Raw genomic sequence first — 144,179 nt, 5'->3', positions numbered from 1 at the left:
CATTTATAAACCACTCAGGGCACCTACTGAGACATTCCCCGCTGTTAAATTACCGTACAGTACATCCTCTCACTACAGGTTTCTTTTTCAGCAAAGTTTTAACACATTAGTACTTATGTAGCTGCGTAGGATTAATTAGAGAGTTCTAACTAAACAAATGTTTATATAAGACTTTGGCATTCTCTTAAGATCCTGGCAGTGAGATGAAGGACTTTGTGGGGTCTATTATTATCACTATATGTTCACTGCACAATGGGAATCACAATGCAACCTTCACAAACGTTGCCTCCATATGCTAGTCAGATTATCAAGATGCTTGTCTTCTATCAGGCTAGTTGCATGCGGTCGTTATATGACTGCATTTTATGGTGGCAACACCTGGACTCATGTTCCTACTGAACTAAACTTTGAACATATAGGGTTTGTTGCCTGTAATATGGTCACTGAACTGCAGCTGTATTACATAGAGAGTTTTCCCCAAAATAATACCTAAAATAAGCCCTACCCATTTTTTTTTTGTGTGTGGGGGGGGGGGGGGGGGCGTGCTTGAAATATAAACCCTATACCAAAAATAAGCCCTAGCTACTCTACATAAAAAATAAACAAGCAATACATTACTTAGCAGGCGCCGTCCGGGTCCCTCCCGGGGGTCTCTGGAGCCCAGTGCTCTTGCTTCAATCCTCAGCTGCCAACAGAAAATTGCTTGCTGGTAATGAGCTTTGTAAACCACGCCTCCAGCAAGTAATGGCTCTGATTGGTTCTCGAGTGCCATGGCTGTGATTGGTTTTTCAAGCGCTGCATTGATTGGCTGAGCAACAGTGCTCAAGAATCAATCAGAGCCATCACTTCCTGGAGGGGGGTTTATGAATCCAGTTTACCAGGAAGTGATCTTATGTTGATCATATATACATAGCAGTTATGATAGAGATTGCAGTTGGCAAGACCCAGTTTGTGGTTGACTTTGTCTTGTTCTAGCACTATATCCCAGAGACAGCTGTTGAGCTCTGGGAGGCCTGCTTTCTGGCTGTGTAAGAGCAGATTCCCCAGGGAGAATGGAGTAGTACTTCAGTGGGGGCACTGCATACTGCAAATAACATAGACTATACAGACAACGAAAAAACAGCCATACAGTTTTTTCAATGATTGAGCAGAGTACTTCATCAGTACTCTGTCTGATCATTATGGAAATGGTTAGGGGGTCTGCCACTGTTGGCCCTGCTTAACTCTGCACTATAAGATGCAGGTGTTCGTTCGTGTGGGCAAATAGGCACTGGGCACACACGAACGTGACCCAAGGACGCAGGTTTGGACCAGGGGACCGAAAACGAACAGAGACTTGACATGCTGAAAGTAACACCAACTGGACAGAGAACTGCATACTGTGAACTGGATTCACAAAAAGCCATAACCTAGGACAAACGGCCAACACACTCGCCAAACATTCCCGCACACTAAAACAGATGGAATAGCTGAAATATATATACAAGGGATTAGTTCGGGAATTGGCTAAGTCACTTAAGCCGTGAGCCCAGCGATCAAGGGTCCTCGTGTCTTGCGGTCTCTACTCTAACAAGACACATGATCCAGCAGCACAGGATACAGTTCACACAGCAAGCTGCACAGAAAGGTAACAGAACACAAGCTACACAGAAGGACCCTGGACACCAAACAGACACTGAAAGATGCCTGTATTTACACTACCGTTCAAAAGTTTGGGGTCACATTGAAATGTCCTTATTTTTGAAGGAAAAGCACTGTACTTTTCAATGAAGATAACTTTAAACTAGTCCTAACTTTAAACAAATGCACTCTATACATTGCTAATGTGGTAAATGACTATTCTAGCTGCAAATGCCTGGTTTTTTGTGCAATATCTACAAAGGTGAATAGAGGCCCATTTCCAGCAACTATCACTCCAGTGTTCTAATGGTACAATGTGTTTGCTTATTGGCTCAGAAGGCTAATTGATGATTAGAAAACCCTTGTGCAATCATGTTCACACATCTGAAAACAGTCTAGCTCCTTACAGAAGCTACAAAACTGACCTTCCTGTGAGCAGATTGAGTTTCTGGAGCATCACATTTGTGGGGTCAATTAAATGCTCAAAATGGCCAGAAAAAGAGAACTTTCATCTGAAACTCGACAGTCTATTCTTGTTCTTAGAAATGAAGGCTATTCCATGCGAGAAATTGCTAAGAAATTGAAGATTTCCTACAACGGTGTGTACTACTCCCTTCAGAGGACAGCACAAACAGGCTCTAACCAGAGTAGAAAAAGAAGTGGGAGGCCGCGTTGCACAACTAAGCAAGAAGATAAGCACATTAGAGTCTCTAGTTTGAGAAACAGACGCCTCACAGGTACCCAACTGGCATCTTCATTAAATAGTACACGCAAAACACCAGTGTCAACATCTACAGTGAAGAGGCGGCTGCGGGATTTTGGGCTTCAGGGCAGAGTGGCAAAGAAAAAGCCATATCTGAGACTGGCCAATAAAAAAAAAAGATTAAGATGGGCAAAAGAACACAGACATTGGACAGAGGAAGACTGGAAAAAAGTGTTGTGGACGGATGAATCCAAGTTTGAGGTGTTTGGATCACAAAGAAGAACGTTTGTGAGACGCAGAACAAATGAAAAGATGCTGGAAGAATGCCTGACGCCATCTGTTAAGCATGGTGGAGGTAATGTGATGGTCTGGGGTTGCTTTGGTGCTGGTAAGGTGGGAGATTTGTACAGGGTAAAAGGGATTCTGAATAAGGAAGGCTATCACTCCATTTTGCAACGCCATGCCATACCCAGTGGACAGCGCTTGATTGGAACCAATTTCATCCTACAACAGGACAATGACCCTAAACACACCTCCAAATTGTGCAAGAACTATTTACAGCAGAAGCAGGCAGCTGGTATTCTATCGGTAATGGAGTGGCCAGCGCAGTCACCAGATCTGAACCCCATTGAGCTGTTGTGGGAGCAGCTTGACCGTATGGTACGCCAGAAGTGCCCATCCAACCAATCCAACTTGTGGGAGATGCTTCTAGAAGCGTGGGGTGCAATTTCTCAAGCTTACCTCAACAAATTAACAGCTAGAATGTCAAAGGTGTGCAATGCTGTAATTGCTGCAAAAGGAGGATTCTTTGACGAAAGCAAAGTTTGATGTAAAAACAATGTTATTTCAAATACAAATCATTATTTCTAACCTTGTCAATGTCTTGACTCTATTTTCTATTCATTTCACAACGCATGGTGGTGAATAAGTGTGACTTTTCATGGAAAACACAAAATTGTTTGGGTGACCCCAAACTTTTGAATATATGAGCTCAGACCCTGGGGATTGGCTGGGAAGAGCATACCACACCCTGCCAGCTAAACTATCCCCCATCTGTGAAGGTGTGCTCCTAGAACCCTGCAGAACAACAGACTCCAGCAGCACAACCTGACAGCAGGTTCTTTCTAGCAAGATTTTCTCTTATAAAATGTGCATAACTTACCTATTGAATCGTCTCCTTCTCCAGCATTCTCCCCACCACTCTTTATTTATATGGCTACAGTGGTGATGCATCTTTATACCCAGATGAACACTGCAGCCATTATTTCACAGATTCATGTTGTACTTGGCTTTTACTTTGAGTTCCCTTACCATTGTTGATCCTAAAAACTAAACTTAGTCTGAATAAAAACTACTTGCGGGACTAACAGGTGTACTTTCTTTTATTTATTATGCTAATCTGACCACTAGGGGCACTCTCTATTGACTCAGTCTCTATGCCTAGGAAAAGTTCTTGCTATTATCATAAGTATCTAGAAGTATCTCCTGCGTATTAATAGATACAAATGTATTGCAGAACAAGGTTCATTGCACGACACAATCTATGCATGAGCGCTTCACTAACTTCTTACAGAAAAAAAACTAAACTCTCTTATAGCGTGGGCAGAACGAGCATCATCCGACATCTGCTGAAATGCCAATCCAAACATAAAAGAACATGGAAAACAACTGCGGGTGACATTACAAAATATTAAAGAAGTTCTCTGCCTAAATCTAATTTTAGAAAAATCTGATTAATATAACCAGGGCAATATGGCCTTAAGAGGATACATGGGATTGACTTGTTGCTAGGGATATATTGAAGTCTTTTGTATTGGTTGATAGGCAACAAATCCTTAGCAACCAGTCTTAAATTATGCAGTTCTTTAAGGACATACAAGGGTGTGTAAGACCCTCTTACCCAATATTATATGCAAGGGTATGCCGGGTAAGGTCTATGAGGGGATACCCAAAAGCAACAGGAATCTGCTTCTCGTGGGCGGTGTGTTACCCCGAATATAAGACAGTGTCTTATATTAATTTTTGTTCAAAAAGGTTTAACTTTTTTACATGTATAGCTGCCTGGAAACTATTTAAATTGACTTTTTTAATTAACTGTTAGCAGGGCCTAATTTTGGAATAGGGCTTATATTTCAAGCACCCTCAAAAAGCCTGAAAAATCATTTTGCATCCTCAAACATTCTGGAAAATCATGCTATGCCTTATTTTCAGGGTATGTCTTATTTTCAGGGAAACGGGGTAGTACAGGCTTCTGTTGTTACGTGAATATCTACGGAACCTTTCCGAGGCGGTATGTCATCCAACGTTGTTGGGAACGGTTGTGTTCAGCTCCAGCAATTTTTTTTGAACAAGTTGTTCAGTTTTTGTGATGGCTGATTCATACGAACAACATGTAACTGTGGCTATATATTATGTACTGAGGTTGGTTGTGGTGCTGTATTTATGCTATGAGCTTGGTTTTGAGGCTGTATTTATATTCTGAGCTTGGTTCTGATGCTGTATTCATGTTATGAACCTGGTTCTGGTGCTGTATTTATGTTATGAACCTGGTTCTGGTGCTGTATTTATGTTATGAACCTGGTTCTGATGCTGTATTCATGTTATGAACCTGGTTCTGGTGCTGTATTTATGTTATGAACCTGGTTCTGGTGCTGTATTTATGTTATGAACCTGGTTCTGGTGCTGTATTCATGCTATGAACCTGGTTATGGTGCTGTATTTATGTTATGAACTTAGTTCTGCGGCAGAGTTGTTCTGGTGTGGATATACTGCTATCTTATTGCAGAATGCAGACAGACTGTCTATCAGTGCAATATATATTGTTTTTTTTGCTTTCGATCGGGAAAGGCGGTGGGGGCACCGAAAAAGATTCCACACAGGGTGCCGTCTAACCTAAGGTCAGTACTGGACATTTTTGTCATATACGAGAAATAAGATTACCTCCGTTACATAGATGACATCAATGGAAGAGTTATTGAGCTGGTATGCTCCATTACGGCAATGATCTGAACACTCTGCAGGGCTTCCTTTCATCTAAAGAATTTGGAGGTCGTAAGTAATTTTCTCTTATCGCTCCTGAAACGTGATAACAGTATTGTACAAAAAAAATGCCATGAAGCACCATCTTTGTTATCAAGCAGGATTTTATACATTATAGGTGAAGAAAAAACGCTTAAAGTGACAGTGACTGTATATTGCTTGAAACCTTCTAAAGGCATAGATCATCACTAAATAAAATATGTTGCTGGGATTTTATTGTGAATACACAGTTTATAAGTAGAGGTTAAATCTGATTTTCTGCAAACTACTGTGAGTTGAGGGATGCTTCTGGAACATGAAATCGGTGATGGTCCGAGATCACAGACTTCACCAATGCAATTACATCTATGGCATATTGGAAGATCATTTTGGCTGGACTTGCGATTTAATAAAAATATTCAGAAAAGTTAATACCCCTTGGATTGGTATTTTATACACTTTCATACAAATAGTGCTGGAGTGAAATTGTAAGGGAGTAGCACTGTAGCGCTCCTTGTTACACAATGGACCGGCATGCGGCTGCTGGGAAACATCCCAAACGCCCCCCCCATCCTCGGTCCAGTACCTGGCTGGGAGGGGCAGAGAAGAGACTAATGCTTGTCAGCACTGGTCTGGTCAGTGCTGTAGCGCTGTGCCAATGGTCTCCCTCAACTAGCCAGAGCTATGGCCGGGAAGGGAAGGCAGACAGGAGTGCTCAGGGCACCATTTTTCTTGAAGCCTTGTATAAAGCTTTGTGGAGAGGGTTCTGTCCCTTAGATGACGCAACGTTGACATGGCTAGCGGATCAGCGCTGTGAAGATCCAGTCCCCAGATAGGAAAAAGTTTATAGATAACTAAACCCTACCCACTAGAGGAGGGGCGATGGCCATAATGGCCCAATCGAAAGAATAAGAGCTATGTCACAGAGACCTGTACACGCAGCATGGTGTGATCAAGGAAAAACATGCAGGAAAAGGGGATCCTGTGGACATAAAGAACTCATGAATGAGAGGAGTTGGAGGACAGTCAAGGAAACCGCAGCTGATTGTAACCCTGATGCTCCAACTAAAATGTCCGAACACACAATTCGCCATTCCTTAGGACAGATGGGCTATAAGAGCAGACGACCAGCTCCAGTGCCAGAAACAGAAAGGCAAGTCAGCAGTGGGCAATAGAGTGCAAAAATGTCACCACTAAGCAATGGAAAAACATCTCCTAGTCAGATGAATCCAGATTTCTGTTGCACCGTGTTGATGGGAGGTCCGAATTTGGCACAAGCAGCATGAATCGATGACCCCCTCCTATCAGAAGATGTCAGTACCTCCATCTAATCTGCTGCAACTAGAATTAGCTTCCTGTCCGCATCGGCCGATATTGCTGCGGGACAACTTTAACACCTAGAGGAATTGTTGCAGTTCTGAAGGCCAAAAAAGGTCAAAAGTCCTACTACAGTAATAAAAATGGCCCTTCAGTGTATGTGCAACCTTCCTGCTGGTACACAAGTAAAGGCCCATTTAGACACAACAATTATCGCTCAAAAGCCGTCTTTTGAGCGATATCGTTGTGTGTAACTGCACTGACATCATGCAGTTTTCGTTAAGCAGGCGCTGATCATTGTCTTTCAGCGTGCCTGGTGAGCCTTATCAGGAGTTCACAGCGGGATACAGCTGATACTATTGTTTCAGCTGTATTCCGCTCCCTGAAAACAGACGAGATATGAAGAACAGAGCGGTCCAGCTGTGTTCTTCATACTCCACACAGAGCGCACAGCTGTATACCAGCTGAGCGCTCCGTGAACAGCCGGGGTATGAAGAACACAGCGGTCCAGCTGTGTTCTGCAAACCCACTCGGAGCACTCAGCTGTATAACAGAGAACAGCTGGATGCAGAAGACAAGCGGCCCTGCTTGTCTTCTGTATACCCCGTTCGGAGCTCAAGGTAATCGCTCAATGTTTGAGTGATCACCTTGCGCTGTAAAGGCACACAACGATTGCTCAAAAAACATATTTTGAGCGATAACCGTTATGTTTGAACCAGGCTTAAGGCCGTACCTATAGGAGGTGTAGCATTAGTAATTGAACCTTGCCCTAGTGCCTGAGGGCATATGGTAGGTGGTGGCTTTGTTACAGATTTTCCACCGAGACCTCTGCATGCAAGTGCTTTTTCATACACCGCTTTCTCTCTAGCATTTGTTGTAGAAAACAACACAATTAAGGCTGCTCTGCATTCGTTTTGGGATAGTGCGCAGAGGAGCTGAAGAGCGTCTTGCAATCTGGGTAGTAGTGGTCCGCTGTGTAATAAGAAGAATCAGACAGCTGTTTGGGACAGCGGTGTTCTCCGCTGATCTCTTTCTTGCTGTAATAAATAACACAGAGGTCCTTATGTATTGCTTCGGGATTTTACTTCATGCTGTGAAACTGAAGTGTGCAATCTCAGCGAGACGTCTCTGTGGAGTAATAGTAACAATGGAGAATCTCTATAGAACAGATTCTCCCGAAACATTATCTGAAATAATATGATGCATATGACACTTGGACTTGTGCCATTAAAGGGAACCTGTCACATCTTATGAGCGTCATAAACTAAAGTTATAAAATCATATATAGCGTGCGGAAGAAATGGAGATCAGCTTGCGTTCACGGTGGCTAAAGTACTCTAATCCCTATGCTACAAGTAAAAGGGTGATGGTGAATGATGTTGATTATAGTTCGTGACTCCAGTCTACAGAAGGCCAGATGGAGGGGCAACTTGGTAGTTGCACTCCCACCTGGTCATGCTGCAAACAAAGTTCATGGTTGATGGGGGTTGTGGTCTCCGCTCCTGAAGAGCCATGTAGTATGCTACGTAGTGCAGATGTTTCCTAGTGGGAAGGAGCTCCAGAAGTCGGGGTAAGGGCGAAACAGTAAAAATCACTTTTTTTGCAGTTCCAAGCAAATAAGGCAACATCCACTGCAGTACATCAGAAGCCAGAGTTTGGTGACTGGAGATACCGCTCTCAAAATAATGCATCATATGTGGCAGCTTTCCTCCTCTTTCCTCAGATTTAAGGATGGAACTGTCTCTAGTTGTCCTTTATCCAGCTTTCGTACTCTTATAGCTTTCTTTAATCTTTCAGTTTCTACTAACTTTCTTATTTATCTTGCTACACCTCTCATTCACCACTGAACTCCTTGGTTACTTGCTTCTTCTAAACTCTAGCTCTAATTCTTACAACCACTTTCCTTCTACTGAACTCTCTAGATTTGGGTGGAGCTATATATGGACCCTACGTCTTCCCATAAGCATAGGACTCAGTGGCTATAAAGTTGCATAAGAATGCAAAGTCACTGCCCATACATTCTAACTCTGGGGTTTAGACACTTTATGATCCTCCAATCACCAACTCCATTTCAATACTTTTCCCAAAGGAACATAACCATATCATAAAACCACAAACAATAATTTTGTAGTGACAACTTCGGGTCACTACACATAGTCCCTCGTTGTACGCCCGCAATGCCAGTGCATTGAATGGACTCCTTCTATTCACTCTGTGTTTAGAAGGGGTAAGCAGAGTGGAGGCCCGGCCACCGGCCAGTGACACAGCCAGGGGGGGGAAAGTGGAGTCAAGGCACTTTAGGTGCTGGGATAAAAGACTCCCTGATGATGTCCTTGGTGACGTGGCTAGCTCATCATCACTGTGAGGATGCAGCCCCCGTGTAGGAGCAGTACAGGTAGCTAAGCCTGACCCATCTGAAGGTGTGAGAAGAATCTAGACACAGCAGGTGCCATATAAATGCAAAGAGCTGTGAGAAAGTATGCTGGGGGAGGCTGTACAGCATCCAAAGAGTGGGCCCCAGCATAGGAGACATCGAGGGTAAAGTAATTTACTTGTCACGATGGCTCTACCATCTCCCACCCGGAGGGTAACCAGGGACACGTCCAAGGGGCGTGGGCAGGCTATATTAAATAGGGAAACCCCCAAGTGGATTACCTTAGTCCTTCTTGTCACTTGTGACGCCACCGTTCCTTCCTCCGCAGTGATCTCTCTGGGGGAATAAATAAGAATCCACACATGGGGTAGAATTCAAAAGGCCAAAGCCGTTTACTGAGAAACTTGAATAAACTATTCACAACAGTCCTCTTTACATCCACTGGCAAAATAGCGAGGGTTCAGAACATGTAAAGTGGCAGGGAGAAAACACGGGAGAAACAGGGTGACTTACACAGCCTTAGTTATCTGTGGTTCTCTGGTGCCAGACACCGACTCTTAGTAAACTCCACCAACACTGGTGGAGTTCTCACGGATCTCTGCAACCTTTTCATCTCACACTGCACACCGGACAAATTCCACTTGTACTCCATCAAAAGAGGGGGAATGAGAAGAAGGGGTGCGCGGCATCAATGGGATATCCGCTCGGCCTCTTCCATCTCTTCTTGTACTTAGACTAAAGGTACCTGAGTACAAGCCAGGCTCTCTTTCTCTCTGCCAATAAATCAAGCTCAAGCTCTGGCTCTATCTTAAAGGGGTTGTCCCGCGGCAGCAAGTGGGTCTATACACTTCTGTATGGCCATATTAATGCACTTTGTAATGTACATTGTGCATTAATTATGAGCCATACAGAAGTTATCAAAAGTTTTATACTTACCTGCTCCGTTGCTGGCGTCCTCGTCTCCATGGTGCCGACTAATTTTCGGCCTCCGATGGCCAAATTAGCCGCGCTTGCGCAGTCCGGGTCTTCTGCTCTCTTCAATGGAGCCGCTCGTGCAGAATGCTGGCTCCGTGTAGCTCCGCCCCGTCACGTGCCGATTCCAGCCAATCAGGAGGCTGGAATCGGCAATGGACCGCACAGAAGAGCTGCGGTCCACGGAGGAAGAGGATCCCGGCGGCCATCTTCACCGGTAAGTATAGAAGTCACCGGAGCGCGGGGATTAAGGTAAGCGCTCCGGTAAGCTTTCTTTAGGTCCCTGCATCGGGGTTGTCTCGCGCCGAACGGGGGGGGGGGTTGAAAAAAAAAAAAACCCGTTTCGGCGCGGGACAACCCCTTTAAGCTCCAGCAGCCCCAGCAGCTCTTCTCACACACCTTGCACACACATATATATAACGAGGTCACATGACATACAAATAGATACTTTCCCAGACATCTCCCAGACAGTAACCCATTTAGTGCTGCAAAGGTGCAATATACATCATATTCATACACATATAAGAGAGATAGAAGACATTGGAAAAATACATAAGCACAAGACAACATAAACCATCCAGAAACCTCCAGAACACATGTGCACATCAACTTCTATACACTACAGCTGCATGTATATTGTCATGATAGGTGGCATCCGGGAGGTCTGGCAGGGCTATTTTTTTGGAATAAGGGACCATCAGAGGTAAGGTACTCCTTGCATATGGCCGATTTCAAGCTCAATCGTGCAGTGTGTTCCCAATGGATAGATCCCAGGCAACAGAGAGTGTGGTATGCAGTACTTTGAGGTCCTTGTCACCTTCCAAGTTGGCACATTGCAGCACATTGGTACAAGCAGTAAGGGCCCTGCTAGACCTCCCTGGAGTTCTATTGATGTTGTGCAGAAGTGTCCTGTTATACAATTTTGCATTTAATAAAGAAGCTGTTGTGGTCGGTTTTTTTTTGTTTCTACTGTCAATCTGTGTCAGAGTCATTAATAATTAATAGGTAAGTGGGTGGGTGGCGATTGGGAAACGTTGGGAGCTGCACAGCTGAAGGGTACTCAGCAATAATCTAGTCAAGTCTCATTAAATCTATTTTGCTCTTAGCAGTGTAGTCTTTCAACTTAACTTAATGCTTTAGATTAAAACCAACCAAGCTCAAAACAATTAAGGGAACGAACACTTAAAGGGGTTGTACCAGAATTTCAAGTTATCCCCTATGCACAGGATAGGGGATGGCATGCTGGTTGGTGGCGCTCTCACCGCTGAGAACTCCGCCGATATCAAGAACAGGGGGTCCTGTATCCCCCATCCTCCTCACTGTGGGCTTACTGCACCCTCACAGCGAGGAGGAGATTGAATGTAGTGCTGGTCGTGTAAGCGTACCAGCACTCCATGCACATTTAATGGGAGTGTCGAGATACCTCAGCGGAACCTGTTTGGGTATTTCTGATAGTCCCATTAAAATGAATCGAGTGCTGACCAAACATGTGAGGCTAGTCCTCCATTCACAGTTACCTTACTGCGTTGGGAGAAGAACTCTTCGAAGTGACTGGAGAGTGGGACACGAGAGTCCCATTCTCGAGATCAATGGGGGTCTCAGAGGTGAGACCCCCTCCAATCAGCAAGGTATTCCCCATCCTGTTGCAGTATAACCCCATATCAATCTGTCACATTAGGAAGAAGACAAGATTGTGATGTATAGTCTATACATGATCTGTATGGCATATAGAGGTTAAATAGAGGAAGACGCTACATAGGCTGGATCCTCAGGGCAAATAGAGTTCACTAGTATAATGAGAGTTAAAGAAATACTCCAGCAAAAAATGTTGCCCATATAGAGCAGAATAGGCTATAGAAGAATAATGCATACCCATTGTAGTTGACGTACTATTTAAGTTGTTGGCCATCTTGGCCTTCTTCCCCTCTAATATAGTTCTCCTAATGCAGTCTATATCTCCCATGATGTATCTGGCTTTGTAGAGAGACAGTGGACAGTGACAGACCAGTTTCATAGAACTGATGTCTCATATCTCACACTGCAGGATCTCAGTGTATACTATGTGATACAGCTTCACACTGCAGTCTCAATGTATCTGTTACGTCCATGCAGACCGTAACCTTAGCGTTCTATCTGCATGTAAATATATATATACTCTAATAAATGCGCACAACACAAAATACAGCTATTTCGTGATAAGGAAACACAAATGTGGAATAAAGGGAAACTCACCCTGACCTCCCAGATACAGAAACACCCTACCTATAAATGAACAACTGCCCTGATGAGGGCATCTTTTTTGACAGGAGTCGAACAGGAGTCAGACCAGAGAATAACCAACACCCTCTACGAGGAGGAGCTGGAATATGTATGCACAGACTAATGCCGATTTGTTGGCTGGGTTGTCCCACTGCCAGACAACCAATCTGCCCACATGCAGAAGTCTCAATGTTGGCATCTAACGCCAAAATGACAGTGAGCATGCGCCAGTCAGAATTCCGTGGGCTGTCCCCAGTCCTGATCCTTGTCACTGCCAGCCTATCATGACAGTTTCCGATGTGAAGCAGCTTCATACTGTTGTCTCAGTGTTTCCTTTGTAATGCAGCTTTACACCACCATGTCACAGTTTATCATACATGATGCAGCTTCACGCTGCAGAGTCTCAGTAAATCCTAGGTGATGCAGCTTCACACTGCAAAGTATCAGTGTCTTCTATATGATGTAGCTTTCTACTGCAGAGTCTCAGCATATCCTAGGTGATGCAGCTTCACACTGCAAAGTATCAGTATCTTCTATGTGATGCAGCTTTCCACTGCAGAGTCTCAGTATATCCTAGGTGATACAGCTTCACACTGCAGAGTATCAGTGTCTTCTATGTGATGCAGCTTTGCAGAGTCTCAGCATATCCTAGGTGATGCAGCTTCACACTGCAGAGTATCAGTGTCTTCTATGTGATGCAGCTTTCCACTGCAGAGTCTCAGTATATCCTAGGTGATGCAGCTTCACACTGCAGAGTATCAGTGTCTTCTATGTGATGCAGCTTTCCACTGCAGAGTCTCAGTATATCCTAGGTGATGTAGCTTCACACTGCAGAGTATCAGTGTCTTCTATGTGATTTAGATTTCCACTGCAGAGTCTCAGTATATCCTAGATGATGCAGCTTCACACTGCAGTCTCAGTATATCCTAGGTGATGTAGCTTCACACTGCAGAGTATCAGTGTTTTCTATGTAATGTAGCTTTCCACTGCAGAGTCTCAGTATATCCTAGGTGATGCAGCTTCACACTGCAGAGTATTAGTGTCTTCTATGTGATGTAGCTTTCTACTGCAGAGTCTCAGTATATCCTAGGTGATTTAGCTTCACACTGCAGAGTCTCAGTATATCCTAGGTGATTCAGCTTCACACTGCAGAGTCTCAGTATATCTTAGGTGATGCAGCTTCACACTGCTCTCTCCTGCCTCCTAAATTAGATAGGTTTCTCCCTGTTGGCTCCAAGCAGGATACAGGAAGAGTAGTGTGAAGCTTCATCACATTGGGTACACTGAAGCTGCTGTGTAAAGCTGTATTACATAAGAATACACTGGAGATTCTACATACAGTACACAGATAATATATACAGTGTGAGGCAGGGGAAGTGTATAACTCTTCAGCTAGCCATGTATGGACTCACCTACTATATAACAACACTCCTGGTCCCTTAGATGAGGCAATAATTATAATTTCAGCTGCACTCTATATATGGGGGACATACAGAGGAACAAGTGTTGGAATTCATGTTTATGAAAACAAGTCTTCTTATGAGCAAACAGCACTTTATCGTGACTCAAAGCAGAGCAAAATATTGTAGCCCTTTAGGGTACACGAGGCAGAATAATCCCAGCGGAACATATCAGTACCAAAATCTACATATGTGATGTGGATCCCCATAAAAATCCACATTGGATATAGGGATTTGGGTGTGGGTATGTTCCGTGCAAAATAATCTTGCCCTTTGTGAAAACACCCTTATGCAGATCAATGTTCGCAAAGTAAAGGGTACAGAAGCAAGGGGCAGCCCTGTTCTTTGTTACAGGGAATTCATACCATTTTATACGGAGAAATTACTAATTTTAACATAATTAATTGCAATTACTTGCAATTTAATCAGATTATTCTCCCCTATTCCAGTCTCTGATAGGTTATAAATAAGCCAATTCTTGAAATATATAAATGACTTAGTAATTAATATACATGCATTCCGAGGTTAACGTCATACCATAAAGCCTTCGTCTGAGGCAACTGTATCGATCTTTCATAAGTCAAAGGTCAAGTAATTATCTCTTAATCCATGGAGGACACTTTAGTCAGTACAGAAAGACAATTGCTGAACTATACAATTGATCGAGCTACTTATGACATCAACATGAGATAGTTTGTACTATAAAGTCAAAGTCAACTATGTACTATAAACAAAGTTGATAGTCAAGATGGGTGGCCAAAGAGATCATGGCTGTATCAAGCAAAGCCTAATTCTCCTTGAACAAGGAGGACAGAGCAGGTGAAGAGTGATCTGAGATCTGCCAGGGGGGATTTGATAGATGATATAATCTAATGGTTCATAGGAACTGTGTATCACATGCACTGTTTTTGACTTTCAATACATAGTAGCATACGCTCATGTGAGAGAGCTCAAACGGTACTTACCTATCCTCAGTTCCGGTAATCTAGTGCTGCAGCCTACCGATTCCTGGTTTCTGTTGATCACAAAAGTCAGGTGACTACTGCCTGCCAATCAGAGTCAGCAGCTCGTTCCCCTGGCATCAATACTCACATCCTGGGCGCCATGGTGCCAGAAGTTCAGAACAGTGATCCCTCGGATTGGCGGGCAGCAGTCACCTGACTTCTGCTCTCAGTAGACACCAGTGGAATCACGGGGCTTCAGCCCTGGATCGCTGGACTGAGCACAGTTAAGTACTCTTTGTTTTACTGTTTTAACTCATTTGGACCTAATTTTGAAATGTCAGTATTTGACCCCTTTAAGTTTATTATCCACCAATGTTCCCAAGTCTATTTCAGTATTGGCCTTACTATTGTAAAAGTTCATGATCCTGCAGAAATGTGGTTATTTAAGTGGAGATGAGTTCTGGAATTGAGTGGTTCAGGGCTGAGATTATATTTCTCCGCATATAGATCTTTATAAACTCCATAAAGTGTTATTTTTTCTTCTTCTCGTAAGAAACACCCTGCAGTATAATCTACACAATGTGCTTTGACTCTAATTGCATGCTCTGTAGGTGTGTAACATTGTTTGCCACCTTAATACATCAATGAAACTTCTATAAACTGTCAATTTTCTAGTTAATTACCTCGGTATATTCTCAGTATGCAAAAAAGTAAAAATGTTCATCCTTTTCCTATTATTACGATCTACCTCTAAAGCCATAATAACAGTGTACAACACAGAGTAATGCTATAATCTAGAAGATATTGGAAAATGCCACTATTACATGTGCATGTCATGAGTGGGCCGGTAAATAAGGTTTGTGCCGGAAAAGCCTCTATAATAGAGATTTATGCTGTGGAATAAATGTTTTACGATTTTGTCTTTCCGTGTCGAGAGGAGAAGAAATCGTTTATCATTATAAGGGATTGACTACCCACTTATAAGAGTCTAAGAAAGTTGAAAAGAGGAATTTAAGAAGTAATGGGATTCTTTTGTAATACAGCAGCCCGCGGTGATAAGGGCAGTTCATGGCAAAAAAGAAAAGAGAAAGATCAATGATATTAGGCTGATTTTTCAGTTTGATATCAAAGTAATTAAGAAAATATGTTTTGCTGAAGGAGTCTCAGGATTTACCTAAGTACAGTGTAGGAGAATATAAAGGGAAATTAATATAAAAGCCAAGTCTCCCAGCTAGTGTTGAGGGAACCAAAATAGTGGAACCTTGTTTCCAGTAGAATTTAGCAAATAGTTCGGTTCGGCGCAAACTCAAACCTCGTATAGTTCGTCTTGGCAGAACCCACAAAAATATCACATAGCAGAAAGAAGAAGGAATAAGGATCACATGACTACAGGGCAGCCAATAATGCCTTGCAAACTGTTCTTCCTCCTATTCCTCTTTTCTTGCTCTTCTTTTACTTCTTCCTCTTCTTCTTTCTCTTATTGTTCTTTTTCCTCTTTGTTTTTTTTTTCCATTCTTTTTCTTCAACTCTGCCTTTAAAACAGCTCAAAAGTACTTTGATATGCTACCAGGTGATGTAAAATTGTTATACAGGGCTTTTATGGCTCTTAGACAGTTTGAAGCACCAGTTTTAGGTTAAGTTTTGGTTCAGTTAAAACTAATTCTAACCAAACTTTTGCTGAAATTCGGCAAACTGGACAAAACTGCAGTTTTCAAAAGTTTGCTCATCATTACTACTAGAGATGAGCGAGCATACTCGCTAAGGGCAATTATTCGATTGAGCATTGTCCTTAGCGAGTGCCTGCCCGCTCAGAAGAAAAGGTTCGGCTGCCGGTGCGGTGAGTTGCGGCAGTGAGCAGGGGGGAGCTGGGGGAGTGAGAGATCTCCTCTCCGTTCCTCCCCGCTCTCCCCCGTCGCTCCCTACCTGCCACCGGCAGCCGAATCTTTTCTTCCGAGCGGGCAGGTACTCGCTAAGGGCAATGCTCAATCGAGCAATTGCCCATAGCGAGTATGCTCGCTCCTCTCTAATTACTACAGCTATCACAGATATCTTGTGATAAATCCAGCTTTTGGGACTTGTTATATCATCTCAGCAGGTGGGAGTAATGTCTTGCCGGGTAGGTTGGAAGTAGAGTAAAATAAAAAGCAACCTGTACTCACCCCTTTTGCTTCCCACAGTGCTCAGTCCGATCCACCTTGAATTCCACCTCACTTTTGAACCAATGTTAGTGATGGCAATCTCTGTACAGTGCTGTGGAATATGTATGTGCTATATAAAAAAAAGAGTAAAAATATGGCATTTTCGAAAGATATTCTCAACAATCTTAGGAAGTTATCGGTGGAAATTTGTGTTGACTTTTAATATTTTTCCTTCAGTTTTGAGCAAGGACACCTGCCGTATGATATTATTTTTACTGTCTTCTTATAAGTGCATATCAGTTTTTCCTGAGTGACAAATGTTCCATTTTTCATCATAAAACTCCATATCTAAACACATTTCACAGCAGGTTCATTGTATTTGCTTGGTATCCTGATGGAACTTCTTTCATTCATTTCCGGGAACTGCTGAACCACGGAGGAATAGAATTTTCTGTGCAATATTATCTTCTATGAACCTAATGTTCAGGTGTAGTCCTAGGGCATAAAGAGCTCTTAATGGAGGGCAGTCAAGGATTCTATATAATGATACCTTCAAAGACTTATATGTTGGTGCCAGTTGTTTTTGCTGCCAGTCTGGGGTTCCAGCATCCAGTTAAAGTGAATTTAGAGTGTTGTAACCAGTGTTGCTCATCACGATCGGCCGGATGATAAAATTGGGCCAATTTAAAAATCACGAAAAAAAAAAATCGAATTTCAAAAAAGAAAGGTCTGTGTTTTTTCAATGACTGTGACTTAGGGGTTAGCACTGTTAGCTTTCAATGCTGGCACACTAGGTTCATATTCCCATCAAGAACTTTGAAAAACTCTATCCAGATGTCCTTGGTTAACACTTAAACCTAGAATTCTAGCACTACAAAACAGTTGTCAGGTTTGGTAGCTCTCTGGGTCGCCGTGCCCGCACGGCCAGTACTGTCTCTCCTGCGGCTGGTGTGCGGCACTGGGGAACCCCGACACTGGTTACTACTCCTGGCCGCGCGGCTCCACGCCGCAGGGGTGTTCTGGATGTGGCGGCTGCTGCCCGGCGCCGCTTTTCTGTTGTTATGACTGCACCGCCTCTGTCCTAGTTTGTTCTGCTAGTGCTGGGGGCTGTTCTCCAAGCACTCTGTGATTAGTTCTGTTGCTGTGTGACTCTCCGCCCCAATCAACTGCTGGAGTGGGAGCTCTGACAGCATTTAACCCTTTGCAATCCAATTTTGGATTCAGGAGTTTCCTAGGGGGCTTTCTCTTTCTGCCATTATACAATGGCGCCATCTGCTGGCTAGAGACAGTACTGCAGTATGGAACATGCTGGAGAGTCCCCCTGACAACAGAGCGGCCAGTAATCTACAGTAAGAATATCCTGCCGGACATCTTCCAACATCGGAGCTGTACAGCCTTCAATCAGGATGTCTTCTGACATCAGACAGTGGATTGGAAAGGGTTAAGCCCCTCAGTTTCTTTCAGACACTGCCAGTGTTTGATTAGGCTTCCTGTGACCTCGTCTTTTCCCCTGACCTGACTCCGTTCTTCCCTTGACTATATGCGCTTCTTGGACCGACTTCAATGCTTTGGATCTCTGGCTTGCTCCTCGACTGGTTTGTTGTTTCCCTTTGTGCTATGCTCTGGTTGTTTGTCTGTCTGTATTCTCGTTTTCAGTGTCCAGGGACTGTGGTGTCCTGCCTCATTTTCCCTAGCTCAGAGTAGTGACGTTGGCCAGTTGACGCCCTGAGGCCTAGCCCAAGTGGACAAGTAGGTAGGGACAGTGGTTGCGGGCTACATTGCAGGGACCCCTGACTTCTGCTTTCCCTGGTATCCTGACAGCAGATGTTCTAGGTTCAAATCTATCCAAAGGCAACATCTGGATGGAGGTTTTATGTTCTCTTTGTATTTATTCTTCTTGTTCTCCTCCTTCTCTGGAGATGAAAGAACAAATGTGGTAGCTCAGTTGTTAGTTCCTCAAAAATTGTATAACAGTTCTCCAGCACTTCAGGAAAAATTGTTTGGATTAAAAAATAACTTTTATTACATCAAGATAAAAACAATGTGAAGGGATAAAATATAAAAAACTAGAGGGACCCTTTTTTTCACCTTTCAAGCCAATTTATCCTGGCACTTACTGAGAGACTATAAGTATAGGATAAGTTAGCTCAAAACTTGTATGTGGGTCCCTCTTATTTTTTCTATTTTATTCCTCTATATTGTTTTATCTTAGTGTAATAAGAGGGTTTTTAAAATCCAAACTATGTTTCTTGGAGTGCTTTAGAACCATTATACAATTCTTGAGGATTTATACGTCCTTTTCTGGAGCGGCTTAGTTCAACCCACACCTGTCTTCATTACTATGTTGATGTCTAACAGTGGTGAGCTAGTCATTACATAATTTGTCTGAAATGTCATTATTCTCAGCAAGAGAAACCAAGTCATCTTGTAGATGTGATACCTTTAATGGCTAACAAAAATACATGATGTTAGTGCAAGCTTCCGAATCAACGCAGGGTTTCCTCTTCAGTCTTAAATGAAATAGATCCGAAGAGGCATGAATATTTATACACACATACTTATGACAAGGCACAGCCACCAATTAAACAGAAAAAGACAGAATTACCTGTGGACGAGCATTTCTCTGGTCATGGACACGACATAGAAGATCTGAAAGTTTTGATATTGAAGAGTGGTTTCAAGTCACAAAGCCATAGAAGAATTTGGGAATATAAATTTATAACAACTTTTGACACTTTCAATACAGGGTTAAATTCTTCAAAAGGATTCATGCTTGACTGGGAGGTATGAGAAATCTATAGCACAGTTAAGACTGCTGGCCTGGTGACCCCCTTCCCTCAACAGTAATTCAGAGACCATAAAACCTTCACTCCTTTATCAGTGTCTGGTTGAAAATGTTTGTTTCTGTTGCAGTATTCCTTTAAGTGCGAACCAATCACATCCATATCTGTGCCTTGTCATAAGTATGTGTGTATAAATATGTATGCCTCTTCGAATCTATTTCATTTATGCTTGAAGAAGAACCCTGCATAGGAAGCTCGCTGTAACATCATGTATTTTTGTTATCCATTAAAAGGTATCATATCTAAAAGATTACTTGGTTTCTCTTGCTGAGAACAATCACAGTTTGCTCTATTGGCTAACACGGTACCAAACCTTTCTTTTCATTAATTTGTCTGAGCCTCAGTTTTTAGTGCTGTTGCTGTGCTGGAGTTCCAGTTTAAATCTGATAATGGACATCATCTGATTGAGGTTTTCAAAGTTCATGCAGATGTTGTCCTTGATGGGATTTAATCTAGCACCTCAGCACTACAAGGCATCAGTGCTAAGGCTGAACCACATTCTTTGAAAAGGAACAACTTCCTCCTCTTCTTCCACCCCGTCTTCTTCTTCTTCCTCCTCTTCCTCTTCTTATTCCTCCTACTCCACCTCTTCCTTTTGCTCTTACTCCTGCTGCTCATCTTCTTCCTCTTCTAGGAATCATCTGGAAGGCAAATTAGTGCACTTGATTTTTAGTCCCACTGACTTTAATAGGAATTGGTTGTCCTCATTAACAATTATTTTTTGAAAATCGGGCCAGGCACTCCCGACCTGATTCTCTTGGTGGCTTAAAGCTATTTATAATGCCCTAGCTAATAGAAAAGCTCTTCTGAATAGTAGCCAAGGCCTTCTTCAAACTTATAACATATGAATCTTGGTAGCTATATGTTGATTTAATCGGTTGAATATAGACATAGTTTTAACTGTAATGTCCTTACTATATGTTACCATGATGCCCACTGTTGAGCAAATGGCAACCAGATTCATTTAAGTTCAATCATTGGGGTTAAGTTATAGCTAAAGGGGTTGTCTGCTAGCGATAATCCTTTCCTGCTGGAAGGGTCATTTAAAAATAAGCTTATCTCAGGGTGCTCATTTCTGGGATTCTCTGTAATCAGATGTAAAGTATTCATTTCTTCTGTGGTGCCACCACAGAAAAAAATGATTGTCCATGTAACTGATGAGTGATTGATCCTCTAATGTCTGAGATGCTCTTCCTAGCAGATCTCAGGTCTTGGTAGTTTGGTAGAGGTCCCAAATAAGGGACTACCCTTTATTAATAATAATAAACTTTATTTGTATAGCGCCAACATATTCTGCAGCGCTTACATAGACAGGGGAATACAGAAAGACAAAAGTACAAACATTACAGAACCACGGTTACATAGTAATTAGAGATGAGCGAGCGTACTCGGAAAAGCACTACTCGCTCGAGTAATTTGCTTTATCCGAGTATCACTGTGCTCGTCCCTGAAGATTCGGGTGCCGCTGCGGCTGACAGGTGAGTCGCAGCGGGGAGCAGGGGAGAGCGGGCGGGAGAGAGGGAGAGAAAGATCTTACCTCCGTTCCTCCCCGCTCTCCCCTGCAGCTCCCCGCTCCGTGCCGGCACCCGAATGTTCAGGGACGAGCACAGCGATACTCAGATAAAGCAAATTACTTGAGCGAGTAGTGCTTTTCCGAGTACGCTCGCTCATCTCTAATAGTAATCAATTGATGGAAACAATAGGGGTGAGGGTCCTGCTCCAACGAGCTTGCATACTACGAATAGTGGGCTGATACAGAAGGTAAAGGGGCTGGAGATGTGCACGGTATGGCAAAGTGGAAGAGTGAGCGATGTTATACACAGACAATGGTCAGACATTTAGCCGTGTGACGGCTGAAACAGTATGACTGCAGGAGTGGTTTATGATGGCTAGCAGGGATTGCAGTCAGTAGGTCAGGGAGAATGTTATCAGGCAGAGTACAGAGGGGTTTGTTTAGGGAATGCGGTATGCCTCCCTGAAGAGGTGCGTTTTTAGAGCACGCCTGAAGTTCTGCGAGCCCTGGATTGCTCGGGTAGCCTTTGGTAGTGCGTTCCAGAGGATCGGTGCTGCTCTGGAGAAGTCTTGGAGGCGGGAATGAGAAGTTCGAATTAAAGGGGCGCTCAGTCTGGCTTTGTTAGCCTCTTATTGTGACCATAGGGCACTAGTGTGTTGAGCATAACAAAGCAAAAAGTTGGAGAGCCTTGTGCTGATGATTTCCACCTCTATGTGATGGTGACTGACAAAATGTTAATGTCCATACTGATGTTAGTGACATCAGATAAATCCCTCTTAATTCTTGTTTTCAAGCTAGATTTAGTACAGCTGGCAGAAAACGGTTTTTGGGTAAAGCAATTTTGTTCTATTTGTGCATCAACAATACTCTTTTTGCATACTTTTCCCCATAATACATTGTCTGAAAATAATTCTCTATACAACTGTTGGATCTCTTCAGTAAGAACCAGCACCCCCTTAACAATCTATGAGAAATAGTATCAAATGAGTTCATTTGTGTATCGTTGGGCAAAACAAGATCCAAGAAAACTATGTCCATATAGTTAATGGAAAAAGTAAACTCAATCAGAAGGATTATCATTGAAATATTCCTCCAGGTTTGTTATGGTTGCCACATCGCCATCCTAAATAATGAGGATGTCATCAATGTATCGACCACACCAAACCATGAAGGAACCAAATGGATTGTCTTGATGGTGAATAAATGTTTTCTCCCGTAACATAAGATAAATCTTAGCATTGGAAAACATATAACAGATAAGGCTCTGTGAATCAGGATCAAAAGAGGAAGTGCTGTCACCTAGGCTGAAAGGTTTATACACCATTCAACCCCTCCCATACAAAGATAAATAGCCAATTGACTTCCATCCTCATTGGCTATTTATGTTTGTATGGAAGGGGTTAAAAGGTCTATGAAACTTTCAGCCTAGCTTGCGGCACTTCCTCTTTGGATCGTTAAAATGCACCCAAAGTCTCCTAAACTGCTTTTTCACTTATGGTCCTTTTAGATTTGATGAGTTTTAAATCCAATCTGATGAGTGCCAATCGAAATACGTGTCAGTCAGCAATTCGTCTTTCTTCACAAGGGCTAAGAATTGGTTTATGAGGATGAACAATCATAACTGCGATCATTCATCCCCATAAGCTGGCTGTACATTTCCCCGTTTACACAGGAAGATGCAGAGCCATACCGCAAGCATTTTACGCTTGTTGATGCCTGAATCTGATCAATTACCGGATGAACAAAAGTTGCTCGTTCATCAGCTGATTATTAGTTCTTTTGCATAGCCCAACTGCCGGGCGAACAAGCTTTTGGAGGATTGCTCAGGACTGATAATCGTCCCAAGTAAAAGGATCTTTGAAGGGGACAACCCTTGGCTGATAACAGCAGTGGCTAGCGGACAAGCTGACAGGAGCAAGATAAAAACAAAGGCAGACTGGCTAGCAGACTGAGGGAATGGCACAAGGTACCAGGACCAGATTACCAGCAGGACAGAGTAGCTGGACTACCCAGCAGACACTCAACACTGAACAATAATCAAGGTCCAGGACCAGACTGAACAATAATCGGCCACTCCCAGGCAGCAAGAGCTGGATATTATAGGAAGGCGGGAGGATCCGATAGGTAGATAGACCTGTCAATCACCAGCACACTATTCAGACACATAGCAGGGTAATTAACCTGACTGTAAGGCACAGGAGATGTTAACCCTGGCTCATCTGGAGAGAACAAGGTGTGCTGGCAAAATTAACTATGAGCTGACAGGCATAACACCGTCCATCATGAAGTGCAATGCATCAACCCGTCTACAATAGTGCAATCATCATTGAACAATTGAGCAATGGAAGAATGTTCTATGAAGTGATGATTCCATCCATTCCATCTTCAAATCAGATGGATGTACCTGGGTATAGAGGATGCTTGAGGAATGCTTTTTGCCTGAGTGTGTTGTGCCAACTTAAGTATGGAAGAGGTTCCACTGTGAGCTGGGAATGTTCTATGTGGCATGGTCTTGGTCCGTTGGTTGTAGTTAAAGAGCCATTAACACGGAGGTATACTGTGACATACTAGAGAATAATGCGCTACCAACAATGTGGCACCATAATGCGCTACCAACAATGTGGCACAATAATGCGCTACCAACAATGTGGCACAATAATGCGCTACCAACAATGTGGCAATTCTCTGGGAATGGGTAGTAATACTTCCCACAAGACAACGTGCCTTATCACAAATGCAGCACTGTTTTATGTTGGTTTGAGGATACGGATGTTCCACAGTTGGACTGACCTGCACAGAATCCCGACCTGAACTCTACTGAACATCTTTTGGGACAAACTGGAGCGTCGGGTCAGGAAATATGATCAGCGTCCCTCTACTTTGAGTGAACCCACCAGACATTAGCAGGATGAATGGAAGGAATTACCAGTTGAAGTGTATCATACATTAGTAGAAAGTATACCATGGAGAGTATCCAATGTCATTTTCGGGCCAAAGAAGCCCCTCTATATTTTAACATATGGAAATAAATACTACTTTTGATTCTTGCTCAGGTGTCCAATGACTTTTGTAGGATAGTGTATAGCGTAAGCTTTATGTCCTTCCTCCTTGTGCATCTTACAATACAGTAATGAAGTGATTAATCCAGTTAAATTCCTTGGCGCAGCACCTCACGTCTTCTGGCACAGACTTAATTTCTTAATATATATGTATTCATTTCCTTGTCGTGCAAGTCTCCTGTGTAACTCAGTCGTGGCATCTTTAGTGAATTGATAGCATTGCTTTGGTCGTTGTGCATGCACAGTGTTAGCCTCAGAATGTGCTGCCTGTTACATTACTTCCCTGGGGAGGATGAAGCGGTGGAGATTATTTAAATGAAAGCTTTCATAGCTAACCAGAAAAAGATATACAGACATTATCAGGTGTGCCAACTGCGGCTTCTTAATAAGTGCTCAATGAGATATTCGCTAAAGGCTTGTTATAAACTCTCAGATACAAATAATAGATGGAGATTTCACTGATTTCAAAAAGTTTTGTGTTTTTAAAGGGAGTTGCAAACAAAGAACTGACCGCACCAAGGCCAAACACTTTGAATTTTTGTGTAGTTGTAAGTTTTCTCCCCCTGTCCATCAAACAAGAACAGGCAAGTCCACCTCGCATACATCAGAACTTACACTATCTCACTATTAACTAAATTAAAATCACAGAGGTGAGAGAAAAAAACGTACAAAGACAAAACTCACAGAAAAGGGAGCCAAAAATGCCCCATATGATAAACTGCAGGGCAGGCTCAATCACCATAGAGTTGGTAGTATGCAGAGAGCCAGATTGCAATGTGAGTGAGCTAAGTGTTCATTGCAGACTAATAAGCAGCCACCCAGCTCAACCCAGCCCTGATTGGGGAAGGGGTGACTGCTAACAAACATAGTCTTCACATATGAGCTGATATTAAGAATGCCTTGCTGTGGACTGTCAGCGTATGTGTTTTGGCCATAATGCAGACTAACACCCGCATTTATCATTTTGTTTTTTTTTTCATGCAGTTTGCTATAGATGCTGGGCGAGCCCAGTATGTCATGCCAGTGTGGTGCACTGTGGTGATACAGGGCAATCCACTGCTTTGCCAGTAGGGTTGCATTCTTGTATGGTGTGGAACACTTATCTATGGCTGACATCCTTGGTACCAGTTCATATGGTCAGACTATGTTTGTTAGCAGTCACCCCTTCCCCAATCTGGACTGGGTTCAGCTGGTTGGCTGTTTATTAATCTGCATTGAACAGTTAGCTCGCTCACATTGCAATCTGGCTCTCTGGATACTACCAAGGTCTATGGTGATTGAACCTGCCCAGCAGTATATCAGATGGTGTATTTTTGGCTCCCTTTTCTGTGAGTTATGTCTTTGTGCTATATTTACATGCAATTAATTGGCTGAAAGTAACTGAGCTGCTGAGTGATGTTTGAGATTGTGCTGGGACTTCCTGCTGTAAGAGGGAAAAAGAGAACTGCATCATATACAGTTTAGACATTGAGATGTACACAGGATTACTATAGATATTAAATGCGACTGTTGTTGCGTTTCTGGGATTTCTGGCTCTGGTAGGAGTGGTATTAGGTGAGATGTACTGGGCCTCACCTGTGGGTAATTTATCAGGACTATTTAGCCTAGCCCGGTGCTTAGTTCAGAGCTCTTTAATTTTCAGTCTTCCTGTGACTGTCAGAGCTTGGAGATGGATGTCCTGTTTGCATGAGTCTTCTCAAAGCTAAATGCAGCAATTATTATCTTTTACATCTTGTTTGTGGTGTTTTTTTCCTATTCCACGTAGGGTCAACTAATGGCTTAGGTACGTGGTCAGGTTTGCCCTTCTCAGGATGGGCTACCTGAGTATAGGGAGGTCCTTTCCCTGGGTTAGCTTATTTAGGGACAGTGCTTTCCTTGTTGCGCTTGCCTGTATTGTTTACCACTGTTCGGTGTGCATTTGAATTTATACTTCAGGTTACGGATTCAGCTCGTCCGATCTGGACACGACAGCTACTACATGAAAATGGGAAAAAAGCTTCAGTTTGAATGAGGACAAATGTAGTTCCCAAACCTATTACATCCAATCTGAAGGTTGAGAGCAGACAAACCATCTTGCCCTTTTTTATGCCATCGGTTCAGTGCCTAGTTGACATACAGACGCAGGCCTGAATGAGATTAACTGGGTGCCCCAGTAGATGGATCCTTTGTAAGGAGTATATTTCATGTTTGGTCAAACTTACACTTAGCAAACATGGATAAACATTTCCAGAAGCAAGTCTTTAAAATTTGGGACTGTTCCTGGAGATTTAGTATGTACAGTTCGTGGGTAAAAAAATACAAAATGCATTGGATTTTAACCAATATCACTGAGCTTCCCTTTTGACCCCTGCTTGGCTGAGAGATTTCCTGCCAAATTTGTGTTTACTTCACCTCTTGCCCTGCTCTGGGTGGTTTTTGGAGCCAGCTGGTAACAGCAGCTGAGTGGCCCAAACTCCTGACCAATGGAACCATGTTGGTTGGGCAGATGTTCACTTCTGCTCAGCAACATCTGTGTCATATTACCTTCACTTAAAATCATTCTCTGCATGTCTTATTGAAATATGATTTAGAATCCGATGTAACTTACGGCATGCATTTTGTATGTTCTTTCCATACAAAATAGAGGCAGACTGTATATACATACATATACAGTATATATATATATATATATATATATATATATATATATATATATATATATATATGTATATAGCTTTTTCTATTCAGAAAACCAGAAAATATTACAGAACCTATACCAGTTACATCTGGACGGTTGTTACATATTCATAGACATATGCTGAATTAGGCTGCTTTCACACCAGCATTAGGGTCAGTTTAGGGATTCCAACTCTCTGCTTTGTTTTTGAAGGAGAGAAACTGACATAAAACATACAAATACCAATTTTTTTTCTATTGATTTCAATAACATTTCAAGAAGAACAGAAAGCAAGCATTAAGGCTTCCATTCTGTTGGGTTTCCTTTTGGTGGGGTGGGGGGTGGGGTGGAGAAATGATGCTTCAGACTGCACTATTTTTCTGTCAGAACCAGCAACTCTCGGGGCCGCCGTGCCCACACCACCGGTCCTGCCACCCGGGTTACTGGAGTGCGGCGTAGGGGAGCCCCGGTTCTAGTGATCTCCCCGGGCCGCTGTAAAACTGGTCGCCGCCGGGTTGCTAGGGAGGCAGCAGGTGCTTCTCTATTTCCTTGACTACCTAGCATTCCTCCCTGGCAACTGTCTGTTCAGCAAGGCTGGGGGCGTGTCCCCAGCACCTCCTTGATGGGCCCTGCTGCTGTCAGGCTCCCCGCCCCAATCAGTTGCTGGGGCGGGAGCTCTGACAGCAGTTAAAAGTGTGTGTTTTCCTTCCAGCCCTTGCCAGTGTTAGTTTGGTTCTCCAGCTGCACCCGCGTTTATTTGACTGCTCTTGTGACCCCGGCTTTTCTGACTTCTGCTTTTGGACTTTGACTACGTTTTTGCCTTCCCCTCTGTACTGCGTACCCTTCTGTTGCCGACCCGGATTGTCTGACCACTCTACCGTTTGTTTGTCTTCAGTGTCTGTTTGTCTTCCCGTGTCCCGCTTCCCTAGTGAGGGTAGGGACCGCCGCCCAGTTGTCGCCCTGGGGGTTAGCCCAGGGGGGCAAGTAGGCAGGGACAGGGGTTGCGGGATTTCTCAGGGACCCCCATATCCCGGACACTGTCCTGACATTTTCAATCCAAAAAAAACCGGAAACCTGACAGAATGGAAGCAAACAGAAGCCTTCCCTTTTGCTTCCCATTTTTTTGAAACCCCAGTTTTTTTCAGTTTTCTTTCTGTTTTTCGCCTCCAAAAGCGGAGCAGATACTGACCTTAGAGCAGGTGTGAAAGCAGCGTTACATCACACAGCACAGGCCTTCTCTGATTGTCCTTTCATATTATTACTTTACAAGGCATTAATGATTTCCTGACATTCATTTATCCTATCAAATGCAAAATAACCTTTTTACAAAATAGTCTGCAATCCATTTTGAGCAATTTAATGTCAAAAACTGCCGTCTGTTCGCTTGTAAGAGCAGCCACTGACCCTCTCTACATAGTAACTCATGTTAACGCAATCAGCAGTTGAAAACTTAAATGGTCACTTAGGATTCTGTTACACGGCAAGATAAATTGGAATGAGCATGCAGCCAGCCGTGACGTAACGTTCGTATATCATTCACTTGGCATGCAGTTACACTGTAATTGAGTAGTTTTGCTCATTCATTCGAATATAACCACAACTCTAGTCAACCCTTCAGCAAATAGTGCAAATGGCAGTCCCCTACTGGGACTTAAAAATGTCAAATAAATAAAAATATTAAAAGATTAATAAAAGCTTTTCCCAATTGCCACATTAAACAATAAAAATTAAAATGTGGTATCACTGCATCTGTAAAAGGACACATTATTGAAATATCACATTATTAATCCCGCATGGTGGACGCTGTCAGAAAAAATATACATAATGCTAGAATTCCGTTTTTTTGGTCCCCCCATATTTAAAAACAAAATGGAAGGAAAGACGATGAAAACCTTAAAATAGTAACAAAAAAACTATGTCACCCCCAAAAAACGACCCTCGCACAACCCCGTTGCTGACAAAAGGTATAGGGGTTAAAAGATGACGAAAAAAAGCGAAATAAAAAAAAAAGAAGCTTTAATTATTTTTAAGCAATACTACATTAAAAAAACGAGTAGACTATAAAGCCATTGTGACAACTAGGGGATCAGTCGCCTTGTAGAATCGCCACCTTTTCTCCACCAAGGTGGGTGGCTGCACTTCAGTAACCCATGTCCAGACCAAAGTAGGTAGTATATTTAGGAAATCCATTTATGATGGCAACAATTATGGATAACAAAAGGTAACAAGCTTCACACTGTTGTTTTAGTCACATGGCACACATGAATGAACTAACAAGAAAATGCTAGCCATCTGGCTACTAACTGACATTGGATGCTCTCCTATCTAACACAGTGGCCTAGCGCCACTACACCTCACACCACTGTCCATCGGTGTACCCAACGGGGCGTCAGTTAAGGGGCGTCCTTCCCTGTCAGACTCGTTGGAAGTACCACAGCCTGGGCTGCCACAGACCTCAGGCTTTCAGCCTCCTCCCAGCTTCTCTACCAGGGAGTAGCTCCAGCAGCGGCTCTGCTCTGGCTTTCAGCCAGGTAGAACTCAGAGTGTCTGGAGGTTTTAACCCCTTGGCAGTGAAAGGGGTTGTGTGAGACTAAAAAAAGCATACTCACCTCCATAAGTGGCCTCCACATCTAGTGCACAACCCCCACCGCTGTAATTCTGGAAGAAGCTGTGGTGTCATAGGACACTCATTACTAGCTTCTGGCTTGCAAACTTTAGGCTGGGGCTGGAAATACTAAAAACAATCACAGAAAAATGGCCGTTACTTACTGAGTGAGGAGTGCATATAGATGCATCCTCCTCTCACCATGCAGGTAGCTGACTACCAAATGGAGGAGCGAATAACACCTGTGCAGGACACCGATGAGACAGCCACTCACACTGCCTCTTGGGGCTGCAAGTACACAGCACTGGCCCATAACCAGCGGCCCACCCTAACACGTTGACACAGCGGAATCCAATGTGGAAATTTCCATGTAGATTCAACTGCTAAGGCCAATGTCACAAAGCTGAGAAACTTGAGCGAGATTTGTGCGTTGTGAGACGTACAAATATCACACAAATATAAACCCAATTCTTTTGAATGGAGTCATATACATGAGCGATGTGGCATGCTCTATCTTTTAATGTGTTCGTCACAATGCATCGCCCCATTGATTTCAATGGGACCTGCCGTGCGATGCGCATGTCAGTGCGATGCAAGGTTTCCCATTGAAATCAATGAGAAATGCTTACAATCCTCTATCGCACATGAAACCTGCGCAGGAGAATCGGAATCTCAGAGATGCAATGCCGGGCATTTTTGCCTGAAAATCGCTTTGTATCCGTGGGAAAAACGCAGGTTGCAGAGCGCAATATCAGGCTGAGCTTCTCAGCCCGATATTACGCTCACCCATGTGTAGGTAGCTTAAAACTGCAGCAGAAATTGGGACATGGTTTTAGCCCTGTTAATGGACAAAATCTACATGTAGAATTTCCAACATGATTCCGCGTGGATCACAGTGACATATCACTCCTTTATGCGTAAACGCACTGGAAATTGCCCCTCGACAGGCGGATCAGCACAATAGTTTAAGGGCACCTTTACACTGTCATGTTTGTATGTGCAAAATGTGCGCACACAATTGGCGGAGAATAGAACTGAAGCATGTGCCAGTGTGAAGGAACCCCAAGAGGCGGAATCTGTGTGGAATGTTTGACGTTGAATTCTTCCATGTGAACATACCCTAAAGCCACTTTCACATGGGCTGGATGTGCTATGGAATTTCCACTGGTGGAATCACTGCAGTAATTCCACAGCACGTACCGTACAAGCCATGTGCACGGGATTTAAAAAAATTTCCTTCCCATAGTCCGGATAATTTCTGCAACTAATCTGCAGTGTTTTTGAAAAGTGCTGCGGATTCTAAATCGTAGCATGTCCATTAATGCTGCCGATTTATGCTGCGGAATTCAACCTTTGAAATTCAAGGATCAAATCCCACGGCAGATCCGTTTCAAAAACCGCAGCCAAATCCGAACCATTTAGATTCATGACATCACCAGCTTGTTTGCTCAAGCAAACGAGAATTGTGAGATTCTCAGCCCGTGTAAAAGGGGCATAACCCCAGTACATAAGTACAGCCCCAAGAATCAGCAGCTATATTGCTTAGCCAGTTTCAAAGAAGCATTAAAGCCCAATAGCAGGTCTACAGTTATCATATAATGTACCCGCATACTAACTCGACACACTGATAGTGATTACAGTGCAGTTACCTCCACTGAGCATACGTGATGTAGTTTCTGTTCGTAGTTGCCTGTATTCAGTTTTCCTCTCTCTGGCTATAGAACTCCACTGAGAGTTCTGTCAGCCATGATTTGCTTCTGCACCCCCTAATAAACTTCAGTAGCTCCACTATGTAATAGTACTCCTGCTATGATCCCATTATATAATAGTGCCTCAGCTATAGGCCTGTTAAGTAATAGTGCACCTTCTGTTGCCCCACCAAGTAATAGTGCCCCCTTTGTGGTCCCACCAATTAATAATGCCTCCACATAGTCCAAGTAAGCAATAGAACCTCTCTGTGACCTTAATTAGTAATAAGATCCTATTTGTGGTTCCAATAAGTAATAGTGACTAGAGATGAGCGAGCACCAAAATGCTAGGGTGCTCGTTACTCGGGACGAAATTTTCGCGATGCTCGAGGGTTCGTTTCGAGTAACGAACCCCATTGAAGTCAATGGGCGACTCGAGCATTTTTGTATATCGCCGATGCTCGCTAAGGTTTCCATTTGTGAAAATCTGGGCAATTCAAGAAAGTGAGGGAACGACACAGCAACGGATAGGGCAGGTGAGGGGCTACATGTTGGGCTGCATCTCAAGTTCCCAGGTCCCACTATTAAGCCACAATAGCGGCAAGAGTGGGCCCCCCCAACAACTTTTACTTCTGAAAAGCCCTCATTAGCAATGCATACCTTAGCTAAGCACCACACTACCTCCAACAAAGCACAATCACTGCCTGCATGACACTCCGCTGCCACTTCTCCTGGGTTACATGCTGCCCAACCCCCCCCCCCCGCACGACCCAGTGTCCACAGCGCACACCAAAGTGTCCCTGCGCAGCCTTCAGCTGCCCTCATGCCACACCACCCACATGTCTATTTATAAGTGCGTCTGCCATGAGGAGGAACCGCAGGCACACACTGGAGAGGGTTGGCACGGCTAGGCAGCGACCCTCTTTAAAAGGGGCGGGGCGATAGCCCACAATGCTGTACAGAAGCAATGAGAAATATAATCCTGTGCCACCGCCATCAGGAGCTGCACAAGTGGGCATACCAATGGGGAACCTATGTGCCACACACTATTCATTCTGTCAAGGTGTCTGCATGCCCCAGTCAGACCGCGTTTTTTTTATAAATAGTCACAAGCAGGTACAACTCCGCAATGGGAATTCCAGGTGCACCCACAGCATGGGTGGCTCCCTGGAACCCACCGGCTGTACATAAATGTATCCCATTGCAGTGCCTATCACAGCTGAGGTAACGTCCGATTAAATGCAGGTGGGCTTCGGCCCACACTGCATGCCCCAGTCAGACTGGGGTTCTTTAGAAGTGGACACATGCAGTTACAACTCCGTGTGGACCGACAGCATGGGTGGGTGCCAGGAAGCCACCGGCGGTACATAAATATATCCCATTGCAGTGCCCAGCACAGCTGATGTAACGTCAGCTTTAATGCAGGTGGGCAAAAAATTAATTGGATTACACTGTAGGCGAGGGCCCCAAAAAATTGGTGTACCAACAGTACTAATGTCTGTCAGAAAAATTGCCCATGCCCAACCAAGAGGGCAGGTGAAACCCATTAATCGCTTTGGTTAATGTGGCTTAATTTGTAACTAGGCCTGGAGGCAGCCCAGTTAAAATAAAAATTGGTTCAGGTGCAAGTTTCAACGCTTTAATGAGCATTGAAACGTATAAAAATTGTTTACAAAAATTATATGACTGAGCCTTGTGGGCCTAAGAAAAATTGCCCGTTCGGCGTGATTACGTCAGGTTTCAGGAGGAGGAGCAGGAGGAGGAGGATGAATATTATACACAGATTGATGAAGCTAAAAGGTCCACGTTTTTGATGGTGATAGAGAACAATGCTTCCATCCGCGGGTGCAGCCTACGTATTGTTTAGGTATTGCTGCTGTCCGCTGGTGGAGAAGAGAAGTCTGGGGAAATCCAGGCTTTGTTCATCTTGATGAGTGTAAGCCTGTCGGCACTGTCGGTTGACAGGCGGGTACGCTTATCTGTGATGATTCCCCCAGCCGCACTAAACACCCTCTCTGACAAGACGCTAGCCGCAGGACAAGCAAGCACCTCCAGGGCATACAGCGCGAGTTCAGGCCACGTGTCCAGCTTCGACACCCAGTAGTTGTAGGGGGCAGAGGCGTCACGGAGGACGGTCGTGCGATCGGCTACATACTCCCTCACCATTCTTTTACAGTGCTCCCGCCGACTCAGCCTTGACTGGGGAGCGGTGACACAGTCTTGCTGGGGAGCCAGAAAGTTGTCAAAGGCCTTAGAGAGTGTTCCCCTGCCTGTGCTGTACATGCTGCCTGATCTCTGTGCCTCCCCTGCTTCCTGGCCCTCGGAACTGCGCCTTCGGCCACTAGCACTGTCGGATGGGAATTTTACCATCAGTTTGTCCACCAGGGTCCTGTGGTAGAGCATCACTCTCGAACCCCTTTCCTCTTCGGGTATGAGAGTGGAAAGGTTCTCCTTATACCGTGGGTCGAGCAGTGTGTACACCCAGTAATCCGTAGTGGCCAGAATGCGTGTAACGCGAGGGTCACGAGAATGGCATCCTAACATGAAGTCAGCCATGTGTGCCAGGGTACCTGTACGCAACACATGGCTGTCCTCACTAGGAAGATCACTTTCAGGATCCTCCTCCTCCTCCTCAGGCCATACACGCTGAAAGGATGACAGGCAAGCAGCATGGGTACCCTCAGCAGTGGGCCAAGCTGTCTCTTCCCCCTCCTCCTAATCCTCCTCATGCTCCTCCTCCTCCTCCTCCTCCTCAACACGCTGAGATATAGACAGGAGGGTGCTCTGACTATCCAGCGACATACTGTCTTCCCCCGCCTCTGTTTCCGAGCGCAAAGCGTCTGCCTTTATGCTTTGCAGGGAACTTCTCAAGAGGCATAGCAGAGGAATGGTGATGCTAATGATTGCAGCATCGCCGCTTACCATCTGGGTAGACTCCTCAAAGTTTCCAAGGACCTGGCAGATGTCTGCCAACCAGGCCCACTCTTCTGTAAAGAATTGAGGAGGCTGACTCCCACTGCGCCGCCCATGTTGGAGTTGGTATTCCACTATAGCTCTATGCTGCTCATAGAGCCTGGCCAACATGTGGAGCGTAGAGTTCCACTGTGTGGGCACGTCGCACAGCAGTCGGTGCACTGGCAGATGAAACTGATGTTGCAGGGTGGCAGCGTCTGTGTGGGACTTGCGGAAATGTGTGCAGAGGCGGCGCACCTTTCTGAGCAGGTCTGACAAGCGTGGGTAGCTTTTCAGAAAGCGCTGAACCACCAAATTAAAGACGTGGGCCAGGCATGGCACGTGCCTGAGGCTGCCGAGCTGCAGAGCCGCCACCAGGTTACGGCCGTTGTCACACACGACCATGCCCGGTTGGAGGCTCAGCGGCGCAAGCCAGCGGTCGGTCTGCTCTGTCAGACCCTGCAGCAGTTCGTGGGCCGTGTGCCTCTTATCTCCTAAGCTGAGTAGTTTCAGCACGGCCTGCTGACGCTTGCCCACCGCTGTGCTGCCACGACGTGCGACACCGACTGCTGGCGACGTGCTGCTGCTGACACATCTTGATTGTGAGACAGAGGTTGCGTAGGAGGAGGAGGAGGAGGGTGGTTGAATGGAGGAAGCATACACCGCCGCAGATACCACCACCGAGCTGGGACCCGCAATTCTGAGGGTGGGTAGGACGTGAGCGGTCCCAGGCTCTGACTCTGTCCCAGCCTCCACTAAATTTACCCAATGTGCCGTCAGGGAGATATAGTGGCCCTGCCCGCCTGTGCTTGTCCACGTGTCCGTTGTTAAGTGGACCTTGCCAGTAACCGCGTTGGTGAGGGCGCGTACAATGTTGCGGGAGACGTGGTCGTGCAGGGCTGGGACAGCACATCGGGAAAAGTAGTGGCGACTGGGAACTGAGTAGCGCGGGGCCGCCGCCGCCATCATACCTTTGAAAGCCTCCGTTTCCACAACCCTATACGGCAGCATCTCCAGGCTGATAAATTTGGCTATGTGCACGTTTAACGCTTTAGCGTGCGGGTGCGTGGCGGCGTACTTGCGCTAGCGACGGCTGGACGGTGCGCTGAGAGACATTGGTGGATGTGGCCGAGCACAGCGGAGGTGAGGGTGTGGGTGCAGGCCAGGAGACGGTAGTGCCTGTGTCCTGAGAGGGGGGTTGGATCTCAGTGGCAGGTTGGGGCACAGGGGGAGAGGCAGCGGTGCAAACCGGAGGCGGTGAACGGCCTTCGTCCCACCTTGTGGGGTGCTTGGCCATCATATGTCTGCGCATGCTGGTGGTGGTGAGGCTGGTGGTGGTGGCTCCCCGGCTGATCTTGGCGCGACAAAGGTTGCACATCACTGTTCGTCGGTCGTCTGCACTCTCAGTGAAAAATTGCCAGACCTTTGAGCACCTCGGCCTCTGCAGGGTGGCATGGCGCAAGGGGGCGCTTTGGGAAACAGTTGGTGGATTATTCGGTCTGGCCCTGCCTCTACCCCTGGCCACCGCACTGCCTCTTCCAACCTGCCCTGCTGCTGCACTCGCCTCCCCCTCTGAAGACCTGTCCTCAGTAGGCGTAGCAAACCAGGTGGGGTCAGTCACCTCATCGTCCTGCTGCTCTTCCTCAGAATCCTCTGTGCGCTCCTCCCTCGGACTTACTCCAATTACTACTACCTGAGTGATAGACAACTGTGTCTCATCATTATCGTCCTCCTCACCCACTGAAAGCTCTTGAGACAGTTGCCGGAAGTCCCCAGCCTCATCCCCCGGACCCCGGGAACTTTCCAAAGGTTGGGCATCGGTCACGACAAACTCCTCCAGTGGGAGAGGAACCATTGCTGCCCAATCTTGGCAGGGGCCCGAGAACAGTTCCTGGGAGTCTGCCTGCTCCTCAGAATGTGTCATTGTAATGGAGTGAGGAGGCTGGGAGGAAGGAGGAGCAGCAGCCAGAGGATTCAGAGTTGCAGCAGTGGACAGCGCAGAATTCTGGGTGGTCGATAGATTGCTGGATGCACTTTTTGCCATCCACGACAGGACCTGCTCACACTGCTCATTTTCTAATAAAGGTCTACCGCGTGGACCCATTAATTGTGAGATGAATGTGGGGACGCCAGAAACGTGCCTCTCTCCTAATCCCGCAGCAGTCGGCTGCGATACACCTGGATGAGGAGCTCGGACTGTGCCCACACCCTGACTTGGGCCTCCGCGTCCTTGCCCGCGTCCACGTCCTCTAGGCCTACCCCTACCCCTCAGCATGCTGTATTACTAGTAGTGCAGAAACAGAACGCTGTAATTAAATGTGCCGCTTATTGGCCTGTGGTTGGAGGCTGACTTCCCTTACGGAACGCACAGCAGAGCCAGGAAACAATTTTGCGCACGCCTTTAGTGAGACGTAGGTGCGTATGACTGAGCTAGTGGAATTCACAGCGCAGAAGCAGTCAAGTGGCCAAAGGCCAGTAGTAGGCCTTAAGTATTTTGCTTCTATTTTGTTAAAATGCTGAGCTGATACAGCAGACAGATACTGTAGGCAGCGTATAATATTATGTATACTCTTTCCCTCTGGCGGGATGACGGCGATCATGTAACAGAGACAGCAGATCGAGGAAACAATTTTGCGCAAGCCTGCTGTAATGCTTAGCTGCGTATTAATTTGGACTACTACCCCCAGCAGATAGATACTGTAGGCAGCGTATAATATTATGTATACTGTTTCCCTCTGGCGGGATGACAGCGCTGAAGTAACAGAGACAGCAGATCCAGGAAACAATTTTGCGCAAGCCTGCTGTAACGCTTAGCTGCGTATTAATTAGGACTACTACCCCCAGCAGATAGATACTGTAGGCAGCGTATAATATTATGTATACTCTTTCCCTCTGGTGGGATGACAGCGCTGATGTAACAGAGACAGCAGATCCAGGAAACAATTTTGCGCAAGCCTGCTGTAACGCTTAGCTGCGTATTAATTAGGACTACTACCCCCAGCAGATAGATACTGTAGGCAGTGTATAATATTATGTATACTGTTTCCCTCTGGCGGGATGATGGCGATCATGTAACAGAGACAACAGATCCAGGAAACAATTTTGCGCAAGCCTGCTGTAACGCTTAGCTGCGTATTAATTAGGACTACTAGCCCCTGCAGACACGCAGTAAACTGAAGACGGTCACAGGCAGCCCAAATATAGTATTTTTCCCCAATTTTTTGGAAAAAGCTCACTGCCTATATAGCCTGAATATCTCTTTCCCTGCCTCACCAGTACTGGCCCTATACTCTGTACAATGACTGCAGACTGCGGACGCAATGCTCTGCACGCCTGATATACAAAAAAAAAATTGTGCAACACTGCTAAAAGCAGCCTCAACAGTACTGCACACGGTCAGATGTGGCCCTAAGAAGGACCGTTGGGGTTCTTGAAGCCTAAAATAACTCCTAACACTCTCCCTATAGCAGCTCCGGCACCAGCAGCACTGTCCCTGATCTCTGTCAGAATGCATCTGTGGCGAGCCGCGGGAGGGGCCGATTTATATACTCGGGTGACACCTGATCTCGCCAGCCACTCACTGCAGGGGGGTGGTATAGGGCTTGAACATCGCAGGGGGAAGTTGTAATGCCTTCCCTGTCTTTCAATTGGCCAGAAAAGCGCGCTAACGTCTCAGAGATGAAAGTGAAAGTAACTCGAACATCACGTGGTACTCGTCTCGAGTAACAAGCATCTCGAACACGCTAATACTGGAACGAGTATCAAGCTCGGACGAGTACGTTCGCTCATCTCTAATAGTGACCTCTCTGCGGCCGCAAATAATAGTGAGACCCTTTTGTGGCCCTAATTGATAATAGGATCCCTCGTTGGGCCCAATTAGTAATAGGATCCCTGCTGTAGCCCCAATTAGTAACAAGACCTTTCTATAGTCCTTGCTAGTAATAGGACCTCTGCTGAAGCCTCAATATGTAATGGTGACCCTTCTATAGACCCAATTAGTAAAGAGACACCCCTCTGCAGCCCCTACAATTAATATGAGACCCCCTCTGGGAACTCGTAAATCCAGCCACTTGCAGGCCTTATTCTTTCTTCTGAACACACACACTCACACAGGAGACAGGACCCAACGTCTAATGGTGCACGCGCTAACTCTAGTATAACCTCACTCCTCCACCCCTGGCTCTGTCACTCATAGTACAATGAATGCTAGAGCCGGGGGGTGGAGGTGCAAGGGTATGCTAGAGATATCATGCACAACAGTGTCAAACATTAGGTCCTATCTCCTCTATAAATGTATGTATTTGTTCAGAAGCTACTGTAAATTCTGGGAGTAGCTAGTCTTTTAGGAGCATGTCCAGGTGGTCCCAAACACTTGCTGAAGGCCTGGCCCACCCTTGTATATTTAAAAGCTCAGCCAATCACAGGATACAGTGGTCATGTGCCATTCATGGCAAAATTACTGCTGAAGCCTGTGATTGGTTGGGCAGTCACTTGCACAATGAACCGCACTTGACCACCACAGTGTCTTCTGAGATTGGAGCAGCAGGGAGCGGGGCTCCCGCATTGGATGAGGGGCTACCTATGGATGTGAGTATGGCTTATTTCTTTATTTTACACCATTTCTGCCTCTACATTTTTTTTGCAGTCCTAGAAAAAACCCTTAAACCCTTGGATGATGCAAGCATTATTGACCATGGCATCTAAGGGGTTTGACTGAGAGACTCTCAGACCCCTTTCAGTGCTTCATCTAATTCTTTTAATGCCAGGGCTTCAGATTTGTAAGAACTTATAACTAAATGTGATATACTGTGAAAGTTCTGGAATACTTGAAGAGGAATGGGGCTCTGCACTTTCTCGATTAGCTAACACCAAGAGCACCTCATTTGCAAATGAATAAGCTTTTTTGTGAATGTGCCTATTGGGATGCCAGAGGGGTTATTGTAAAATATGTCTCAGAATGTGGTCTAATGGTAATGGCTTTTTTTGAAAGAGGGTCACAGCGGTACCAGCATGTATGTTCTCTGCATATCCGCATGATGAAAATTGCTAACTCGTTTCATCTGGGCAAAATGTACAGAGAATAAATAGCTGGTGTCATTTTATAAGTCTCCAAGATAGTGTGACTTCTAATCCTACTGATATTATTATATTCATAGCCTGGGTCTGGGAAATAGAGAATTAAAATGACCGGGTTTACTCTAATCTGACTGGTCATGTAATATGTATGTATTTAACCTCTAATATCCCAGAATTTGGGAAAATGTGGCCTATTTTCATGTATTCTAGACTGATGTAATAAGGAATTAATTGTAATAATTACCATAAAAAATGAGAAAAATCATACTTTTACCCTGTTTCTACCCATTTTCCCCACATAAGAGCTTATAATTAAAAGGAACTAGTAGTGATGAGTGAACTTTTGAAAAGTTCGGTTCGGCCAGTTTCCAAAAATTCTGCAAAAAGTTTGGTTCGGTCTGAATTAGTTTGAACTAAACCAGAACTTCACCAATACCCCTGAAGCCGGTGTATAACACTGTTTAAGGGCTTCTTCAAATGACCATATTTGAGTGGGCAAGTTTCGCCTGCGCAAAACGTAGAGAATAGAACTCATTGATTTCAATTGATTCGTTCTTATGTCCATATTTTGTGTGTGCAATGCGCGTACGTGCAAAAGAATAGGCCCGCTTTATTTTTGTGCACATTTGCACACCAAAGTCTCCATAGAAATCTATGAGAGGTGTGTAATTATGCTCTCAATAGGCGCAGAAATGCGCAATACGCTGTGCAATTCCATGAAATAAAGAATACATTGGACCTCATTAGGCTAATTAGCCTTTTACATCACAAGGGGGGTGGTCTCGCTCTCTTGTCAACTGCCCTAAGTGCGAAAAAGTAAAGTACTGTACGCCAATATGCACGCAAATCTACCTCATCAAACCTCATGTTGTGCAATTGTGCATACAGTCATCTGAAGCCACCCTGAAAACCCTAAAAGTCCTGTATGTAGGCTCCATCAGATGCAAAATTGTGCATACTTCAGCGCAGCATATTTGTGCCGTGAACGAGTTTTGATGAGGTAGGCTTACAGGCCTATTGGCATATAGTACCATACGTCTTGTGGGAGGAGGAGGCTTTATCCTTCTTCTTATTTTAGCAGATCCAGCTGAGACAAACTGCTCAAGTTTGTGCTGAACCAAACATTTTAGCCAAAAAATCACAGAGGTGAGAGAAAAAATAAGAACATTATTCACTGAAAAGGAAGCCAGTAATGCAACACCTGATAGACCACAGGCCAGGCACAATCGCCGTAGACCCCAGTAGAATGCAGTGGGGCATGTGATAATCTGGGCTGGGTTGAGTGAGTGGCTTGCATTATTAGGCCTTAGTCACACGGGCGTTTTTTCACGCGATTTGCGCATCGCATGACGGATGCGCATGCGCAAATCGCGTGACCGGCGCCGAAAAATCGGCCCAAAAATCGCCCGAAAATCTGCTCCTAGCCGCGTTTCATTAGAAACGGGCCGGAGCTGTCCAGCGCATTGCATTCAATGGAGCCGGCAATACAGCCGGCTCCATTGAATGCAAGCGCTGCGGGCGAGTGTGGGATGAATTGTCGGGAAGGGGTTAAATATATAACCCCTTCCCTGCAATGCATCCTTAAATGTGAAAAAATAAAAAAAAAGGATGTACTCACCTGCTCCCGGCAGCTGGAGATCCCGGCGGCCATCCTGCAGTGGGTGTGAAGGAGGTGTGACTCAGACTTGCCCCTGATTGGCTCAGCGCTGAGCCAATCAGAGGCAAGTCTCAGTCACACCCATTCATGAATTCATGAATGGGTGTGACTGAGATCTGCCTCTGATTGGCTCAGGCTGAGCCAATCAGGGGCCAGTCTGAGTCACACCCCTTCACACCCACTGCAGGCCGGCCGCGGGGATCTCCAGCTGCCGGGAGCAGGTGAGTACATCCTTTTTTTTTATTTTTTCACATTTAAGGATGCATTGCAGGGAAGGGGTTATATATTTAACCCCTTCCCGACAATTCATCCCGCGCACGCCGGCAGCCCATTGCTTTCAATGGAGTCGGCTGTATTGCCGCTCCATTGAATTCAATGGGCAAACATCGTTCTGCTCTGCCACAGCTGTTCCAGCTGTGGCAGAGAAGAATGATTTGTCTTCTGTATGTTCTCAATGGGGTCGGCGCTGCTGCCGCCGGCCCCGTTGAGCGCATATAGAGAAGAGAACAGGAATCGCAGATCGCAGATAGGTGCGATCTGCGATTTCTGTTCTCTAATTTATCAGATGAGCGCATAAAAAGCGCTCATGTGTCCGATACCATTGCAAAGCAATGGTTTAAAAAAATCACCGGACGCATGTGCATGCGCAAATCGCGGCAATAAACGCCCGTGTGACTAAGCCCTTAGTCTGCATTGAAAAAGTAGCTCCTCCAAATTTATCTAAAACAGGATTTGACTGTTTCGGTTCACTCATCACTGGTCACTAGGTTTGACCCTTATAAAGTGGTAGCAAGTTATCAGTCAGTAGGATAGTTTTCTAAACATATACTGTATACATTATGGCCTATTAGTCCTTTAATAGCTAACTTTTTAAACATTCCCCACCCTATGCAAATTAGATTTAAATGGTCCGGATATGCTTGTTTATATGGTCTGGTGGGTGTATTCAAACCATTCCAGACCCCTGCTGTCTTTAACCCTTTCCAATCCAATTTGTATCCTGATTTTCCTAGGGGGCTTACTCTTTTTCTGCCATTATACAACGGCGCTATATGCTGGCTAAGGCCAGTACTGCATGAGGTGACACATTGGATAGGCTCCGACAGCAGAGAGACTGGCAATATACAGTAAGAGAACCCCAACGGACGTCTTCCAACATCGGAGCTGTACAGCCTTAAATCATAATGTCTTTAGACGTCAGACAGTGGATTCGAATGTGTTAATGTGATCCAGCCTCTTGGTTCTAAGTGGCACTGAAGACGTTGCCTAGGTCATGCACATACCAGTGTAGATGCTGCTTTATCTGAAGTTCGAGTGGGAGCGGTGCATATGCAAAGGAGCCTGGCCTGTTCTGGGGAGACTCATCAAGCTTCTCCGTACATGCAATGGTTCAGTTGACTTCTGGGGCATTGGTGTCTACACTGGCCTGTTGATGACGTTACTCAGAGGCAAGGAGGATGGATTACGTTGAAGATTCCATTGAACTAAATTGTCTGAATATGCCTATTAGACCATTCAAACCTAATAGGCATATGGCACAAGATGCTTTAAAGGTTCTCTGGGATTATAGCATTGAATGTTATTGAGTGGAAGTTGGGTGCAAAGATTATAATTAGAGATGAGCGAGCATCGCTCTTTTCGAGTAACTGCATTCTCGTCCGAGCAGGCTCGGGGGGGGGGTATCTCTCTCCCCCCCCCAACCCCCCCCCCCCCCGCCCCCTGAGCCTGCTCGGACGAGAATGCAGTTACTCGAGAAGAGCGATGTTCGCTCGAGTAACTGCCTCATCCGAGTGTGCTTGCTCATCTCTAATTAGAATACATTCTGAGTAACGGTTTGGTCATCAGGTTCCAAAGGTGGAAAGCAGGGTGTTAAAATTTTAAGGGATCTGACTGATGTACCAAATGCAAAATTTGACCCCGTAAACAGAAAGCCTTTACACAGGCTTACCAAGTAAACAATATTTTACTGAGAAACAGATAATGATTACTTTAAGGGCACCTTTAGAAAGAACAATTATTTGGTTAATCGTTGGATCGTGCAAAACTGAATGATAATCGTTCAGTGTAAATGTGGCCAAGGAATGATAATTCGTTCATGTATCATTCATCGTTCAGTTTCTGCAGGCATAAAATCCTGTCTATAAGCGGCCCGTGTAAACAGGCAGTCATTCCTCTATGAATGACTGCCTGTTGACTCTGAATGGAGGTGGTTGGCTGGAAGACATCTCCAGGCACACTCCGCCTCCATTCACTGAGTGATTATTGCTCCTGTGTGAAAGTGCACGGTCGTTGGGACAACTACTGTCACAAACTAAAAACAAAGATGGAGAATGTAACACAGTATAACATTCCCCTGGTGAGGACAGAGTGTCCATATCAGCACTTCCCAATAGAAATCTATAGGTGCAGGTTAAACCACGGCTGCAACATATAATAGAAACAGAAACCAATGAGTGGCAACAGCACACAAGATACATTTACTATCAGAAGTCTACATACCTATAATAAATACTCTAACCACATGAAATAATGCAAGGTTCTTGGTATATAATTTGATCAAATCATATTGGCCCATCTACCAACGTCCAGGTGACCAAGATTGTTATTCTTTTTTCTAACATTGTGAAGTTTCGGCTGCCTTCACCTGGTCATGCACGCCTGCCACCCATTTACCTTCTGTCCCTCCTACTGAACCATATAAATGGTATCCTACCCTCCCTGGTTTTATTTGTATGCTTAGCCCTAAAAGAGGAGCATTTTTAAAGGTACCCATCTTTCCCAGGTTTAGATTAAACCACCTGGTATTAGCGTTAGGACTAGAGATGAGCGAGTGTACTCGGCCACGCCCCTTTTTCGCCCGAGCACCGCGATTTTTGAGTACTTCCGTACTCGGGCAAAAAGATTCAGGGGGCGCCGTGGGTGAGTGGGGGGGTTGCAGCGGGGAGTGAGAGAGAGAGGGCTCCCCCCTGTTTCCCGCTGCTACCCCCCGCGCCGCCACGCCTCCCCCCGCCCCCCGGCGCCCCCCGAATCTTTTCACCCGAGTACTGAAGTACTCGAAAATCGCGGTGCTCGATCGAGTAATTACTCGAAACGAGTATACTCGCTCATCTCTAGTTAGGACCCATCTGATAGCTTGGTCACATGGATGTTGGTAGATGGACCAATATGATTTGATCAAATTATATACCAAGAACCTTGCATTATTTATTGTGTATTTATTATAGGTATGTATACCTCTGATAGTAAATTTATTTTGAGTGCTATTGCCACTTTTTGGTTTCTGCTTCTAATCGGAGTGTCCATATCAGACAGGCTGTCACACCTTTAGGCCAGTCTCACACGACCGGACTTCAATTGCGAAATCCGCGATTGTCACCAGAGCATTGAAAAAACATTTAAAAAAAATAGACCATTCACATATCCGCTCAGATGAGCAGATAGCAACTGCGATTTCCGTGAGCGGATTTAAAATCACGTTATATTTTTGTGCAGGATCCGCAAAGACGGCTTCTGTTGAAGTCATTGGAAGCCATCTGACCCGTAGCCCATCCGCAATTGACATTGCAGAAAAATGAAGGTACACAGGGTCACCTGCCGGGGTCAGAGCCGGATTCTGCTTTGGGCTCCCGCATGCGGAATTCGGATCGCCCGTGTGAGACCAGCCTAATTCTAAGAGAGCTTTTCTACCAATTAAAACTGTTCCAATATAGGTCTTCAAACCTGTCCAATTCAATATTAACAGGTAAAGTCATTTATTGTAGTCCCAAGATATATACAATATATGCAACGCGTTTCGGAGGTCTCAGACAGCTGTCAGACTCTTCTTTTCAAGCATAACTAATATTATTAATAACATTAAAAAGATGAAAGGGTAACTGCACAAGGGAAACCTTTTGCTGATGCTTATCTGGCGCACTCCAGCGGCCTTAGTCGTAGCTCAGTCATAGCTCCTATGCCTAAGGGTGCTGCGTCAGAAAAGCTTGTTTTTCGTTATGTGGTGGTAACTCTTTCATCTTTTTAATGTTATAAAATAAAGTTTTTGATTTGATATTTTTTTCCAAACATCTGACTGAGCTGGACTTTTCCAGATTAACCATAAGCACCCATCACTCATTCACTATCTGTACTCAAACCAATGTCACAGGAAGAAGTCTCCAGAATGCTTTCCGCTGCTCGCCCCACCACCTGCGCCAGCGACTTCCTCCGCTCACACGTTCTCCCATCCCTTTTCTCAACTGTTATTACCCACCTCACCACCATCTTCAGCCTCTCCCTAATCTCAGGCATCTTCACGTTCTCTTTAAACTCTCCACCATATCCCCTCTGCTAAAGAAGCTGACCCTTGACCTGACTGACGCTGCCAATTACCAACCCATCTCAAACCTCCCCTTCATCTCCAAACTTTTAGAATGCTTGGTCTATTCCCACCTTACACGCTTTTTATCTGAAAATTCTCTTCCCGGCCCCCTACAGTCCAGCTTTCGCCCCTATACTCGATTGAAACCACCCTTACAAAAGTATCAAACGACCTCTTGACAGCCAAGTCGAGGGGTGATTACTATCTACTAATCCTCCTTGACCTCTCTGCTACATTTGACACAGTTGACCATGATCTCCTCCTTGCTATGCTTTGCTGCATCAGCCTAAAGGAGACTGCTCCCTCCTGGTTCTCCTCCTACCTCTCTGACTGCTCTTTCAGTGTCTCCTTCACTGCTCTACCTCCTCTCCGCTTCCCCTCGCTTTTGGGGTGCCCCAGGGCTCAGTCCCCGGCCCCCTCCTCTTCTCTATCTACATGGCCCCCGTTGGACGAACCATCTGCGGATTTGGCCTCCAATATCACTTCTACGCTGATAACACCCAGCTATAAACCTCTTCCGTGACATCTCAGCGCCTTTCCTCCAAAACGTCAACGATTGCCTGTTCGCTGTCTCAAATAACATGTCCTCCCTCTTTCTCAGACTTAACCTCTAAAAACTGACCTTCTTGTCTTTTTGTCCTCTGCCAGCTGACCTCTTCCCAATATCTTCATCTCAGTATCTGGCAGGACCATAACCCTCAGACAGCACGCCCGCTGCCTTGGGGTTACACTGGATTCAGACCTCTCCTTTATTCCTCACATTCAATCTCTGGCCCGAACATGCCACTTGCACCTCAGGAACATTGCAAAAATCCGTCCAATTCTCACCACAGACACGCTGAAGACACTCGTCGCCCTCATCCATTCCCAGCATGACTACTGCAACTCGCTGCTAATTGGCCTTCCCCGCACTGGACTCTCCCTTCTCCAATCCATATTAAATGCGGCAGCTAGACTGATCTTCCTCTCTAACCACCTCTCGGATGCCTCTGCATTATGCCAGTCACTGCACTGATTGCCCATCCACTACAGAACTAAATTCAAACTCATTACCCTCACCCACAAAGCTCTCCACAGCACCGCGCCACCATACATCACTTCTCCCCTGTCCATACATCACCCAGACCATGCACTCAGATCTGCTAACACATTCAGACCAAACACCCCTCTAATATGAACCTCACATTCCCACCTCCAGGACTTCTCCAGAGCAGCACCCATCCTCTGGAATGCACTACCCCCAAACATTCAAACAATCCACGAATCACGGAACTTCAGATGTGCCTTAAAAGCATGCCTCTTGAAAGAGGCGTACCAAATCTCCTAAACTAACCCCCGTTCACCCCCACAACAGACCCCCTGCATGCTTGGACCATTATCTACCTATGGCACCCCACATTCACCACTCTACCATGTACATTTCCTGCCCCTGTACCTCCTGTACTACCCCCTCCTTGCTAGGTGTAGGCCTGTTGATGCAGGCCCCCACCACTACTTGTTTTCCACTAACTTTGAATACTATATGTAACTGTCGTACTGTTTGTGCTCCTCTGTGTTTTGAAAGTGCTGCGGAATAAGTTGGCGCTATACAAATAAACATTATTTTTATTATAAGCATTTGATCCACGGGAGGGCAAACTCCTGAAACTCCTGATGATCAACTGTATAAAGGGGCCCCTAGTACACCTCTTTGTTCTTTAACCAGGCACAGTGTTGTCCTTATAGAGGTTGCTGCAGCTGGTACTGCAATATCGTCCTATTCAGGTGAATGGGGCAGAGCCAGGGGCGTAACTATAGAGGGTGCAGGGGATGTGGTTGCACCCGGGCCCAGGAGCCTTAAGAGGCCGATAAGGCCTCCCTTCTCCATATGGTGAGCCCAGTACTATGAATAAAGCATTATAGTTGGGGACCCTATTACAACTTTTGCATTGGGGCCCAGAAGCTTCAAGTTATGTCTCTGTGCAGCATGGTTTAGGTATGGGTACAGATACAGATCGAGGGGGGCCCAGCTCATGTTTTGCATCAGGGCCCTGAGCCTTTAGTTACGCCCCTGGGCAGAGCTATAGTACCAGGCACAGTCACAATTGTATGCATAGCACTGTACCTGGGGAAACATTAAAAAAGGGTCTCTTCATTCTGCTGAAGTAAGTCAGACCCTCATTGATCAAGTATTGATACCAATGCTAGAGATAATCCATTAATATTAAAATCCAGGAAAACTCCCTTTTTGCATGGACCTCAGCAGTATGTAAAAGTTACATACAATAACATGCAATAAGCCCCCTTATAAAATCTGTAACAGGTTAACTCCATATAATATACCTGTCTGTATATGATTAAACTTTGCTGCTGTGGACTAACAGGACCTGAGCTGCCCATTGACTGGCTGATGGTCTGAATTAGAGATGAGCGAGCATACTCGCTAAGGCAAAGTACTCGAGCGAGTGGTGCCTTATTTGAGTACCTGCCCGCTCGTCTCTAAAGATTTGGCTGCCGGCCCAGATGACAGGTGAGTTGCGGGAGTGAGCAGGGGGGAGGCGGGGGGGGGGGGGAGAGAGTGAGAGAGAGATCTCCCCTCTGTTCCTCCCCGCCGCTCCCCGCCGGCAGCCGAATCTTTAGAGACGAGCGGGCTGGTACTCGAATAAGGCACTACTCGCTCGAGTAGTTTGCCTAAGCGAGTATGCTTGCTCATCTCTAGTCTGAATATAAAAGGCAGGTCCCATTCCTGGGCTTTAGTGGGACTCAGCAGTTTTTGCAGAGAGCCTTGTGAAGGGTGAGCTGCCCCAGTGCTACTAGAGAGATGGGTTTTCCTGAACCACAGCTAACACAACTCAGATTCCAGGAGTGGCACTACCTAGTTGCTGCAATGCAAGTGCCAGGTGGAGGTTTTCCAGTCGTCCAAGGAAAGCTGTAATAACCAACTGCAACCACCAAGCCATCACTGGGAGAGAGGCCACCAGCAAGATTAGATAGAACGACAGCCAGTATATGGATATTCAAGTTTTGGTGGTGTATAATTGTGAGTACCATCACCCAGGCTTTTTACCAATAAAATGGATCATTTTGACTTCATTACTTTACAGCCTCCCTAAAGGTACTGTGCTAATAATTTGGTAAGGGGACAGTGACTGCATAGTTAAGGAAGCTGATTTAGTCATTTGGTTAACCAAAGCTCCTGCAAGTCTAAGGGCCCTTTCACATAGACCAATAAATATTTCAGATTCAGTGGGAATCTGAACCATATTTCTCAGTGTAAATATAAGCTCTGACTGAACGACGAACAAGAATTTGCTCACTTCTCGTTTGTCATTCAGTTTCTGTATGCAGAAAACAGACGAGCAGATCAGCCCAAAAAAAAGGCAGTCGGTCATTTATGAAGACTGCCTGTTTGCTGTGCATGGACACTGATGAGGCGGAATGATCCCCGGACCCACTTCATCTCCATTCACTAGCAATGATCATTCTAGTATAAAAGTATGGGAACGATTATCACTGGGATGACCTGTGGGGCATCTGCACTTGACAGGTTGTTTCATGTAAAAGGGCCCTTAGTTACTTCAGAGGAGACTTTAATGTTCAACCAACATCTGTAGAGCCATTTGCCCCTGTCCAGGCTATTTATTGACTGTGATAATTCTATATTACATGCACAATATTAAGGACGCCCTATTTGTAGGGTAGGGACTAATTTCTAAACTGTCTACATTGTATCCGAATACTACTGTTGTATGCTACTGCCATATTATTCTTTTTGTACATTCAGTAAACCTTTGTTTGTTCAACTGAACTATTGTAAAGCCTCTCCAAAACAGGCGTTATATTCCCTACCCGTTACATATCCATATACCCTAATGGAGCATTTACTAAAGAAAAGATGCTGATTTTTGCTTTTTTTACCTTTTTTCCCCTCCTCTAAAATACATTAGATGTCACAGGTCAGTTATTGCTCCTTTATGATCAATATAAGGCGCCATGGGATCATTATTGATGGTGTGACATCCGCGTCTTTTTATTACACATGACTCCGTATAGGGTAGAGGATGTGACTGTTATTATATTCCTCGCTAACCGTCTCATATTGTACCAGTTTTCTTTTTCTGCAAAGACTCTGAGATTAACCAGTAAATGTCAGAATCTGAAGCCGAGCTGACATCTTGTTCCATAGCAAATTTACCATCTAGCATTGTATGCCAGAGTGGGAATTGTGTCGGAATAGTGAAGATCCATCTTTGGAGTTACATTAAACATCGTATTAAGAAATGATTCCTTTAATCTCTTCTAATCTGATACATTTAATTATCTGACGCTTGTTGCAAGTACAACAATGCATAACAATCTCGAATCTTACAAGACTAGAAGAAAATTAAGAGCCCCCTTTACCCGGCTTGATATCGACAATAAATAAGCGCCAAACATTCAGATTGGCGCTCGTTTAACTGTCCCTTTACACAGGCCGATATAGGGGATGAATACATTTGTTCGTTCCTCTATTCACTCTGGATTTTTTTGCGGAGGGGACTTGTAACCCCCATTAGGCTATGAGTAGTACCAGACACTCGCTTTATGGAAGTTCAAACCGTTCTGATCCCGGCCATGAACTACAGTTTCGTAGCATCTGCTGTGTCGCCTAGGGTTCCCACTTGGCTCGGCCAATAATTTACTTTAAAGGCCAATGCTGGTTTCTATTTTTTAGTGGCCATATTAATACTCATTAAAAAATAACTACCTGGATTGAGCACCTCCAGCCAGGCAGCAACCCTGTCATCAAGTGCTGAAACTCACTCTGAAGCTCCAGTTGGGACGGGACTCTACTGCAGCGCTCAAAGAAGATCTTCACCCCTCTCCCTGGTGTCTGTGTTCCTGCACTTAATGTGTGCAGCACAGATGCTGGGGAGGTATGAGGATCTTCTCTGAACGCTGCAGCACATCGTGTGCCAACTGAAGCTTCAGAGGGAGTTATAACGCTTTATCACAGGGATGCTGCTTGGTTGGAGGTTCAGGATGGAGAGGATGCCAAGAGAGGGCACTATTATTACCGAGACCACTAAAGGGGACATTATTATTACTGAAGCCACTTAAGGGGTACTAGTATTACTGGGGCTACTAAAGGGGGCACTATTACTATTGGGTCACTGAGAGAGGGCACTGTTACTATTGGGCCCACTGAGAGTGGGCACTATTCATATTGTGGCACTGAGAGAGGGTACTGTTACTATTGAGGCCACTGAGAGGGGGCACTATTACAACTGGGGTTGCTGAGAGGGGGCAGTAATGCTATTGGGGCCACTGAAAGGGTCACTATTACTACTTGGGTTACTGACAGTGGGCAAAATGTGATTGTTCCCATTATTACTACTAGGACCCCAGGGAGGGTGTAGTATTGCTATTGGGGTCATTGAGGGGGGGCACTATTAGTACTGGGACAACTGGAATAACGAAGATAAAAACATACGTTCTAAATGTATAATCTGTGGCTGTTGAACCCCAGGGACCCCCACAAACAATGCAGCATTGTGGTCTACAATGAAGCTGGACTAACATTATCTGTCAAACTCCAAATACAGTCCAGACCAGTTGTTCTCCGAGCTTTGACAATGCCCGGACTGCTGGGAATTGGAGTATTGCCACAAGTTGGACATCATTGATGCAGAAGCTATAAACATTGCAAAAGGAAGAAAATGGAATAGAAGCTGTAAAGATGCAAATTTTTACAAGTACTCAAGAAGTCATTAAAAGTGAATGTTGAAACAGGATGGAGATGCATAAAGAATCTTGATGTGTTATTAAAACTTGGTGAAACATTCGTAATCTCCATGGCAATTGATTGCTATTTACAGATATTTAATAAAAGAGCGCATGAATTTTATATTGCCCATGGCATTATTTTACACTTCATCTGCATAAATCCATGTAAACAGAGCACAATGTGATCATCATCTGGGAACACAGGCATTTTTCAAATTTTCCAATGATTTTTAAGCAGTCCTGGCCTGATGATGCCCATAAAAAAAAAAATCGCAGAATGTCTTATTTTGGTTTGTATTTACAGACCAAAATCGCCGATGAAATACTATGGGAGCATAAAAAAATGCAGAGAACACAGATGTTACGTGTGTGTTGCCAGGAGACAGTGAAATCCAAAAAAGTGACAACTTTTTCTTGTGTTTTTCAATTAAACCATGTTACGTTCTGTTTTTTTCGCGCATGTGACACACAGTGAAATAAACACACAGTGAAATAAACACACAGTGGAATCAGTCCATTTCTGATGGACTAAAATCACATACACAAGTGTGAATGAGCCCTACGCAGCCAAAGCTTCATTAATTTCTATCACGGAGGCTGCGTTTGGGGATGCAAATCTTGGACAGAATAGCACAGTATCAGGGGCGTAACTATAGAGGATGCAGGGGATGCGGTTGCACCCGGGGCCAGGAGCCTTAGGGGGCCCATAAGGCCTCTCTTCTCCATATAGGGAACCCAATACTATGAGTAAAGCATTATAGTTGGGGGCCCTGTTACAGGTTTTGCATCGGGGCCCAGAAGCTTCAAGTTACGCCTCTGTACAGTATACTGCATTATTTCAAATGGGAGAATACGGGAGGGTTTTATCCATTATCCGTCGGTCAGACACAGTTTATGTCCAGCATGTGCCAGATGTAGGGTTGCCACTTGGCAGGTTACTCACTGGCATGGTCAGTAATTACCGTATGTTCAAAGATCAGTGCAAGTATTAACTTTTTGCTCTCTGGTAAAAGATAATTGTCAGCTGAGTGCAGGGCCGGACAGCTACACCCTGGATTTTAGTCACCCTCTTGCTCTCTTTTTAGTTCCCGTCCGGTGGCTACAGGTTTTGGGTGTGGAGTGAGCAGAGGGGGCCGTATTACTACTGAGGCTACTAATAGAGTCACTATTACTATTGGGCTCACAACTAGGGGCATTATTAGCACTGGGTGAACTATCAGTATTGGGGCTACTACTGGGTGCATTTTTACTATATTGAGGCACTTTTACTAATGAGGTCACTGAGGGGGGCACTATTGCTATTGGGGCCACAACTAGAGGCATTATTAGTACTGAAGTAAAAACACACGTTGTGATAAGCCATGCCCTGACCACACCTTAAACCCATAGAATGGTAGAGTTGGAAGGGACCTCCGGGGTCATCGGGTCCAACCCCCTGCTCAGTGCAGGATTCACTAAATCATCCCGGACAGATATTTGTCCAGGCTTTGTTTGTAGACTTTCATTGAAGGAGAACTCACCACCTCCTGTGGTAACCTGCTCCACTCATTGATCACCCTCACTGTCAGAAAGTTTTTTCTAATATCTAATCTGTGTCTCCACCCTTTCAGTTTCATCCCATTGCTTGTAGCCTTTCCTTGTACAAATAAAAATAGGGTAGATCCCTCTGCACTGTAAGATATTTGTAGACGGCTATCGCAGGCAGCTCTCGCCTGTCATTCATTCAGCGAGAGCTGCCTGTGATTGGCTGAGCTCTTCAGCCAATCAGAAGCAGCTCTTACAGCTGGTGGGAATTTTAATTCCCCGTCTGCTGAAAGAACTTCAGTGCAGAGTCGGGGACAGTGGAGACAGGACGCGGCCGAGCCCCGGCAGCTGAAGCAAAGTATGCTTTTGGTTTTTTTTTAACACCTGTTTGGGTTGTTTTTCAGGGTTTATATTTAAAGCTTTTCCAAGGAAAAACAATTAAGGGGTTCAGACAGCTGGATCCCCTACCGCAGCTGTCATCTGTGACAGCTGCTCCAGTGAATTCTTTATTCTCCGCGGGAATAAAGAAAACATTTGCCGCATGTGGTAGATGTGTTCTTCATCCCCATGGGGGACACGGCAGTGGCAAACAGATATATATATTTTTTTTATTATTATTTTTTTTTTTACACTAGTTTGGCTTGTTTCTTAGGGAAGAGCTTATATTTAAAGCTCTTCCCTGAAAAGCAATTAAAGGGTGTCAGCAGACCATTGAAGGCAATGCGTGCATTCCCTATGGTGCACGCATGTCCTATCTTTGCAGGCGCATGCCTGTAAAACACAGACATGTGAACACACCATGAGGAATGCAGTGGTTGTAATAGACGCATGTTTTTGTGCGCGCGTATGCTTGTGTGAAGGCACCCTTAATCACGAAGCATAAATGACATTTTAAGCATTAATGATAATTTTGTTCCGATGGTTGGTACGATTACGACAATACCAAAATTTTATATATATACCTGTATATCACTGTAGGTTTTTCCACTTTTGCACAATAAAAACCCTTTTTATTAGAGATAATTTTTTATTTTTTCTACATCGCTGCATTCAAAGTCCAATAACTTTTTTATTTTGCCATGGACGGAGCTCTGTGTGGGCTTGATTTTGCGGGGCGAGCTGTAGTTTTTATTGATATTATCTGGGGTACATACTGCTCTTAGGGTGACTACCCACTACAGTTTTTTTTCCCCTGCGAAATTTGCAGCATTTTTTTTCTGCAGGAGTCTATGGGACTTGTAATGTTAAAATCGCGATTTTAACATTACAAGTCCCATAGACCCCTGCGGGGGAAAAAAATGCTGCGAATTTCACAGGGAAAAAAAACCTGTAGTGGGTAGTCACCCTTAGGCCTCATGTCCACGGGCAAAATAGCATTTTAGATCCGCAGCGGATCACCCGCATGCGGATCCGCATCCCATAGGGATGCATTGACCACCCGCGGGTAGATAAATACCCGCGGATGTTCAATAAAAGTGATTTTTTTAAAAATGGAGCATGAAAAAAAATGGACATGCTCCATTTTCGTGCGGGTCTCCTGCGGGGACGGCTCCCGCGGGCTTCTATTGTAGCATATGGAAGCCGTCCGGATCCACGGGAGACATAAAATAAGAATAACTTACCCGCAGCGGACCGGGCAGTTCTTCTCTTCTTCACGGCCGGATCTTTTTTCTTCGGCCCGGCGGATGTGCCGAGCACATCCGCCGGCCGAAGAAAGAAGATCCTGCCGTGAAGAGGAAAAGATCTGCCCGGTCCGCTGCGGGTGAGTTAATTCTGATTTTCAGAGCTCATGTCCGCGGGGCAGGAGGGACCCGCTATGGATTCTCCATGGAAAATCCGTAGCGGGCCTGATTTTCCCCGTGAACATCTGGCCTTAGGGTGGTTTCACACCGGTGAGAATTTCGCCTGATGCGATAGTAAAAAAGCAGATTATGAAACAATGATTTATGATGGTTTCCTTCCCATTAGCAATGTTCTCACTGATGTGATGTTGAAAGAACAAAAAATCGCAGCATGCTCTATCTTTCTGCTATGTGCGATTTTTTTTCCCTTACCTCCCATTTTTCCCTATTAAGCCTACTTTTTATTGCATTGCAACGCAACAAACTTGCATTGCAATGTGATTTTAACATTAGAAAGTCCTATTGACTTTCGTGATAAACAAATTGTGAGTTTTTAAGTAGCGACATTATTGTGGGCGGCAGCAGTAGGACGCGAGATTATCCCCCTCCCCCCAAAAAAATTGCTGACACCCAAAAATCGCGGGACTGTGGGGGATTTGAAGCTATGAAGCTTTTATTAGTGATCATAGACTGCAATTCCATAGCAGAGGGCCTCTCAACATTGATCATGGCATGTAAGAGGTTAACAGCGGGGATCGCTCTTCTCACTGTTGCAGGGGGAAGCTGGCTCTCAGTCACAAAATGCAAAAACTGGACACAAACTGATGTAAAACGCTCACACATTCACGGTGAGGTTGGTCAGCTTCTCCGTGACCACCACTGCACTCACCGGTGTGAGGATGTATTTACACGGGCCATTACTGGACATGATTTCAGAGCGGTGCGAGGTATAAAAAACTCCTTTTAAATAGATGTATTTATATGCGCAAATTTTTCTCGCAGCGCAGATAGAAAAATCGTAGCACGTCCTATTCTTGGGCGATCCTGTTTAAAAATGGCCTGTTATTCCCTGAGAGAGCAAAGATGAATAAATCAATATATGAATAAAAAAATCGTGCCGCCCTCGCCTAGAATTGCCACTGTCATGTGAGCGCGACTCGCTAGTTTTACCGTTGGAACAACGCGATTTTTACGCACTTGAAGATCAGAGGTGCAGCGATGTGATGTGTTTTCGTGCAAAAAACCCATTGCAATTGCATTGAAAAAATTGCGAGTTTACAAGAGGTTCTCGAACCGATATCGCACTCACCCGTGGAAATGCACCTTGAATAAGGCTTAACCCTTTCCAATCCACTGTCTGACGTCTGAAGACATTCTGATTGAAGGCTGTACAGCTCCGATGTTGGAAGACGTCCGGCAGGGTATTCTTACTGTATATTACTGGCCGCTCTGTTGTCGGGGGCCTCTCCAGCATGTCACATACCGCAGTACTGGCTCTAGCCAGCAGACGGTGCCATTGTATAATGGCAGAAAGAGAAAGCCCCCTAGGAAACCCTGAATCCAAAATTGGATTGCAAAGGGTTAAAGGGGTTTTCTGGGATATGAAAAAAGTTATATGTGCTTGTATGGGCGGTGAGCAGTCATGTGCACAATGTACGGCACATGACCCCCCGCCGCATCTTACGGGCTCCATACGACGGGCACTGGGGTTGCAGCGTTGGACATGGAGCCGCTGGAATAGGTGAGTATTCCATTTTTCTCTATGTTACTGGCTCAGACAGACAAGCGTGCTTTCACTCATTTTTGCGCACGGGAATATCCCGCATGCATAATGCGAAGAAAAGAACCCCTGCACTCTCATTCTTATTTTTCGCACCCATTGTTTTCGCGGACTCAAAAAAAATAGGACCTAATAGAGATCTATGGGAGGTGCGCAAACACGTTAAACACAGCACATGCCCGCAATCACCAGCACCGCGCTGAACTAATTAGCCATTTAAATCAGGGTGGGGATGATTCGCCTGCCTGTGTGACTGAACGGTGGGGGCAAAAATACTCTCACTACTTGCGCAAAATACTCTCGTTCACTGCACAAAGAAATTGCGCAGGAGCGATCGCATTGCATAACACACTCGTCTGTCGAAGCCCTAAGAACGTCTAACTTTTTTTTCCATGTCCCAGGAAACTCCTTTAATTCACAGTACTAGCGTTGCTTCCATTTTCTTCAATGATGTTTCCGTTTTCCTGTATGTCTTCCTCGCCGTTAGCATTCCGTTTTTCCAGTATGTTTGTACATGGGAGCTTTTGTATTCCCTCTACCTTTCTCCAAATGCAATACCTGTGTGTCAGTCTTCACTGCAAATATCGCATTGTATTCTTGAACTGACAAAAATTTGCTAAGTGATATTAAACCATGAAAAGATATTCAAAGTGACGCCGCAGCTGAAAATTCTTCTTCAAAGTTTGACCGTCTTCAAGTCATCATCTATAACTACAAGTAGGTCAAGTAGATCAAAAGCAGTCAAATCCTGTACATTGTGTAACCTGGAATGGTTATTAGGATGCAGCCACACACTTTGGTGATATCACATCCACTTACTTAGCTCTTCAGTCCCCAGAAACACTGTGCAGAGATGAGGAGCAAGACTGGGGAGCTGTGACCAGATAATAGATTAGGGAGGAGGAGAGAATCCTGAGAGGAGGAGATAGCACTACCTGGGTGTCTGAGATGACAGCTGAGCATTCCAAGGAAGGACCAAGCACAGCAGACTTGCATCTGGAGAAGTACCTGAAGCTTTCTTGAAGGGTGAGGGTGCCTCTAACAAGTAGATCTTCAAGAAGGAGCAATTCTTCATGAACTTAGAAGATATTGTCTTCACTTTGACAAAACACTTTGGCTTTCTTCCTTGAGTGCAACTCTTGGGCTCTGCTACTCCAAGGACTTGAAGGAAGATCCTATTGACCTGAGATGTCTCAACCATCAGCATCAGCAAGGAGAATGCAAGGGAATCTCTATTGTCTTCTTCTCCTGCTCTTCCTTGAGGTGGTAAGTGCGATGTACAGTTTTTTTTGGCATTCGTGTATCAGTATGTGCAGATATTCTGTATTTATTAACCCCTTTATGCAGAAAGAACTTTTTGAAGGCGCCTTAAAGTTTGTGTATACCATTTTTGATACAGTTTGACAATATGCTAGATGAGAAGCTTTTCTTTCTTGTTTATGTAGCACAGTTTCCCGTCTGATCATATCATAAGGGTGCAGATGGGCGATTATTGCAGCAGGATACAATGTGGATTTTTCTGCCTGGATTCCACATCTTCCCCTTTTAATGGGGAATTACCGATGCTGAAATGGCGCGGAATCCGCACGTCACTTCTCTTCTTTACCGCATGTGGATTTTGAATAGACTTCTTACTGAATATTATGGGATGTGGATTTGGTGGACATGATATTGGCGAGGATTCTACGTCAAATTCTGCAGCAAAAATCCACCATCTGTACCCTTAGGCTGGATTCACACAGGGCGGATTTGTCGCGGAAATTCCGTCCGGAATGTTGCCGCGGCAAATCCGCCTGTGGACGCCAGTCCCGGGGTTAGCCGACCATGTGGATGAGATTTCTCATAAATCTCGCTCGCCGTCCCGGCAAAGCTGACACTGTGGCGCGGATTCACCGGCCGCAGCATGTCCATTCTTCGCCAATCCTCTATAGGAGCGCTGCTGGCAATGCAAAAGCGTGCGGCCAAGCTGCCCTTTTGAAGCAGCGCTTTCCCACCGTAAATCTGGCAATTTTTCGCTGCAGCCAAACCGCGAGATTTCCGCCGGGAATACGCCGTGTGTGAACCCAGCCTTATGATATGATCAGACGGCGGAATCTAACTCTGATTCTTCCGCTTGTATGCTTCCAGTGAGGGCAGCTTTAATGCAACCTATTTGCGCAGTGAACGACGTTGATTTGTATACGTATCTGCATATAGTACTATATGTTTTTTGCGCACACAGGGCGTATTCACATGTGAAAGTGATCACCTCCCACCCTGATTTTAAAATGCTATTTAGCCTAATGAGGTCCAGATGTGTTCTCTATTTCACGGAATTGCGCAGCGTATTGTGCATTTGTGCACCCCCCATAGACGTCTATGGGGAGCTTTGCTGCACAAATCTGTAGAAAAATAATCAAGTCCTTTATTTTTACAAAAAATATTCTTAATGAGAACGAACCCATCAAAAAGTAGACATGTGCGAGCGAAAAAAGAGAAATGAGGACAGACCCATTGATATCAATGGGGTCTATTCTCTATGGATTGTGCTTGCAAATTTTTCTGCAATATGTGAACATACCCATAAATATATTTTGGGAGAAAACCCCTTTAGGATTCCTTCTCACTGGCAAGGCTGATATCGGACCATGAATCACGGCCCGATATCGCCCTCGCCGTCCATGTGAAGTCTGTGGATGCCAGGCGTTTTAACGTGAAAACAGCCTTGCAGCCCTGCGGGGATGAAGAAATCCCCTGCTGCGGCTGTCAGAGCCGCCGCAGAGGGTCGCGGGGTTCTCCCACTGTTCTCAAAGGAGGCTGCATAGGGAAACATGGGAGATAAAACATCGCATCAGTGAAAACATCGCTAATGTGAAGGAAACCATTGAAATCATTGGTCTCATAATTCTGCTTTTTTACTCGCTCTCGCATTGCATAAAAATCGTGTGATTTTCTCGCCCGTGAGAAGCTTACTTCACTTGTAGGAGAAATTTGTTAACCCCTTGTATACCAGATTTTGGCATAAAGAGTTCCAAATCATGGTGCACGCCATATTTGCCCCATAATTTGTGACTTTACAGACTCCTTGCACCCCACTCACTATTTTTCTAAAAGTGATTGAACAAAAAGAGCCTGAAGATCTGCCAAATGTATTGAGTCTTGTGCCTCTTAGTATATTTGGCGCACTACACGTCAGCGCCATCTTTGCGTAGTCCAGTGTCCTGTATTCTCCAGACTTTATTCACGCTTTTTTTCTAGCTTGTAAAAAATACTCCATGAGATTTGTTTATTTTTTCACAAGCTTTTTTGGGACGTTTTTTTTTGTCAGATGTGTTTTGTTTTTCAGTTTTTTTTCGCTTTATGCGCATCCTATTCCTATAGAGAATTCTGTGTGAAAAACTCCAGAATAAATGCCACACCCAAAACTTGCTGCAATTTAGGAAAAACACCATGTAGCAAAAATCACACTAGAAGTGAGAGAAAACGCCTTAAAAAAATCCCATGGTGTATGATAAATCCCTCTTGACCTGCAGCTAACAAAATTTACTAAGCCCTACATTTCTGACGCCGGGTTTAGTTTAATTTTCCCACTAAATGCATGAAAAGGCGCATTTCATGCACCTTCTCAAAAATCTCCGACCCGGCGTACATTTCTAGTATAATTTACACTCGTTTCTGGAGTAAACTATACACAAATCTGTTGGCCAGGCCCCCTCCTGACAGGCCCCACTCACTTTTTGGAAAAATAGCAGGGCCGGCAGTAAAAGCTAAAAAGTTGCAACTTTTTGAGCAAACATTTGTGACTTTCTTACATTAGACACTGACGTAAAATGCTTTATAAATGTGTCCCATGATGTTTTTACAAAAACGCCACAGAGGAATTCTATGAGATTAGAAATTTAAGTATTTATTTTCCAAAAATGCATGTTACTCCAGCGGGTATTGCACTAAACCAGCGTATGACCAATCTCAGTAAATGTTCCTAAGGGCCTATTTACACGGCCGAAGGCCTGCCAGCGCCGTAAGAATGCCTGAATGGCAAAGGGCCGGCACATATATGCCGAGGCTGCAATGCCATTGGGGTCTGTGGAGACATTCCCCCTTCGCTCCCCCTCGTCAGCTCACCTCCTGTCTCCTTCCCTCCTACCGTTGGCAATAGGAGGGGGGGGGGGGGGGACCGGGGAAGAGCTAAGCTTGTCCGCAGCAGGCAATGGGAGAGGGTGGAGCTTAGCTCTGCCTCCACCCCCTCCCATTGCAAACAGCGGCAAGGAGCGGAGAGGAGAAGATAAGACACGCTGCTAAATTCCCTCCCACCTCCCTTCTCCAGCAGCTGTCATAGGCTCCCATAGGAATCTATGTAGCTGCAGCGGAAACACGCTCCTGTGTACTGATGCATTGTAAGCCAATGCACCAAAGGGGCAGCTAATATTGGCTGCGCGTGAAAACCCGGCCAATATACGCCCCGTGTGAATAAGCCCTTAAGCTAGTTTCACATGGGCAATTGTGATTTTGCCGCGAGAAAATCTCTGCAAAATCGCATCTTTTTTCCTGCGATTTTTGAGTGTCAGCGCTGCTTTTTCTAACAAAAGCATCGCTGCCGCTTATGTTTTTATCACACGATTTTGCTGCAATTTTTTTTTTGTGAGAGTCAATAGGACTTTCTGAAGCTAAAGTTGCATTACACCGCAACGCAGGTTTGTTGTGTTACGATGCAATAAAAAAGAGGCTCCATAGGGAAACATGGGAGATAAAAAAAAAATCGCAGAAAGATAGAGCATGACGCGATTTTTTGCTCTCACAACAGCACTAATGGGAAGGAAACCATTGTAAATCATTGGTTTCATAATCTGCTTCCTTACTGACTCTCACATCGCGCAAACATCACGCAATTTACTCACCCACGTGAAATCACCCTCCTAGTGTGCTTCCTGTTTTCCTGTTTACTTACAGCTAACATTTGCACATGGCGTTTTCAAATTTTTAAAACAAAAACACGCCAGGAACAACGCAGCAATTTTGTTAAAAACTCTACGGGGTATTTATCATCGGGGAATTTTTGACACCCACCTTCTAGCAGTTCTCTTCCCTTCTCCAGTTTAAAGATGTGACAATTGTATCCAGTGTCGCACAATATTGATACGTTTGGCGCATCTTTAAATATTCTGTGGAGTCACTCTGTACACCACGCAGATAGTGGAGGGAGATTTCGGTCAATTTAGTAACTTCTTTTAAAAGTCGTATGTCAAAATCGCCGCTAAAAACCTCAGTCGACTCCAACCACCCCCTTCCTCTAGACACTTTTGAAATGTGTGGTAAGAGACGTAACTTTTAGGCCTCATGTCCATGGCGAAAATCAGGCCCGCTACGGATTCTACATGGAGAATCCGTAGCGGGTCCCTCCTGCCCCGCGGACATGAGCGCTGAAAATAAGAATTAACTTACCCGCAGCGGACCGGGCAGGTCTACTGTTCTTCACGGCCTGATCTTCTTTCTTCGGCCGGCGGGTGTGCTCGGCACGCCGGCAGCGTGCCGCGTGCATGCGCCGGGAACATCCGCTGGGCCGAAGAAAGAAGATCTGGCCGTGAAGAACAGAAGACCTGCCCTGTCCGCTGCGGCTAAATTATTCTTATTTTAGGACTCTCGCGGATCTGGACGGCTTCCATAGGCTTCAATAGAAGCCTGCGGGAGACCCGCACGAAAATGGAGCATGTCACGTTTTTTTTCATGCTCCATTTTTTTTTTATTCACTTTTATTGACCATCCGCAGGTATTTATCTACCCGCGGGTGGTCAATGCATCCCTATGGGATGTGGATCCGCTGCGGATTTTAAATCCTCTTTTGCCCGTGGACATGAGGCCGAATTCTTTTGATGCAAATCAATAATCGGTTTAGCTAAATTGATTTGCACTAAAAAAGTGCAAGATATGCCAGAATTTTGGCACAGCACCAGCAGCATCAACCAGAGGCGTAACTTGAAGCTCCTGGGCCCCGATGCAAAACCTGTAACAGGGCCCCTAACTATAATGCTTTATTCATAGTACTAGGCTCCCTATATGGAGAAGAGAGGCCTTATGGGCCCCCTAAGGCTCCTGGGCCCGTGTGCAACCACATCCCCTGCATCCTCTATAGTTACGCCCCTGGCGTCACCCCTACCACGAGGGCGACAGACTGTTGGACCTCAGAGGGGTAGCAGCGGGTTGCCACACAGCCAGTATTTATTTTTTTACCATCTATATGAAAGGACGCTAAAAAAAAATAATTGCTAGCTGCGAGCCGACCGGGCAGCAACCCGATGAGCATTGAATTTAGAGAGAAAACAAAGTTAAAAAGAACCCGGCGCTCTGGGTGTGTGTTGAAAGAGACAAGGTGAAAGTAATAAACAGAGAACTTCCTTTGTTGAGGGTTTCGTTGCCAAAGTGAACCTCCTCATAAATCCAAGGTGGCGTTTCACAATCAGATAAACAATGGTCTTGGTGCCTTTCTTATCTAATCTTTACTCCATTCTTGATAGCACAATAAAGGCCCATTTACACGGTACAAATGTCGGGCAAACGATGCCCGACACTCATCCCTGCACATACTCGCTTCTGTGCTGTTACACAGGAGCGGGTATCGCTGGCTCTCTGACAGAGCGGCCAGCAGGGGGCCGGGCCAGCTGGAAGAGATTTCACTCCTCATGCTCCCCCGCTCCTCCCCATTCACTTCACAGTTGTCGTTCAGTACTGAACGGCTGTTGTTTACATTGAATGATCATCGTTCAGGATTTTATGCAGCCTTAACGATGGACGATGATCGTTCAGTGTAAACAGCAGTCGTTCAGTATTGAACAGCCACTGTGTTAAGTGAATGGAGAAGGGCAGGGGAGTGTGAGGATAGAAATCTCCTCCAGCCGCCCCGCTGCGAGCCAACAATACTCGCTCCTGTGCAACAGCATGGGAGCGAGTACATGCGGGGACAAGTGTCGGGCATCGTTTGCCTGACAGTCGGCCTGTGTAAATGGGGCTAAAGACAGGATACAAGCCTTACATATTGTGTTTGAAAAAAGAGGCTGGTATATTGTAAAGACCTCCGAAAAGCGTTGTATTGACTCGACCGTTTGTATCCTGTCCAATTGTACTACCAAGAATGGAATAAAGTTTAAATAACGAAGACACCGGAACTGTTGTTAATTTAATTGGGGCAGGCCACCTTGGATTTGGGAAGAGGTTCCCTTTCACCCAGCAGGATTTGTTTTAACTTTGTTTTCTTCCTGGCTCTGTGGCCGAAATAATCCCGTATCTCGCACATATGCAAGATGCTCTCCCAGCCATTGCAGACATTGACAGGAATCAGAGGTGTGGTGGAAGGGGCCATTAAGGTGGTCATTAAATGGGACTACTGGGGCCATTAAGGTGGTCACTGTTACTACTGGGGGCCACTAAGAGGGTCATTAAAACTGCTGGGGCCATTAAGGGGGGCACTATTGGGGGCCTTATTACTTTGTCACTTCAGACAAGTCATATTTCAAATATATGTTGGGGATTTTGTGTATTGGCAATTCAATGCCTATCATTTTTTTTTCTTGTCTGTGGGAGGGGGGGGGGGGCATTTTACATTTTGCCTCAGGCAGCATAAAGGCTTGGGGCACCCCTGAGCACTAGTAGCGTCATCCTACGTATGAAACCTGTCTTAAAAGGGATACTCAAGCTGCTAACTTTATGCACTTGATAGGAAATAAATCTTAGATTGTTGGGGCCCACATGCTGGGTCCCTTACATTTGCTAGATTGGGGACCCCAGTTCCCTGCCCCATCAGCTACACAAGAGCAACTGTCACTCCATACAAAGCATATGGGAGTAACGGAAACCCCTAATGCAACTGCTACTTCTGCATCCTCTCTGGTCACAAATTTCCTTACATTACTAGTCACAATTCAGGTCTACATCCATAACATGAAAATAAATCTGTCAGCCCTACTTTCCCCAATCTGCCAATACTAATCATAGATGGAGGAAATGTAGACAAACCCAAGCATAAGTTTTGTTTTTTTTGTTCCGTACCACCATGACCCCCAAATCCCCAATTGCAAAGATTCTGTGCCATATATTAATTAAACATGAACAGTCTAATGGGTGGTTCACTCCCTATACTACTAGTAATTATCAGAAAAATTATAGTACCTGTGTTTCTGGTGGCGTAATGCGCCACACAGCTCTGCTACATGCACGTCACACACACACAGCTCTGGTACATGTGCATCACTTAAAGCTCTGCTACATACATTTTTTATCACATATAACAGGGTTCACAACCAGCACAGCAGAGTCCTGCACACACTGATCACCCCCTAGTCATGTGACCCTGGACTCCTCCTACACAGGTGACTGATTAGTTGACGGTGACATCATCACAGGTGCTGTAAACACATGGCTGTTCTGTCTGGCTTTGCAGGTTTTTTAAAAAGTGAAGGACCTGCAATGATGTCACCATCATCTGATCAGGGGTGGAGCTCAGAGCCCCAGTGACTGATCCCATGATGGTGGCATCTTCACATGTAAAGGCCCATTTAGACACAACGATTGTCACTCAAAAGATGTCTTTTGAGGGATAATCGTTGTGTCTTTTACAACACAAGGTGATCGCTCAAACGTTGAGCAATCACCTTGTGCTCCGAGCGGTGGATGCAGAAGACAAGCTGGGTGTCCCGGCTTCTCTTCCACATCCAGCTGTTCCCCGCAGGGGCAGAGCATGTAAATCACTCACTGACGTCACTCCTATGCAGTGGTCCTGAAAGTATGGCACATGCCGTGCCTGCAATTTATAAAAGGGGATATTGGTTGAGAATTGTACGTCAGATTTTTGGTGCAAAAAAGTCTCAAATTATGGTGCGCGCTATAATTTGTAACTTTTGGCCTTTTTGGGGCTAGGTAAAATGAGAACATATCAGATTTACTAAAATATACACCGGAAACTTGTATAAATTCTAGCTGAAGCGTACGCCAATGTAAATTTCAGCCTGGTGCACATAGCTAATGCAAGATGACACAAATCTATTAAGAGGCTTGAGCTTCTTAATACATTTGTCGCACTTATACCAGCACAAGGTTAGTAGATATTCCCCATTGTGTCCAGCTCAAAGGATGCTGCGCTTTTCAGATACAGCGTGCGCACCACACTATTGGGATGATCACATGCAGTGACATTCATAGAAGAGATGGTGCCACCATAGCAAAAACGTAAGTGGGCTACATCTCCACCACCTTGCTAATAATGCAGTTCCTCTTTGGAGGAAAGTCTGCATAGGGTTCTCTCTCCGTATGAAATGGCATGGTCGGATTAGATCTGGGGTTCCCACCCTCCAAGGGCCCAATGGCAGTCACATTGTCTGCCTCCATGGTATGTTCACATGTGCGAACTCAGCGTCACAAACTCAAAGGTGCCTGAGATGTCAGTCAATTGCCAGTGGGTGGAATTGTAGCAGAAGGAGAGGGAGAGAGCCCAGACGAGTGCTTGGGAGTAAACCTCCAATTGGACTGCTTGCGTCTAATTAACATACAGTTGAGGAAAGTTTGGAAACTACGATTTCAGGACCATGCTGGTACGGAACATGAAAAAGTATCCTTGGGCTTGCCAACATATCCCCATCTACTTTTAGTAAGGGTAGATGGGGAAAATGTTACTGGCAGGCTCTCATCGGGCATTGACTGTGTTAATTCTACATGCGATTGCATCTTTAAAATGATTGTAATTTTTGACAGCTCCTGTAATGTTCCCATTAGACAATTTGATGGGAGGAAACAAAAGCCTTGAACAGTTTGTTAAAGCCTGGACTATAATTTTATGCGTTGTGCTTATTACGATACTGTCAGACCCTGTAATTATTTCATCATGGATTTCTATCTTTTCCAGTGACTGCTCGATGGACTTAATGTACTGTCTTTAGCGTTCCACCTCCACTATGCAAACAGGCAGGCGGTTCATTCCCTCTTAATTACTATAGTTCAGATCTAAAGAGGTCTAACATGTCACTATTCTCACACTACAACTCCCAGCATGATGAGAAAAACAAGAACCCATAAGCGTATAAATGGGGGTCAGGTAGCATACAATGAGAGTACAGTGTAATTCATATGCAGCTTTATCAATATTTAGAGGGGATGTCCAGGATTATAAAAGCATGTCTGCTTTCTTCCAAACACAGCGCCACCCTTGTCCATAGGGTTGGGACTGGTATTGCAGCTCAGCTCCCATACACTGCAATAGAGCTGATCCGCAAAACCACACACAACCCTATGAACAAGGGTGGCGCTGTGTTCGGAAAAAAGCAAACATTTTATTTCTAATCTCTTTAAAGCGGAATTTAAATGTTTATTGTCTGCGGCGGATAACCTTTAGATGAGTTCCCCGATGATAGTCTGATTGCCGGGTGTTTAGGGGAAATCTGGTAGCAAGTATTTGATTTCCCAGCAGCTTTACCAGCGGAGAAGCGATGCATTACCACATACCTGCTGATATGAATGATGAAAGGGCTTTCTGTGTAATATACAATACAAACCGGGCCCTCGAGAGAAAGAAATGCTTTGGCTGAGAGATGAGGCTGCTGTAGAGCAACCTCATCTGTGTGGCGCAGTCCGAAGCTCTTGCTCACAACCTGAAGGTTGCAAGTTCAATCCCCCCATGGTTCAGGTAGCCGGCTCAGGGTTGACTAAGCCTTCCATCTGAGTACAACCAGATGAGTAAAATAAGTACCCAGCTTGGTAGGGGGTAATAAAAAAATTACCTGAAAGCGCTGCAGAATAAGTTGGTGGTGTACAAATTACAAGATTTATTAAAGGGTTATTCTGGGACTTTAACTCCTCGATGTGGGCCTGCCTATCGTTTTCCCTGCCAATCAACTGATCGTTGTCATCGCTGAACTGCTCTTGAAATCAATGGGAGCGCTGCTACCTTTTACACTTCAGCTCCTCATTATGGTAAGGACCGGATGTCAGACTGTGACTGCAGTGAGGAGCTGGTAGGGTAATTGCAATTCAAAGCCAGCTATTACGCTTGACCCTGACCACCAATGACTAAGTCTGGCCCCGCTGCACTGGCAGTGGGCCTAACAGTCAGCTGATCGGTGGGGGTCCCAATTGGCAGGTCCCCATTAATCAACTACTGATGACCTATCCTGAAGCTTAGTCATCAGTAGTTAAAGTCCCAAAATACCCTTTAACCCCTTGAGTGGCACACCCGGAAATTTTCCGGGACGAGCTCCACTGCCGATAGTGATATGGCCCGGAAGATTTCTGGGCTATGTATCACTATGGGAGCTGCAGAGCACAATGCCACAAGCTTTGACAGTGTGCTCTGCCTGCACAGTCCCACAGAGAACAAAGCAAGGGCTTTGAAAAACCAGCAGAAGATATTGGCGATATGCGGGCAATCTCCTGCTTTGTTTACAGGTTGCCATAGAGACCATCGGCTTGTCAGAAGCAAGCTGATGGTCTCTGTGGCAGGGAGAGCTGGTGCTTGGCTGTCAGAGGACAGATGGGTACCAGCTCTTACAGCAGAGATCAGAGAAAACCTCCGATCTCTGCTGTGTTAACCCTTTACATGCTGCAGTCTATGTGACTGCAGCATGTAAAGGGCTGTCACTGCAGCATGTAAAGGGCTGTCCCCATCAGACCCTCAGAATGTGATCAGGGGGTCCTGATGGGTCCCTGTGGAAGTCCCCTAAAGGGACAAAAAAAAAAAAAGTAAAAAAAAATAATAAAAACACTTGTCTCCCTTCACTTTGTAAAAAATCAAAAATACAATCACACATGTGGTATCCATGCATCGTAATGACCCAGAGAAGGAAGTTAATACATTATTTAACCCCTTAATGACATGGCCCCTTTTTTTCTTTTTTCCCCATTTCTTTTTTTCCTCCCCCCTGTTTAAAAAATCTGTCAATGGAAAAATGAAAAAGTTATGGCTCTTGAGACGCAACTGCAAAATTAGTTGAAATTCAATGATTAGACCATTTTAAAAAACCTGCCCTGGTGGGTCTGACAGGGTAGTAGGAAACCCGCCACTGAAGGGGTTAAATCTGAATTTCCTAGTAGAGTATTTTAACTTTTTTTTTTTAAACCAGACATCCCCTTTAATAGAAGGGTTTCTTTCATTCAGAATGTCTATAAATTAGAAGAAGCAGAAAAAAAATCACTCCTCTTCTAACGCATTTTATTTGAACGCATTTGCTGATAAAACCAATCACGAAGTAGAACCTTAAGCATTATTTTTATTTCAATTATAGATAAAAACAGAGCAAGTAGCCAAAAAGATACAAAAAGATACTTTCAAGCAGAAAATATTGTTGTTCCCACCATAATGAATAAAGTGTCGACAATGCGTTTTCTCAGAAAGGGATTGCAAGGACGGTCATCTTGGTTATGATGAATAAATGTGGAGAAGGGAAGATCTAAGTCCATAAGCCACCTCATAGGCCCCACACTTGATAGTAGCTTCCAAGAGGAAGGACTTCTCAAGGACTTCTCACTGCACATTGGCCAATTTATTGGGCTGTGCAGTAATTTTAAAGGGGTTGTCCCGCGCCGAAACGGTTTTTTTTTTTTTTTCAATAGCCCCCCCGTTCGGCGCGAGACAAACCCGATGCAGGGATAAAAAAAACAAACCGGGTAGTACTTACCCGAATCCCCGCGCTCCGGTGACTTCTTACTTACCTTGTGAAGATGGCCGCCGGGATCTTCACCCTCGGTGGACCGCAGGTCTTCTGTGCGGTCCATTGCCGATTCCAGCCTCCTGATTGGCTGGAATCGGCACACGTGACGGGGCGGAGCTACGAGGAGCCGCTCTCTGGCACGAGCGGCCTCATTCAGAAGGGAGAAGACCGGACTGCGCAAGCGCGTCTAATCGGGCGATTAGACGCTGAAGATTAGACGGCACCATGGAGACGGGGACGCTAGTAACGGAACAGGTAAGTGAATAACTTCTGTATGGCTCATAATTAATGCACGATGTACATTACAAAGTGCATTAATATGGCCATACAGAAGTGTATAACCCCACTTTGTTTCGCGGGACAACCCCTTTAAGGGATACATCCTGGATTAGGGTTTATTCAGATGACTATATTTGCACACATTTTTGTGCACGTAAAATATATGCGTGCAATGCGCAGAGAATAGAACCCATTAACCCTTTCCAATGCACTGTCTGACATCTAAAGACATTCTGACTGAAGGCTGCACAGCTCCGACGTCGGAAGATATCCGTCAGGGTATCCTTACTGTATATTACTGGGCACTCTGTTGTCGGGGGGGGGGGGGGGGGGGGCTCTCCAGCATGTCACATACCGCAGTACTGGCTTTAGCCAGCAGATGGCACCATTGTATAATGGCAGAAAGAGAAAGACCCCTAGGAAGCCCTGAATCCAAAATTGGATTGCAAAGGGTTAATATCAATGGGTTCATTCTCATAAACGTTTTTTGCAGGAGCATTTTGTGTGCATGCAAAAAAATAGGACCTGCTCTATCTTTCTGTGTATTGCGCAGCAAAGGCCCCCATAGAAGTCTATGGGAGGTGCGCAAATTGCACTCAAAATGCAGGAATATGTGCAATACGCTGAGCAATTTTGTGAAGAAGAGAACACATCTGGACCTCATACCCGCAAACACTGGCCTAATAGCCATTTAAATTAGGGCGGGGTGATTCTCCCGTCCATGTGAAGTAGCGGTGCTTGCGCAAATATGCACAGTATTTGCACAGGCACGCGGCAAAGTACACTTGTTTTCTGCACAAAAAAGATGCACGTGAAAGAATTGTTGTATGCCCTACTTTGATGCTTATTAAAACACAGCAAAAAACCACAGGAAAAAAACCACACATCTGGACCTCGTTAAGCTAAATAGCCTTTACAATCAGGGCATAGGGGTGTAGCGCACGCATATGAACAGGCCCTGCATGCGCAAAAAAGTGCAGTACGATGTGCCGATATGGGCTCACATCAACCTTGTTCATAGTGCAAAGACGTTGCGCTAAAGTGCGTGCATTTGCACATAGGCTCGTCGGAAGGAGCCAATGAAGTGAATGCGATCACGGAAAAATGCAGCGAAAACACACGATACATGTGTGTTCACTGCCTATTAACGCATGACATCAATGGGGCACTCCTGATTTTTTTTTATGCACATGTAAAAACATGTGCGGAAATAACTGCAACACATTGGAAATATGCGTAGTTCGGACACATACGTGCGCTGTGTATTTATGCCACAGCAATATGCTTAGGTGAGTGAGCTTTACTCGTAGACGGAACCTGTCATGTTGAAAATGCAGCCTAACCAGCGGTTGGCACGGAGGAGGTGGGCAGTTTGGCACATATACATTTGCCGGAGAAGATTTAGTAGAAGCAGTAAATAATTTATTTGCACCTCTGCTGATTCTGAGCTCGGGAGTCCCGTGGGCGGTCCGGCCACTGATTGACTGCCGTCTTGTATGTTCACTTAATGTACATTTAAATGGAACCTTTATCATTAAAAAAAAAACCGCTGAATCATTGGAAGTTGAACAATAATTATTAATTAATAATAATTATAATTGTACAGTATAAACATGGTTAACAAGTGAGCGATTAAAGGTGTAATTCGTTCACTTATTGCTCATCGGTCATTTTATGTAGGCATAAAATCATCGTTGGTTCATTCTCTCATTGTTTGGTCGTTCAGTCATTCTTATACGCTAGTACAGCGACTGAACGATCCTATTAAAAAAAGTTATATGTGTTTAAACTGAACCCCCAAGCGAACTGTGTCATCCTTTGGTTGTGTGAACGATTTCTTACTCTGAGTGAAAGAACCCAAAAAGAAGGCTGTAAATCACTGCTAAGACCGCCCACTGGACTCCTAAGCTTATAAATGCCCGAACTGAAGGCTGTAGATCACTGCTAAGACCGCCCACTGGACTCCTAAGCTTATAAATGCCCGAACTGAAGGCTGTAGATCACGGCTAAGACTGCCCACTGGACTCCTAAGCTTATAAATGCCCTAAGTGAAGGCTGTAGATCAATGCTAAGACCGCCCACTGGGCTCCTAAGCTTGACAATTCCCTGACTGAAGGCTGTAGATCACTGCTAAGACCGTCCACTAAATTCTAGCCCTGATAGGAAGTAAGGTCCTAGTTGCTGTTGAAATCAGCGATCTACAGATGTATTTTTCTTTAGCTTGTCTGTTGACATGACGTGATATCACAGTGTGCGCGGTGGTTTATTTACCCTTTGATTTACTTTATAGTAGGTTTTGTTGTGTTAAGAGAAGAGAATACTGGCTTTCCAATGAGTTCCGATAAGATAATTTTCTGCGCCATGCTATCACAATCATAGTAAAATTTGCTGCATCTGTATAATAAATACTTGAGATCTTGTGTTATCCATTGGAAGTCACTTGCGTGCTTTCTACCTGTCACCATTAGGTCAGCTGTACACATCCTGAATGTGATCTGGTCCTTCAGGTCCTAGAGCAGGAGGCTGAATGCTATAAGAGAATCCGATCGGAGAACGAGACGTTACTCAGACCCTCAAAGGAAGGTAATGGAAATCTATTGCTTAAAGGGATTATCCAGTAGCTGGACAGCCTGTTTTCAATAGGACCCCCTGTGTTAAAATAAGAAACAGAAGTATACTTAGGGTGCATTCACACAAGCGTGTGCGTGTGTGTAAATCGGTGCACACAAAACCATGCACACACGTACGTGCACAAATACGTGTGAATGCAGGTCTGTGCAGCATTACTTTCAATGGAGCCGCGGCTGCTGCCAGCAGCCCCATTGAACGCCATAGGATGCCGACAACCCCTGCAGTGATTTTCAGGGAAGGGCTTGAAATATAAGCCCTTCCCTGAAAATCATCCCTGGTTTGTGTAAAAAAAAATATATATACTCACACCTTCGCCGCTGCCGTTTAAATATTCCCCATGGGAAGTCCCACTGTGACTGCAATGTTACAATGTTCAGTGACAAAAGGACTCCCCGCAGGGAGTAAAGAAACCTCTGTCACAGCTGTGGCAGAGGATTGCCATGTTCTTCCATTGCTTTTAATGGGACCGGAGCTTCTGCAGTCCCATTGAAAGCACTGGTCTTGCGGCAAACCCTACAGGGATTTTTAGGGAAGGACTTTGAATATAAGCCCTTCCCTGAAAATCATCCCTAGAATGTGTTAAAAATAAAAAAAATATGTACTCACCTCTCCTCAGCTGCCGGGGCTCAGGTGTGTCCAGCAGTGTCTTTTCCCTGCACTCCTCTGAATCTCTTTCTGCAGGCAGGGATTTAAAATCCCTGCCTGCTGAAAGGGCTGTATCTGATTGGCTGGGCACTCAGCCAATCACAGGTAACGCTTGGCCAGTCATTGAATTCAATGTAAAGCATAAAACAGAAAATAAATCCCACCTTTCTTGTTGCTCTTCTGCTCACAAGGTTCCATTACACAGGTATCCACACTAGTCTTTTCCATGCCATCCGGTCACAGTGGCTCGTTATGTGCAATAAATCCAAAATCAGGAATAAAAAGCACTTGTGTGAAAAAACTTCTGTTTATTGCAAAATGTGCTCAATCACATGGACTTACAGGGACTCTTTTTATTCCCAATTTTGGATTTATTGAATTCAATGAATGGACGAGCGCTGCCTGTGATTGGCTGAGCACTCAGCCAATCAGATACAGCCCTTTCACTAGGCTGTAGGGGCAACTTGTTGTGGGGCAACTTTTAATTTTTCTTGGTACAATTTTGGCGTACATATGACTTTTTGATTACTTGTTATTCAATGTTTTGGAGGAGAAGGGGTGCCCACAATGCAATCCTGCCATTATGTATTTGTTCTTCTCACAATGTTCACCATGCATAATAAATAATGATATATTTTAATATTTGAGACTTTTCTGGACATTGCGATACCACTTTTGTGTATTTTATCTTATTTTTTTATGAGCAAAGGATTTTTTTGAACTTTGCAGTAGTTCAGTCACTTTTTACCAATAAGGAAGTTAAATGCAGGCAGCTCTACCACAATCCTCCAAAATAGTAAATCAGAATACCGAATGCGTGAAACAGTATGGTATCCACGCTCCAAAAATAGTAAACTGTATAGAAACAGCTGGCTCTCAAGGTACTCCATTTAAAATAAATTAATAAATTAAATAAAACCCAATCACTTAAATATACACACTCTAAAAAAAAATAAAATCCGCCCCCTAGGAGTAGTTATTTTGCTGTAAAGCTCAGCATGCAGTTTCATGTCAGGCAGATATGCAGATTATTACAGTTGTGGTGTGATTAGATGAACAGTCTTGCAGTAGTGGCCCAGCTCATCATCCTGGTCCCCTCCATAAATGTCATACATGTTTGTCTTATACTGTGCAAAGCTTGTCTTGTCATTTCCAGTATGTGTGTTGCACAGCTGTGGCTGTTGACAGATTAACTTTAATACAATCATTGCCTGCATGTAAATGTATCAGTCTGTCATGTCATGTGGTGTAAGTGAGGGTATAAATAGGAGTGCATGATAGCAGGAAAAGAGTTGTCTTCCATCTTGTCTGCTACCTGAGTGCCACCAAACACAAAGCCACATGGAAGCACCTTCAGTTTCCTTGTGATGAAGATGGAAGAAGAGGAGAGATACCATAGCGGTTGAAATCTCAATGTGAGTGGAGTGAGCCCCAAGCATAAGAGAGAGCATTTGTAAGAAATTCTGTAAGAGAGACCAGTGCAGAGGTACTAATTTAAGTTTTCATGTTTTCCTACACGGCTGTCCAAGTCCAGGAACACCGCGTAGAAGTACGTTACTAAGTGACACCCATGTGTCTCCAGTGTGGGTTGCAGTTCCTAAAAGTCAATAGTTACTGCCAGAGTGTTTGTAGAGTGACCCTACCCCCTTCCTCCTTCGGAGGGCTCCCTATCCCGGAGCGGTACCTTACAGATAACGTGGACTGTAGGACCAGTTTCATCCTGTGTTTCCTCCCTGACCTCTGATGTCTTAAGTTGCCTGCACTGTGAAGACTGTACCAAATTTGCCCTGTAAAATTGTTATCTACATGTTTATTCAAGTAAAGTTTATACCGGGCCCTAACCGTTCCTGGGGACCCGAGGTACTCAGAAACTGTGTCTGTAATCATTCTCTGTCGTATGTCATATTGGTGTGTAGGAACGGTGGCGTCGCCCATGACAACTACTACCCCCATCATCCTGTTTATTGGCATTCCCTATCCTATGGGTGTCTTTGGTGACCTGCAGATATACTCTGACACTGATTGCGTGTCAGCCGTCTGGGAAAGGAGTCTGGTAAGTGCCGCCATGACAAACCAACACTTAACCCTCCCAGCTCCCCATGCATGTCAAGTGTCCAGGGTGTCCCTCTGGAGTGCTGCATTGCCACCCGAGGCCCTAAAAGCGGTTCCACCTTTGGTCTATAAAAACACTCTCAGAGGCTACGTGCATGTTTTGGACCTCTTCTTCCGCTTGTGTAGAGCTTGTTGACCATTAGATGCCTCTACGTTGCAATGAAACAGATTTCTCCCAGTTAACAGAGTTCAAGAGGCACACTATTGTAATGTGAGAAGCTGGATGGTTATATCAATGACTTGCCTGCCACCTGGGTCATTCTGGAGGTGTTGGGACCAGTGGAGATGTGAGGGTATACACACAAGGCGACTGGAATCAGAATACCATCAACAGACCAGCAGTAGAGATGATTGTCTGATCGTCTGACAGGCATGGGCAGCTCCAATTGTTTAATTCTCTGCCATCCAGAGACAGGTGGTACCATTGTAGAATCATAGAGTTGGAAGAGACCTCCAGGGTCATCAGGTCCAACCATCTGCTCAATGCAGGATTTACTAAATCATCCTAGACAGATGTCTGTGCAGCCTCTGTTTCAAGATTTCCATTAAAGGAGAACTCACCGCCTCCGATCATTACAGGCGTCTGCATCTTGGCACTTGGCTGAAGGACATTTGGTCTCATGTCGTCCATTATGTGCACTTCCTTTGACACTCACCCACTGTTGCCTCAGTTTGCAGTGGTGTTGTAAAAGAGGAAACTGGACTGCTATGAAGTTTAACTGTCTGGAGACCTAGGGAGGAGCACTTCAATCCTGACTTTGCTGTGGAGCGGCAAACTGCCTCCACTGCTGATGTGATGGTCTGGGGGGAACCACCGCAGACGACAGTCGGTCACCCCTAGTAGTGGTGTGAGTGACAATGACAGCTCAGTAATATGTTTAGGACATTCTTCAGCCACATGTGTTCCTCTCATGGCCGGGCTTTCAAGAGGCATTTTCCAGCAGGATAATGCTGAGGCCACACACAGCAAGCATGTCACAGGAATGCCTCCACAACATTGTCACACTTCTGTAGCCTGCCCGCTCACCAGATTTATCACCAATAGAACGTATATTGGAATATTTGGAATGCCAACTTCAACAACCTACAATGAAGAGCAATATGCCTCAGGATACCATACAGAACCTGTATCACATCATACATCCAAGCTAGAGGCAGCCCAACAGGATACTAGAGCCTACATGCTCGTTCGTATCACATCATACATCCAAGCTTGAGGCAGACCAACAGGGTACTAGAGCCTCCATACCCATCCTTAACACACCATACATTGTTAGGGAAATTCAACGGTTTCCTGATATGCTGTCGGGCTCCGAATAATAACGGTAACTGACTTGTCAGGAGCATGCAGACACACACAAACCATGATGCTATGTGTAACGAATTCTGGTTTATTATGACATATGCTCAATCCTTATAGAATTTTACAAAACGAGTGGCTTTATGCCAAATACAATTAAAAATACAATTAATATGCACTCATAGTGGTTTAATACATATCAGTTTCTTATGAATATGTCCTTCTCTCTGCAGATGTTAGCCTTGAGATACATCCTGTAAAGCTCGTTAATAAGTTTTGGCAAGAAATATCTTTAAGTTAAGAACACAGGACAGGAAACTTTGTGGTGGTCCAATTAGTATTTCCAGGTGGATTATTGAAAGTGCAATCTAGCATATTTCTAGGTGAAAGTTGAAAACCATACAATATATATGTGTAGTTAAGTATTATAGCAGACAAGCAAAAGAAAGAGACATCATCTTTTAGGCCTGCAGCCTTAACAACATCCAAGCTAGAGGCGGCCCTACAGGGTACTAGAGCCTCCATGCCCACCTGTATCACATCTTATATCCAAGCTAGAGGCGGCCCAACAGGGTACTAGAGCCTCCATGCCCACCTGTATCACATCTTATATCCAAGCTAGAGGCGGCCCAACAGGGTACTAGAGCCTCTCTTCAAGGGTATAGTTTTCTGCAATCAATGATCATTCTGATTTCATATTGTAATTACTTATATCAGCAATACAATTACACAGAGAAAGTTTAATTAGATTCAGACAACTTCTTCTAGGGGATGGATTTTGTTTGACAATGAGTGTACAATCAATAAAATGAATAAGGTAAACCACTTTTTTAAGCAAGGTGTCAATTTGAAAGTGTACTATACACATGCAGCCGCGAGTCCATGGCCGTCAGACAGATGCCTATATACTGTAATCAATTCCACTACACGGTTTAAAATACACAATGTGAATTTCATATATATTTGGACTACAGAGTGGAATAAATACATTTTGGATATATTTTATAATGTGTAATCAAATTGATTACAGTATGTAGGCATCACTCTGAGCATGAGGGCCCTGTGGTTGCAAGTGTATAATATACTTTCAAATTGAGACATTGCGTACAACACTGGTCTACTTTATTCATTATTTATCATATTGATTTTATTTTTATGTGATTACATTTTATATAATTTTATTAAATTCCTTTCAAACTGAATAACTTGAGAGCAGGTTGTTTCTATACGGTTTCTGTCACCTCCCTGAACAGCACCCTAACTTAGTTTATGGCGCTGTTCGAAGGTAACATTTAATAGACTGCAATACATTGCAACTCTGGTAGCCTTTGGTTAGGTCTGAGGCTGCCATGTGAACCCATCAGCACCCCGCAATTGTGTTCCAGACTGGAAGCTGATCGGGGTTCCCTCTCCAGCTCGTTGCTTAGATGCACTGTCAACTTTGATAGGGGCATCTAAAAAGCTACTGGCACCAGTTTGAGCTATCTCTGATCACTGCAGTTTCAGGCTGGTATCATGTGTCAGAGACAGCTGGCACTTGCTGGTTACGGAGTGGGCTCAGCTTTCAAGCCTTCCCCATATACCACCCGCGACCCTACGCCACGACGAGAGGTCCTTAACGGGCTGATGTAGGTGACCATTGCTAAGTAAAGCTGTTATGTGTGTCCTTTTAAAACTGCAAACACTTACTCAGCATTTGCACTAACAAATTGCCCCTCTCCAGGCTAAGATAGAAAAAGACCTCTGTCTCTTACTAACCAGGGGAAGTGGGGGAACCCCTGCCTAAAAATGGTGTGCTTGTCCCGATAAGCTTGGCCCCACTGTCTTCATCTGGGACCTAGCTATCTCTGATTAGGAACCTGGAGCATGCACAAAACATACAGAATACCACATTGTTCACACACACACTGAACACAGAACAGGACTGCACATAAAGCACGACTGGCCACCTGCACGGACATACCACATGCATCACTGTTCACACCAACATACCAGGTTGTGCATACAACATATAAAAGGAACCCCACCGAGAGCTCACATGCATACAGATGGACAACCATAGTAGTCCAAGTGTCCTCAACGCAGTGGAATAGAGAGTCAGCTACCGTGCTGACATAGGGAACAGTGTCAGGCATCACACATCTGACACATACATGGGACATCAGACGTCTGGGGGCCGCACCTGCCCAGGGACAGGGAGAAACCTGCGGGCCGCCTGCACCTGTGTGGTCACCGTACCACACACTACACAATGCACGCACCCCAGAACGGAAATTCTGCGGAATGTCCGTAGCAGAAATTTCTGTGGCAAATTCTACAGCATTTCCACATCTAAAAACAGACAAAATCCACACCACTGGTGCGAATTTTGACTAGAAATCAACCACATAGACGCTGATGATTTCATCCTCTGCAGCGCTCCCCCTCACCTCCGTAGGCTTCCTGCCGTCAGCACCTATTGGCTTCCGGTTCACTGCGGCCTGGTCAGTTGCGGCGCTGTTGGTCAGGTGTGGCCACTACAGGCCGTTGGGAACCGGAAGCTGGAAAGCGCTGACAGCAGGAAGCCTATGGAGGAGTTGAGGGCAGCGTCGCATAGTATGAAATCAGCTACGGGTTGAGTCAAAATCCGCACCAATGGTACTCCAATGCTCCAGCTAGGGAAAATAACACACAGCGTTCCTCCCTGTCTATTTTGAAATGGTTCTGTCCTTTTTATAATGATGAAGGTAAAAATCATACATTGTGATAAGCCCCGCCCCCGCACTTTTCTATAAATAAGTGGGTTTTGGGTTGCAGTTTGGGCACTCGGTCTCTAAAAGGTTTGCCATCATTGCTCTATACTATATTATGGGTTGCTTTAGCAATCCATCTTCAAGTCTGGACATCAGTACAGTACCTAAAACAGGGTGCCTTCACACCAATGATCACAATGCTGTTGTGTTTTTTTTAATGTATATGTCAATAGGACTTTCTAATATTAAAAATGCATTGCATCGCACAAAAATCGCAAACCTCAAACTTGTGATTTTTGTGTGATGCATTTTTAACATTAGAAAGTCCTATTGACATTTGCGTTAAACAAAACAGCGATATCGCGATCGCAAGTGTGAAGGCACCCTTTAAGGCACAGTTATGCAATTTCTCAGAACTATCAATACGCAGCGACAGTTCTTAGTCACCATATTAACATAAACGGAGAGCATGAGACCCTAATTTTCTCCACCAGATATCTGTAAGACAGAAGTAAATACAAATTTATCTATGTTCTGCTTTAGTTTTAGTGATCCTTTAATGTTAGACACCCACATAATTGGTAGGTTGAGTAGCTTAAAGGGGATGCCCAGCTCTGAGGATCGATGACCTATTCTCAAGGTAGGTCATCAGTAGCTAATCTTTGGGGGTCTTCTGTCTGGGACCCCAGTAGATTAGCTGCTCACCAGGTTGCTGTTGCAGTGTATGAAGCAGGAAACAGACAGCTCCATACATTCTGCAGTACCCCAGTGGTATTGCAGGCACTCGCCGAATACTGGAAACAGCATAGCGCTCTTTTCTACACTGTTTCCGTAGCTCCTATTCACTTCAATGAGATCTACAGAACCAGCGCTTGGCTCTTTCTGACAGGTAGTTGGAACAGAGCTTCTGGGTTTTCGGCCATGACAAGCCAAAATGGGAATGCCCCTTTAAATAGTTCAGTGGCATGGAGGGGAGCGCATTCTTCCACTTAAGTGGCTTGCCTGCAGCAAGATCATGGGTGCCATTTGGGTATCATGTCTGTCGGGAGCCTTGTGAAGGCCCTCCGTGCTGCTTTGTATATTTGCATATTAAGCTGTGCCTGTGGCAGGGCTTAAAGAGTTGTACCAGAGTAGACTTTATTGGTATCATTTTGAGGTATACAAAAAACAAGCCCATTGATAAAAAAAGCAAAAATTAAGGGTGAGGGGTCAGAAAATGGAAATAATTTTCTTAAATTAATACAACAAACAAAAAACAGCACATATTTGGTATCACTGTAGACATGCTGACTCACAGAATAGTGTTAATATGTATGTCTTAAAAACAAGACCCCTCCCCCAAAAAGGGCACAATTGCATTATTTATATTCTACCCCACTTAGAAATTTTTTAAAGTTTCAATACATTATACAGTTAAAGAATGTAACTTGTCCTGCACAAAGACATAAGCTCATCTCACCCCAACACTATAACTATGTTGGTATAACTTATGGGTTCCGCCCGGGTCCTTCCTCTGCTTGCATAAATGTGAATGGCTTGGCCTGGGGTGGAGTGGGACCCGGGTGAATCTCCAACATGCCCCTGGCCTCACTAATGATATAGTGCTCCATGATCATTGCTGAATACCCAAACTTTAGCTTATAACACCCCTCAAATCTGCGATTTGCGCACATGCTAATAGGAAGCAATTGATGTCGCATTGGATGGCTCTGGGGGTTTACCCCGGTCTCATCCATGAGGAAAACTTTAAAAGAATGCACATGGAAGTCTTGGGAGGCCATAAAAACCTGCCTGTAGTGTATTATCGACTCAGTATTTAATGTTACTGTATTAGTTCCCTACTAGAGATGAGTGAGTATACTCGCTAAAGGCAATTGCTCGAGCGAGCATTGCCTTTAGCGAGTACCTGCCCGCTCGAGACAAAAGGTTTGGGTGTCGGCGGCGGGTAGGGAGCTGCGGGGGAGAGCGGGGAGGAACGGAGGGGAAATCTCTCCCTCCCACTCTCCCCCCGCTCCCTCCTGCTGACTGCCGCTACTCAACGCTCCCCCGCGCCGCCACCCGAACCTTTCGTCTCGAGCAATTGCCTTTAGCGAGTATACTCGCTCATCTCTATTCCCTACGGTTTATGTCAGTTGAAAGAGCAATAAGGCACACACTCCACCCCCCCACTAAAACCAGCTAGGTGCAAATCGGGATTGCATAAAGTGGGATCCAGCCCACAACAAAATCCTCAAACTCCTTCAGGGTTCTTTAAAAGACCCTGCACCTACTCAGTTACCTCAACTATTAAAACTATAAGTCGGCATTCGCCCACTCTGTGTATAAGTTCTCCCCCTCACTCACCCAACCACTTATAGCTCTCTTGGGTCTATCTGTAGCAAGAATATTTTGTTATTCACACTCCTCCGAGTATAATGGCCAACATTAAATGTACCTCCCTCAATGCAAGAGGGATGAATACTACCCAAAAAAGATACCAAATATTTAACATTCTGAAAAAGCTTAAGCCAGACATATTATTTCTTCAAGAAACGCACTTTAGACACAGTTATGTTCCCAAGCTCCCGTTATACAAATATAGCAAATGGTTCCACATCATTCACACTTCTGCCTAAAGTGGCACTTCAATTGCTATAGGTGAAAATATTCCCTTTTCTACCATCTCTATCGGTCTCCGACCCTGAAGGCCATTATCTATTCGAGAAAGGTACCCTCTCTAATACTAAAATCTCACTAGAAAGTCTCTACGCACCCGATAAAAAATAAATTCCTTGGCTAATCAGCACACTTAAAAAATTCACCGACTTCGCAGAAGGGTAAATAGTAATAGGTGGAGACTTCAATATAATTCTTAACCCACTCCCAGACACCACCTCAAAAGCCCCCTCGATTTCAGCCTAAGCAAACTCAAGAATGTACTTGCGGAGCTGAACCTCAGGGACCCATGGAGAACACTTAACCCTGACACAAAAGATTTTACATTCCACTCATAAGTCTACTCCGCACTACATAGACTCGACTATTTCCTTATTTCAGGCAAACACATCCAGGCACTAGTAGGTGTAGAGATCAGCTCAATTACAGTATCAGACCACGCTCCAATCACCCTGACAAAATCCATTACAAGCCTCCCAACTAGGGAATGCACATGGCGCCTAAACAATACACTTCTCGAAGACAATAGTCACACTTCCCTTCCGCTAAACAAATTAAAAGAATTCTTCAAATTGAAGGAATCCTCTGAGACCTCTTCTACCATACTTTGGGAAAGTCATAAAGCATTTATGAGAGGAGAATTAATCACACTGGGAGCGAGAGTTAAGAAACGGAGGGACAGAGAAATAGACTCACTACTAGCCCAAATAACCAGCATTGAAAAACTTTATGAGCTATCTATACAAGACAATATGCTAGCGGACCTTAAGAACAGAAACAAATTGAATGACTTATTAAATACAAAATCAGCAAAAATACTCTTCTCTTCTAATTTATGCACACGGGGACAAATGTACCAAAGCAATGTCAAGACTAATTAAGAAACACAGAGAAAAAAAACCTTCATTCGTAAAATTAAAACAGCGACTGGGAATATTCTGACCTCAATATCAGACATCAACGCTGAATTAAAAAATATACTATGAGACTCTACATAACCTAATTAAAAAAGACGAGACAAACCTTACTCAATCAAACAATTTCTTGACAACCTCATTTATAGAATCCCTGCAATTACCCGCACTTTGAACCAAGGTTAGGTCACAATTATTAAGACCGTTCACAATTCAGGAAGTAATCCAAGTAGTCGCATCCATTCGCAATGGTAAAAGCCCAGGCCCAAATGGATTCCCCGTGAACTCTTACAAAAAATTCCCAGAAATACTCTTACCACATTTTGTTAACCTTTGCAGTTCGTTAATGATGGGTGCACACCTCCCCAAACAGGCCTTAGAAGCTTATCCCATTCAAGAAAATTCTTTTAAAGGGATTGTCCCGCGCCGAAACGGGTTTTTTTTTTTCAACAGCATGTGTTGAAAAAAAAAAAAACGGGTAGTACTTACCCGAATCCCCGCGCTCCGGTGACTTCTTACTTACCTTGCGAAGATGGCCACCGGGATCTTCACCCTCGGTGGACCGCAGGTCTTCTGTGCGGTCCATTGCCGATTCCAGCCTCCTGATTGGCTGGAATCGGCACACGTGACGGGGCGGAGCTACGAGGAGCGCTCTCCAGCACGAGCAGCCCCATTCAGAAGGGAGAAGACCGGACTGCGCAAGCGCGTCTAATCGGGCGATTAGACGCTGAAAATTAGACGGCACCATGGAGACGGGGACGCCAGCAACGGAACAGGTAAGTGAATAACTTCTGTATGGCTCATAATTAATCCACGATGTACATTACAAAGTGCATTAATATGGCCATACAGAAGTGTATACCCCAACTTTGTTTCGCGGGACAACCCCTTTAAACTTAATATGAGATGTACAAAATTCCCCATCAACTATTTAAACTGAATTTAACACCCTCTGATAGCTGTAGGAGATGTGGCCACCAAGGGGGCACCCTCCTCCACATTTGGTGGAATTGCTCAGGGATAGTTCCATATTGGAACAATCCTATTATCCACAGCCAAGCTAATCATCCCTCTTATGTGGCAGAACAAAGAACCCCTTTCCCTAACACAATGGGAAAACAAAATACCCAAATATACCGCTTTGAGGAACTCATCAGCTGGGAGAATGGCACCAGAAATAAATTTCTAACCATCTGCTCACCATGGATTGATTTTAAGAAATTACCAGAAGGTCACAATAATATAAACCTGGTATCCCACTTCTATTTAAGCCGAACACAACCCCCTCATCTATTGAGGGTTTCACATATAGTTACGGAGGAAATATCTCATAAATAACCAAATAGCAAGTCTTCAGGACAGAATCTATTAAGCACCAGCGTAGATGACTCTCTACCCCTCCCACCCTCACCTAAGCTATTATGTTCATGACTGGCATGTGAACAGAAGCCCACACTATTCTAATATACAGTATTTATAGCTAGAGGGTTGAATATATACTGAAGATTGGACATAGAACACCAAACATTTAGTTCTGTGCATGTTTATAAGAATTGGAGGTTGAGAAAGTTCCCCATACTTTAGAATATCTATCCTGGGCCGTATGTATGGCTGATAAACAGGCCACATCTATTAGGACAGCAGAATGCCATGTTTTATATGCAAAGCAAAGATAAATATCTGTTTTCCAGATATCTTGAGGATATTGCTGTTTTCCTAGAAGGAAATATCTTTTTTGCAAAAAAATAGCTGCCTATGATTACACATAACTGTAATTAGGCACTGGACTCCAAACTAGAAAGTCCTGGCTCTAGTCTTAAAGACCCCCCCCCCCCTCCAAAAACAAAACAAAACATCAGCATTAAAGAGGTTATCCAGGATTAGGAAAACATGTCTTCTTTCTTCAAAAAACAGCGCCACATCCATTCACAGGTTGTGTGTGGTATTGCAGTTTAGCCCCATTGACTGCAATGGAGCTGAGTTGCAATATTGCAATAGCATAAATAGCTCATAGACTGGTGTGGTGCTAAACATAGTAACATAGTAACATAGTTCGTTAGGCTGAATGAAGACAATGTCCATCTAGTCCAGCCTGTCTATCCTCCTGTGTTGATCCAGAGGAAGGCAAAAAACCCCAAGGGCAGAAGCCAGATAGCCCTTTTGGGGAAAAAATTCCTTCCCGACTCCCTAATGGCAATCAGACTGTTCCCTGGATCAACCCCTAATAGTTCCTACCTGCCTGTATACCCGGATTAACAATTAACCTAAGATTTATATCCTGTAATAGCCTTCCTCTTCAGAAAGACATCAAGTCCCCTTTTAAACTCCTCTAAGGATTTTGCCATCACTACGTCCTCAGGCAGAGAGTTCCACAGTCTAACTGCTCTAACAGTAAAGAATCCCCTTCTATGTTGGTGATGAAACCTACTTTCCTCTAATCGTAACGGATGTCCTATATTTTCAGTCCTGTTTTTTCTTAGTTTTGTACAACCCCCTTAATAGCCATAACCCTATGATTTATCTTTTTCTCTCATAGGATGTGCGACTGAGTGGGACGGTGTTAATTGTTGGAATGCAGTTTCATTAGGAGAGACCGTGTCTGTCTATTGTCCAGAAAGTCTTCAGATATTTCTTAAGACAAAAGGTAGGAGGTCCAAATCAGAATTACCATCTATGTTTATTTTCCTCTTGACTGTTCATTTGTACTGGCATCAGGTTTTTCCCGTAATTATGGCAATATGGACATGGCCTGGGGGCAACAGAACATTCAATGCAGGAGCTGATATAGGTGAAGTCTATCGATCATCAGTAGCTGAGCTTCTAATAAGCCTGATGGACATTGTTAGTCATTTTAAAAGGAATGTATCAACAGAAAATGACCTATTATAAAAAAAACAACACATTTTTGTGTTAAACATATTTTTTAACCTCTAAAGGACCAGATATGTTTTAGGGATTTTACCCATGTGGTCGTTTTAGTACCCTTTTTCTTTTTTCTTCAGCTACCAAAATTATTTTTGCTGCATTTTGTTTTCTGTGACGTAAAGGGTTATTTTTTAAATAGCTTTTTTCACTGAGTTTTTTCTCCATTTTTAAAATTGTATTTGTTTTTTTAATATCTGTATCCCCCATGATGTCATATAAGACCTCTGGAGGTCATTCACATTGTCTTTTTTTTAATTTCTCACTTTTCGACTATACAAGGGAAACCATTCTCCTGTATTGACAATAGTCACTGGCAGAGCTGATATTGGTCTGCTAACCCAGCAGTTACGTGAGTGCTATGTAGCCTGGAAAGGAGAAGGCAGAAGCAGTTAAAAAAACGCTTTGATCTTCTCCTCAGGGTCCTCGTCTGACAGCCAAGGACCCAACCTGCTACTGCTTGATTGCAGGAGCAGCAGCTTTAAACCCGTGCTGTAGTTTTGCTATTGGCCAAGACTAAAGCTCAGGATCAAGTGCCATATATCTACCACACTTGGTGTTTAAGGGGTTAAGAATTTTTGGTGATTTTTTAATAGTTTCAGTCAGTCTATTTCAAAAAGAAAATATAAAATCCTGTATTTTTCACTCTGACCACAGAGCCCAATAATAGGCTGATACACTGTTCTTTAGAGAAAACTTTGCAGCAGTCACCTCACTAACATCACAGGTGGGATTACACTGAGAGGTAACACATATATGTAGATAACACAAGATCCACCAATCACAAGAGGTATAAACTGTGACTACTTACTCCCCTCCCTGCACAATGACCCCCGCACAGCTCACAAAGCATGCTTAGAACACATTCCCATGGAGGTTAATGGGTCCCGTCTTGTTTCTTTTATGAATGAAGCTGCTGTAAAGCACATCTCTAAATCCTCTAAATACTGTTAACTGCAGCTTGGGAAAGATGGCCGCCCCCCATAGTCAAGTACAGTCAATAGAATAAAAAAAAAAATCTACAAGCAGAAAATAAAACCTGATTAGAAAACGTTTCTCCACATGGTTTTAATTACTAATAATTAAAAAATTGGTGATATAATCCCTTTAAATCCCTGAGATGTAGTTCAAAATGGGGTAAAGTGTTACCTGAAGTAGCAAAGTAGTTTGGGTCCTATCTTTGGTTTCACCTTAAAGAGACAAAATCATATAGGGGGAGGTACACTGAATGGCCCTTTCATGATTGGAGCTTCTCTGTATGCAAATTATCCCCGTGACCCCGTAGTGCAGCATGAAGTCAAGTGACAAGTTTTCTGTGGATCAGTTTCACATTAGATAGGAAAATCCAGCGATCTGAGGGATTTCCATTGATGCCTGGTCATCGGTGCTAGACTAGCTGGGGCCAGGATTTCACTGCCAACCTTGTGGGGTTTTCTTGTGTAGAGATGTAGAAAGTATACCAAGAATGGTGTGATCGAGAAAAAATATCCAGAGGAAGGCGATCCTGTGGACGGAAACAACTCATCGATGAATTGGGTCAGAAGAGAAGGTCAATAATCATTCAGATTGCAGCTGAATACAATGCTGATGCTCTTGGTAATGTGTCTAAATGCACAACTCATCATCAAATGGACTAAAACAGCAGACGACCAGATCCAGCACCATTGTTGTGTAACCCTTTCCAATCCAATGTCGGGCCTGCCCCGACATCATCATTTCCCTCCACAGCTCCGATGTCGGGACAGGCCCGACACTGCAGTGCAGGAGTGCATCTGCACCCGATCATCAGACACATCAGGTGCAGATGCACTCCTGCACTGATTCTCATCAAGGACCCCCGAGGAGAAGGCTGAAAGGGTTTTTAACCCTTTCTGCCTTCTCCTTTACACATTACATAGCGCTCAATTAGCGCTATGTAATGCAGAGAGATTCCGGACGGCGATCATGTGACCGCCGGTTTTACCTGATCCCCAGCGGTCACATGAATGCCGAGCCGGAAGACTGCACCGTTGGCCATGATCACCCGGCCCGGTGATCATGTGACCGCTGGGTGCCACCTGACCCCAGTGGTCACATGATTGCCCAGTCGGGAGGTAGAAGGTAGAATGCAGAAGTATTACTTCCGCATTCCCCCAAACGGTGCAGTGAGCACTTCCACCCTCCTGAACTCTGTCAGTTCAGGAGGGTGAAGGGAAAATGTATTTTTTCTCATCCATTCTCCTCAGCTCCAATTTATTTGGAGCTGGGGAGAATGGATGAGAAAAAATAAGTGGATTGGAAAGGGTTAAGAAGAATAGAAAGATGAGATTCCAGTAGGCAAAAGAGCACAAAAATTGTATCACTGAGTGTGGAAAAATATTGTCTGCTCAGATGAATTCAGATTTCTGTTGCACCATTGGAGAGTTAGAATTTGGTGCAATCAGCACAAATTGATGACCTCTTCCTCTGTGGTGGAGTAATGTTGTGCGGAATGTTTTTTTGGCACACAGTGGATCCTCTGACACCTATGTATGAAGGCCACGATGAATTGCTGCAGTTCTGAAGGCCAAAGGAAGTCCAATACACAACTAGATGGGGGTCTCTAATACAGTAGCCATTGAACATATGTTGGAGCGTCAAAATTTGGACACCTTTGAATCACAAGATGTTCTGTTCCTGATGTTGTCATGTAATTTGCTTCAACAAAAATTGCCCCTTGCCCCATTCCTTCCTTTAAAGAAGGAAAAAGGGCAACATTGAGGCACATTATGTTGGTTCATGATTTTTTCTTTGTATGAGAGAGTTATGATACCGCACTGAATCCTGTATTATCTATGATACCCTACTGAAACAGTCAATAGGGTCCAGGAAGACAAATGATTGAGCAATGTGTGCATGCCTCACATTATTGCTTACCTTCAATCACTGATGCCTCAGATCTCTATCCAGTAACTTTCAGTTTGGAGGCAAAGATTAGTGGTTGAGACGTTCAATGAGACATTCAGGTTCCTTTGGGAACAATGTTTTATGCATGTATGTAGTTTACTATGTACAAATGAAATTACTACATGACTGCATGAAGAATATACCAGCGTTTGAAGCCTTTCCATACGACTCAAAATTGTGTAGTTATTCTTTTGAGTGTCTCATAAAGTTTCAGAGAAAATGTCACAGCTCTTATTAAAGCAAGCTGAGAAAAGCATTGATCTTTTAGGTTATCTAAGAACATCATCACCGATAAGGCAGAGAGAGTGTGAAGCGCAGAGCAGTTTCAATAACCTTCTGAAATTGTGAAAAAAATCTTAAAAGTAGTTGTTTAAACTTTGTTTCATTCGAAAAAATTCATTTCTGTGCTGTTTGGAGACCCAGGTAGTTTAACTATTCATACCCAGGGCATAGCTATAGTGAAAGGAGAGGTAGTAGTTACACCTGGGTCCACAAGCCCCTCTACCATATGATTAGTAAGGTCTGATAGGTTATTTGTGACTCTGCTCAAACGATCTAGACCCTAGTGGCAAGTGATTGGCTCCAAAGTCATCTTTAAATGGGGTTGTCTTCTTCTGGACCTTTGGGCCTCATTACTGTGTCATAGTCTTGACCCATGGAGGGTTCTCTCGTGCTCTAGTTGGTCAGTCCAAATCTGAATTTCCAAAAGAAGCGCACCTTCTGAGATCTTCATCATCAAGTCTCTAGTCACTAAGCTCACATTTATTGTGGTAGGACTCAAATGCTCAATGTTATGATCACCGGTCATGGCCAGCAGTATCTCTTACTTCTTCCTGCTATCAGGCATGACCAGCGCCATTTCCCCCACGGGGTCTGTGAAAGGCACTGCCAGTTTCCTGCTCCCTATAGGGTGTGCACTGCTGACGCATCTCTTAAGGAGCTAGTGTGTGCACCCAGTTTTCCCACCTCCGGCCAATCCAATCAGGCCTCTGGCTATTTGGGCACCTACCTCTGCTAGTTGGTGCCTGAGCAGCCAGCCTCCATACTGTGGGAAGCAGCAAGTTTGTTTCTGTCTGATCAACTGGTATTTGATCTGTGCCTGAACCTCCCAACTTTCCTTCCTTTTCAAATCGTGACCGAAGCTTGTTATTTGATTTTTTTGTCTGCTGCCTGCCTTGACCCTTGGCCTGACATACATTGTGAAAGTATTCTGCCTGACCCTGGCTCTGTATTACAAGTACATCCCTGTATAAAACATCCTATACTGCATCACAGTAATTCTGTCTCAGTTGTATAAGCAGCCACATAACCAAGACTATTTCTGGGGTAAAAGGATGGACTTCCCCATTACTTATAAGACTGTCTTCACAGGGAGAAACATTACGCCCCATCCCCAAACTGACACTAATCAATCGTCTCAAATGTCTAAGTGACACAAAAAATCTAAATATTTACAAAAACCTTTAAATAGAATTTCATTGTGCAATTCTAGAGATTTTAGAACATTTGGCATTTCTGAAAAAAATCCTTCAGTTTAGCTTGTTCTTGCTAGAACATTATTGTAAGAAAAATTGCTACATGTTGGAAAGCCAATAATGCAATTTCTTTCTGCAGTCGCCATCACTAGGAATTGCACAGAAAATGGCTGGACTTCTCATTCGCCTCCATATCTGAAGGCCTGCTTCTTTAACACCAGCAACGAGGCAGATGAAAAGGCAAGTCAAAGAAACAGCATTGTTATAATACATGATATATCTATCTATCTATCTATCTATCTATCTATCTATCTATCTATCTATCTCTCATATCTATCTCTCTCATATCTATCTATCTCTCATATCTCTCTCTCTCTAGCTATCTCTATCTATCTATCTATCTATCTATCTATCTATCTATCTATCTATCTATCTATCTATCTATCTATCTCATATCTATCTATCTATCTATCTATCTCATATCTATCTATTTATCTATCTATCTCATATCTATCTATCTATCTATCTATCTATCTATCTCTCATATCTATCTCTCTCTCTAGCTATATCTATCTATCTATCTCTATCTGTAATAGAAAGGAAGGAGTGATGTGGCAGCATTATAGACCTTGATCCTGGGTTTACGCATAATGTCCATGAATACACAGCATTCCCAGTTAGATAAGGTGAATTCGTATTTATCCGCCCCATGTGATATTTCAGTCCTCTTACTAGGAAAAAAAAGTCACTAGTATGGATATATTTACAATTTTTCAATCTGGGTTTTTTTCACTTGGTCAAATACTCTGAGCAAAAAGATCACAGCATGTCCGATTTTGGTACAATTTTTGAAAGAAAAGTCTGTGGGTGTGTTTTAAAATACAATAATGTGTTTTATCACATTGTGGTAACCATAAAAAAAGTGTGCACAATTTTTAATTACAGCATTTGGCCCACCATGTACTTTTCCATGTGTAAAAACTGGATGAAAATCGCATGGAAAAATTACAGAAATGCAAAAAAAAAAAAAGAATACTTAAAAATTGCATGGTCCAATTGATCATTGAATGGTAGAATTGGACCTCCGGGGTCATTGGGTCCAACCCCCTGCTCAATGCAGGACTCCTTCCTTTCAGTTTCATCCCATTGCTTCTAGTCTTCCCTTGTACGATGAGAAAAGGGCTGACCCCTCTGCACTGTGACAGCCCTTCAGATATTTGTAGACAGCTATTAAGTCTCCTATCAGCCTTCTTTTTTGCAAGCTAAACATTCCCAGACCCTTTAACCGTTCCTCATAGGATATGATTTGCAGACCACTCACCATCCTGGTAACTCTTCTCTGAACTTGCTCCAGTTTGTCTATGTCTTTTTTAAAGTGGGGTGCCCAGAACTGGACACAGTATTCCAGATGAGAGAAGATATAATTCACTCAATCCCGCAGCACTCAACTTGTATGCAGTTCAGCAGAGGTACAATTTCAGACTTATGCAAAGCCACTGCTTTTGGGTCCATGGACCTCCAGTCCCTTCCAGTGTCCACCAGGCAACAAAAAAGTGGCAGCATCAAAGGTGTTAAAAAACAAAGAAATGCTTTATTGCTCCATGTTAATAAAATGACAGGCAACGTTTCGACTATAGAGTCTTTATCAAGCCTGTTGCCTAGTATTCCAGATGAGGTCTGACTAAGGGTGAAGTCACATGAACGTATATCGGCTCGGTTTTTACGCCGAGTCGATATACGTTGTCCTTGTGTGCAGGGGGGGAGGATGGAAGAGCCAGGAGCAGGAACTGAGCTCCCGCCCCCTCTCTGCCTCCTCTCCGCCCCTCTGCACTATTTGCAATGGGGAGAGGTGGGACAGGGGCGGGGCTAATTCTTGGAACTTAGCCCCGCCCCGCCTCTTCCCATTGCAAATAGTGCAGAGGGGCGAAGAGGGGGACGGGAGCTCAGTTCCTTCTCCTGGCTCTTCCATCCCCCCCCCTGCACACGAGGACAACGTATTTTGGCTCGGCGTAAAAACCGAGCCAATATACGTTCATGTGATTTCACCCTTAGGAATAGTAGAGGGGGATAATTACCTCATGTGATCTAGACTCTATGCTTCTCTTAATACATTCCAGAATTGTGTTTGCCCCTTTGGCTGCTGCATCACATTGTTGACTCATGTTCAGTCTATGATCTATTAGTATACCCAAGTCTTTTTCACATGTGCTGCTGCTTAGCTCAATTCCTCCCATTCTGTATGTGCTTTTTAAATTTTTCTTGCCCAGATGTAGGACCTTGCATTTCTCCCTGTTAAATATCATTCTGTTAGTCACAGCCCACTATTTGAGCTAGTCTATATCTCTCTCTCTGTCTACCCTAGTGCTAGCTATCCCTGTGATATAGAGACTGGTAGGCCATCAGCCGTTTTGTTGTGTGAGTCAGGCTTTAGACCTATCTCAGCTTCTATTTAGTATCTACTGTATAATACCATTCAGGCCTGTGGCCTTTTGAATATTCACATTTAGAAAGGCAATTGTCTGACATTCCCCTGGACAAGAGGGAATAAGCCCTTCTATTTGGCTCCACCTGTCTGTTTAGTTTAGAATTATGATGAGGATACCAAATTGTGTGACCTTTTTCTTGTTAATGAATTCTAAGGAAAATCATTCACTTGAGAGCTGGGTTCTTGCAGACGTTCTGGCTCCGACATTCAAATTAAGGAAAAATCTTTTAATAAGGATTATTGGTTGTGTGAAGGTCCTAGCCCAATATGAAATCTATTTTCAGATTTGGATGAGTTAGCTGTACAAAATGCATTTAAACTCATTGGAGTGCGGGACCTAGAACACCCCTAAATGGCGTACCTGTGTAACTGGTTATAATTTATGCGTCACATTTGGTGTTGCTGAATAGATAAATTCATGATCGGAAATTTGTCAGGCATATATTCCCAATTGCATGATCTCCTGCGGAGATATGGCGGAAATGGGGAATTATGGTTTTTCACAGGTACATACACATTTACCTTTCCCTTCTCTGAATGACCGCAGAGGGGATGGGGGGAGATGTGTTCTGGGGAAACTTTTAAAACTAGGGGCTCAGAGAGACCCAGTGGTCAGACCTTCGGAGATACGCCACAGCATAAGGACTTTCCCATTTGCTTCCCGTGATTCTGCACAATCAGAACATTGGGCTGAGCACCCCAAGTCTGGTATCTTTATTTTATTTTCTCCTTGTTTTATTTTAAATACTGGCTGTTTTGTATACCTGTAAACATTATCTTCACTGTAACATCATTTTGTATAAATATGTAAATATTTAGCACTGCTAGTCTTTTTAAGAATAAATCTAAAAATTTATTAGTCAAGCCTTGTCCGTTTTGAAATGAACCATAACTTCAAAGATTGGGGTAATAATTCATAAGTTCCAACTTACCTGTGGAAACAAAAGCTGGTGGTGGCAATGAGTGTGTATGGGTATCATAGAGTGCTGGAGCTGTTACACCGGATCTGGTGGTGATTTTAGCTTTCGATTTGCATGCGTGTGAAAGCTTGGGGAAGATGGATAGAAATCCGCCTGTATTCCAATGACTTTGCATTTGCAATCCCACTAGAGCAATTGATCAAGGCTCTGCCGTGACAAATGTTCACAGGGCTGACAGCACTCAGAATAGTCAATCCATGACAAATCGATGATAGAGGTGGGATCTATCGGGTCTCACATCCGTGATAATCCCTCCTACCTTTGTATCATCAGCAAATGTGACCAGTTTCCCCTCAATTCCCTCATCTAGATTATTTTTAAAAATATTAAACAACACTGGGCCCAGGGCAGAGCCTTGTGGTACCCCACTTGACACATTCTTCCACTTGGATGTGCAGCCATTTATGACCAGTCGTTGAGTACGATCACTCAGCCAGTTGTGAATATACCCTCAAGGACTGAAATGTCATGTAGGGTGAATATACATTAATGCACTTTATCTAATTGGGTATGCTATGTATTCATGGAGATCATCCGTCTGCCTGTCCATCTGTCCGTTTTATTGCATTTATTTTATTATATAGATTTTTTATTTCATTATTTTTAAGAGGTTAATTTGTTACCATGTTCTAATTAATTCCATTTTATTTCATATATATTTACATTTTATTTAACGTTGCTTTATGGTAAAATACGAGTAAAGCACTGCTTTAGCTGCAGGTGATACATTTTATTTCTATCAGCCTAACTTGCTTCTCAATAAAAGTAAAGTGCATTACAGCCGCTGCGCTGTAATACTATGTGCGTACTGTGCACCTCATATGTTATATGCACAGTTGAGGGAAATGTCTTACAGAATGTTATCGTTGTTTCCATAGTAACTGATAATTATCCAAATTAAGTATATTGATGCAGCACATTCATCCTGTATACCCACTGATGGAAGTATATTGTGGTACACTACATAATGGATCTAAGAGATGCAAACTGGAGGGGGCATAAAAGCATTGCCTGCTTAATTGAAGCACTATTGAGTGATTGAATGCGACTCTCATGTCTGTGTTGGCACTTTAGGTTGTACACAAGGCAAAAGGTGATCTACCACATTTAGCAGAAACCAACGGAGTGAGCAAATAAACATAGACATATGTGAGGTCCGACCACGTGCAGGTGGAATAAGTAATGGCGCATGAATAACAAGGCGAACAATAAACTTTACTTGGCAGTTGAATAGCAGTGCAGTCACTTAAGCGGAATCAGCAGTACATTCATTTGAACTCAACTATGATGGGTGCAAAAGATGCGGCCCCACCTGGGGCCCTGGACCCTAACGTGGCCATTTAGTTGTTTTTGTTACTATAAAGGAAGCATTAAAGGACTTGTGTCACTTCCAGCTGTTTTGCTGCAGGAAGCAAACAGCTCTGTACATTGTACAGTGGCCCGGGTTGTTACTGCAGGCCAAGTCCATTCACTTCAGTAGGACTCAGCCAACCCGGGCCACTGTGTAATGGAGATGACTGCTTCCTGTAGCAAAACAGCTAGAAGTGTGACAACCTTGTAATGTTGGGGGCCTGCAGCTTCAAGTTACATCTCTATTCTTGATGCTGTGTACTTCAGACCCACCCCACAAAAAAATAAAAATAAGAAATTGAGAATCCCTGTTGTACTTGAATCCTGGAAGGAAATGTTTCAGTCTGTGAGTTTGTATTCCAGGAGGACCATTTCTACACAGTGAAGGTCCTCTACACATGTGGATATGCTGCCTCTTTACTAGCATTGGTGAGCGCCATCGGCATCTTCTCAATCTTTAGGTGGGTATGACTTACATGAAATGTTTTGCATTGCTAATGATTAATGTTGTATTGCGAATGTTTAAAGACTGACCCATATAGAAGATATCCACAAATCTGCCTATGATGACTATCATGAGGCTTATCGGAGCTGATTTGGAGCCACTTGTTTTATACAAATTTGGTGTTGGGTTAAATTAGGGGAGTGGAGTCTAGGAGATTGTGAGTTTTTCACACTAGAAACCTGCAAGGAGGTATGGAATTTCCCACTGGGAACTCTAGGTTGCTACCTTCGGAGTAAGCTCCATTAGCAACATCTGATATCTGGATGGACTGGAGACATTGTTTCATTGGACCAGATGAGCTGAAGTCAGAGCAGGCAGAGTACATTTACAGCGGTAAACAGATCGAGGTCAGGACAGGCAGCGTTAAAACAATACATTACACAGACAGAAAGTCAGGATGGGCAGCAAACAGGCATATAAGGTCAGAATAGAAGTCCAGACAATAGCAAGGAATACAAATCAGATGAATAACTTTGTAGTTAACAGATACCTAAAAGGGGTTGCCCAAGATAAAACTTCTTTGTAAAAACAGATCCCACCTCTCCTTGCTCCCTAAAAGTCCCCCATCAGCAGCTCACCTCTGACATATGCTTTTACAGGCTGCGGCAGCTTGTGACATCCTGTAAACAAGCTGCTGCAGCCTGTAATCAATGCATCAGTGAGGAGACCTGTAGCCACCGGCAGAGGACTTGCAGGGAGTGAGGAGAGGTTAGTTTAAGCTCTTTATTATTTTTTTCACACAGAGGACCTATTTTTATAACGAAGTTATATCATCTGTCTTAACATTCAGGCACTGATCATTGGGGCAACAGCCCTTAAGAAGCTGAGGTGGCTGGGCATTGGCTGGAATAAGAGGACTTTGGCCTTTTAAGGAGCCAGGAGTCACAATAATAGAGGTCCCAGCAGGAAAGCAGTGAGAGATGCCAGGCAATGAGGTCCAGAACTAGACAGCGTCAGTAAGTAGGATGTCTACCAGTGCAGCACAAGTAGGCTGTGGATAGGTGTAGGATGCTGGGAAAAGATATGAGTGGGGTGGTGGGTCAGAACAAGAGCAAGCTGAGTGGGGGAAACCTGGGCTATTAGGAGGGATCCCCCATGGGATTGCGGTTTTGGGTATAGGGATTAGAGAGTATTCTCTTGCAGAGGTATCTGTTGTCCAAATTGCTTATGAAAGAAGGAGAGAATATTGCCGCATAGGGTAAGTACATCCCAACAAAAGATTGTGAGTAAAATCAAGTATTACCACTTGCAGTTATGTTATAAGCATGATATTACAATTGAATCCTCAGAAACCGCTGTTGTAATGGAGAATCTCTCTACGTACGTAGCCAAATCCTTCCTAAAGTCCAAGAAGTGCAGGATCCAAATAGGGTCGAGGATTACTTTATTTGAAGATAAGTGCAAGCAGCAACATGTTTCAGGAACTCTGGTCCCCTTTCTCAAGCAACCATGCAGAAAATGCTGCAGGCTGGCAAGCAGTGAGTGCAGTCATTATTTCTAGGCTTAGTGTTCCTTCAAGGAATCCATCCCTAACGAACAAACTTTGGTAAGTTGAAGCAGCTACCTACAACAGGCTAAATTGCCTGAGTTGACCATGCTGGCTTTTTTTTGTTTTTGTGGAGATCAACATGATCACCTTTTGTACTATAGTTACTCTGATGATTCATATTTTGCTAATGAAAAATGTACCTGCAGCACCTCCACATGGGAAATTAAGCATTACGCAAGTGTCCATTCAACTAAATTGGTTGTCTGTGCAATGCATGATAGGACAAGTCCAGAATGAGAGTCCCAGTATAATTTTTGGGCACCGAAAAAAAAAAAGCCTTTTCTTGAGCACCATAGTATTTAGTTTTCAACCTGGGTCACAGGCTACTGGTCCAATCTTTCTTAGGGTTATTCAACGGACACTGTATGGACCCTCAATAGTCAATGACACTATTTATACAAGTAATTTTTCATACAGACTGGTAGCCCATGTGAAAATAATCGTAACGTGTACTATTTTTGGTCAATTTTCGTGGATAAGAATAACTCATGTAATGTTGGGCACCCGTAAACATTGGGCAGTGTCCGTGTGCTCTTCTATATTTTTCTGTGCATGATTAATATGGGCGCGGGCTTGCATCAATTAGCCCTTCAGGCAGCCGTACATTTTCAGTAGCTGTTGCTGCCAACTATTGTTTCCAACTCCCCCTAACACATGCACTTGGTTCAACTGAGCATGCATGTGTTCTCAATGGCCGAGTGAAATAAGCTGCTGCCAGACATCTCTGGTGGTGGGTTATCTCTCATAAGAACGAAGTATTGGGCATTTTGAAATTCAGTATTCTCTTATTCCCCAACATCATCTGTCAGAGTCAGCACATCCCCATAAGCCTAAAATAGGTGGCATGTCCTTAGCCAACTTCACTCTTATGAATAAGGGCACCTTTTACCGTAATTATTCACTGTATATATTCTCAACTGCATCTACATATCATAATGGAATTTAAATTCTGGTCGAATTGAATGTCCTCAGATAAGATAAGCATCTCATTTATAATCCAGACCAAGTCGTATTGTCCTTGTGACTACCAGTCATTTCAATCAGGAGCCAATCAGTCAACATACATTGTTATGTCCCAGTAGGCACCTGGCATCAGTAGAAGCCAACTGATCTGTTTATGAATTGTGCTACGAAGATTAAGTAGAAGAACAGGGTTGTCTGCCGAGAACTATTTATGAGGAACCTTTTTCCATAAGAAGCTTTTTAATAAGTGGAGAAAGAGAAGATCTAATAAAAGAGTATTCATGACTTAGATTTGTTCATCTTGAGAGCCGTTCCTTCATGAGAACATATTTCCGTTAAATACAGAATTCAATTTAAACTCGCTACCTTCATCCACAAAGCCCTCCACAGCGCAACGCCCGCCTATATCGGCTCCCTCATCTCAATCCATCACCCAGCCCGGGCTCTCCGCTCTGCTAACGAAACCAGACTGAGCGCGCCTTTAATTCGAACTTCTCATTCCCGCCTCCAAGACTTCTCCAGAGCAGCACTGGTCCTCTGGAACGCACTACCAAAGGCTACCCGAGCACTTCTTCAGGGAGGCATACCTCATTCCCTAAACAAACCCCTCTGTACTCCGCCTGATAACATGCTCCCTGACCTGTTGACTGCAATCCCTGCTAGCCATCATAAACCGCTCCTGCGGTCATACTGTTTCTGCCATCACACGGCTAAATGTCTGACCATTGTCTATGTGTATAGCACCCCTCACTCTCCACCTCGCCATACCGTGCACATCTCCAGCCACTTTACCTTCTGTATCACCCCATTACTTGTAGTATGTAAGCTCGTTGGAGCAGGACCCGCACCCCTATTGTTTCCATCAACTGATTACTATGTAACCGTGGTTCTGTAATGTTTGTACTTTTGTCCTTCTGTATTCCCTCTGTCTATGTAAGCGCTGCGGAATACGTTGGCGCTATAAAAATAAAGTTTATTATTATTATTTTAATGTTACAGCCTAACTGAGCCTCTCTCGTGGTTTATAACCTTGCCTTCCTTTGGTATAACCTTCAAGGAATCAGAGGCGCAACCTTGTCCCTCTTCTGGAGGTGTATAATGATCACCGACATCTCTTTAAATGCAAATAGAGTCAAAACCTTAATTCTTGTACTTGGTGGACAGAACAGGAATATAAGTGATAATAAAGCGGTTAAGCCTCAACAGAGGGGAAATGAACTCCGGAGTCATGTGTTATTCATTGGTTACTATTCTTATCCTGCCTAATGCCTCTGGATTAGGAATGACTTGACAACCACATTATTAGCCTCGGTCTACAGCCAGCGCTACTGGTCTGGGATCTAGTGGTTGCATCTAATCCTCGCAGAGGTTTTACCATTAAACTTATTCAATATAAAGTCGCTATTTTCTGAGATAATGAGACTATAAGAATCAGGTATTGAATTACAGTATATGGCACTGGTGTCTCTGGCTAATATAGGTCATACCAAAGAGAAAAGATATCGATATGACCATTTCCTACAATGGCCAACACATGTTTTTTTACATCATGTATTTAGTTTCATGTATCTATAAAATCCTGATATACCTCTTTCTACTTCCTACCAGAACTCAATTGGCCTATACAGGACGGACCCATTTTGGGTGGTATAACACTACATTTAAAAGGATTGTCTTAGTAAAGAGATATTCCAAAATTGACTTTTATCACCTATCTATAGGATAGGTGATAAAAGTCTGATCGGTGAGGGTCTCACCACTGAGACTTCCACCAATCTCAAGGACAGGAGTTCCATGTCCCCATCTTCTGCACAGTATGGGCTCCCTGCATGATGATCGAGCATGTGCTCTGCTGTTCCATTCATCTTCAATGGGACTGCCAGAGATAGACAAGTACTTGTGCTCAGCTATTTCTATCAGCCCGATTGCAATGAATAGACTGGTACCGTGTATGCCTGTCCGCCACTCAATTCAATCTCGACATCACTCAGGGGGATACAGTAGGCCAGCGGTGCGAATGAGAGGTGGACATGGGACCCCTATTCTTGGGATTAGTGGGGGTCTCAACACTGAGAACCAACGAACCAGGCATTTATCACCGATCGTATAGATAAGTGATAAAAGTAAATTTGGGAATACCCCTTTAACCCATTAACCGATTAAGGACCAAGCACAGTAAATTTACGTGACCGCCAGGATCCCCTTGCACAGCAGAGCTACAGGGTCCTAGCAGATCCTGATCAGCAATGCCAGTGACTATTGTCACTACAGGGGGATGTTTTCCCTGGGGCTCCTATGGATGCTCCAGCTACAGTGAAAAAATGTCAAATAAAAAACAAAACAGACCATGTGAATGTCCCCCAAAGGTCTTATATGACATCATGGGGGACATAGATAGTAAAAAAAAATTGCATAAATAAGTAAAACAAATTTTTTAACAAAAAGTTGTAAAAAAAATAGCCCTATAGGTCACGGAAAAAAATATGCAGCAAAAATAATTTTGGTAGCTGAAGGAAAAAAACAGGGCAGTTAAATCACTACATGGGTAAAATCCCTAAAAGGTGTCTGTGTTAGGTTGTGCTTCTGGGACTTGTAGTACTCTGGGTTCCAGGAGCACATCTGCACAGGTGAGGGTTAATTGAGCTGGGTAGGTGTGGTGGTTCTGGCCAGCCAATTCCCTGGGTTTGGGGGTAGATATATACCCCAGCCCGTCTGCAAGAGGAAGCGTTATCTCCTCAGTCTTGTCTGCCTGTGATTGTGTCATGGCAGCTTGCAGCTTGCTGGGTGTTTGGTGTCCTGTGCTGCATGTTTTGTGTCTTGCTAGAGTAGGGACCGCAAGACATGAAGAGCCTTGATCGCAGCTTAAGTTCATTGGCCAATGTATGAACTAATCCCTCGCTTTTGTATTCAGTTTTACCATCTGCTTTAGTATGCGAGGTTGTGTGGTAAGTGTGTTTACCATCTGTCGTTTACCAGTTTGTGCATTTGGTTTGTCTGTACTTGTCCTGGTTCCATGTACCACCTAATCTGGGAGAGCCATGGCCGAGGTTCCAGCGTGGGGCTGCCTTTATTGAGGTGATCCCTCTGCTTGTTAGGTAGGGCCTTGCCATCTTCCCTTCAGCACAGGGTCAGTTTCCCCTTCCGTGTTTTGTATGCCAGTTCTGTCATTTTCCTCAGTCTGTCGGTATATTAGTTGTTCCAATTCTCTGTTCTTTGCTCACGTCCATGTGGGCCTGGTGCTTATTTGCCCACATGAACGTAACAGTCTTGTCCATAAGGTAGAAAACAACTTGGTCCTTTATTAAGACAACCTCTCTCTTAGGGCATAAGGATGTCATAGAGAAGGGATCCCTTGCTTTGTATCTCACTGAATCAGCCAGAGGAGAGAACCACTGGAGGACGTTGCCCATCCATGTGTTATGCGGTCACTCATTGATTTGAATGCCTGACATGTAATACTAAATGTCTCCTGTAGTGGCCACTGCAGCTTTTCCAAACAATAGTATCTGAACGCCAGGATTTTATGAAGCTTGACTTTTGGTGAGCAGCGGATCATCAAGTTGGCTTTAAAATAAAAAGGTGTGGTCTTCATGAGATAGTTCCTTTAAATTAAGATATTGGTACAATGTAATATTTGTTATTACAAAATGACCTTCAAAATGCCAATCAGGAAACAGGAAATATGATCTCCATCTCTGTCTTTATTTGCTTTATAACTCCAAGACTGTCCATATTACAGTATATGCTGGATGGCCATCTTATTAGAGATACCAGGCCTTTCACGATTGGAGCTTCCCTGTATGGAAATTAGATCTGTGACCCCGGAGTGCAGCATAAAATCACGGGACAAGTTTTCCGTGGCCCAGTTTTGTTGTAAATCCACATTAGAAAGAGAAAATCCAACAATTGAGCAGCTTCTAACAAGGCTTATACATCGGTGCTAGACTAGCCGGGGCCACCTTGTGCAACAATTTGGAAAGTATATGGAAAATGGTGTGATCGAATAAAAGCATCCACTGTAAGCAGCTTGTTGATGAAAGGGGTCAGTGGAGGATGTCAAGAATCGTTCTGATGAACAGGCACTGTAGAGTCAGGAAATTGCAGTCAACTACAACACTGGTGTTTTAACTAAAGTGTCCAAATGCACAACTTACTATTCCTAAGCACGGTTGAGTATAACAGCAGAAGACCAGTTCCAGCACCATTGCTAAGAGAAACAGGCAAGACCCAGTATGAAAAAGAGCACAAAAATCTAATCACTGAGCAGTGGATAAACATCACCTGGACAGATGAATCCAGATTTCTGTTGCCCCATGCTGATGGGAGGTCAGAATTTGGCACAAGAAGCATGAATTGATGACCCCTTCCTGTCAGCTGGTCAGAACATCTCAGTACTGCTAATTTATTTGCAAGAACTACAAGACGCTTCCTGTCCGCAGGGGCCGATATTGCTGCAGAATAATATTAAAACCTAGTAGAATCTATGCCATGACGAAATGCAGCATTTCCGATGGACAAAGGAGGCCCAAGGCACTACTAGATAAGTATGCATAATACAGTGCCATCCAGGGTATATTATTATTCTTATATCCTGGACATTTGGAATGACCTTACATTTAGCCCAAATTATAACTCCATCTATTATCCTTGAGTGTTGGTACCTGAACAATATGTTCTCTTTATACCAGAATAATGTTTCTCCTTGGTCTCAAAATGTCTCCTCAGGTTTTTACTTTCCATAATGCTATGCTATCTGTATATTATATATCCTGGAAGCGTGTTTATCACCAGAGACAGCAAAAGCCGTTTTCCTATGTAAATTTGTTGAACTTATTTGCTGCTGAAATGTGAAACTTTAGACATAGATAAATGAGCACAGAGAGAGTCTGCAGTATGAAACTTATGTAGAATATGAATTAGAACTGTTAATGAGCTGAATAGTTGATAACCAGAAGGAATTGGTAGAAAGTTAGAAAAGCTAGAAAGTTAGAAGCATCGGTATTCACTAAGCTCAACAAAATAAGGAAAGAACATAAGTTAAGATGGCTTAGCTCTACTTGGAATGAACATGTAGAGAGATAGAAAGATATTGGATAGATAGATTTGTCAATTTTAGGAATACCCCTTTGACAACCTCTCCCTTGATACTTTTAGGGCATATGTATGTCATAGAGAAGGGATCCTTTGCTTTGTATCTCACCGAATGAGAAGAAAACCACTTAGTAAGCTCTGAAAGATTAGATAAATAGATGTTAATTTTGGGAATACCCCTTTAAGACAACCTCTCCCTTGGTGCTTTTGGGACATATGGGTGTCATAGACAAGGGATCCCTTGCGAACCCCATAGATAGATAGATAGATAGATAGATAGATAGATAGATAGATAGATAGATAGATAGATAGATAGATAGATAGATAGGAGATAGATAGATGGATGGATGGATGGATGGATGGATGGATAGAAAGATAGATAGATAGATAGATAGATAGTTGGATAGATAGATATGAGAGGGATAGATATGAGATAGATAGATAGATGGATGGATGGGTAGATAGATAGATATATAGATAGATAGATAGATAGATAGATAGATAGATAGATAGATAGATAGATAGATAGATAGATAGATAGATATGAGATAGATAGATGTTAATTTTGGGAATACCCCTTTAAGACAACCTCTCCCTTGGTGCTTTTGGGGCATATGGGTGTCATAGACAAGGGATCCCTTGCTAACCCCATAGATAGATAGATAGATAGATAGATAGATAGATAGATAGATAGATAGATAGATAGATAGATAGATATGAGAGGGATAGATATGAGATAGATAGATGGATGGATGGGTAGATAGATAGATAGATAGATATGAGATAGATAGATAGATAGATAGATAGATAGATGTTAATTTTGGGAATACCCCTTTAAGACAACATCTCCCTTGGTGCTTTTGGGGCATATGGGTGTCATAGAGAAGGGATCCCTTGCGAACCACATAGATAGATAGATAGATGGATAGATAGATGGATAGATAGATAGATAGATAGATAGATAGATAGATAGATAGATATGAGATAGATAGATAGATAGATAGATAGATGTTAAAGGGGTTGTCCCGCGAAACAAAGTGGGGTTATACACTTCTGTATAGTAAGATAGATATGAGATAGATGGATAGATAGATAGATATGTGATAGATAGATGGATGGATAGATAGATAGATAGATAGATAGATAGATAGATAGGTAGATAGATAGATATTGATATAGATAGATAGATGGATGGATAGATAGATAGATAGATATGTGATAGATAGATGGATGGATGGATAGATAGGTAGATAGATAGATATTGATATAGATTGATTTTCATTGCTTTGCTTCTTTTTCCCACAGGAAACTTCATTGCCCCAGAAATTATATCCACATGAACCTCTTTGTATCTTTCATCATACGTGGAGCTGCTGTCTTCATCAAAGACGCCATTCTTTTTGCGGATGAAGATATTGATCATTGCACTATGTCTACGGTAAAAATATGTATGAGTCATGACTAAGGCTCGCTATGCATACATATACATCTCATTATCCTCACAAAACCATCTGAAGGAACGCTGTACAGTAATTATGTGCGGTTCCCCCATGCGCGGGACAGATAAGACACGGCGCACCTGCTGCTCTGTAACCAGAAGAATACTTGGCTGAATTAGCGGTACGGTCATTTTAACTTAGCACACAGTTTCGGAATGCTGTATAACTGTTTGAAAGACATTGGCAATGTAATCTGTAGTATCTGACAATACTGACTCGCTAGTTATTATTGTTTATTTTAAAGTGCTGTTAATTTCCGGGCGTTTTACATAGAAGAACAGGGGTTTACATTACATATGGAAATGACAGAAACAATACGCAAATTGATATAGAGGGAAAGAAGAACCTGTCTGCGGGGGCTTACAATCTACAAAAACCTTGGCAACGCGGAGTCAAGTATGCTTTATTTTCACTATGTAGCAGACTTGATGCATAATTGCAGCCACTTTATATGAACACATATAGTGCTGCAGGCTGTGCTATCTGTTCAGTTAACAAAACGGCAACCAGACGGAATGGATGCAAAGACAAAACTTTCAGTTTGTTTTCCATGTTATAAAAGCCCCATTGAAATCGAAAGGGTAAAAAAGACTGATCAGTTTGTTTTAATTCAAAAATGGAGCAGAGGAACAGAATTATGACTGAAGCCTTAACACAGTTGTGAATGGAGCCTAGGCAGAGCTTAATAGGCAACATTTAAAAAATACTATGTACAGCAATACCATAGTATTGCAGTACATAATACAAGCAAACAAGTGGAAAAATTATATATATATATATATATATATATATATATATATATATATATAATAGTGATCACTGGTGGTTTTTGCAGCAGGGCATTAAGTGATCTTCTAAGAAAAAGGGATTGCCAAAATGGATATTAGGTTAGAATACATTCGAGTTCACATCCAAAGTAGTGCCACCCCTATCCATGAATTGTGTCTGGTATTGCAGCTGAGCTCCATTGAAGCGAATGGGACTGAGCTGCAGTACCACACTTGACCTCTGCACAGTTGTGGTGCTGCGTTTGCAGGAAGTTGGCCATGTTTTTTTTTTTTTAAATGGAAGACATCTTATCCTTCATAAGGATTAGAACTTGCTCAATATGTTCTCTTTCTCATTCCAGGTAAGCTGTAAGGCAGCTGTGGTTTTCTTCCAGTACTCCATCCTTGCAAATTTTTCCTGGCTTCTGGTGGAGGGGATGTATCTACACACTCTGCTCACCCTCACATTTACCTCGCAGAAGCGGTATTTTTGGTGGTATATCGTCATCGGCTGGGGTGAGTTCTCGCTCATACAAAGGACAAAGCATTAGGGGTAGTTACCAAAGGGCTCCACCCCCCAGTTATCTCAAAAGTTTTCCAAAATCTCAACAGCAAAGCATAGAATTTGGAAGAATTGCGTACCTTCAACTATACTAGTGTGCATAAGAGGAGATTGTGGCATACAAACGTGATATGATGGGGGGCCCACATTCTAATAGCCAGCATGGAAAGCGTCCAACCAAGAATGTCTCTCACTCTAGTGGATCCGTTGCTTCCATATACTACAGGGTGTAATATTTCACTTACTCCACAGGAGTAGTAGCAGGGTAAATGAATGATTGCCTATGTCTTCCATTGGCAGAAACAGCTGATCGGTATCTGAAGCCAGGTCCATGTCGATCAGCTGATCTGTGGACTAGCTTGCATCTGAAAAGGGATTGTCCTGATCAGAAGGATTTTCCTACAAGTATATATATATGACTTATCAATAGGATAATATTGAGCATGGGGGTCAGACCACCAAGACCACCAATATTGAGAATAAGATAGGGTTAGTTCCATTTAACAATGCAGATTGACTAGTTGGTGTTTAATTCTATCTGCCGTTAACTTTAAAGGTGCAGCTTCCACCACTAGGGGCAGCATTAACACTGGAGAGATCATGTTAAACGTTTTGGAGCCCTATTAGTATATACTATCCAACCGAAAGTATTTCGACACCTCTATCAGTAGAATGGATCATGTCTTATGTATTAATTAGCATGTCATGCTACATAAGATGCGGACCCTTGGAGGGCCAGCCATAGTTTGTGACAGGAACTGCATGCAATTGGATGTACGGTTATGCCGCTGAACAAGCTGACCATCATGGAGTGCAATGCATCGCCCCCCCCCCCCCCATCTACAATAGTGCAAGAAGTGTCGTCATTGGACAATTGAGCAATGGAAGAATGTTCTATGGAGTTATGAATCACGCTACTCCAACTACAAATCAGATGGATGTACCTGGGAGTGGAGGATGATTGGCGAATGCCTTTTACCTGAGTGTGTTGTGCCAACAGTTAAGTACGGCGGAGGTTCTGTTATGGTCTAGGGGTGTTTAACATGGCATAGTCTCAGTCCGTTGATTGTCGTGACAAGAACCATGAACACAGAGGTATACCTTGACATTCTAGAGAATAATAGGCTGTTCACAATGTGGCAATACTCTTCAAACAGTCAGCAATACTTCCAACAAAGCAACGCGCTTTGTCACAAATCCAACACGGTTTACATTGGTTTGAGGATGTGGACGTTCCACTATTAGCCTGGTCTACACAGAGCCCTGACCTGAATCCTGTTGTACATCTTTGGGATGAACTGGATTGTCGGGTCAGGAAATAGGAACAGCCTCCATCTCCTGTGAGAGAACTCGCCAGATATTTGCAGGATGAATGGAGGGAAATACCAGCTGAAGTTTATAAGACGTTAATAGAAAGTATACCGGAGAGTATCCGATGTCATTAAAGCCACAGGAGCCCTACTAAGTATTAACATATGGAAATAAATACTACTTCTGATTCTTTTTCAGGTGTCCCATTACGTTTTATTGAATAGTTTATATGAAATGTTTCACTATATTGATTTTGGGGTTTATTAATGATCCCCCACACTAAGCAGCACACATACATTTATAGTGAGATGTTTGGCATAGTTATATGGAGAACTTCTTCAGTATTTTTTTCTTTTCTTCAGGTCTTCCAGTGCTTACCATTGCAGTGTGGATAAAGACCAGGATCAGCTTTGATAATACAGGGTAAGAGTCATTTTACATGACCCGGGTATAACGGATTTGTCCTGCTGTATCCTAGAACACCTCCTTTTCCCGACGACATTAACCACACCACACTTCAAGCTTTGGATAAATTGGCCACAGCAGCCATTTTATTAAAATTAACACTGTCCTAAAAAACTCAACATTATCAAAAGACATCCCCCTGAAAAAGGGGAGGTCCTTGGAGCCCCAAACAATTCTGTTGCCTCACCAACTAGGAATGTCTTTTGTGGCCTCTCGCCACACACCACCGAATGGTAGACCTGATTTCCCAACCAATGCTCTCGCGCAAGCCACCTGACCCCGGAGACCTAAACTTGCCCATTTGCCTCCAGTCACCTACCTCCTGACTCAGAGACCCACTAGCCATCCAAAGGCTAGCTACTCCCAACGTCTCTGCAGGGGCTCTACCCTGTCAAAGGCAAGAGGCGCAGACCCACCAAATACTCAATAAAAGGGGGGATGGTAGCTATCTAGCCCTTGCCTTCACCTTATCCCACTTTTCTGCTAACAGCAAGGACATTCCCTTGACTGCTGCCATGACAAAACACAATTCCTGGACTCCGTTGCCTCCATCAAGCCATTCGTTTTTATAAGGGCGGACAGGTGGGACTTCTTCACTGTCCACGCTGTTCTTCCTGCTTCTTCCTCTTCTGCTTGCTCCCGAAGTGGCTCCTCCATTCTTCTTCCCGCACTTTCTCTCTCCTTTTCTAACCCCCTTTTCTGATCAACCCTTCCCACTAGTTAACCCCTTCCCTCCCCGTTAACCCAGTCATGTGCTGCCTCCACTTATAGTATTGCAAACTTCAGCTCTGGCGCATCTTTTTGCATTTTAGCTTCATCCAATCACAAAAAATAGATCCGAGTTACAAAAGCCAAAATGGGCCTCGAGACAATTGTCTCGATTTTATATTTCAGCTTTTTGCCATGACTTCGGTCTTCCATTTAAAAGGCACCTGTCACATTAAAAATCTGATGTGCAAGCAGCATGTTATAGCAGGAGAAGCTGAGCAGAATGATATATAGTTTTGTGGGAAAATATTTAGTAGAAATTGTAGTTTATTGATCTAAACTGCTTATTCTGGTCTTAAGAGTCCAGTGGGTGGTTCTATCAGAGATTGACATCTTTCACTGTATGACTGTGTATATAGAGATAGTTGTCATTGATAAGACCGCCCACTGGACTTCTGAGCTCAAAATAAGCAGAGGTTTAGATCAATAAATTAAAAGTTATACTGATTCTTTTCCCACAAAACTGTATATCAGACTTCTCAGCTCCTCCTGCTATTTAACACTCTGCTTGCAGATCGGACTGCATATGACAGGTTCCCTTTAAGACTTGGTACCACTGGTACACATAGAAAAGTAAGACCGCATAAAGCCATTTTCCCAAAGCCAAATAATGCAGTTCTTCTGAAGAGGGAAGCCCTGCACAGTTTTATACCACTCAATAGCAAAGGAGATGAGACCATCCAGTGTTGAACCATTTTCCTCAAGAGTCCCATAGCAGACACATGGGCTACCTACAAGGGGTGAACAAAAATACGGAAACACCATAAGAAATGCATGGCATTTTAATTATTATCACTGAGCTGCCCTTTTGACCCCTGCTTGGCTGAGAGCTTTACCGGGGAATTTGTGTTTACTTCACCTCTTGCCCTGCTCTGGGTGGTTTTGGGAGCCAGCTGGTAACAACAGCTGAGGGGCACAAACCCCTGACCAATGGAACCTTGTTGCTCAGACAGATGTTCACTTCTGCCCAGCAGTGTCCGAAACATATTACCTCCACTTAAAATTGGTCTCTACATGTCTTATTGAAATACGATTTATGATTCCATGTAACTTAAAGCATGCATTTTGTACGGTGTTTCCCTATTTTGCCCACTCCCTGTATATAGTATGCATTTTAGTGAATTATTCTACACCTTGCACTGGGCCTGGATCATTATTAATGTTTTCTATGACTCGTACATCCATCATTAGCTCAGTGTCCATTAGCTCCGAGGCTATTTGAGGTTCCCCACGGTTTTGAAATTTTCTGGCAAACACGCTCCTACGTAGATCTGATCCTGATGTTTAATCGAAGCATCTCAGAGATGAGATTTTTCTCATTACACGAGTTCATGCTTTGTAACTTTTGAAAAGGGACATCAAGAAGATGCAGTAAAGTGACACATGAAAGTCTTGAAAAATGAACAGAAGCAGCGCGCCATAAGGCAGAGGGATCCAAATAGAAAAGACTAATCACATATAGGGAATCTTGATACCTCCTGAAGATGTGCAGCAGCACAACACGTATATGAGCTTGTCACAACAGCAGCAGCCAGTCCGTGACGTATATCAGTAATGTACTGAAGCGGTGTGATTATCCTAATGTTCTCCCCTTTTTCCTCATTTTTTGTCCTTTTCTGCTGGCACTCAGATTGTGTTGTAATTAAAAAAAAATTTTGTCCACCAAGTTTTCCTCCTTTGATAATCTTTATTAGCTCCCTGGGGTAATCCAGTTCCCATTTTGTCATCATCTGTACAAATTAATTATTAATCATTACTTATTAGTCCTGGTATTTATCCTATTTATACTTATCAGCTCTGTTTTATACATTGTTTTACATGTCAGTTCGCTCATTTATGTTATACTGTTGTATTGATGTTATTTTTATGTTCGTTTTTCTTGATCTCTTTTTACTGATTAATTGTATTATTATTTGAAGAATTCTACACTTCTATTATTGCTTTTCTATACTTTAGAAATTTAATATATCAAACAATTATATTTTATCTGTTGAATTGTCATGTGTTACTTCTGGGCTATAATTTGTGCCAAAACTTTTGGTCTCGCTTTTTGTGCTTTTAATAATTTTTTGAGTTATCATTGTACTGTGAAGGGAGGATTGTTGGTGACGTTGGTAACTGCTTGTAGTTAAAGATTTCATTCCCATCCACGGCTCTTCTTTTTAGAACTGCCTTGAGAAAGGAGCCAACATAATTTGCATATGCAAATAGATTTTTAAATCTTTAAAAAAAATGTTTTTTTTGTTTATTTTTATGTATCAATTAAAGGGGTTGTCCCGTGCCGAAACGGGGTTTTGTTTTATTCAATAGCCCCCCCGTTCGGCGCGAGACAAACCCGATGCATGTGTTGAAAAAAAAAAACGGATAGTACTTACCCGAATCCCCGCACTCTGGTGACTTCTTACTTACCTTGCGAAGATGGCCGCCGGGATCTTCACCCTTGGTGGACCGCAGGTCTTCTGTGCGGTCCATTGCCGATTCCAGCCTCCTGATTGGCTGGAATCGGCACACGTGACGGGGCGGAGCTACGAGGAGCAGCTCTCCAGCACGAGCAGCCCCATTCAACCCGGAGAAGACCGGACTGCGCAAGCGCGTCTAATCGGGCGATTAGACGCTGAAAATTAGACGGCACCATGGAGACGGGGACGCCAGCAACGGAACAGGTAAGTGAATAACTTCTGTATGGCTCATAATTAATGCACGATGTACATTACAAAGTGCATTAATATGGCCATACAGAAGTGTATACCCCCACTTTGTTTCGCGGGACAACCCCTTTAACGGATTTTAGTGTATAAGTTTGTTTCTTTTTATCATTTGTGTTTTGCCACTTGGTCCTGGTGAATGATCAGGTGACTAGATAAAGTCACTCACTAACTCTAGTGTAGCGGTATTGTAACTGGCCTGAGGAAGGTGCAATTCCGGCACTGAAATGCGTTGCTGAATAGATTTCTTCCACTACATCTCCGGGCCTTGGTCCTCTCTTTTGAGGTGCACCATGATCCCGTTTTATCCTTTTCCCTGGTTCCCATATGAAAAGTCTTGCACTTTTTCCCGCCTGCCTGTTTATATAGTACACGTCCCCAACCTGCTACATTTGAATCACAAGTCGTGCTTATGACCCCCGACCCCCTTCAGCACACCACAAAATGAATATAGACCACAGACTAAACCCTCTAAAGTCCAAACCATATACACCATATCTCCTAAATCAGACTCCCTTAGGTAATAAAGAGCCCAATTAAGACACTGTAAATGACACAGTAGGGGCAGGCGACCCAGGAACCAGGCTTACAAAAATACGTATTTTTCTTCTAACAAATGAACTTGTAGAATGAACTAGCAAGAAAGTTTTTGCCACTTCAAAAAGTTAGGCAGTTTCTACGGAAACATTGGACAACCTAACTAGCTCTAACTAAAAGTAGGAACAGCTTTAATGTTACCAGAATGATATAAACATTTTTTCTCGTTAATCACAAAGCTCTTTAATACACTTTAATTTTAAAACAGGTGATATTACCACCGAACGAACCCAGTAATAAATGGTGGTTTACCACGCACAGTCCTAATGTAACTTAAATATTAACCAGTGACTGGCAGGTGCGAACTCCGGTAATAGCAGTCTGTGAGATCCCGGCTCGTCTGCAGTCACGCTTCTGCATTTTTAGTGCCGAGCACGTATATTGTAACTGGCAGGCCTGCGTATTACCTGGAGTCAAGTGGTGTGCACGCAAGGGTTTTTTTGTTATCGAGGACCGACCTCAACTTACAGTTCTCAAGGCATTCTTGGTACCACAGAGGGAAGAGAAGTCTCTTGAAATCTGACAGAGATGATTAATGCAAAAAGTTGCAGAACCGTGCCCCTCTCTCTAGCAGTCTCAACCGTAGCCCCTTTATGTCTCTCCCGGCAATGGTTCCTGACACTGCGGTCGTACATGCAGAGTAAGTCAACACACTGCTGCTGTTCACTTGTGTCTGTCTCTGTGTTTTGTTCTGCTGTGTCACCTCCCTTTTACTGTCGGAGCTTCTGACTGCTACCATGCTCAAGCCTCAGACGCACACATCTTCTTCCTTCCTTTCCCTGGGGACTCTTCTCTGAACAATGTGACCATGCCAGCCAATAACTGCTTTTCTTTTATAAAGGTGATCAACAGATCACAGGTTCAAGTCCCCTACAGGGACATAAAAAAATTAAAATGCTCAAGTAACACGTTAAAACCCTTTTTTGTGCAATTTTACCTGTTCACTCTTGAAAAAAAGTGAATTAAAACTTCCTGTACAATAAATTGAACAGAATTTTTATCACTCACAGCAAACACTATAAAAAAAAGCAAAAAACAGAGCCGTAATGCTTTTCATGTTCATTTTGCCTCGCAGAAAATGCATCAAAAGTGATAAAGTCATGTTCCCCCCAAATGTAACCAATAAAAACTACAGCTTATAACACAAAAAACAGCCCTTACACAGCTCTGTTGAAGTTCTGGGTTTTTGAATGAAGCAATGCAAATAAAAAAGGTATTTTACAAAAAAAGGTTTATATTGTGCAAAAGTGGAAAAAAAGCTAAAAATATACTGACCTGCTGAAAAAAGTTATGTAATTTACTCCTCATTGTGAACGCCATAAAAAAGGGAGAATTGGGGTGTTTTTTCACCTGCCCTCTCAAAAAAGTTATAAAAGTTATACAATACATGATAGGGACTGTAAATGGTAACCAATAAAAAATTAAGCTCTCCACGCAAAGAGCAAGCTCTCATATGGCTATGGAGACGGATAAAGTTATGGCTTTTAGAGGGTCAAAATTAAAAACCCCAAAATTGTGGTGTCCTTAGGTCCAATGTAGGCCGAGTTCTTAACCCTTTGCAATACAATTTTGGATTCAGGATTACCTAGGGGTTTTTCTCTTTCTGCCATTATACAATAGCGCCATCTGCTGGCTAGAGCCAGTACTGCGGTATGGGACATGCTGAAGAGGCTGCCGACAACCGAGCGGCCAGTGATATACAGTAAGAATATCCTGCAAGACGTCTTCCGACATCAGAGCTGTACAGCCTTCAATCAGAATGTCTTTAGACATCAGACAGTGGATTGGAAAGGGTTAAGCGTTTAAAGACCCTAGATATCCTAAGGTCACACAGAACCCAAACCAGGGATTAGGCAAAACCTCCTAAAGTAATACAGACCTCAAATGAAATCCCCTAAAGTTATGCAGACATTAGACCAGTCTCTGCAGATACTCACCTCTCCTCATTCCTGCAGCTTGCAATCCTCTTCTCTCGGGCACCACGGCTGACAACGTCCTGACATTGACCTGTCAGGATGTTGTCTGCAGCACCGTCTAGGAGGAAAGTGCAGCACAAGCTGCAGGAATGAGGTGAGGTAACTATATTTTAAATGCCGGAACAAGTACAGTTTCTGCTTGTGGAGACCTCCATGTAGGCGTAAAGAGTAGCTGCACTTCTAAAAAAAAGTTTTTTTTTTTTTTTTTTTGTTTTTTTTTTTAAACATTAGATTTTTTTATTAATTTTAACAAACATACAAGTCATTGGTACATAGTAGCATAAGAGATTTGCACATAATCAACGAATATTTAGTATCACATTCAGACTGTGCTATTTGTGTTAGTATTTTGATTAAGTTACTTTACTACAACAATTGGTAACATTCCACAACTTTACAATCAAAATATGTAACTGGTATGGTAACCACTCTGTGCTATATAGGATAGTACTCTATTGAGATTTTATTGCACATTCTTATATTGTGGTTATGGTATAGTCATGTACTATTTTCTATAACTTACACTTAGCGTAATCGTTGTGTTCCTCTAACAACCTGTATTCCACACATATTTTGCAACGAACATATAACATATGAACAAACTCAGTAACAAGGCTTCACGCATCTGTATGATTCAACTGTTACTTTTTTAAGGATATTCTCCAAGTCTCCCAGGTGTCATTAAATTTTTTGGTGTTCTTATTCCGGAACGCCAACCATTTTTCAAAAATATATTGTTCGTCCATACGTCTTTTAAATTCTTCTATGTCTGGGGGTAATGGATTTTTCCAGTGTCTTGCTATTATGGATTTGGCGGTCATTAGGGAGTGAGCAAGTACATATCTTATCTGTTTAGGAAACGTTTCCAAGCCCATCAGCAATATATACATTTTGGCGTCTTTAGGTATGTAGCACTTCAATGTGCTTTGTAAGAACATGGTTATGTTTTCCCAATATACTTTTAGTGTTGGGCAGGACCAAAAAATATGTGATAATGTGCCTTTTTGGCCGCAGCCTCTCCAGCACAAACCATCTCCCAGGTTCGATCTATTGTATAAAAGTGATGGGTTGTAGTACCATCTTAGGTTAATTTTGGTTTGTACTTCTAGTATGTTAAGTCCCATAGTGGATTTTGTCATTAACGTATTCGAGCTGGACCATTGATCCAGAGGTATCTTTTCTTTGAGTTCTAGTTCCCAGTTCGACATGTATGTTTTTTTTGCTATTGCTTTGTTGTTGGTTAGTATGTCATAATAGTCTCTTGTCTCCGATTTACCTTCGAGAGGGTTTGTGAGAATTTTCTTAATGATTGTGGTCGGGAGTTTTACTTTGTGTAAGGGTTTCTCTCTTAAGAGAGAGCAGATTCTAAAGTATGTAAATTTTTCGCTCTGCGGGAGGCCATAGACAGTACTTATTTCTGTAAAGCTTTTAATTTCTCTCTTGGATGTTAAGTCCTCTACGTATCTGACTCCTCTAACGCTCCACGGTTTCATATCACAGTTAGGTAAAAATAGATTGAGTGTCTCGATAGGTATGCGGGGAAATTCCGTTTCATCGGATATGCTTATTTTTTTAGTGAGTTCTTTCCATGTTTGGATCGCGGCTTGTAATGTAGGGGGAATGTTTTTAAGTTGGGTGTCTATGCTTTTTGGGAATATTAAACCGTCTATTGAAGTAGCAAGCATTAGTGCCTGTCCAGGTAGATCATTTATATAGCTTTTTTCTACATTGGGCCAGCCTACTGTGTTGTTGGTCCTGATTAATTGTCTAGTTTGGTTTAGTATATTAGCTTCGTAGTATGCCATTAGATTTGGTACTCCCGCTCCTCCCTTTTTCCGGTGGAGTGCTAATATTGACAGGGCTAAACGTGGTTTCTTTCCACTCCATAAAAAGTTGTTTAGTTGTTTTTGGAGTTTAGAAATTGTAAGCTTGGAGATAATAAGTGGTAAGGTTCTAAAATGGTACAGGACTAGTGGGAGGACTTTCATTTTGTAGGATGTGATCTTGCCCATCCACGACAGTTTTAAACCTGATAAATGGTCAATTACTTTCTGGGTGGAGTTAAGCAGTTTGGGGTAATTTTCTAGTTCTATGTCTCTGGTGGATGGTGTCAACGTTATTCCCAAGTAGGGTATGCCTTTTTTTTTCCACTCAAAGGGAAATTCCGCCCGTATTGCATTTTCTAGGTTTGTAGATACCCCCAGACCTAGAATAAGAGACTTGTCTATATTCAACTTGTATAGAGATACATTACTAAATTGGTTGATTATTTTACATGCCATTCTTAAAGATTCTAGGGGGCGGGTCAGTGTCAAAATGACATCGTCAGCGAATAATCCTATTTTGTATTGTCTGTGATTTATTGGGATTCCCTTTATTTCAGAGGAGGTGCGAATTAGTTCTGCTAGTGGCTCTATAGCCAGCACGTACAAAATAGGAGACAATGGGCAACCCTGCCTTGTGCCATTCGAGATTGATAGGGGGACCGACAGGGTACCATCCACCAAAACAGTGGCTGTGGGAGCTGAATACAGGGCCCGGACGGCACTTATCGTGTTTTCTCCAAAACCAAATTTTTTCATTGTCTCAAAGATGTACTCCCAATGGACTCGGTCAAATGCCTTTTCGGCGTCCAGGGCCAGCATTATTGACGGCACCTTAGATGTTTCTATTGAATGTATTAGATTTAGAATTTTCCGTGTGCCGTCCGAGGCCTGTCTCCCCTTTACAAACCCCATTTGGTCAGAGTGTATTATGTCTGGGAGTATGTCCACCATTCTACGGGCCAACGTTTTAGCGTAGATCTTAGTATCGGTATTAAGTAATGATATAGGACGGAAGTTAGTTGGTGTATTTGGTTCCTTTCCAGGTTTTGGTAGGACTACAATTGTGGCCTGCAGCATCTCTTGTGGGAAGAAGCCTCTTTCTTTGATCTTGTTAAATGTGTTAGTGATATGGGTTGAAAGTTGAGGTAAGAAGTTTTTATAGTACTCTGCTGAATACCCGTCCGGCCCAGGGGCTTTCTGGTTCTTTAGGGATGCTATGGTGTCTATTATTTCCGAGACAGAGAACGGGGCGTCCAAGAGGTCCGTTTGTAAGGATGATAGCTTCGGTAGGTTAACCTTTTGCAAGAAAGCATTGATTGATTCCTTGTCTGGTTGTTTTGTTTGGGGATCATTTTTTAAGTTATAAAGTTTGCTGTAGAAAGAGCAAAAATTGTCTGCAATATGTTTGGGGTTCGATAGTTTTTGTTTTTTGTCCTGGAAATTCCAAATGTAGGGGATATTTGCTTTTATTGTTTTTCTTTTAATCAGATTTGCCATCCATTTGGATGGCCTATTAATTGCTGAATAGCTGTCCGCTCGCTGAGCAGTAATTTCTCTGTCAAAATCCCCTAGTAATGTTTTCCGTAGGGCCAGTCTCAATTTATGTAATTCGGTATGTGTGTTTTGGTCTGGGAAAACTTTTAAAAGGGATTCCTTCAGTTGTATTTGGGTTAGAATTTCATCTGTTTTTTTTGTTTTATCTCTTTTGTATTTGGAGCCTAGTTTTATTAAAATTCCTCTTATGTATGCCTTATGGGCGGTCCACACCATTGCTGGGTCTGTTTGTGGGATGGCATTGAATTTAAAGTATTCAGTTAATGCTTCTTGTATTTTTTCCCTGTATTTGGGAATGCTCATTAAATAAGTGTTATTCCTCCATGATTTAGTCGGTGCTCCAAGGCCCCTTACATTCAGTGTTGTTATGATTGGTGCGTGGTCGGACCAAGTAGCCGTCCCAACCTCCGCTTTTTGTATTGATGCTAAGAGTTTCCTCTCAACTAGACATAAGTCTATGCGCGAGAAGGATCTGTGTCTATTTGAATAGTGTGAGTATTCTTTTGCAGAGGCGTTGGAGCACCGGAACGTATCATAAAGCGCATTTTTGTGTAGCCATTCTCCCAGGGTGGCATTTCTTTTAAGTTTTGGGTTTGTAGTGTCGAGTTCTCTATCAGGTACTAGGTTGAAGTCACCATTTATCATTATTGGACCTTCCGCTACTTGGTTAATTTTTTTTTTGAGTTTGTTAAGAAAATTAATTTGCTTTGAATTTGTTACATATGTGTTTACTAAGGTTATTTTTGTATTCCTAAGGGAACCTACTAAGATTAAATAGCGACCCTTCGGGTCACCAATCTGTTTATCGATGGTGAACGGAGCTCTGTCTCGGAATGCCACCATCACACCCGCCTGTTTTTTTGGGGCACAAGCAAATAAGACCTGCGGAAACATTCTATGGGACATTCTGCTTTTATCTACTTCTAACAAGTGGGTCTCCTGGATACACATAATGTCAACATTTTGCATAATTGCCTCTTTCCACGCAGATCTTCTCTTGAATGGCGAGTTCAAGCCGTTGGCGTTAAGCGATAGGACTTTCACCGCCATGTGGATGGTGGGTGGCGGCAAAGTTGGAGACTTGGGAATTCCTGTGATGCGCGAATGCCTGAGGAAACAAAATAACAAAAAAAAGAGAACCAAACAATATCCTCATTTTGTATAGGGCCAGAACACACGGATGCGTTTGGCGTGAAAGTCAGAATGTTGAGGATTAAACTGACAAATACAGGGCAAGTTAGAACTTGCATTTTTCGGTGGGGGGAGAAAAAGTTCAGCTATCTTGAGCAGGCACTTCATGAGACGTTGTTTAGTATCTATTGGAGGTGAGGTCTTCTGAATCATTGCGGGGGTGAGGAGCTCCGGCTGGTGTGATGCTGGCGTCTGTTTTTTTCTGTGTTGGCGTTTGTATAGGATAAATTTTGCAGTGTAATTCCCCAAGAGTTTAGGGTGTCTGTCGCAGATTTAGGGTCTTGGAGGATATGGGTCCTTCCTTCTTTTGTAACTATAATTTTTGTGGGAAATCCCCATTTGTACTGGATATTGGCTTTTCTTAAGGAGGCAGTGATCGCTGCGAAGCTTCTCCTCGCTTCCAAGGTGGATTGCGATAGGTCAGCGAATATTCGCAATTCAGAGTATGGGTTTGGCAGGGGTTGGAGCTTTCTTGTTGCGTTCATTAGGGCTTCTTTTGCGCCAAAATAATGAATTCGAGCTATAACGTCTCTGGGGTATTCCTCTTTAAGGAATTTTGGGCGCGGTAATCTGTGGGCCCTATCTATCTTGAATTCTTGCATTGGCGTGTTGGGAAGCATGGTCTGCATAAATCGTGTAATGTAGTTTACGATTTCCGCATTGGAGACATTTTCGGGTATCCCTCTTATTTTGACGTTGTTGCGTCGATTTCTATCCTCTAAATCGGATAGTTTGAGTTGCAGTTTGTTAACTTTTTCTTCTAGATCGTAGTGGGAGTCGATTAATGAGTTATGCGAGCCCACCACTTCCTCCAGTTTTTTATCATGTTTTTCTATTTTGTTGTTAATGTCCCGAATGGAGGAGTTTACTGTCGAGGTTAACATTGAAATGTCTGCTTGTATGGTGTTTCTCAGCGCCAACACTATTTCCTTTATATACAGCTCAGTCACTGGTTTGTTTGATGCAGTGAGGTTATCTAATTCTTTGTGGTCTCCTTTTTCATGGAGATAATCAGCTCCTGAAACACTTTCAGCATTTTGAGACATCTTCTGCCTCTGTTTTTCTGGGCTGCTTGTGGGGGTTCTTAGTGTGTGTGTAAGAGCCCCCTTGGCATTGTTTTTCCCCCCATTCACTGCTCTGTCTTTTGAGCCTCCCATTGTGGCTGTGTTATACTGTGAGCCTCCCGCAGGGTTATCTGTTTCTCTCTCCTCCGCTATCACATATAAGTGTTCAGCCTCCGGATCACTCTCAGCAGTCTGAGATATTCTCAGCTTCTGCTTTTCTGGGCTGCTTGTGGGGGTTCTCATTATGTGTGGCAACGTGGTCAGCGCCATTTTGGGTGCAGGGGGTCCCTTGGCAATGTTTTTCCCCCCATTCACTGACCTTTCTCTTGTGCCTTTCGGTATAGCTGATGTGTGCTGAGAGCCTCCGGTCGCTCCGGCAGAGCTGTCAGATGCAGTCTCCTCCGCTGTGGTTTCTAGTGCAGAGCGGCTGTCAGTCACTTGCTCCCGGTCCCTGCGGGCTGCTGGCAGGATCTCCTGTGCGGCCATTGCAGAGGGGGACCCACGTGCCACAAAGAAGGACTCCAGCTTTGTCGGCACTGGTTTCAAGCCTCTCCTTCTTGCTGACATGCTGTCCTGGTAGGTTCGTTTATCTGCTTTTGCGGTTTTCCACCTCCAACAGTGCTTTTTATGGCTAGAAGTGCCTGTTTCCAAACGGAGCCTAAAGATTTGCTGCCGTTCCGGTGCCTCTCCAAGCCACGCCCCTCCTAAAAAAAAAGTTTTGATACTTTAAAGCAACATATGACAAAAGTTTCGATCAGTGGTGGTCTGGGTGTTGTGACCCCCGCTGATAGCTCAAATGAAGGAGTTGCAATGCTCACCCAAGCGCTGTGCCATTTCGTTTGTCATCGCTGCTTTTCAGCTCCTCTTGGCAGCTGAAGACAGACAAATAGACTTCTATAGACATATATGTGTCCATCTTCAGCTACCAAGAAGAGCTGAGAAGCAACCATTACAGGGGCACAGCATTTGGAGGAGGGGTCTTGGCACCGGAATCCCCACTGATCAAAACTTTTGATATGTTGCACCTGTATGTCAAAACTCTTTAAAAGACCTTGCAATGCTCCTCTGGGAAATTTGGTATGCAAATGAGAGATGGTACAATGCCTTCTACTAGGCCTTGTAACATGACTGTGAATATGAGCTAAAGGTGAAGATTTTGGTGCTATCTTATATTCCTAATTATGTTAGAAGGCCTATTAAAAGGTCAGACAATGACCTGTAGGGAATATAGAGACTGGGCAGCATCAAATACTGAAAACTCTTCTTTAACCCTTTCCAATCCACTGTCTGATGTCTGAAGACATTCTGATTGAAGGCTGTACAGCTCCGATGCCGGAAGACGTCCAGTAGGGTATTCTTACTGTAGATTACTGGCCGCTCTGTTGTCGGGGGCTCTCTCCAGCATGGCCCATACCGCAGTACTGGCTCTAGCCAGCAGACAGCGCCATTGTATAATGACAGAAAGAGAAAGCCCCCTAGGAAACCCCGAATCCAAAATTGGATTGCAAAGGATTAATCGTCCATAATAGAGGAGGGTATACAAGGCTTGTATACTCTCCTCTATTATGAACGATTAAAGAAGATTTTTCAATATTTGATGCTGCCCAGCCTCTATATTATTTACGGCTGTGATTTGGAACCTTAGGAGTCTGGTTCCTCTTTTAGGCTCTGCATATTAATCTACCTCGCACCAGCGGTGTTTTACATGGAAGTGCTGCTGCCTCTTTTTCTTTTGTAATGACCTGCAGGGAAGCTGCGTTCTCATAGGTGGCACTGCAGTGGCATTGTACTATATTTTAAAGCGGATGCAAGGCCCCTGCGCTTCCAGCAGTCTGGATGTCTCCCCTTTTTCATGGAGTCTCCTGGGCATTTCAAAATAAGTTATATATAAGTTTAGAATAAACTGATTTATTATAAAACCACTACATGAAATCATGCTGACCATGACAAATGTAATGGTGCCATCTGCTGGTGAATGTGGAAATACCTTATTTTTTAGGGATTCACTAGGGGAACGGTTAAATGACTTTCTAATAAAGAGCAGTGGATCCCAGTAGAAGGCAGTCTGTGTGAACCTGACCTTAAAGGAATGCTGCATAACGTAGGAATTTACCAAAAGGTCATTACATTCATTGACGCCCTTCTGGTGCATCACATACAGCTGAATTATTAATGCACTGCATCCTTGTTCTTGCGTATATAACATTTCTCTGTATTGATGTTTGCTATAGATGCTGGGATGATTATGAAAACATTTACTGGTGGATAATCAAGACCCCAATCCTAGTGGCAATATTTGTAAGTACAGATCAATAAGAGATGGTGTGTAATGTGTAAATTAGTATTGGTGTCTATGGTAAATACAACGGTGAACTAAAAACTATCCACACTCTGACTGTAGAATTTATTTTATTCAACTTTCAGAGAAGGCAAATACATTATTTTTTAACATAATCTCCCTGCTTTCCAATACAATTTGTCCATCTGTCAGTAAGCTTTCATACACCCTTGTTAAAAAATGTTTTAGACTGAGCTTTGAGCCATGATTGCACCGCTGTCTTCACTTTTTCCTAGGACGTGAATCTTCATCCTCTTAACCCCTTGAGTGGCGGGTTTCCTACCACCCTGTCGTGCCCACCAGGGCAGGTTTTTTAAAATGGTCTAATCATTGAATTTCAACTAATTTTGCAGTTGCGTCTTAAGAGCCATAACTTTTTCATTTTTCCATTGACATGGCCATATAAGGGCTTGTTTTTTGCGGGACAAGTTGTGATTTTTTTAAACGGGGGAGGAAAAAAAGAAATGGGGGAAAAAATAAAAAAAGGGGCCATGTCATCAAGGGGTTAAATAATGTATTAACTTCCTTCTCTGGGTCATTACGACGCATGGATACCACATGTGTGATTGTATTTTTGATTTTTTACAAAGTAAAGGGAGACAAGTGTTTTTATTATTTTTTTTGTAATTTTTTAACTTTTTTTTATTTTTTTTAAATTTTAATTTTTTGTCCCTTTAGGGGACTTCCACAGGGACCCATCAGGACCCCCTGATCACATTCCGGGTACGATGGTGACAGCCCTTTACATGCTGCAGTGACAGCCCTTTATATGCTGCAGTCACATAGACTGCAGCATGTAAAGGGTTAACACAGCAGAGATCGGAGGTTTTCTCTGATCTCTGCTGTAAGAGCTGGTACCTAGCTGTCCTCTGACAGCCAAGCAGCAAGCTCTCCCTGCCACAGAGACCATCGGCTTGCTTCCTGCAAGCCGATGGTCTCTATGGCAACCTGTAAACAAACCAGTGCAGGAGATTGCCGACATATCTGCAATATCTTCTGCTGGTTTTTCAAAGCCCTTGCACTGCTCTATGTGGGTCTGTGCAGGCAGAGCACCCTGCCACACCTTGTGGCATTGTGCTCTGCAGCTCCCATAGTGATACATAGCCCGGAAATCTTCCGGGCTATGTCACTATGAGCAGTGGAGCTCGTCCCGGAAAATTTCCGGGCGTGCCACTCAAGGGGTTAAAGGGGTTATGTCACTAAAAAAGATAAATGCTATACTTATCTATTCCTCCCCCATCAGTCTACTTACTAGATCTTCACCTCCCTTATCTTCTCCTGTCTCCTGCAGTCCAGGGGCTCACTTCACCTCCACTTGCCTGATTCTGCTCCTTCCTGTGAGGTTACCTACATTAGGTTGGCAGTCTGCCAATGTACCTTATGTCACAGCTCACAGGCCAGCAGGAGGACTGCCTATCTTCTTCAGAGATTGCTCATGGGAGCTGTCTCAGAAATAGATTACAATTACTTCCTAGGCAGTGAAGCTACAGCACAGGGATGTGACCTTTACTGACCCAGCAGGAAGGAGTTTGTGATGAGCAGCCTTTATAACAAGCTGGGCCCAGCCTGTAGTGAGCTGACCTGGGGCACTGGAGAAGCTCAACCAGGAGAAGATGTGATAAGGAGACTGACAGGGAAGGAATAGGTACATTTAGATAATTTTTCTTTTAATGACAAAACCTCTTTAAGGCTTCTTTCAGGGGACCAAACAGTTGGGGCAAGATCAGGACTATAGGGAGTAGTGTTGCTTCTTGTGATAGTGGCGATTTTTGCAAACTCCACACATCGCTGCCCGTACCGTTGACACACTCCAAAAAATTTGTTTTGAGGTGTAAAAGCATCCTCCCTATTAGTGTTGCGTAAAATATTTAAGACAGGACCTACGTTCAAATCTCAACAAGGATAACCACTGCATAGACTTTGAAAAACTCCATCCAGATGTTGCCCATGGTCAGATTCGAACCTACAACTCCAGCACTGCAATACATCAGTGCTAACAACTAAGCCACCACACTTGTCAGTGCTAGAGTTGTAGATTCAAGTCTGACCAAGGGCAACATCTGGATGGAGTTTTTTTTAAGTCCATGCAGCTGTTATCCTTGTTGGGATTTGAACATAGGACCTCAGCACTAAAAGGCAACAGTGCTAACAACGTCGGAATGGCCTGTTATGATTCACGGTGACTTTTGAAAAGTCACATCAGGCAGTCCCAACCTGAATATTTTACTAATTGCTCAACATTAATAGGGAGGATGCTTTAACACCTCCAAACAAAATTTTTGAAGCGTGGCAACAGTATGCATGTTATTATGCGATGGCACATTCATTCTGACACACTTCTTCGTGATAAAATACTTTCTCCATACTGTGCACAAAGTCTTCAATAGATAAATATCCAATAAATATCGGCAGCAGACACCCCCTCAGACAGCACGAAAAATAAATCGCTGTACGCTGCTCTTCTTTCATGCAAATCACAAGTGGGGCAGCAAAGACTGGGGAGATGGAGATCTACAATGGAAAGCATTGATAAGATTAGTTACAAAAGTATTAACATAATTGGAGTGCGAATACTTTTTGACTCACTTTCCAAAAAATAGTTGTCTCAGCTTTTACCTGTCATGCAGACTTCCCACCAGTGGCTTGTCCTAAAGTGAATGACAATTGCAGGTTAAGCATGCGCACTACAGCTCCATTCACTTTAATGGGGCCACTGGAGGTACCCAAGTAGTTCCCATTGAAGTCAATGTAGCCATGGTTCGTATGCACAGCCATCAGCTACTATTCACTTTGGGATGAGATGTGGTAGAGTGTTTGCAGGTAAAACTGGGAATTGAGACAACCCCTTTAATGTAATTAGTGCAGAGGATGCTTAGAGCCAGTATTGAACACTAGATGGTTCAAGTATGGTTGCAGTAAACTTTAATCTCTTGTGTCATAGCTATTTTGTTTGTTTTTTCCGATCCACTTTCAATAAAATCATAACTTTTTTTCTGTCACATGAGGGTTTGCTGTTTGTGAAACAAGTGATGTTTTCCAGTGGTACTATTTAACTTACCATACAACGCATTTAAAAACTTTAACCCTTTAAGGACCAGGCTGTTTTGTACCTTAAGCACCACTTTTTTGGGATTTTACCCATGTGGTGGTTTAACTATCCTATTTTTTTTACTTTAGCTACCCAAATAATTTTTGCTCCAGTCTTTTTATGTGACATGTAGGGGTATTTTTTAAATATCTTTTTCACAATTTTTTTTTCAGTTTTTTTAGTTTTATTGGGGGTAAAAAGCTTAAAAAAGGTTTTTCTTAACATTTATAGTTATTATTTTTTTAATATTAGTATATTTACGTTGAAATTAAGTATGGGAATGGGTTCCTTATTTTGTTTTGGACATTTTGATATGCAATATGTATGGTTTTGTATTACAGGGCGCATACGGCGACGATTTGGGTTGGCGTCGGGTTTGGGTTATTTTCTTTTTTTATGTATATATTTTTATTTTATTCTGTAATTTTGTTTTACTTATATATATAATTTTTTAAACTATCTATGTCCCCCATAAGATCTCTGAGAGACATTCACATGTTTTGGGTTTTTTTTTGACACTTTTCCACTTTTCTGGGGCATCCATAGGAGCCCCAGTTACAGGAAAAACATCCCCTGTGGAGATAATAGCCACTGGCAGAGCTGATCAGAATGTGCTGGGACCCTGTAGCTGTGACTGTCGGCTTGCGTAGTGGAAGTTATATTTCCACTTTCAGTTCTTAGTACATAGCACTCATTGAGGGTGCATTAAAAGAGGCATAGGGGCAAGGGACGAAAACATTATTCTTCCACTACATAAGGCACTTGTCAGGCCTCACATGGAATACTGTGTACATTTCGGGACACCGGTGCTCAGGAAAGATGTTGCAGTGCTTGAGGGAGTTCAAAGAAGGGCAACTAAACTAATAAACGGAATGAGAGGACTAGAATACTGTTAGGGAGATTCAATGGTTTCGTGATATGCTGTCGGGCTCCAAATTAAAGTGGTATGACCGGTCATGAGAACGCAGAGACACACAGAGATGGTGTTACGTGTGTAGCATTCTAGTTTATTATGCTATATGCTCATTCTTTATAGGATTTTACAATGCGAGTGGCTTTACCCCAAATACTATTAATATGCATACATAGCAGTTTCTTAATACATAGCAGTTTCTTATCAGTTGTCTTCCTCTTTACACATGTTAGACCTTGAGATACTGCTTGACCATCTTAGAATTAAAACAGCACTCCATTATAGGCAGTTAATAAATAGGTGAGAAAGAAAGCAATCAAATCACCTGGTGCTAAGTGGGACACACCTTTAAACTAAAGGGGACCCACTAGCACCTATTCTCCAGGCAGACATATAATCAAAAGCCCCATCTGCAATCCTGCCGATCACTGGAGAGCAAGCTAACATCCACCAAGATTCCTCACAGCGAGAAGTCTTCACTTAAGCATAAACCATAACAACAAAAAACTGGCTATAGCGCTCACAGGATCCAGGATATAAAATTCAGGGATTGACGAGAATAAAGTATAAAAGTCCCGTCTTTAATATCATGCTATGCGTTTCGGCTATCAAGCCTTTTTTAAGCAATACAGAAAAAAAAGAGGTGAACATATATATAGTATACAATAAACAGCTCCTACCTTGCCAGAGATCAACTGCATGTGGGAGCCGGTGGGAGGAGTTAGACCCGTGACATCATTTCCAAATTCTAAATAAAGGAAGCTCAGTACTTCCATTCTAAGAGAGTAAGAAAGAAAAATCTAAAAACTTCTTATTTCTCAGTGTTTTCTTATCTTTCAGCTGAATTTCATCATTTTTCTAAATGTGATCAGAATTCTCCTGCAGAAAATCCGATGTCCAGATATAAGTAAAAACTACAAGCAGCAATACATGTGAGACAATATTCTGTCTGTCTGTCTGTATGTCTAATAAATTTGAGCAGAATTCCAATGCAGAAAATTGTGTTTTTACAAATTCTGACTTTCACATCAGAATTCTGCATGCTGATTTTGCCCATTGACAGGGCAAATTCTGCCCACGGATCTGCACTAAAAAATGCAGCATAAGGCCGCCGTCAGACCAGCGATTTTTTTTTTTGTGCGCCCATGTGCGCAAAAAAAAAATGCGTCTATTAGATTTATTGGTTTCCTATGAAGTGTTCACATGTCCGTTTTTTAGAGGTGCAAAATGCTTGCACCTGCAAAAGATAGGACATTTGTGCCTATAATACACGCTGGTAAGGTCCATGCTGTGCATAACGAGATTGTGTGATGTTACAGAGGTGACAGGGGACTCCCAGAGGGTTCCGGCAATCCCCGTGGGAAGTCCCCTCATCACTGAACACTGCAGCAGCACTGTCACAGTATCGGGTGACAAGGGGTCTGCAGCGGGGACAAAAGAATCCCCTTCCACAGCTGTCACAGAGGACCGCGATGCTATCCAATTGCTTTAAATTGGCTGGTGCTGCTGCCGCCCCATTGGAGGCAATGGGGTGCGGGCAACCCCCACAGTAATTTTTGGGGAAGGGCTTGACATCTAAGCCCTTCACTGAAAATAAGCCTTAGCTGGTTTAGAAAAAAAAATATATACATCAACTCTCTGCTGCTGTCGGGGCTCCGGCGTGTCTTCTCACTGGCTCCCTGGCACTGCTCTGAAGCACTTTCTCCTGGCTGGGGATTTAAAAATCTCTGCCTCCCTAACATGCTGGGTCTGACAGGCAGCGCTCAGCCATTCATTGAATGACAGTTGAGTACTGCCTGTGATTGGTCATAGCGTTCAGCCAATCAGAGGCAGCGCTCAGCCATTCATTGAGAGGTGATGTATATATATTTTTTATTTTCTACAGCAGCTTGGGATGGTTTTCAGGGAAGGGCTTATATTTCAAGCCCTTCCCCAAAAATCACTGCAGTAGTTGAAGGCAATGGGCACAGTGCAGCGGTCATGTGCATTTTCAACATGCATAGAGTGCATTTTGTTTGTGCACATAGGCGCACACAAAAATTGCTTTTCTGACTGAGCCCTTAGGGTGCTCTCACATGTAACAGAATATTCTGCAAGATGCTGTGGAATATTCTGTTGTCAAAATCCACAGCACACTCCACATCTGTAAATGCAGATATTTACACGGAATTGCTAACAGAATTAAGCCATTTTCAAATCCATGTCAAAATCCATGTTTGCCATGTGGAAAAATCCACACCAAAATCCACATGTCTAAGTATTCTGCAGCGTCTTGCCGAATATTCTGTGAAATGCACCCTGTATTTTTATTCAAAAGCTGAATTTTGAGAAAAATGTGCATTTTTTAAAGCAATTTTTCACCACTCTCAGCACTTTCCTAGTGGGTAGAAATTAGCATAAAGAAGCAGGGGCACCAAAGGACTAACAAATGTACTATAATTTACACCAAAAACTGGCATAAATTATAATGGAAATCTATGCTAGTTTATCTCTGGGGTAGATTTGACTTTCTGGCATATGGGACAGCCAGGGATGCTTCACATTTATTATTAAGCAGCCCATATGTACCATAAAGCCAGTCCCAATGTTTTTTTTAGGGGCGTATAGATTTGTACTTCTGTCTTCACGGTCTTATATTCAGCAGACATTTCTCAGAAATAGAAAATTTGTCCATCAGCGAAATGGTGCCAAGGAAAATTTTCAAAGATGTCACTTTTATATCACATTGCTTGGATTGCCCACCAATGCTCATGGTAGCGACCCTGGCCAATCAGTAAGCATGAAGTGGTTGATTACGGATACGCAGTATTCATTGGGTAGAGGCCATTTGAAATCACAGGAGTGGGGCTCCAGGAACCAATGGATGTGCGGCAATAAAGGAGGGCATGAGATAATATATTCCCCTCCAGTTGTGACCGCATGGTCACTTCAACATAGCAAAGTTTACTTGCACCAAGCCCAATGCCTTGATCGGCAGGGGGGTGTTGTCAATACAGAGCACCGACTATACACAAAGGGTATTATTAAGGCCCTTTATCTATCTGGTCTCAGTTGCTCTTTCAATCCAATACTCATAATGACTATGACAATTTTTGTTCTTTTTTTTTGTTTTTCCTTTCTTAGGAGACTCGCTAAGTCCACCCTTCTCCTGATCCCATTGTTTGGAATTCATTATGTCATTTTTGCCTTGTTTCCTGAACACATTGGTGTCTGGGCCAGATTATATTTCGAGCTTGTTCTTGGATCAAATCAGGTGATTTATTTTTTACTATGATTATTATGGTGATTAGAGCCTATAATCAGATGCTTATAGTCTGTGGGTTTACTAAACATTCTTAGCATTTGGTGTTTTCCAGTTTTTAATTTCCAAAATGTCGTCTTGATATGAGTGCACATTTTAAAAAGTTTTCAGTCTAAGACATAAGCTATTATGCCTTAGACCAGTGGTGTCAAACTCATTTTCACCAATGGCCACATCAGCCCATTATGGTTGCCTTCAAAGGGTGGATTATTAACAATAAGACTGTATAGTGACCCAGCACAGTGACCCCAGTAATAATAGAGACTCCCATAGTGGCCCCAGTAGTAATAAGGTTCCCCATTGTGGCCATAATAGTAATACTAACCCCCATAGACACCGAGTAATAATAGTGCCCCCCCCCCCAGAGTGGCCCCAGTAGTAATATGCTCTCCCCTAGTGGCTCCAGTGGTAATAGTGACCCCCATAGTGATTCCAGTAGTAAGTGTCACCTATACTGGTGGCCCCAGTAGTAATGATGCCCCTCATAGTGGCTCCAGTAGTAACAGTATCCCCTATATTGTCCCCACTAATAATAAGTGACCCATATAATAGTCTAAATAGTAATAGTGCCCGACCCTATTGGCCTCTGGCCGACCAGTATCCCTACAGGCATTCAACTCACCCAGCCATCAGCTCCAGTCCTGACTCTATGACCATTGAACTCTTCACTCAATATCTACGCTGCATACAGGAAAGAAGCCTTTCTATTATACTTCCGGCTGTGACCACCAATGTGGGTGTTCTGCTTGGCTGCACTGTAGTAGACTTGGAGGATCAGCTGATCTGTGGGGATCCTGAGTTGGGGACTCTGACTGATCAAGTCTTGATGACCCATCCTAAGGAGAGGTCATCAATAGTAAATTCCCGGAAAACCCCTTAAAGCTACAATTGGGCTGCAGCTGGGTTTGAGACATGCAGAACTTGATGGAAATGTACTTATTTTCACATCTAAGTAATTATATTATCGATTTTCCCACTAGGGCTTCATTGTGGCCTTATTGTACTGCTTTCTCAATGGAGAGGTAAGAATTGGCACTGCTAAGTTTATCATTTATTATAATTGTGTGACAATGACATGTTCTGAACATTTTAGATATTAGTATTTCAAGGAATGATTTGTTCCATTTTCATAACATCCAAAATCAGAAGAGGTAGTGCTGTGTAATAGTATGTTCATCAGGCGAGAGTTGTAAAATTGTTGGAAGAGGGGTTGTCACATTAAGAGGTGTCAGCCTTTTTAAAGAGAAGGCAGTGGAGCTATTGAGCTCTTACCACCAGGTAGACATATCTAGGCCATGCATTTCTGCTGTAGTGCCCACTGTAGGGAAAATGTGGTATTACATGGTGACCATGTAAAGTAATGGGCAAGCATGCAATGCATGGATAGGCCAGGATCTGCTATTATATAGCAGCCCTGCATGCTGGCTAACTGGGGATATCCAAAGTGGAAGACCCCCACCACCACTTTCAATAAGATCAATATATGCCATAATAGCACTAAAAAACCCTTTAAGGCTGCCTACCCACTAGTGATATTTTTTCTAGTTATGTGAGATCGAGTGCCTCGCAGCGCAGAGAAAACGCTGTGATATCGCTCATTGTTTTCAATGGGGCCGGTGGTAGCAGCGCTGGCCCCATTGAAAACATAGGGAGTACATTGGGGACTTCTGCCACAGCTGTCACAGCTATGGCAGAGGATTTCTCCATCCCCACGGGTAATAACAGATTCTGATCTGTATCGACAATATTTGCGGAATGGGTCAAAAGTGTATCCCTGATGATGCGTAAATCTTCTTCAGTAAATATAGTATCTCCCAGTTGGTTTAAGAACTGGAAATTCTGTGGTACAGAATCATCTATTATGAAGTGACTGGATTACAATGAGGATAAGCGGACATCTTTTACAATTTTCTGCTTGATTATTCTAAATTTGTTGTCAATTAATGAGAGGAATGGGGTAAAGCCACTAATCTGAGGTACCAGTTTGAGTTTTTCGTTGGATTTATGCCACAAGTTCAAGGTTAGCCGGGTAAAAGGGTTTTGGATCTCTTTTAATTTAGTTTTATTGTACAAGGTGGACCATGTTGAGCGTTTCTGATTGTTGGTTAGGGAAAAAAGTTCCAGTTCCACCCAAAGGTTAGGATTTGTTGGCGGGTCAAGTCCACCATGCAGTTCAGGTGCGACGCAATCCAATACACTTCAAAATCGAGGAGTCCTATGCCACCGCCTTCTTTTGTTTTGATAAGAGTTGCGTGTTTAACCCTATGTCCTTTACCTTGCCAGATGAATTTTGCTATGGGAATTTTCAATTTTGCAAAGAAGCTCTGTGGAACCTCTATTGGCAGAGTTTGGAGCACATATAATATTTTTGGTAGGCAGACCATTTTATTTAGGTTCTTTCTGCCAAACCAGAAAATAGGCAAAGCGCTCCAGGAGGTGAGATTCTTTTCAATTTTCTCGAGTAGGGGGATAAAACTTTAAATTATAAAGATCTGTGAGGCTCCAGGTTATTCTCGCCCCTAGATATGTAATTTGCTCACTTGAGTTCTTAAATGGTGAGATTTTTAAGTTTTTTGTCCATGGGTCGGATTCTATATTTATATTCAACAGTTCTGATTTTGAAAGATTTAATTTAAAGTTTGATATTTGGCCAAAGTTCGTAAACTCTTGTAGGATGTGAGGAATTGAAGTTTTAGGTTCTGTGAGAAAGAACAACATATTGTCTGTATAAGAGGCTGATTTGTGTTCCCTAGAACTATATTTTATGCCTATAATTTTATCATTCTGTCTGATTTTTCCCAGAAAAGTTTCTATAGTAAGAACAAATAATAGGGGGAATAGGGGGCATACTTGCCTGATGCCATTGCTAATATGGACTGTGGGGGATAGTTCCAAGTTAATTTTAATTCTAGCTGAGGGGAGGGAGTACAGCACCACAATCTTATCTATCAATAGTTTTTGAAAAAACAAATTTTTAAAGAGACATCCTAAGAAATAACCAATCAACCCTATCAAAGGCCTTCTCGGCGTCTGGTAAGAAGGGCTAATGGGGATTTGTAGTGTTGGGCTAGATTTACCAGGTTTAATAGTTTTGAGGTATTATCCTTTGCTTTCCTATTTGGTATAAAGCCTACTTCTTCTGGATTGATTAGACAAGGCAGGATTAACCTTATTCTGTTAGCTAAGATTTTAGTGTTTAATGTAATATCGTTATTAATTAAAGATATGGGTCTATAGCTACTGCATAGAGTAGCATCTTTTCCCTCTTTGGGGATTAAGGTTATGTGTGCTGTCAGCGCTTCCTTTTGGAATGGGTTTCCCGTGCTAATGGAGTTAAAATAATGAACCAAATATGGCGTGAGAGTTTCTTTAAAGATTTTAAAATATAGGGACCCAAAGCCATCAGGACCTGGGCTTTTCCCATTTGGGGCTGACTTAATACCTTCATGGGAAGAGATCAGTTTAAGGAGAGATTTTATTAGAGTTGTGGGTACGTTAGGAAGATTGACTTAGTCCAGGAAGTTGCAAATCTTTTGAGATTTATCTGTTAGCGACTCCTTGGAATTTTAGATATTATATAGATCAGTGTAGAATGCATGAAAAATATTGGAGATATCTGCAGTTGTGTGATGTATTTTATCATTTTTATTTTAGGGATGAATGCCTTAGCATTCTGAGTTTTAGTTAGGGCTGTGAACTTTTTACCGCATTTGTCAGAGAAAATGTAGTGTTTGTATTTTGCAAAGGAAGTATTTTTCAGAATTTTGATTGAGGAGCTCTTTTAATTTAGTACGCAGTTTGAACAGGTGTTTTTCATGTTGGGGTGAGAAAGTTTTCTTATTACAGGCTTCTATATTCTTGATCTGCTCAATGAGAGCAGAGATCTCTCTCTCCTTTTCTTTCTTCTTTCTAGCACCCAGTTTAATAAATAAGCCTCTTATTACAGCCTTGTGGGCCTCCCATAGAATTGTAGGGTTATATGGCTCTAGAGCGTTCTCCTTGAAATAGTGCTGTAGGCCTTTTTGTATATATTCAACATCCTCCTTGTTATTCAGCAGGTTGTCATTTAGTAGCCAGTTGGTTGCAGATCTCCTTCTGGGGAAGATAGCCATCCTCATAAAAATAGGGGCATGATCTGAGTAGAGGATGCGGTCATAAAATGTTTCGGAGATTGAGTCTAACAAAGAGTGCATGACAAAAGAATAGTCTATTCTTGAATATTTTTTGTGGACTGGGGAGTAAAAGGTGAAGTCCTTCATATTTGGGTTGAGAATAGAGATGAGCGAACGTACTCGTAATGAGTACTTACGCACCCGAGAACCGCCATTTTCGAGTACTTCAGTACTCGGGCGTAAAGATTCGGGGGCGCCGGGGGGCGGGGAGAGGCGCGGCGGTGCGGGGGGTAGCAGCGGGGAACAGGGGGGAGCCCTCTCTCTCTCCCTCTCCCCCCCACTCCCCACTGCTACCCCCCGTGCCGCCACGGCGCCCCCCGAATCTTTACGCGCGAGTACCGCTGTACTCGAAAATGGCGGTGCTCGGGTGCGTAAGTACTCGTAACGAGTACGTTCGCTCATCCCTAGTTGAGAACCCTCCAAGGGTCCACCAGGGGGAGATCTGCTAACAAATTCTTAATTTTTTTTTTAATTTAAGAAAACAGACCGCTGAGAAGCCATTAGAAGTAACTAAGGTGGGATTAAGCGGGACATTAAGGTCTACGCCAAGGATAAGATCACCCTCTGAAAATTCTTGCAGTTGGTTAACGACTTTAGTGAAGAAAGCATCTTGATGGGAGTTAAGGGTGTACACATTAGCCAAATTAAGCATTCTGTCACCAATTGTACCCTTAACCAAGATGTACCTGCCCTTGGGGTCGACTAAAGTGTTTGACATTTGAAATGGAACCCTTTTATGTAAAACTATAGCTACTCCATTATGCCTTTTCAATGGTGTAGAGGTGTTGCACCATTTAGTGAAGGCTTTATTTTTGGTGACAGGGGTGTAGTTTTTTTTTAAAGAAAATTATATGCAGACCAGGTTTCTCTAGATAATGCAATATTTGGGACCTTTTTTTGTGGGACATTAATGCCCTTTACATTGAATGAAGCTAAATGTAAATCAGCCATTAATGGGGTTATGATGGGATGTACCTTTCGAGTAAACAGCATCAGCAGAACTGTCAGGAAAATTCAAAACGTACAATAGAAAAAACACAAAACTTATACGACTGGCCTTTGTGGGGCCAACATTTAACAAACACATTATGACCTTTTGCTGCTGGACCAGGTTATAGGGACGAAGTCCTGTCTGGAACCAAGTTATCAATCAGGAACAAAGAATCAGTATTTAGTGAGTTACAGCAATTTTCACTTTTGGCCACTAGGTGGTGCTAGAGTCAATTAGTTAGATGTCATTGATGTGGAGTTGCATATAGCAGAGTTTGCGAGTCTAGCTGCTGCTCCTGCAAAAATTAGGAAACTTTGCAATAGCACCAAATAATAGTTTCAGACTCTTTAGCCTAGCAGATGACTTGTTTTTTAGCTGTTCTTTATCAATTTCTTTCTTAACAGACTCCTTGGATATGTTCTTCTGCAGAGATGTAGTGTGTGATCACAGTAAAGGAGCTTTGGGCTGCAGGCTGTGGGAACACTGCGTGTGCAGGCTTGTGGGATTACTCTCCAAGGGCCCATCTGAAGTTCTCCAAACAAGAGCGGGTTTATTTGTGGGGTTTTCAGTTCCCCTCACAAAAGGCTGGATCTCACAGCCAGGAAGCTCTGCTGTGGAGTCTCTCCCCGCCGTGAGGAATGACAAGAATGGCGGCTACTGCAGCATCTGGACTCTCTGCTGGAGCACAGGGATGTGCACAGCGGCTGTTGGAGCCTCTGACAGGGCACTCTGACTCACCAGCGGCAGGTGGAAGCACCGCTAGTACTCTGACAGGGAAACGGAAGTAGAGCCCCGCCGGGACCGGTGTGTTAGGTGCACTGTTCAGACACAATCTTCTGCTTCTGTGTCTGGCAAATATGGGCGTCGTCCCATTTTCTCTGTTCTCTGAGCTTATATTCACTTTCTTCCAGAACTCCTAGAGTTAATAGCTTCTGGTCTCCTGTTCAGCTGATGCTCCTTTTCTAATCACTGTCCTATATAGCTGCCCTTTGCCTTTCAGATCTTGCTGCAGTGTTGATGAGAGTTTGTGCCCTTCACTTCATGTCCAGCCACTGCTTTGGCAGTTACCTTACTACCTTGCGTTCTGCTTGTGTTCTGTGTTCTTCGTTCGTGTAGCCTGTGGTCTGTTGTTCCCGTTGTCCACTTTTCTGTTCATCCTTGTCAGCTTCTTCCTTCTTTGTTTCTTTAGTCCCCATTGTTGTTCTATCTTTTGTCCTATAGGTGTTCTGGCCTGCCAGGGTAAGTCAGCGCCTAGAGGAAGACCATGGGGGTCATCCTTATCGGGACAAGTGCTCCGCTTGTAGGCAGGGGTCTCCCTCTCCTGGTTATTAGTTCAGGGCAAGATACCTTTCCTAGTTTCCATCCATATATGGGGCTGTTCATCTGGTATCTTGCCTCTCACACTGGGGTTGGCTGTCAGCCATGCTGGATCAGATCTTAACCTACCAGGTAGGTTGACACAGTGGTTGCAGATCAACAGCCCTTACAAGGCATCTCAGAAGAGCCTGCAGCCTTTGGTGGTGAGTAGGTAGCGTTGTTCTGGCGCTGCCTCGGGACCTTGGCAGACACCCCACACATACCTCTCCTCCCTGAGTGTGCTGGGCAGTCACTGGAGGCCGACAGGGAGTTTTTTAGAGTACAGGAAAAGAGGAAAGATGCAGGATTCTTCCGGAGCCCATCCACCATGTGTCCTTCCTTGCAGTTGCCAGGCCACGCCCCTTATATTATATATTCTATTTGCATTTTATTCTATAATTTCTTTTTACTTTTTATTGTAACTATTTTTTTGTTTTTTAATCCATGATCTTCATGATGTTATAAAAGACCTCTGGGGCACATTTATAATGTAATTTTCATTTAGCAGTTTTCCACTGTAACTGCAGCATCCATAGGAGCCCCAGTTACAGGTGAAAATATCCCTTGTAGTGACATTAGCCACTGGCAGAGCTGAGCTTAGTCGCCTAACAACCAGCAGTTCTGCCATTTTGGGTGTAGCCAGCGATCAAGTGATCGTCGGCACTAATAGAGGGAATGGCACTGTTGCTACCTCTATTCTCTGCATAGCTTTCATTGAGTGCTATGTAACTTGCGAAAGAGAAGGTAAAAGTGTTTAAAAACAGCCAAACACCTGATCTGTTTGTTAGATTGCAGGGGCTTAAATTCCATGCTAAACGCCATATTTCTATGATCATAGAAAAAAATAAGAGACTCCTGCGCTACTAGGTGTGCTTGACCAGAAGTGAGTACAATAAACGTACTTCACAGAGGAGACCTAAGGTCTGTCAGGTCTCCCCTTGATCCAGATGCGTTTGTAGCTCCAATAAGTCAGACCAAAACTATTCTTTATTCCATGTAGTAATATCAAAAATAGGTAAAAGGTAAAGTCCCCTAGTGCAAGCACCGAGTCGTGACTAGAGTGACGTTTTCTTGCCAGACTGGTTTTTGTGGGGTGGTTTGCCATTGCCTTCCCCAGTCATCTTTTACCCCCCAGCAAGCTGGGTACTCATTTTACCGACCTCGGAAGGATGGCTGAGTCAACCTTGAGCTGGCTACCTGTACCAAGCGGGGATTGAACTTGCAACCTTCAGGTCATGAGTGAGAGCTTAGGACTGCATTTCTGCTGTCTTAGCACTCTGCACCACACAAGGCTCTAGAGTATTAAAATAACAAACATAAAATATACAGGAATGGCAGGTAACATGTTTCAGTGTGTTCTCACACCTTTCTGAAACATAACTGACACATCTCAGTACGGGGTATAAATAGATAACCTAATGACTTACCTCTTCATTGACTCAGTATGGAGAAGGGAGAGAAGAAGGGAGGATTTAGTTGTATTCCTCACTGAGACGTCTGTGTGTTGCACCATTGGCCCGACGGGCGTGGAAGAGTGTGGAAGCACCAGCATGTCACTACACAGTGAAGTGCTCACCCCTGTGGCTCACTGGGTGCACAAGTGGCACTGCTGCATATTTCTACTCTCGGCCGTGATTTACCCTTTCCAATGCAATTATTTTTCTCAGCCATTCTCCCCAGCTCCAAATAAATTGGAGCTGGTGAGAATGGATGAGAAATAATACATTTCCCTGCACCCTCCTGAACTGACAGAGTTCAGGAGGGTGCAGGTGCTCACTGCACTGTGGGGGGGGCCTGCTTACCTGTCTGGCGTCTTCCGCATTCTCCCTTCTGCCTCCCAGCTCGGCGATCATGTGACCGCTGGGGTCAGGTGGCACCCGGGGGTCACATGATCGCCGAGCCGGGAGACAGAAGGGAGACTGCGGAAGATGCCGGTCAGGTAAGCAGCCCCCCCCCCCTCCACGGTGCAGGCTCCTGGCTCGGCGTTCATGTGACCGCTGGGGGTCAGGTGATACCGGCGGTCACATGATCGCCGGCCGGAATCTCCGTGCATTACATAGCGCTAATTGAGTGCTATGTAATGTGTAAAGGAGAAGGCAGAAAGGGTTAAAAACCCTTTCTGCCTTCTCCTCGGGGCTCCTCAATGAGGACCAGTGCAGGAGTGTATCTGCACCCAATGTGTCTGATGATCGGGTGCAGATGCACTCCTGCACTGCAGTGTCGGGCCTGCCCCGACATCGGAGCTGTGGAGGGAAATTATGATGTCGGGGCAGGCCCAACATTGGATTGGAAAGGGTTAAAGCCCAGGGACATATGAGCACAATATGTCTTCTGTTTTTGGTAAAAGCCTCTTTCTATAACAATCCCATTTTCTGTCTACATGTCCATCAGGTACAGGCCGAGATCCAGCGGCACTGGGGCAAGTGGCAAACTTCACTGGAAAGCAATGTGTTTAATTTGGTAACGCAGGACTTCACAGCATAACAGGATAATGATGTCCAGGATGTCAACGCAAGATCTAGTCATGTTCAAGAAGTCTAAATGCTAATATCTGGAACTGCGGGTCAAGAATAATGGATTTGAGTTAGAAATTTTAATATTCCGAGAACATTGTATATACAGATTAGTTACGTCATGTATATAATACTTAATATGTAAATGTATTATACATTAATATATTACATGTATATGTGGTAATAAACAATGGTTTAAGGGTTATAATAGAGTCAATGACCATTTGGAGGAGCATTTCAAAGTGTGGTTTGGTTGTAGCATCGAGACGTTAAAGTAACCCTCCAGTTTTAAGACAAAATTGTGTCCTGTGACCAGTGGAGGTGGTATGGAGGGGTGTATATTACCTGCAATTGTTCTTCTCTGCTGTCAATCAGAATAGCTAGTTCTGTATCCCATGTTTGGCAGTCCAAGATGGCCGACGCGAGCTTCAGATTTACTAACCCCACAATGCATGGATAGTATTAGACTACCCAAATACTATACCAGCTGTCTCGTTGGTCAGAGCTGCTCATGTGAACAGCACTGGCCAATCGGAGAGCAGTGCACAGTGGGCATTAAGGAGTTAGAAGATTGGTGAGGCCAAAAACACCAGTATGAAACTAGTGGGTCAGAAGGGCAGCAGAAAAAAAGAACTGCAGGTAATGTACCCCCTCCCTCTCCTGTTCCAGGACAAATTTTTGTCCCAAAACCAAGAGGTTGTTATTAGTTCAAGTTCAACCAGAGCCCACATCTGCATCAAAGACTTGCGATCACAATTTCACATAAGTGATGCAAGGCATCTTTGAATAAAAACGCTTGTGGACAAGCGCTCGCGTGTGTGAATGGAGCCTAAAGTTCACAACCAACTTTGATCAACTCCATGGGCTTGCTCTTCTTGCTAACCTGCAGACAATAGAAGAAACCCCACGTGGTTGGGAGTGAAACCGTGGCCCCAGTTAGTCTAGCACCGATGACAAGGCCTCATTGGAAGTCGCTCAAATCGCTGGATTTTCCCATCTGATGGGGATCTATACTGAAACTGATCCACAGAAAACTTGTCAGGTGATCCTATGATGCATTCCGGGGCCACGGTGCTAATTTCTATCCAGGAAAGCCCCAATTGTGAATGGGACCTCTGATAAAGTGACCATTTAGTGTACACATAGCTAAGGCTGGCTTAGAAGTCTGGACCTTCCTGCTTGATACAATATAAGATAGTCACCGCACAAACACGTGGTCTTCAGCAAATTATTGGAATCTGGAAAGCCGCTCTGCTTTGGAATGTTTTACTCTTTGCTCTCCATCAAGTTTTGGGTCTTAGGTGGTGACCTCCAACACGTCGTTATATTTTGGTATGTAGACAACATCTTATGTATCACTAAGGCATGGATAAATTTGGCCTTGTACCTAATAGAAGGATGGTCCAGACCCTAGCTTTATAACATTCAAATGATCTAATAGGGCATATGGAAAAAGCTTGTATTCATAAGACAACCACTTTAGGTTATGTCTCTTGTTTCCAGTCTTATAAGTGGGGATACTGTAATGTGGTCAAACTCTAGAGAATTCACATGATCATCTGTGAAATATATATTCATAATTGTTAAATACTTAAGAATCCCCAAGCACAACGTCTTCCTCTTCTTTGTATGTTTTATCAAACGTGCTTCATAGGGACAGAAATGGCACACTACTGTAAACCTCCAAACTGCAACGATTGTCAAGAGGGCTGCCTTTCTAAAATGACAGCGCAATCTTTCTAAATAGTTGCAGATTGGAGTTTGATAAAGTTTATTTTAACTTTGGAATGGATCTCACGTTCCAAAATCAAGTCGTGTGTTTTATCACGTCTAAGAGGGTGAGTCCCTCCCTGATAATGAGGGCACAATGTACCATGGAGTACCCATGATAGACGCCCCATTGTGAGTTATTTTAAATGTATATATATTTGTCTATGTAAGCTTTGTTTTATGCTTGAGAAAGGCATTGTTTTTTTTAAGTGCCGAAACGCGTTGCAGTAAACCTATGGATTCAACCCATTACGGAGATCCATAATAATTTTTATGTAAAGAGTGCACCTTGGTCCCTAAAGAGCGCTGGACTATTTTTATCTCCTTAGTTCTTCCTATTGAAAGCTCCTAGTATCCCATAGCTTTTTTCCTGCTCCAGACGTCTCTCCAGGCCCACTGGATTGTGGACAAAGGGTTTATCTACACGCCGACCTGGACAGAGGGTGCCGTGGGATTTTCCTATCCAGGGTTAACCCACCGTGCACCAGATGAGTCACATTTCACCTTCCACGTTTTTCTAGCACATTGTTTTACAAGGCGCAATTCTGACCCCTTTCTTATACAAGCAAAAGGAGGATACGTTACTAAATAGAATAATAAAGCATTTTTTCTGAAAAACGTGCAGTGTCCAAATACTTTTGTCCATATAGTGTAATATCTGCGGCGTTACATTGTTTTTCTAGAATACATTTTCCCGCTATTAAATGATGATTCTGGACTAATAACTTTTTGTGATGACAGTCTGTTCATTTGTGGTAAGGCTCACTTCACAGCTTGTTTATGGCGTCCTTTTAATTTATACATACAACAGATCCCTCCAACGGATTCCATACAGTGACATCTGTTACCCATAGGGTCCCACGGTAAGAAAAAAGTATAAAAATATACTGAATGGTAAATGTTTTTTCCTGGATACCATTGTATGGAATAGCGTAGTCTAGTGTACAATACTGTATAAACGTTTTAAGCAAGTGTGGAAAAAATGCGGCAAAGTAAGAATGTTTTCAAAACTAGAAGTGTCCATAGTTTTTTTGGTCAATTAACAACATTCTAAGGAAATGGACAAAAAAGAAATGTAAATAACAATAATAATAAGTATGCAGTGTATTAGCTAGAAAACTGTCAATCAGGGTGTATGGGTGGTGCTAGAAGCATCTCATAGATAAATCGGATTCAATCTCTTGTTGGGTGCTGCAGGAACAAGTTGTAAGTTTGTGCAGGGTGTCATAGATAGGAGAGGGGAGACCCTACAGGTCCCACCACTGTTACCAATTGTCACAGATCGACTACTCTGAGCACTCTCACCACTGCAAATACTTGTCATGGCAGAGCTTAGAATACAAGCGGATTTGTACCCAGCTGTCCCAGACTTCTGCACGCATACAAAGCGGAACCTCAAATCACCACTTGATCCGGTCTAACGGCTCCAGCACTCTACAATATCCACACACACTTGCTGCCACCACCAGCTTTTATATCATAGGTAAGCTGGAACCCAGACTTATAAATTATGAGCACAATTTTCGGAGTTATTGTTCGTTTTAAACGGACAAGGTTTGACTGATAAATTGCAGATTTATTCTAAAAAAGACTAGCAGTGCTAAATATTGATATATACAAAAATTTAAAGAAAAAGATGTTACAGTGGAGATACGGTTTACAGGTATACTCAACAGACAGTATTTAAAATAAAACAAGGAAGAAATAAAGAAGGTACCAGATTTGGGATGTTCAGCCCAATGTTTTGTGGGGAGTGACGGGAAGCAACGGGAAAGTCCTTACACTCTGGTGTATCTCTGAAGGTCTGACACCCAGTCTCTCTGAGCCCCTAGTTTTAAAGATTTACCAGAACATACTTCCCCTCAACCGCTCTGAGGTGATTCAGAGAGGGGCAGAGTACATTCCTGTAGAAAAACATAATTTCCCTTTTCAGCCATATCTCTGCAGGAGATCTTCTAATCAGCAATATATGCATGGCATATTTCCAGTCCTGATTTTATCTACTCAGCGATACAAAATATGACATGAAGATTATAACCAGGTACACTGATATGCCATTTGGGGGTGTTCTGGTTTCCGCACCCCAATGAGTTTAGATGTGCTTTGTTCAGCTGGCCCTCCCAATTGGGAAAATATACTTCATATCCGGCTAGGACCTTTACACAACCAAGATTTTTTCCTTAATTTGAATGTCGAAGCCAGCATGTCTGCAAGAACCTAGCCCTAGGTGAATGATTTTCCTTAGACCTTATTAAGAAGAAATTGGTTACACAGTTGGAGTTTCCTCACACTAATTCTAAACCAAACAGCCAAGTGGAGAAAAGAAAGGAAGGGGGTTATTTACATCACAGTTCTGATACAAGGTAAAGTGAGAGCAGTTGCCTTTCTAAAAGCGAAAATCAACAGGCAGGAGTGAGTAAATAGGTGAAAAGTCAACTGAAAACTACAAATGCCATCTAACTACATACAAAATGGATAGCACACAAAATGGCTGACGGCCAACCAGTCTTTATATCACATGGGGTAAAACCACAGTGCCTGCATGGTTTCACCAAACAGGACAAAGACAGACTGAACAGACACAGGATGTGTAATTCTTTCGTTAAACGAATCAGGACTTGGTGGGCCCTTGCCTAAAAGCAGAGCAAATGTCCTGATAAGGACAGCCCCATGTCTCTGACCTACAGAGCCTTGTCTTTCCCTAGATGGCAGATGGCGTCCGCACACATATAGGTGTAAGGGTGTCAGGCGTGCGCATGTAAGGTGAGCTACGCTAATGTGATTTCTGTACAATGTAGTTCTGTGGGAGCACTTGCAGGAACGATGCTCGCTGGAATAAATGTTTTCACCGGCACTAATAAAATAAGAGGGATAATAAAAACATTAATAAGGGTAATAAATAGAGATGAGCGAAAGTACTCGTCCGAGCTTGATACTCGTTCGAGTATTAGCGTGTTCCAGATGCTCGTTACTCGTAACGAGTACCACGCGATGTTCGGGTTACTTTCACTTTCATCTCTGAGACGTTAGCGCGCTTTTCTGGCCAATAGAAAGACAGGGAAGGCATTACAACTTCCCCCTGCAGTGTGTGGCTGGCGAGATCAGGTGTCACCCGAGTATAAAAATCGGCCCCTCCCGCGGCTCGCCACAGATGCGTTCTGACATAGAGGAGGGAAAGTGGTATCTTGGTGGAGCTGTTATAGGGAGAGTGTTAGGAGTATTTTAGGCTTCAAGAACCCCAACGGTCCTTCTTAGGGCCACATCTAACCGTGTGCAGTGCTGTGGAGGCTGCTTTTTGCAGTGTTGCACATTTTTTTTTTTTGGTATATTGGCCGTGCAGAGCATTGCGCCCTGCAGTAATACTCCAGGGACAGAAGCGCTTAGGCAGGGACAGAAGACATATTGATTGAATATAGGCAGTGGGCCTTTGCAAAAAAATTTGGGGAAAAAAATCTATTTGGGCTGCCTGTGACTGTCCTCAGTGTTCTGGGTCTGTGCTGGGTGTAGTAGTTCTCCAAAATCATACGCAGCCAGCTAAGTGTTACAGCAGTCTTGCACAAAATTAGTTCCTGGCATTCCGTAAGCGAAGTCAGCCTCCAACCACAGGCCAATAAGCGTCACATTTAATTACAGCGTTCTGTTTCTGCATTACTGGTAATACAGCATGCTGAGGGGTAGGGGTAGGCCTAGAGGACGTGGACACGGCCGAGGACGCGGAGGCCCAAGTCAGGGTGTGGGCACAGGCCGAGCTCCTGATCCAGGTGTATCGCAGCCGACTGCTGCGGGATTAGGAGAGAGGCACGTTTCTGGCTTCCCCACATTCATCGCACAATTAATGGGTCCACGCGGTAGACCTTTATTAAAAAATGAGCAGTGTGAGCAGGTCCTGTCGTGGATGGCAGAAAGTGCATCCAGCAATCTATCGTCTACCCACAGTTCTGCGCCGTCCACTGTTGCAACTCAGAATCCTCTGGCTGCTGCTCCTCCTTCCTCCCAGCCTCCTCACTCCATTACAATGACACATTCTGAGGAGCGGGCAGACTCCCAGGAACTGTTCTCGGGCCCCTGCTCAGATTGGGCAGCAGTGGTTCCTCTCCCACCAGAGGAGTTTATCGTGACTGATGCCCAACCATTGGAAAGTTCCCGGGGTCCGGGGAATGAGGCTGGGGACTTCCGGCAACTGTCTCAAGACCTTTCAGTGGGTGAGGAGGCCGATGACGATGAGACACAGTTGTCTATCACTCAGGTAGTAGTAATTGGAGTAAGTCCGAGGGAGGAGCGCACAGAGGATTCGGAGGAAGAGCAGCAGGACGATGAGGTGACTGACCCCACCTGGTTTTCTACGCCTACTGAGGACAGGTCTTCAGAGGGGGAAGCAAGGGCAGCAGCAGGGCAGGTTGCAAGAGGCAGTGCGGTGGCCAAGGGTAGAGGCAGGGCCAGACCGAATAATCCACCAACTGTTTCCCAAAGCGCCCCCTCGCACCATGCCACCCTGCAGAGGCCGAGGTGCTCAAAGGTCTGGCAGTTTTTCACTGAGAGTGCAGACGACCGACGAACAGTGGTGTGCAACCTTTGTCGCGCCAAGATCAGCCGGGGAGCCACCACCACCAGGCTCACCACCACCAGCATGCGCAGACATATGATGGCCAAGCACCCCACAAGGTGGGACGAAGGCCGTTCACCGCCTCCGGTTTGCACCGCTGCCTCTCCCCCTGTGCCCCAACCTGCCACTGAGATCCAACCTCCCTCTCAGGGCACAGGCACTACCGTCTCCTGGCCTGCACCCACACCCTCACCTCCGCTGTCCTCGGCCCCATCCAGCAATGTCTCTCAGCGCAGCATCCAGATGTCGCTAGCGCCACTGTTTAAGCGCAAGCGCAAGTACGCCCCCACGCACCCGCACGCTCAAGCGTTAAACGTGCACATTGCCAAATTGATCAGCCTGGAGATGCTGCCGTATAGGCTTGTGGAAACAGAGGCTTTCAAAAGCATGATGGCGGCGGCGGCCTCGCGCTACTTGGTTCCCAGTTGCCACTACTTTTCCCGATGTGCCGTCCCAGCCCTGCACGACCACATCTCCCGCAACATTGTACGCGCCCTCACCAACGCGTTTACTGCCAAGGTCCACTTAACAACAGACATGTGGACAAGCACAGGCGGGCAGGGCCACTATATCTCCCTGACGGCACATTGGGTGAATTTAGTGGAGGCTGGGACAGAGTCAGAGCCTGGGACCGCTCACGTCCTACCCACCCCCAGAATTGCGGGCCCCAGCTCGGTGGTGGTATCTGCGGCGGTGTATGCTTCCTCCACTAAACCACCCTCCTCCTCCTCCTACGCAACCTCTGTCTCGCAATCAAGATGTGTCAGCAGCAGCACGTCGCCAGCAGTC

The 144,179-nt window shown here is 43.7% G+C and overlaps 1 protein-coding gene across 1 annotated transcript; it reads left to right on the top strand.

The window, feature by feature from the left end:
• Window positions 1-56,867: 56,867 nt before the first annotated feature.
• Window positions 56,868-137,104, top strand: LOC136588415 (vasoactive intestinal polypeptide receptor 1-like). The gene is made up of 13 exons (XM_066587605.1): window positions 56,868-57,148; window positions 71,295-71,409; window positions 84,352-84,459; window positions 89,277-89,377; window positions 94,316-94,413; window positions 103,366-103,498; window positions 104,689-104,842; window positions 106,562-106,622; window positions 120,577-120,643; window positions 125,525-125,616; window positions 127,808-127,937; window positions 128,966-129,007; window positions 136,896-137,104. The coding sequence occupies exons 1-13, from the start codon at window positions 57,071-57,073 to the stop codon at window positions 136,986-136,988; spliced, it is 1,272 nt and encodes a 423-aa protein (XP_066443702.1). The 5' UTR covers window positions 56,868-57,070; the 3' UTR covers window positions 136,989-137,104.
• Window positions 137,105-144,179: the final 7,075 nt, after the last annotated feature.

The sequence above is a fragment of the Eleutherodactylus coqui genome, chromosome 13 (genome assembly GCF_035609145.1).
Source record: "Eleutherodactylus coqui strain aEleCoq1 chromosome 13, aEleCoq1.hap1, whole genome shotgun sequence".
In the NCBI taxonomy this organism is placed as follows: domain Eukaryota; kingdom Metazoa; phylum Chordata; class Amphibia; order Anura; family Eleutherodactylidae; genus Eleutherodactylus; species Eleutherodactylus coqui.
The sequence above is the reverse complement of the archived record's forward strand: the minus strand, read 5'-3'. Positions and strand labels throughout refer to the sequence as shown.

Excerpts from the sequence above, each read along its gene's own strand:
- LOC136588415 (XM_066587605.1), top strand. The coding sequence starts at position 57,071 with ATGTCTCAACCATCAGCATCAGCAAGGAGAATGCAAGGGAATCTCTAT. Across the intron at positions 57,149-71,294 it reads TCCTGCTCTTCCTTGAGGTG|GTCAGCTGTACACATCCTGA; the intron begins GTAAGTGCGATG and ends TGTCACCATTAG. Across the intron at positions 127,938-128,965 it reads TTGTTCTTGGATCAAATCAG|GGCTTCATTGTGGCCTTATT; the intron begins GTGATTTATTTT and ends TTTTCCCACTAG.